Raw genomic sequence first — 144,179 nt, forward strand, 5'->3', positions numbered from 1 at the left:
GCGGACTACACGAAGGTATTTGAGAAGGTTGCAAGGCCAGACGATGTCGCAAAAATGCAAAACTACCCTTTTTTTTTTTGCATTGAAAGTGGTCTCTAGATTGGCAACAACTGTTTAACATTACACCTCAACACATAAACATCACAGTTTACCTCCAGATATTCTAGTTTCCTCTTGTACCTACAATGGGCAATATAGTTGATAGCAAAGTAAAAGAAAAACACTGCCATATAGCTAGTAAGCTGATAAGATTAATTAACAGTTGATAAATTAAGTGACTTAGGCTCGTGGCTCCTCACAGCTGTTGTTTGTTTACACCACAGTTACTGGCTGTTGTTGATGTGTTGCAGTGTATTAGTGTTAGCAAGTTACACTCGTGGTCGATGTAAGTGTAAGTTGATACATCAGTGTAAGTTGATACATCACTGCTCTAGTGCACCTGATCTAAATATATGTGTCCAGTAATGTAGTTTACAGGAGTTATTCCTTATTAATCTTTGGTCCAGTAAAACCCACCCGAGGGATGTGACCTATTGTTGTACTTGTATTGATTTAGTAAAACTGTTCACTGTGTACATAGACAGTGTAGGTATACAGTACAGTACCAGTAATGGTAAACCAAGTTGAAACAGATCTCACCAAGTACAGCCTAGGTAATACAGGATTAACCTACGGCTGAAATTGATCGAAAACGAATATAAAAACGCCGGATTTTCACTGTTTTTTTTAATAGCGGACACTGTTGTAGTTTGTGCAAATGTCTTAAAAAATGATACAGGTATTTCTAAAATAAGCGTAACTTAACATTTGTGGGTATGAAAAACTTACCTAACCAACCTAACCAAACAAACCTACCTACCTTTACCTAATTTCCTTACTGTGCCCCCCTGGACCTCACCGACATATTTCACAGGAAGAACATACTATGATATGGTGAAATTTGAGACATTTTCTGGACATGAGATGATACGGCTGCTTCGGTGCGGTGCAGCCCGAGCGGCCGAGTGATTTATTGTGATGGCGGGAAACGACGAGCCACGGCATCGAGGAAGTTCTGAACAAATTTCTTTCCCGTCTGAAAGCACGGGGCTTCCTGCGGTGTCGTAAATAATTACCTGATAATTTTACCTAAAATTTCACTTTGTTGCCGTCCAAAGAATTTTGAGAAATTTATGGTTACAATGCTACTGGGGGTTTATATTAGATTGGAATAGGCGAGGATAAGTTAGTACTGTATTAGGGTGAAATATACAACGGCATCTAATCTTAAGGTGATCCATATTTTTTCAACGTCTCATAGAAAATAATTACAGGTAAAGTACTTCAAAATTATTTAACTGTGATACTAATTTTTTTCTAGTGTGAAGTCATGGCTTCTAGGGAAACAAGGACATCAATCAGATCCAAGAAAGATATTTGTGATTATCCAAACTTGAAGGTGAGACTGACCCCTCAATTTGCATTTTCATATTGGGCAAGGCTATTTGTGTGGTCCTATCTTGTGATGCTGTCTCTCGTGATGGCCGAGAATTGAACGATTCTTGAGAAAGCTAAACCCAAGTGAGGGACAACTTAACGAGCGCAATTTCTCATCCGTCGCAAGAGACAGTGTGACAAGATTTTTCTGTATGATTGCCCTCAGTGTTTGTTATATGAGGTGCTCCTGGCAAAAGGAATCGATCAACAAAAGTAAAAAAAAAACAAGCCAGAAAACACAGCTAAAGTAAGGATAGAAGTTTGAAGATTATTATGACATAAAAACACGCCTGAGGCCGCTTCATCACTTGACTTGTTCTTGCCTGGTGCACCTCTTATGGATTTATGACATTCTATTGTCAGTTTGCAATTGGAGAAAGATAAACACTGTATTTACTGTAGTTATGAAGACATTAGTTAGATAGCTTATCTTATATACTCTAGATGATCTTTTTAATATAGATATTTCTCTGATCTGAAAATAAGAAATGTGTATCACATGAAGAATAGACACCTCAGCTTATTTCACCTCAAGATTAACTATCCTAATGTTAATCAATCCTAACTTCCCCATATAATATTTAGAGTGTTTGATCATGAGGTGGTCAAAAAGTGTATATACCCTGTACAGAGAGACATTCATTGCAGGCTGTTCTTCCCCCGAGCTACGACTACTATGTTGAAAGTTACGAAGAGTGTGCGGACCATGAGAGCGAGAAACGTTTTAATGCTAGATTTCGCATTGCACAATCTGAGGCCACGAGAGACACCATGAGGCAATGGCTGGAGGAGTTTTGCAGCCACTCACTAACAACTTACAGGATCGAGAGAACTTACCCGAGTGAAACTAAATGGTTTATATATCGGGTAAGATGTTTTAGTAATAAGAAAATGGTGGGGTGGGTGGAAGCTCAAGAAGGCCATGGGGACCCTTTCTACAGACCATTAATCACTTCAGTAGCGGATATGACATTAACAACTCCAAAAGGAATTACACTCATATAAATGTGGAGAACACAGTTTAGTAAAACTTAGAAACTAGTGATTACCTGATGGCTCAGCAATGTTAACTTCCAAAAATTTCTGTTGACATAATATTCAAATATTTTAAAGTCAATTTATGTCATATGCTTATTTACGAAAGAACTCGCGCTGTGTCTGAACTCTTCAATCCTTCACCTCAATCGCACATTTGTGTTTCATCGTCAGTCTTTAGAGTATTTAAAATGTAAATGAAAATACAGCGACTATTTAAGCTACCAATCAGCACACCCGTTACAAGCATCCCTACTTAGTCATAAAAAATAAACTATGTAGTTAAAACTCCTGCAGGTTTGTTTACTGTTGGTGAGTTGTTGGATCTCACCATGGGTCACCATGATGTGTATCATTATTTCTGTTCTCAACTGTAGATTTTGCTGATTAATGTGGTACAATACAGTAGTATAGTATTTGGCTCTCCAGAACATTAGCCCCCAGCTTATTTCACTTGATGATTAGACTCCCCAATGCTTAGTGGGTGTTTAAGTTAGGCTACTGTTCAGTTGGTTAATCTGAAGATAAAATAAACTTGTGGGCTAATCTTCAGGTGATCCATTTATTTGAATTACTCTGGCAGCCTTTTTTTTTATTTACTATTCATTTCATGGTGTTGCTGCCATATCTGCAGGTTGACCTAAGATGTCACCATAACACCAAGCCCTCGAGCCACAAGCGTGTCCGTACACCACACAAGAAGCACACGGCTTGCCCTGCCAAGATGACCATCAAGATACGCCAGAAAAGACTGAGCAAGAGGTACTGTTATCTTGGCATAATTTTGGTGTTTTTTTTATTTCTTATGTACACTGCAGTATCCATTAATTATTTTTTACTTTTAGTGTTATTAGTAATACTGTATTGTGTTTGATGGTTAAATATGATACAGTATTTTTTCATCATTAGCTTTTGCTAAGTTTTACTATTCATCATTTTTACATAAAAAAAGTGTAACTGAACAGTGAAGAATATATACTAGTGCCCCACCACCTTGTTATGTCACCTTCAACTGGTTGTAAATACTAGCTAGTGTGAAGTCTTGTCACAACAGAAACACCACAACTTAGCTCACTATAACAAGTCTTGCCCAGTCAACACTACAGTACATAGGTGAGGGCACGGAGTCAAGGAAGACAAACACTACCGTGGTGCTGCTTCACTTATGATGTAGTTTGGCTCAGTTGAAAAGTTGAGTGATTATTATGGAGGTTATTGATTCATGCTATGTTTTAACTGCTTCTTGTCACAACACTTTTCTGTTAACTCTCGCCTGATGCATTCCTAATTGATGTTTCTGTTTCTCATGATGCACCTGACATGAAGATTGTAACAAGGTGAGGATTTTAGCTCAGTGATCCCTTAAACTGTACATATTTTTCCAGGAAGAGTCATGAAGTTCACCTGAAGACCCATCCTGTAGAAGTAGCTCTTCACCACCTTCACAACCATCTCATACAAAAGAAAGATGCTCTCAGGTTCCGGGATCCTGACTCGGCACTTGTAGAAAAATTTCGGAAAATGTATCGAGCCGGGTACAAACCTGCCGCTGCTTTGGAAATCCACAAACGTGATTTACGCATGGAATATGAGGATGATTATCACATGGCATTAGAAGACAGAGGTTTATGTCCAGACATGAACTGGTGTTATAGACAGTACTATTTGATGGATAAGAAGCCTCTGACAGATGATGCTGCCAACAAGATTTTGTCACTAGAAGAGTTTTTGGCTGAGTATAATAAGAAATGCAAAGAGAAGTGTGCAGCCATGAAGCTTGTCAGTGATGACAGTAATAACCTGGTGGTCGCTCTGGTCACCCCACTCATGAAGCGTTGCCACACAGAATTAACACAGAGTGGAAAACTTGTATTTGTTGACACTGTTAAGGTAGATTACCTGAGATGTAAGGTGTACTTGTTGTTAACACACAGTGTTGCTGGTGGGTTACCTCTGGGGGTACTTGTGACATCAACAGATTGTTCAAGCATAGTACTTCAGGGTCTTCACCTCTTTATGAACCTGCTGTCAGATGAGGGCTTTGGTGGACGTGGAGTGGCAGGACCGGCAGTCATCATGATGCAGGATGATGATGTGCAGTTTGATGCCATGGCATTAGCATTTCCTGGAGCTAGATTATTACTGTGCCCATACCATGTTGTCCAGACGGCCTGGGAATGTTTATGTAGTGGCCAGGATGGTGTGGACTGTGGCAGTAGGCAGGAGTTGTTTGAAATGGTCAAGCAAATGGTATTTGCTAAGAGTTTGAGTGATTTAGAGGAAAAGTATAGAAACCTTATGACTTCACCTCCAGCACAATACTCACTTAAGTTTTTCAATCACATGGAAGAGTTGTACTCGAGAAGATATGAATGGGCTGTATGTCTAAGAGAAGATTTACCAAATAAAACAGGAACTATTGACATTGTTAACGTCACAATGGAATCTCTAAAAGACAAGGTTCTTTGTCAAACAAAAGCTTGTACCATGGTCCAACTTCTGGAATTTTTGACTGAAGATATGGAAGAATATTATGAGAAGAAGATTACATATACTGCACATGATAAGTGTGAAGCAGCATTCATACAGCAACACCTGCAGGATAAAAAGATGACGGATACCTTAGAAATTGTCCCTTTCTTTCGTGTCAAAAATAGTACAACTGGCGAGTGTTATGATGTTGACATGAGTCTAGGTTTATGTTCATGTCCTGTAGGGGTGATAGGGGAGCTTTGTAGACATCAATATGCCTTAACCCAAAAACTTAACATCAACTCACTCATTAGGAAGCCTTTGTCAGACACAGCAAGTAAAATAGAATTAAATAAAATATTTAGTGGTTTACAGTGCCCTAATTTTAGCAGTAAATATGAAGAGAAACTGGAAGTGTGTAATAAACCAAGTAGTGTTGGTGATGCAGAGATGGAGATGAAAGATGAGAGTCTCAGTGAGAGGAAGCAGGAGGCTGAAGATGACCAACCATGTGAAGTAAACAATGAAGTTACAGAAGAACACATAACTCTTGAAACATTTTTGTGTCTTATCTGCAGTAAAGTTTTCAGCTCACAAGCTCGTCTGGCCAGACACAGATTAACACATAACCACAATAAACCCGTTGTGTGTGATCTGTGTGGTTTAGGTTTCAACACAAAACTAGCCCACCAACACCACCTACAACACAAACACAAGAAGGAAAAACCGTACGAGTGTGAAGTTTGTGGGAAAAGTTTTGTTGGGAGCCAGACATTACTTGACCATGCCTTAATACATGAACAGACTCGATCTTTTGCTTGTGATATTTGCGGTAAGTTATTTAGAAGCCCAAAATGTGTTGCCAGGCATAAAAAATGTCACAAGATGGCCAAGAACCTAACCTGTTCTCAATGCAACGAATCATTCCTAGTCAAATCAGATTTTGAGGCTCACAGTCATAAAGTTGAAGATAACATAAAGAAAACAACCATCGTAGAAGTCAGGGATCCTCTCCATTATCCACATCACCAACAAGAACAAGAAGTTATCATAATAAATGCTGAAGGTCCCCTGGTGGCCACAACTCTCCCATCCATCAGTGCATCAACAGACAACAGTAGTAACTACCCATATCAGATAACACTGGCCACCCCTGCTGCAGGAGAAGATCCACTAGTACCTGTAGTGAACTCGGTGTTTGTGCCACAACCTTCACAAGAACAACAGGTTTGTACTGAAAGACCTCTAGACTAGAGTGCAGCAGTCATTAAAACTACTAATGTTCTCTGTGGACAAAATCTCTTTCGAATATTAAGGTATTATGTTACCTGTTCAAGTTAATGGGCTGACATCCTATTTTCATCCCTGGGTAATGGATATCATCAACACCTAGTACTGGACTATACTGTACTTGTATACTGTAGTACTAGGTTGGAATAATTGACTTGTTTTTCATGAAAAAACTGAGAATCTTGCCTGTTTGCTAAGTTTAGTACCTCTTATTGATCTCTTATAATGAGTTGTACAGTATTAATATCTTTATTCTTCAGTATTATTGGTTATAATGATGTTTCTCTATGTGATATATTTTAGCATAATTTTTATTTTTCTGTTGTAAATGGAGGTTAATGTTAATGGATTTCGGTAGATTAAGCCAATAATGTTATACTTGTGTTATTGGTCAGATGGAGACAGTGCAATTGTACTCACAGGAAGAGACCGGGGTGACGGCAGCAGATCAACAAGCAGTCTCGACCCAACAACACTTCCAAACGAGTTGGCACGCCTGGACCTGACCCTAGAGGTGGTGATTGTTTCTGTGTACAGTAATTATTCTTTGATTGGAATAATTAATGTGCATCTTTTGTTAATAATGATGATACAAGGTTATTTAACCCATTTTAAAACTTAATAATCTAAAAATATTATAGATAGAACACTTGGGAGAAGGCCCTATAACATTGATGATCATGGTGAACAACTCTCTTGCCTTAGTAGAGATCCCTGTGTGCACTATGGTCTGTCTATTGTGTTTTGAGGTTCTTTAGTCTTAAAATGGAATAGGTGATTTATGGACGCCCTGTATTCAGTATTTAATTGTTATATAATTAATGTAATGTACAGTTCATACATTTAGGGATACAAGCACAGTTTTCATAACCTTAAGTTTTTAATTAAGATTTAGACATTTTAATTATTTGCTTACTAAAAATATTAAACTAATTTGCTTCTATGATTTTGGAACAGTTAGGAAAGGAATGGCAGGTGCTGTAGCCAGAGCTTGGACAGGTTTATGGTTGCTGGAGAACCTTGTGGCTTATGGTAAGTAGTGACTGTCTGCAATTTAACTGTGTTCTCTGTCCCCTCACTCTTCTCTCCTAGTGACCAATATGGCTAAACCCCCTATCAGAGGTACTATATTTACCTGTTCTTGGCTTATAATGTTTAATTTTTACATTATATAACCTTATTATGCTTTTTTTGGCAATTGTCCCTCTTTTATATCTTATTTCCCCTATGAATATGTACAACATGTGTCAGTCAAGTTTAGGTTACAGGGAAACTTCTTTTTGCTAAATACTACAGATTATTTTTGTATTTTGAATTATCAGAAAGGGTTTGGTAAAGGTGCAGCTGGTACAGTAGAGCATAAAATTACTGTAGAGTATGGGATTAATGCTTAATGTAGCATTAGCTGTATGCCTGAGATCTATATTCTGTTACCCCTCTACTGACCATTTTCTCTCTGAGGTAATGAGAGTGTATCAGGTGATGTCTGTCTGTATGTGTGTAAATCTGAGTGTACAGTATAGTCAGTATTGTGTCTTGTATATGATGGAACTTGGTATGAATTTTTCTGCAGGTGAGGTCTGTCACAGACTTACCTTGGAGGTATTCGTCACTTTTGTAGAAGAACCAATACATTGAAAGCATCAGTCATGGTGAAATAAAAAAACAAATCTCTCTACATTGTGCTCAGCCATGAATGTTAAAGCGTCAAGTTGTGTTTCCTTTAACCATCTGTCTGTCCATTTTATTCATACGAGCTGACTTTTCTTAAACAATATTGGCCAAACACTCATGATACTTCACGGGCACTTGCACCTTAATGAGAAATTTAGCATCAGATCAAAATAAGGTCAATATGCCCTATTTTTTGGTAGGTTTCTCCTCTCCAGCTTTATTATCACAGTAGCATTAGTATACCGTACTTAAACATTCACCTAAAACTGTTTTTTGTGACTGTAAAGTGCTCTGCCTCTGTGTGGGAGTCTTAGTGACATCTCCACTCCACCTACAAGAGTCCCCTTAGCCTTGAAGGGGATATGTGATTATGACCAGACTTGTTCTTCATGATGTAGTGAGTGTTGTTTATTGGGTAATTGCTTTCTATTGATTTTATGAATGCAGGAATTTTTTTGTCAGTGATACGAGTGTGTTTGAGGACTGTCTGGGAACGTATCTCCATTGAACCCCATGTTATAATGATCTCGATCTACGATATTTCACACAGCGATGGGTTTTTCAGGAACCTAATCCCATCGTTTATTGAACTTGCCTAGCTTATACTACAGACAGGCAAGGGGTGACCTAGTTGAGGTGTATAAGCATCTCGGGGGCACTACTCAGTCGAGTAGTGCGGATGCTCGCCCCACAAGGGGTCACAGCTCAAGATTGAAGAAGTCGCAAGTCCAGAAAACTGTGAGGGCAAACTTTTTCGGAGTGAGGGTTGTAAACTCTTGGAACAATCTACCAGAAATTGTTGTGACGGCACCGAGTGTGAGCTCTTTCAAGACAAGACTTGACCAACACTGGAGCGGGTTCAGGTACATTCAGGAGCCGGTGCATGCCCAGTACTTGCCAACAGTGCGTGACAGAAACGTGATCAATCGCCCGGGCGGCTAGCGAGCCGATGTTTTGGTGAAGAGGATAAAAGAAAAGGAAAAGTAATCAGAGAAGTGACCGATCGCCCAAGCGGCTAACGAGCAGATCAGTGGTGAAGAGGATAAAAGCAAAAGTAACATAAGAACATAAGAGAATAAGGAGTCTGCAATAGGCTGGTTGGCCTGTGCATGGCAGCTCCTGTCGAGAGTTACTACCACTATCTATCATCCATGAATCTATCCAGCCTCCTTTTGAAATTTTCCAGCGTTCCAGCACTTACTACAAAGTTGCTAAGCTTGTTTCACTCGTCCACCACCCTATTTGTGAACTAGTTCCTTCCTATCTCCCTCCTAAACCTAAACTTATCCAACTTGAGTCTGTTGCTCCGAGTCCTATCCTGCTCGGATATTATAAGAACTTTATCTATATCCCCTTTATTGATTCCTTTCACCCACTTAAATACTTCTATCATATCTCCCCGCACTCTTCGTATTTCTAGGGAATGCAGGTTTAGTTTCTTTAACCTATCCTGATATGGAGGGTTTCTAAGTCCCAGAATCATTTTCATCATTCTTCGCTGCACTGACTCTAGTGAATTGATATCCATTCTATAATAAGGGCACCAGAACTGAACCGCATAATCGAGGTGCGGCCTGACTAGCGCAAGATATAGTTGCAATAAGACCTCTGCACTCTTATTACTTACACTTCTAGATATAAAACCCAATACTCTGTTTGCCTTATTTCGAACATTAACGTACTGTTTTCTAGGCCCTGGGGATTTTGTCTTCTTTAGTTTATTTATCCTCTTAAGAACATCCTCTTTTCTGATAGTGCTATTCTTTAATTTCTCTTCTTCCTTTCCCCTAAATATCAGTTCCACATCTGGAATTTCCGTGCGAATTTCTTCTGTGAAAACTGATAAGAAGTAGCTGTTCAATGCTTTGCTTATTTCTCCACTGCCATTTATCACTTCCCCCCTCCCTGACTTTAAAGGCCCAACATTGTCCTTGACCTTTGTTCTATATACCTGGAAAAATCCCTTGGGATTCGCCTTGGATTCTCTTGCTATTTTTATTTCATAATCTCTCTAAGCTATCCTTACATTTTTCTTAACATTCCTAGATACGTAGTTCATTATACCTATTTCTGAGCTGCTCCTCCCCTCCCTTTAATTTTTTATAAATTCCTTTCTTAATTCCTATGCCATGTTTAAGTTTTCTGGTCATCCACCTTGGCTCATTCTTATTTGACCTAATTTTTCTGTATGGTATATTTTGTTCTTGTGCTTTATGTAGTATGCTAGTGAATATATTATAGTCATGATCAATTGTTGTGTCATCTATGACCTCACCCCTTCCTACTGGGGACTGACGTGACTGTTCCCAGGTGACCTCACCTAGGTACCTTCTTAACCCCTGCCGCCAACCGAAAGTTTGGGACTCTGACCATATTGTCATTGTTTTTCGTTTCCCAATTTAGGGTGAGCCTGATTTCTCTGTGATCATCAAATTTCAGTAATATTAGTCATCACACTCCTTCGTGCACTACAGTAAAAGGTCCTTCGCATTTAAAAATGCAGTTTTCGACACGAGGACCCTCATCAAGGTAAGATGTTGTTTAATAATATGGGCGTAAAAGTAAGAGTGACGTCATGTTCCAATACGCAACCTTGTGTCTACTTGTTAAGTTTATTTACTTGGATATAATCACCTCGCCTGTTTTAATTATTGTAGTATCCCCCTCATCCTACACCTCTTCAATTTTGCACCAATTTGGTCATTGCCTGTAGGATTAGGTAAATTAAGATGGTTTGCTTGCAGGTTCATTTTCTTTGTACAAGCCTATATTATACAACAAGAGAGTTAGAGCAAGTATTGTTCTTTTTACTTTATATATATTCCTTAAGCGATTTTTATTGAATTCTCTAATTCCATCTCCAACTTGTCTCCCTGACCTCATTCTATTTTCAACCAGCCTGGAAATTACTTTACTTTACTTTTATCCTCTTCACCACTGATCGGCTCGTTAGCCACTTGGGCGATCGGTCACGTCTCTGTCACTCACTGTTGGCAAGTACTGGGCATGCACCGGCTCCTGAATGTACCTGAACCCGCTCTAGTGTTGGTCAAGTCTCTTCTTGAAAGAGCTCACACTTGGTGCCGTCATAACACTTTCTGGTAGATTGTTCCAAGAGTTCACAACTCTTGCAGAAGGAATTTAGTCTACTACATGCTAGCTTCTCCAGTACAGTATCTTACTCACGGCTGGGAGGACTGATATGGGGTGGTAATTCTTGAAGAGACCTTTGTCCCCAGATTTTTTATATGCTGTAATGCTGGGTGAACTTAAGCAATTTTCAGTTTATCCGGAAAGACACCTGCTGCTGCATCTTTGGACATTTTTATGATGGCCAGTAATTCATCTGCTGTGACAAGGGATAAGAACAGCTCATTTTGCTGTCTGTATTGCAGGTAGGCTCTAAATTCCTATTGGTGATCTGGGATGTTCTCTGCAAGATTTTTGCCAACATTAATAAAATATGGCAATGAGGGAGGGTTCTGTTATAACTGAATCATTTATCATAAAAGCTGAGTGGGGGCCAAAGGCTGAGTGTTCCTGTTCTGAATAGAATTTTTGCCATTCCAGGTTTTCTTACTGTCGCCTGATGCTGACTGGAGCTTATTCGTATAATAGCTGGAAATTCTAACTGCTTGAGTTACTATATTTCTGATACTTCGGTAAGCATCACCGAAAGTTATGGGTCTTTTTGCAAGTTTCCTTTGGAGTTTGTGTTTTCCTTTTATCATTATCTTAATTTCGCTTGTGATATAGAGTTTGGAAATGGATACAGTTTTCACTGACTTAGTCTTGAGCAGGAAGCATTTATCAAAGCAAGCATTGAAGATGCAAGAGAATTTGCAGCTATTCACGTTAGGGCTGTCGGAGGCATAGACAAGATCCCAGTTAGCATTCATTAGGTTGTTTTAAAAAAGGAGCATGTTGTTGGTGCAGTAGTCTCTGTATTGTATTGAGACTCTACTAGACCTTTCAGGTCTTGTGGCTGTTTTATACATGGCAAAAACTGGGAGTGATCTGAGATATTGTTATAAATAATTCCACTTGCAAGATTGTTAGGAGTGTTGTTAGTCCAGATATGATCTATCACAGTGGCAGAGGTGGCTGTGACTCTAGTGGGTTTGGTTATAGTGTTGAAGAAGAGTTTAGAATGACAGGTAGCAAGAAGGTCTAATACTGAGGTATCGGTTTCTGATTTTAATAGATCAAGATTGAAATCTCTTGTCATGTAACAACATTTCCTCTCTGAACTTAAGATAGTGATAAGCTCCGAAAATTTATCAAGAAAATTCCTTACATCAGTGTGGGATCTTCTGTAGATTACTCCTACTAGGATATTTCGTGTGTCGTTACGTAATTCAGTGAAAACACTCTCCATGTACTCCTCCTGAACCTTTACAGAAGTGTTATACTTGATATCAACATTTAGGGCGACACCATCACTGTATCTTGATGTGTTGACGCAGTGTCTATTATAATTAGGAATGTTATACAAATGGTCAATATCGTTAGTGAGTTTGGTCTCACAGAACCCAAGAACATAAAATTTGTGGGCAATAGAAGATAAACACTGATTTAAAAAGGTATCTAGATGAATTGGAATACTGCTGATGTTATGGCTAATGAAGGAGAAGGAATGAGGTAGTAGAAGACTAGAACTAAACTCAGGAGTCAGGAAAGTAATAGTTACAGTTAGGGTTGGTGTAACCCAGTGAGTTTTATAGAAAGGCATCAGGATCGATATGAGGGAGTATTGTGTCAACACCATGGGTAAAGGGGGTGTAACACATACGATCTAGCACATCTAAGGGAATGACACTAGCGTCATCATTGTGGGAACATTGATACTGATTAAGGAACAGTAAAAACTCAGGGTCACTGAGGTGTGAAAAAGGAAGATCTATGAAAATTGTAATAGTGGGGGGGTAACATACTCATCAGTACTGTTGAGGGTGATTCCCAGATAGAGTGGGAGGTGCGCCTGTCACTCGGTTTTTTTGGGGGGTTGCCGGTTTTCACCACAGAGGGTAGACGTGGAGTACTCGAGTTTGCCGGCAGGGAGGGAAACTCCTCAGGTGATAGCGACAGTGGCTAGTTCCCCCTCAGTGGGGAGGGGGGTTGTCTAGGGGCATTGGGGGGGTTGGTACAGCGGGTAGGTGAGTGGGCGGGTGTCCACTTGCCTGATCCCCCACAACAAGGGTTTTGTGACTGAACGTCACGTGTTTCCCGGCTTCTTTAAACTGGTCCATTTGCTGTAGATGGGCTTTAGTCGTACCTGGGCAGAGATCCTCGTTGACGAAGATAGTGGTGCCTTTCAGTTTACTGGGCCACAGTTTGGGTATCTGTAGATACACCCAACAAAAAATGAGTCCCCTCCCTTTAATTTAATTTTACACCACTTGGACTCTTCAAAAATATCCTCTCCCTGTACCCTCGCCTAGCTGGCTCGGTTTCATCACCAGTTTCTGATTACACTCCAATCTACACATAGTATGATGATCTATTTAAAGCTGTCACCACTGCTTCAAGTACGAGCATCTGACTCAAAACATTGTTTACTCTTGAAACTTGAATTCCTATTTAATCTTTCCAGTATTATAGGTGTACTTATTGTTAACATTAGAAGTGAACGGGAAGAGAAAAATGCACGAAACAAATATAACACTTTATTGGTCATTATTGAAAACCATTGTTAGTTATCACAGCACAAGTCCAGTGCACCCTACTGTACTTTCACCCGAAAGATTTCTGCTCATGGATATTGCAATTAGTTTAAGGAATACTGAGCAACTTCTATAGTTCCCTATCTACTGTTTTTATCTATATTGCCACGTGCGTGGTGAAAATCAGAGGAAACAAAACCCACAGAAAAATGAAGAATGTCATAATGGAAACGATGCAAACAAAGGGTAGAAAACAACAGGAAGAGGTTCCCACAAACACTTTAAAACATATTCTCATCACCTTCAATGAAATTTCATAACAAAAAACACTTTGGAACACTTAAAAAGGGGAAAACAAAGAAACTAGTATTCTAATACTGTATATGAAACACTAACTGAAGTACTGTACAATCAGACGTCAATATATATAGTTCAGTAACCATTTACATTATCATCTGTGCTGGGCTACAAAAATATATTTTACAATACAGTATACCGAATAACAATAATATACAAGTCTGCGTGCATATTATACAATCCACTTGCATTCTGGTAGTGCAGTCATTCATCTACATCTCCTTCATCTGGAAATAAAAGCAAAATTGCATTCACAAACTTAGGTACACATGTATGCGAGGAATGTGCTCAACTGGTAACAGTTCATCAGGTAGCTAACTTCATATGAAATTCCATACTGCAAAGTTATCTTGTATACGTAATGTGATAAACTGTTTATATAAGGATATATTAACTAAAATGAAATGAAAAGAAAACATTACACACACATTTTATATATATATATATATATATATATATATATATATATATATATATATATATATATATATATATATATATATATATATATATATATATATATATATATATATATATATATATATATATATATATATATATATATATATATATATATATATATATATATATATATATATATATATATATATATATATATATATATATATATATATATATATATATATATATTGCAGAGGTTAAAATTTATTAAAAAATTTATAGTTATACATACATACATACTGTAATATGCATATTGTTAATCCCCCAATCATACCATTACTATGCCAAGTATTATGTAATTTACTCTGTTATAACATCTTTCATATACAGTATTTCTCCTTTTGGCAATCTTCGCACGTAAAAGTCGTCTGAAAAGTGTCGCTTTTCACCATTTTTTTTAAACACATAATTTTCAATAGATATCTTAACAGGTCCCTTTTCTCCCATAATATCAATTGTCGTAGTGGCCAGTTGGCTGGATCACATAGATCTTCATCAGCATGCCTGTTAGCAAAGGTAGAACACTGACACTTTTCACGACAAGAGAGCAGAGTTTAAAATTATTATACTGCTTAAGAGCCACTGTTCAAAGGATGGTTAAAGGCAGAAAGCAGTATTACATTCCACACATATGTACTGTACCTTGTGTCTTTATGTCATAAAACCAAAGAACTTGTTGGTTTCCCTGACTATTACTTCAAATATTTCCCCTGTAAAATATAGCAGGATACAGTCGATCTCCTTGGAGATACTGTACTGCCATCAGTCACTCCACAGCTTGCATTTTTAAATACAAAGTCTGTGGATAAATATGCATCACCATTTACCCAGTTCCACTGTAGTTGGGCAACAAGTGAAGGTACTGTGAAGTGCAATGGCGGGAGGAGGGCTAGGCACATAGTCAATGGTGCGGGAGGTGAGGGAGGGTGACTAGGCAAGGAGGGCGAGGTAGTAGCCTCAGGCCATCTTCCAAGAGTTATGGTCATTGCCATGTTTTTGGTGGTATGCATGTAACAGAGGCATATATTCTATGCCTCTGTTACATACAGTGACTGCCGTGTTTTGTGAGATTGTTTACATCATTGTAAAACTAGCAGAATGGGCTGAACTACAGTATAATAACCAGACCAAGGATGCTAAATAAGCATGAACACCTCCACCTGCCCCTCACACCATTAACACCTCCACCTGCCCCTCACACCATTAACACCTCCACCTGCCCCTCACACCATTAACACCTCCACCTGCCCCTCACACCATTAACACCTCCACCTGCCCCTCACACCATTAACACCTCCACCTGCCCCTCACACCATTAACACCTCCACCTGCCCATCACACAACCACACAGCATCATCCCCTCTATATAGGACAGTAGCAGCTAGAAACACTTGTTCACCGCCACCAACACAACTTATTGACATTTCGTGTGTGTGTGTTATGGTGTGTAGTATATATGGAATGTGTGGGGTAGTAGGTAAACTGTGAGGGAGGTATTGTATCATGTGGGTGAGGGAGTGAAGTGTGGGAGGTATTGTAGTGTGTGGCTGCATAGTGGCCTGCATTATTTTTAAATTACTGTATTCTAAAATTATGTACTCTATACAGTTATGCTGTTATGTACAATACATACCTTATAATAGATTAAGTTGTAACCAGGAGATGGAAGGTGAAGACTTATACTCAGCATAACTATACTGTACGGACTGGCTGGTACATAACACACCACCTAGTTATGGTGCAGCTAGAATCATGGACATTGGCTATTCAACCCATGCAACTAGAAATCATCTCATGCAATTGCAAATTTTGAAGTTTAAAAGTAAAGCATGCAATTGGGAAACCATGCAAGTCAAGGAACATATGAGTGAACTGGGCTATGGTGATTATCCAGCTTCGTAAAGGAATCCTTAATTTTACATATTTTCTGAAGAACAAATCCAAGATAAAGGAACTGAACCTAACCTCTATATGGCTTTGCTTTATTCCGAGACAAATATTCACCTTGACACTAAACTTCCCAAGAACATGTGTGGCATTTATTTATAAGGGAGAGTTTCAACAATACATGATAATTTTCTTTATTTCCCACAAGTGAAGGAATCTAATACCTGCAGCAGCTGACCTATTGTTAACAAACCAAATTCACCATATGAGGCTTTTCCCCTTTATAATGGTGCAATCACAAACATCTTTCCAAACTCTCCTTATTTTCCAAAGCTTACCAAGGTATAGATGAAGACACTTTTCCTCTTGCTGACTCTTAAAAATCCCTAAAAACTGTATTACCCTGTCTATGAATCTCGTTTTTTTTTTTTACCTTTTCACTGTAGATGGTAAGAGTATAGAGGTACAGTAGTATCTATTTTCCCCCTCTCACTGTAACTGGTAAATATATGGTTTCCTGTTGTCAAAATTGTTATGCAAGGTGTTGAACTGTAAATATTAATTTTGTCAACAATATGCTGGAATACAGTAAAGTTAACTCCTTCCACCTTCTGTGTTGTCCAGCTTCCTGAGGATGTTGGAGAGCACAAGTGAGGGAAAATCCAGATTATATTACAAATTTACTGGATAGTACTGACTCATGAATTAGGTGATATGTGCAGACAAAACACTAATATACTAATACAATAAAGTAAGATCAGCAAGGAAAGTGCAATATTTACCTACTCATGACCACTAAAACTCGAGGTGGCCATGTTGGATACCCTAAACGTTGTTGACAGTTTTATCCAGAGATAGTGTCCAGTAGTTTGAAGCCCAATACATACTGTACTGTTTTTGCTTCCACATTTTCAACTGGTAGACTGTTCCATAGGTCTACCAGCCTCTGTGAGAAGAAGTACTTCCTCACACTACAGTAATTCCTCACCAACAATGTGGATTAGATTCAAGAATTCTGGAAAGGTTGACAAGGGCTAGGCCTAATGGGAAATAAAGGATTTGGGGAAGAGACTCCTGAGAGACCAATCTAAAGTCCTGTTCTGTACAGTCTAAGGTAAAAAATTAGCACTGGGTGTATGCTCTACTGTACTTAAAAAAAAAAATTCATTAGTATACAAAACATTATGCAATGTGTAGGTGTAAAAGAAAAAGTGCAAGGGCACAGTCCCTCCTTATTAATAGGCTACCAGCATTTGAAACCCGTTATTTACATAAATTATAGTCATATTATTTATTGTTACAATTATTAATCAGTAAATAAAGTTAGGTTAGGCCATTACCTCTTGGAGTAGCAACCTTACCTTATCTGCTAAGAGGGTGCTTGGAAGTCCTACATGCAATGCCCAGTTCCCACTCTGTAAAAGTGAGAAGGCAAAGGCAACAGGCAGGAGTCTAAAACTCTAACCTTTTCACTTGACCTATGACCTTACAAAATTAATCAGGCTTAGAACCCTGTGTGTTGTATCAATAGGCATCCAACTTTCAATCTCTAGATATCTTGTTCACAGGAAGAATGGATGGACAAATGGCTACTACAGTAAAACGATCTCATAGGAACACTTGTACTACATGAAAATGGTGAGCTAACCAAAAACTCTTTCTTGTGTAACATTAAAACACATAATAACTCATGATTTCTTTATTCCTTTTCTTTATCTATGTTAGCACAAAAAATTGTATTCGTATATAAGACTGTATTTGCACATGAACTTGTGCAGGTATTTGTGTTAGAACATTTTTGAGTGTACAGTATATTAATACAATAATATCTCCATTAGCTGGAACTCTCCGATAGCCAGAATTGATATTTTCTCAGATTTTTTCCAGAAAATTATGGGTTTGGGATCGATTTTCCAAGAGGTTGAAAATCAGGCAAATTTTCTGGACAATTCCCAAAACTCTCCAAATTTATTAGGGGGTCTAGAAACAAATTCTGAGGATGAAAATCAGGCATATTTTCTGAAAATTCAGAGAAAATTTCCAAAAACTCTCCAATTTTTTTTTCTGGGTCTGGGAAAAAATTTCGAGGATGAAATAATATGTCATTCAAGAAAATTCCGGAAACACTCCATTTTTTTTTACGGATTTGGGAACAAATTCTAAGAATATAATATGTAATGTGCAATTTCTGGAATTTTTGATAAATTTTTCCCGGTACCCAGAAAAATTCTGGGGATGGGTGATTTTTTGAGAGTTTTCCCATTTCCCGGAAATCTCACATCCCTGGAAGTGCTCTGCACCAATTGTTCCGGTTAACAGAGATATCATTATCTATGAGAAGATATATTTTAGTACTGTATGTATGCTTGTGTGTTAAGTGTACAGTATTGTACAGTACAGTGTATATGTGAGCATGTATATGAGATACTGTACTCTATTGGTGTGTGTGTGTGTGCACTTGAGTTTTTGTTCAGTACAGTACAGTATATGAATTTATTCCTGTGTTGGGGTTTTTATTGTTTATTTGTTATATGCAGTATCTTTTATGAATAAGTGTGTTTTTTGTTTGCCTTGATTGTGTACTTGCGTGCAAGTTTTGTTGTGTGTGTGTGTGTGTGTGTGAGAGAGAGAGAGAGAATATGTTCACCTGTGTGAATGTAAAGAATAGTAAATACTGTATTCATACTTTACTGTACTACTGTATTTGTAAAAGGTTTACCAAGGCAATTCTGGCTGGCAGGTTGAAACTGCTTCGATTGACTAAAACCCTTATGAAAGCTGCCTTCACAGGTGTTAATCTAAGAGAAACAATAAATTACTTATACAGTGGTCCCTCGGTTAATGAACACAATTCGTTCCAGAAGGTCGTTCGTTAACCGAAACCATTGTTTCAATGGGATTTTGGGTAAATGGTTCCAGCTCACCGAAAATTACATACAAAGTAAAAATAAATGCAGTAAAGTACACTTACTTTGAGGTGTGTATGTAGAAGGCTCCTGGTTGATGATGATGATGATGGGAATTAGAAGTGGGGGTGGAAGAGAAATCACCCCATGCTTCATGCCGTCATTTCACCCATAAAATTTTAAGTTCACCAGGTGTAATTCAAGATTATTTTCTTTAAATAAACACTGCACTGCACTATATATTGTCAATATGTTAAATAAATTTCAGAATGACCAATAATTGTACTGTAAAAACGTAAAAATAGTTTATGTTCAAGAGAGCCACAAGCAAGATGTTACCTCCACTGACCAGAGATACAAACTAACGCCTTGGTGTGTAAGTCAAGTGGCTGATTGGAGCACCAAAAACTAGCTTCCTGTACTCCAGTTATGTTAAATAAGTGTTAAAATGACTAAAAATTTTAATATAAAACTTGGAAAATTATTGAACAGTACAACCTTCTTGATATTTACTCAAATGGGAACGGATTTAAGCCCTAGAACCGATTACTGTATTGGCGGACTAATATTCCAGCTGGTGAGCAAGCGAAAAAAAAAAAATACTGTTTACAGCTAGACCCCGACTTACTACTGCTTGGACTTACGACCGTCGGAACTTATGACCGCCGCAGTTGTGACCATTGGTTGGTTTTTTTTTTTAAATGACGCACGCATTTTCTATACTGAAACGTTTCCAGTTAATGTAGTCTTCATGTATAATTAGAAAATTATGGGGGCCCCATGTGCATTCAGCTGACTACATTTAAGGTAAGTGCTCAGTCACACTATCCATTCCTCATTATTTATTACTTTTACTGTACTGTATTTCATTGTAGACTTTTTATTTAAAAAAAAAATTGATTTTTTTTCTATGTCGGACTTACGACCATTCGAACTTATGACCTGGATTTGGGTCCCTAACCCCGTCATAAGTCGGGGTCTAACTGTGTATATATATATATATATATATATATATATATATATATATATATATATATATATATATATATATATATATATATATATATATATATATATATATATATATATATACACATATATATACACAGTGATCCCTCGGTTAACGAATTACCTTCCATAAGATTCTTCATTTCGGTTAACGAACAAAAATTCGGTTCATGAAATTCTTACAAAAACGTTTCGACATGTTTTCACTTGCTCACCAGCTGGAAGATTAGTCCGCCAATACAGCAATCGGTTCTAGGGCTTACATTCATTAAAATTGGAGTAAATATCAAGAAGGTTGTGCTATTCAATAATTTTCCAAGTGTTATATTTAAATTATTAGTCATTTTAACACTTATTTAACATAACTGGAGTACAGGGAACTAGTTTTTGGTATGCCCATCAGCCACTTCACTCACCCACCAAGGCCTCAGTTTGTATCTCTGGTCAGTGGAGGTAACATCTTGCTTGTGGCTCTCTTGAACATAAACTATTTTTACATTTTTACAGTACAATTATTGGTCATTCTGAAATTTATTTAACATATTGACAATATATAGTGCAGTGCAGTGTTGATTTAAAGAAAATAATCTTGAATTACACCTGGTGAACTTAAAATTTTATGGGTGAAATGACGGCATGAAGCATGGGGTGATTTCTCTTCCATCCCTACCTCCTTCTCTTCTCCCTTCTCCTCCACCCCCACTTTTAATTCCCAACATCATCATCAACCAGGAGCCTTCTACATACACACCTTAAAGTAAGTACGTTACTGCATTTTTTTACTTTGTATGTACTTTTTGGTGAGCTGGAACCAATTACCCAATATCCCATTGAAACAATGGATTCGGTTAACGAACGACCTTCTGGAACAAATTGTGTTCATTAACCGAGGGACCACTGTGTATATATATATCATTGAAAAATAGAAGAATCTTTCTGCATTTACAATAGGTTAACAAATTAACTGTTCAACAAAGTGCAATCAATGGCCGAAAGAGATGGAATAACTTAAAATTTTCAAACGACAACAAAATCATTATATATTTTTAAAAACGTTAAAATGAACACAATAATCATGTGAGGGCAGCCAACAACATGTAGTGGAGAAAATGACTGTCAAACTTGCTAAATTTCTGAACTAATGATAAAACAACCAATAGAGATTTCCCAATTACCGAACACAAACCTTAAAAACTTCCTTAATATTACAAAAATTAAATTATACATAAATTAAAATATTAATTGTTGAGAGGCAGTACGAAGGACTTTACATTCAGATTATAGTAATGATTGATTTTGTGCATCAGTATTCTGAAGGATGTTTTCAACAATAACAAGGATTATTGCAATAAATTTGTAATACTGTACTGTTCTATGAATTCTTTCACACTGGAGGATTGTCAAGAATCAATTATTAGTGTATGCATCAGGATTACCATGCTTATGAGAACATTTCCAATTCTACAATGAAGATCTTAAACCAGAGAAAAAATATATGTATTTAAAGATCAATCGCAACAGTGCATAGTCTGTACTTGTGGGCTGTGGGTGGATTCTTTCCCAAGAGTAGTTGCAGAGCTAAACTGTCATGGAAGGACACTGAATCAACCTCAGTAGGAAAGAATCATTGCACACCCCGATAAAGAGTTGTGGATATAAATATTTTTTGCAGGTTAATATAAAACTGTACATCTCTGTAACTGAGAGTAAGTCAAAAGTATCTTGCAAACAAATATTTTACAGGCTGTTTCTCAAACATTTTGTTGTGCAGGCTAAAAAATTAACACGTCTGTTAGGAAATTACAGTACTAATAATGTACTATGGTGCAGGAAGAGAGCAACGGTGGTGAAAATGGTGGATTTAACCCTGAAGTCCCATATCATGACCAAGACCAGAATGGGTGACCCAAGTTGCACAGCCAACTCAATCTGTGGTGTTTAGAACCAATTTAACATTTTGATAATGTGGCAAATTGTGTAAAACAGTTTCTTCCTCCTTTCCTAAAAAGAAAGACTTATGACTGCCATGTTATCAATGTGTGTGTGCATCTTCATACTCACCTCTACACAACACAGAACTACTGTACTATAATGGATTTCCTCCGTAATTCCTATGTTCTGTCTCAGATTATTAGTTCTTTGATGAGACAGATACTGTCTTTCAAGACATGATGATTTACTAACTGTGAATCAAAATACATTCTGACACAGCCACACTAACAGACCATCACATGAGATTCATCAAGCATGTCAAACATACTACTACTGTAAGCACTCACATCACAAAAGTAATGGAGTCTTCATCGACTGACTTTCTTGAGACAATGTGCATAGTATGTGGTCTGCTGCAATTTGAAATGATACTGTATTGGTGTGTGTGTGTGTGGTCCCTTTAGCCATCCCCAAACAGTGAGCCTGCAGACAACAGCCATGTCCTCCTGGTATGAAGAAGCAGTTAAAACTGATACAGATGTCTCAGTCACGATTCATTTACCCTTATCTTTGTTATGAAAATGGCTATTTCTTTGGATGACCCTTTCAGGTACATGTTACAGCAGGAAGGAGTAGCTGTTACACACCTGTTAGCCACTCTATCAAAGTGTTGCATGGCTTCCAAACACCATAAATTAAAATGGTTGTGTAGTCTGAGTCATCCACTAAGGTGATGGCCATGAAGGTGCATTCCAATTCTTTGTAGGAATCTATAATGCCCATAACAGGATGAAATAGTGCCAAAGTGAAGCATGAGTAAAGGTTCTTAATGTTTCTCCAGGTTTTACACTTGAAAAATTTTTACATCTTTAAAATGGTTTTGGTGCTCAGCATTAAAAAGCTAATCCCTAAATACTATTCTTAATACTGTACAGTATAATAACTCTGTTTCCTACTAGCATTAGTACATCTGTACTGTATACAGGTACAGTATTATAGCAACACCTAAGTGTCACCAAATGTTAACAATGTTAAGATACTATTCAGTGGTTCATCACAAATGCCAACAGGAGTGTTCCTCAACAAAAACAGCATTTGCAAAATCGTCATTTGCAAACTAATGTTTCACTGTCAAATATGGGAATGTACAGAACATACAGTATCCCAACCCCCTCCCCCAGTACTATGCATATACCTGTACTGTACTGTACAAATAGTATAAGACTTTGCACTCCCGACAAATATACAGTATGTTAAGTCTGGTCAATAGCGGATTAAGTCTCATAATGTACACTACAGTACTGTATTCTTTATTAACAACTCAAAAACAAATTTGCTGAACATAATACCTCTATCTTCACTATTCTTGTTGCAGAACTAGTGGCGATACACACAAGGAGTCAAATGATATGGAATGACAACACTACAGAGAGGTGTTGGGTGAGGTGAAGACTATTTTTGGTGCAGTTTAGGTTATATGACAAGTTTAAACATGATAAGTCGTTGATATTACAATTTTAATTTTAATTACAAATGATTTTTCTATAAGTTACTATGGTCAAATGAGAAAAATAACCCAAAGGAAAAATTAAAAAATCATAATAAATAAATTAGAGCTGCAGTCTTTATATTTTGTTCTCAGTCAATCAACAAGCAAGTTTACCAACTTGGGTCATGTTTGGTGGTGCATTTGATGGTGGGTGATCCCTCATAGGTGGTGTATACACAGTGATATTCAATTACTGTACAGGAAATGAAAATGAAAACTGACATAATTAAGGCATGCACCGTACTGCATTACCAGATCCATTTTTTAAATAACAATGATTCTCTGTACAGTGGTCCCTCGGTTAACGAATTACCTTCCATAAGAATATTCAATTCGGTTAACGAAAAAAAATTTGATTAACGAAATCCTTACGAACATCACGTTTTGTTGTGAGCATCAGCTAATGGGCTAGTCGGCCAATTCAGTTATTTGTTCAATGTTTACATTCATTTCCAATGGGGTAAATATCAATATAGTTGTGCTGTTTAATATTTTAGCATGTTTTATATGAAAATTATTAGTCATTTTAACATTTATTTAACATATTGACAATATATGCAGTACAAGGAACTAGTTTTTTGTGCGCCCATCAGATGCTCAAGTCAGCCACAAGGCGTCAGTTGGGGTTTTGAAGACAGTGAAGTGAACATCTATTTTGTTGGTGTCTTGAATATTATTGCATTTTTCATTGAAATTATTGGTCATTCTGAACTTTAGTTAACATATTGATAATATATAGTGCAGTGTCGATTTAAAGAAAATAATCTTGAATTACACCCAGTGAACTTAAAATTTTATTGGTGAAATGACGGCATCAAGCATGGGTCCCCTGAGAGGTGATTTCTCCTCCACCCCCACTTCTAATTCCCATCATCATCAACCAGGAACCTTCTACATACACACCTCAAAGTAAGTGTACTTTTCTCCATTTTTTTTTTTTTTTTTACTTTGTATGTACTTTTCTGTGAGCTGGAACCAATTACCCAATATCCCATTGAAACAATGGATTCGGTTAACGAATGACCATCTGGAATGAATTGTGTTTGTAACTGAGGGACCACTGTATTTACCCTGTACACTGTAATGTCATTTTCTCTGATGTCAAATGAAAACAAAAGGCAAATAATTTTTGTTTACCCAGATATACCATGAATTTGGGATGTGAATGAAAATAACGTTTGACAGATACTTGTTGAGGAATGTAGTTCAATAAGAATAATACAGTTTTCTAGACAGTAAGTTTTACGAGAGAAATATTGTTCGTCTAATTTTATGCAAGTTCATGAAAATAAATTACTTTACTGTACTATACTATGCTTTGACTGATAACTTTATAAAATATATTAATATTTCAGTTGTAAAATTAAAAATATAAAAAATAACTACTGTATTCTGGTAATGCCCCACAATTTCCACTTAGCTTTCAGACTTTTTCATGTTCAGGCAATAATGAATTTTGTGGCCAAATGGAATAAAGATAAATTTATTGTGATATTTGATATTTTTGTCAAATCAACCTACGGTAACTTATTGGGTTGTTCAAGTTTATTTTACTCCGAGTGATTTAAAAAGTTTCAGACCATGAAAATATATTTCACATGATATTCAATATTCAGAGGCTATCGGTTAAGAGAGACTAGTGGAGTGACAATTTCTGTTTTTGCATGGCCAGAGGGGTTTTATTTCTAAAGATAATATATTCTTATACAGTAAAATAAGTCGCCAATTTACGACGGGGAAATTTTCAAAGAAAGCTCGACATAGATAGAACATTTCTCCCTATACACTGACTATATTCTTATCTTTGGAAGAGGTGTTCCTGACCCAAATTTTCGGACATCTTAACCTAACTTAAACCTCACTTAACTAAATATTTGATAGAAAATTAAACAAATCATTACAAAACACAAATGAAATGTATAAATAGAAACTAAATAAACATTGATGCAGAGGTACTCACCAAAATAAAACTGAGATGGCAAACACCTACTTCATGGATGTACAGTACAGTACTCACAGGAAGCTTTCCATCAGGGTCAAGGGTCTTTTGAAAGACTAGCACCAAAGTAATCACAAGGAATATCACTCAATGCTCTCCAACAGGACAAATATGTATCACTGATGTAGATGCAGCAGCTAGGCTTCAAGCACTCGACTGGTGGCGACATTGCTATACGACGTTTCTGGCACAAGGTTTGAATTTCTTTAGTGATCATTATGGTAAAAATGACATGTTGTTGGACAGACACTACTGGTACTTATACTGAAAACTAATTTGTTGATGACATTTATCAAAATAAAGCAAATACAACCGATGTAAACTGTTCCTATAATTTTCAATCGCTCTCGTTAAAAGTTAGAATTTCTCTTCTTATTCCTAGGAATGTTTCAAAGTGATACAGGTATTTAAGTCAAAACTGTTATAAAAGACATCACCAGGATTACCAAAGTTTGCCAACCTAACTCCTCTGAAGTGCCATGGTGGGCATACTTGCCATTTTTGACACCAGCATCTCCACCTCATTTCACCCACAATACTATATCTCACTCTTTGCACCTGAAGCAAGACCATGCACACAGCTGCACCATTATGATACTGTAGGCCATAATTCTTTCCTTCCCAACTGCTCATGTGTACCGAAAAACTACCCATTGTATTTCCCAAATTTTAGTGTTAAAAAGTAAATTGTTCACCCATTGAGTTTGACATTACAAAGGCCATCAATTGTGAGAGATGACTGTATGGTGGTCCCTCGATTAACGAACGGTTCAATTAATGAAATTTCGGTTAACGAATTTGCTCCCATAAGGATTTTCAGTTCCATTAACGAACAAAACTTTAATTAACAACAGCCTTACGAGAAACATGCTTTGTTGTGCGCATCAGCTGATCGGCTAGTCTGCCAATACAGTAATTGGTTCTATGTTTACATTCGTTTCCAGTGGAGCAAATATCAAGAAAGTTGTGCTCTTGAATATTTTTGCATTTTTTATATTGAAACTATTGGTCATTCTGAAATTTAGTTAATACAGTATATTGAAAATATACAGTGCAGATATTATTATGAAATATGAAGAAGGCATTAGAACCAATGCACTCCGTAAAGAATATGGCTTGTCATCATCGACTGCCTCTACAATCAGCAGTTTGATATGTAAACAAAGCTGCCGGGAATATGACATTCACACCTCAAAGTAAGTTAAAATATAGTATTCTATTGTTTTTTATTTATTATTGTACAGTATACTGTACTTTACATTACTGTATTTAGTTTATATTTAATGTTTTGTTAATTCTATTACTGGTATACAGTACTTTGTATGTGTACTTTTTCTGTGAGTTGGAACCAATTACCCAATATCCCATTGAAATACAGTGAACCCTCACTTTACGCGGTCAATTGAACCCACGGCGGTCCGCGTAAAGTGAACAACATAACATATGGGATTAATTGAAATAGAGACCGGGCCGACCCCCAAACTCCACTTTTTCAGACACAATACCTACGTTGTAGTAAAAATAACTTCTTAATTTTATGATGGTATGCACACACAATTAATAATTAAGAGAAATATCAATAATATTAGGTTTTTTAACACTTACATTAGTAGAAAAGATGGCTGGCCACACGGGGATGGGGGGTTGGTTCCGAGGCAGAGAGCAGATTATTGGCCCTCACCTGTATCACTATCCACCACAGAGGCTTGCAGGGCCTCTTTGTCAAACCCCTCAAAGTCCATATAAGTCCATATCCTCACTATCACTATCACTGACTTGGGCCGGCTGTGGCGGGTGAAGAACTCGGTAATGTTTTGATGACTGGGCGACCTTGTGTGCACCCCGCTCGCGCCGCTCTCCGCGTAAAAGGGTATACACACCCGCGGAAAGTGAGCATTCCGGTTTCGGCAGGGTACCGCGTAAACGTGGAAACGCGTAAAGTGAAACCGTGTAAAGCGGGGGTTTACTGTAATAGATTCAGTTAACGAAATTTTCAGTTAACAACCGACTCTGTGGAACCAATTATGTTCATTAATCGAGGGACCACTGTATAAGGGCTGTAATCAATGTTTTATATTTCTAATGTCACTACTGTATTTTGTTCCCTTCTTCATGCTCCTTTTGATAAAGTTTTTAGTAACTTACTAACGTAGAACACCAAAATATAGCATGAAAGGTGGGATTACTAATCTCTTACGGCCATTTTCAATACTGTACTATCATTTTGACAAGTTTTGCAATACATCTCACTAATAGCTGCACAAGAAGGTTTTCATATGGCAAAAATTTTGATATAATGCAGTTTGAGCCATAGATGTACATTTCCCTATACCCTAAATGGGGCAGACACTTAATAGGGATTGTTTAAGATATACCTTCTAACACTTTCACATAGTTTTTGGTCAAATTTATCCTAAGGTAGTATTACACTGGTCTTGGCCTTTACCTTTACCTAACATTTAATGTTAATATATGGACTGTACAATAAAGTACTGTACCATGAGACTGGTAGATCATATGTTTATCTCACTAGAATGTAAACAAAGAGATCTATTGCCTACTCCTTCAAGAGTGAAATCTTCCACACTTGATATAAGGTAAATTATCCAACAGAAAAAGCATCCATTACTCATCTACTGAACATCTGTTTAAGTTAATGAAAATTGTTCATAGTAAATTATAATTTTCATATAGTATTGATAAAAATAGTGTTTAAAGCTTAAGAATGTTTCAAGTTACTGAACACTTAAAAACTGCTTAGTTTTTGTGTTTAGGTTACTTACAAAGATATGTTTGTTATAGTAGTGTGTGTCAACCCTTCAACCCACCAAAGGCCACGCCAATTATTTCTTTCTAACTTTTGCTATCTTCATATATTCTAAACAAAGGCACCAGTCCTGTGTATCCAGAGCTACATCCACTGTCTGAACAATAATTGGCAGGCTAGTGGTGGTGGTTCTGTAACTGTATTCATCCTGATGTGTTGGTCTAGTTTTCCTCTCAAATATTTATGTGTAGTTGTAAGAGGAATGAAAGTTTTAAATTAATCTTATAAATAAATAAACTTAAACTTAAATATACCTAATAAAAACCAAGCATTGTGCTAATGTGTATGGGTTAGCCATATCATCTACAAGTTTGTTAGTCATCATAAATAGGAAAATTAATTAAAAGAATAGTTTAAAGTTTTTTTTTTTTTGTTGAACTGAATATACAGCAGGGCTTTGCTGATCATGAGGGTTATGTTCTCAAATGATTGATTAATTGGATAAAATATCTGGCGTTGCAGCCTGTGGCTATTTGACGCCAAAAATTCAATGGCGTTGCAGCCTGTGGCTATTTGACGCCAAAAATTCAAATCACAAGTTAAAACTATGATATAGATAAAATAAAATCCTCTTAGGTTTAATCATCAAAATTAAAATAATATAAAATACCAGTATTCATTTAAAAATCACAAGCAATTAAGTACCTCAATTGCATATAAAAGTTTAAAAAGGTGCTGAACTTCTCCTGCTGAGCACCTTTGAGATGGAGAAAGAGCTGGCAATTGGCCAGAAAACAACTCAAGTCCACATGAATTGGGATACTCTACCAGCAAGTGCAGCACAGTCAGTGGCACCAGGCAGTTATCACAACAGGGTTGTGGTCCTCCGGCCATAAGGAAACCGTGAGCGAGGTGAGTGTGACCAACACATAGACAGGTAAGGGCAGTCTCATAGCAGTGGGTCATCAAAGAATATTCCCACAGATAGATCATCGTTGTAACCTCGCACAACTTATTGGGAACAGATATATTGTTCCACTGTAGCTGCCAGGAGGCCCAGATGGCTTACCTGAGTGAGGGGAAGAGATCTCTGTGATGGAGGAAGCACAAAGGAGCATGACGAGATGCAGCAGATTTGTACCTCGTCAGCCCTTCCATTACCTGGCACAAACACATGGGCGGAACCCAACAGAAATCCACATAACAGTATGGCCCTGCCGACAGAGGACCACTAACCAGTTAAAAATATTTAAAACTTGGCGGATGGGATTCAAAGACAAAATGCTGCTCTGGAGTCATAAAAATAGTAAACTCCTTAACAACACAAGCGTCGGATTTGGAGCCATCTGTATATACATGCACTGAGCCATCGTGTTGAGTTGCATATTCCTGGAAATACATCCTGACCATCACTTCATTAACATTAGCCTTGCTCTCTGGAAAGTAACGACAAGTGCATCTCTTCAGGGTCCCAGGAGGCCACAGTCGGTACCTTCACTGGGGGTGGCCGGAAGTCAACCAGCTCCCGGACAGGAAAGCCAAGGGATCAGGAAAGGCGTGGGTGATGTGTAAATCTAGGGCCTATGGACCTATCCATGTTGGAAGTCATTTGTTTGGAACTCAAAACTAAATTTTTCAAAGACTCAATGTCATAAATGGTGGTTACAATCCCAAGTCAGCCAACAAAAGCCCATTAAACCCATAATTAAGCTGAAATATTGTGCATATGCAACAGGTTTAATGTGCAAAATCATATTGTGAGGAAACCAGGAATGAGAAAAGTGTACATTTTCACCATGATGCTTTGAGCCCCAAGGTGAATGTGCATGAACTCGACACAGCCAGACCTACTTGACCAACTTCCATGCTCTGATGTTTATCAGAATTCATGTTGTTTGTCACAGCAATAATGTCAAAAAGGCCAACAGATACGACAATGGCTAATAGTCAATAGTTACCACATTATTAATTGCAATGTGATGGGATTTCTACTCCTGGATATTCTTTAAAGCACATTACAATGAGATTCAACAATTTTCATCAGACAATCTTAGATATGTTTGAACATTACTTGGTGTTAATTTTAAGCACTTTTTATTCTTATAAATTTTCAAATAATTTTGAAAAAGTTGCCATTTTGAAGAAAAAATATATAAACTATTTTCTCTAGAAATTCTTTATATACTAATTACAGAAGACAGCAAATAGTCTATAATACTGTATATTAATATAATGGCAGTATTATATCCAATACCCATGAGAGGAAGTAATCAAACTGGATGTGAAGAAGTTCTGTCATGATCCTGTTACTGTTACTAATGTACAGTATATTGTTGCGCGAATTTTTTTTTATGTAAAGTTTACTTTCCATTATTTTTGTTTTAGTTTAACCTTTTGCCATTAAATATCCCCCGGAGAGCCATATGACCTCAGCCGTTGCGGTGTTAAGATAGTGTTCATAATCATTCATTCTTATGTACAGTATTTCCAAAGAATAATGATACTACCCTGTAAAAGAGAGAGAGAAGACAAAATAGAAAAGAGAGAAAGAGAGAGAAATGATAATTATGCTTAACAGGTATGAACTACTGTACTGTACTAAAATGAACATGTAAAAACCCTGAAACACTACATTATAACTTGTTACTGTACACCTCTTCAGGAGAGTAAGCTAAAATTACTTGTTATTTCGGTGTTAAGTTCATCAGAATATAATTAAAAGAGAATCCTAAGTCCAGTCTCATGACTTTTCAGGTATATACAGGTACCGGTAATTGGTATTTGATATGCAGTGCACTGTAGTATTATCACTAGCACCTTAAGTGACAACAAAAATAAATAATGCAAAAATACGAGATTTCAAACCATCTAATATATTGGTAAATTATGTCTACTACTGAACCATTATTCTAGTCTTGCTCAAGTTATTCTTGAAAAGCCTTTGGCAACCTTATTAATGTAGAGTACCAAAACCAAACAAGAAATTAAGGACTGAGGTAAAAAATCCCTTAGAAAATAGTGACTTGTGAAAGCCAAGATGCTAGTTCACCCTAAGTCTCCCTTTGCTAATGGGCCTTGACATTTTAAGCATTATTCAGACAATGTTAAATAATGTGTGCTTAATCATACACAGTACTGTACAGGGTATTTGAATCCTAACTTATCTGGTGGTTGTTTCACTGACTAATAAAGCTTAATGAAATTTGGTCACAACCCAAGCTCTACTTTCATGCATTCCAAACCTTCACTCCTTTAAAAAGAGGAAATTCCCACTTCTTCCTTCTCAGTTCCTGGCAAAAGTGAACCTTATCCCCAATGCACCTAATTGGTGGCTGCCAGCAGTGGGACAGAAGGCCATCATTTTGGTCATCAGTGGACTCCAGTCACCTCCTCTATACTGTACGCTCCATAACCCAGCGAGTCTAATGCTGTAAATGAATATTTATTGGTATTTTGATGTCATGCAATTGTCTTTATTTGCTTCATTAATGGTAGGGTGCTGTAAAATCAAGGAGCTGTTCTTTCAACACCCCTCCCTTACCGCACGGGCATTATCCGACAGTATGTGGACTTCAGCTGTAAATATTCATTTCAAATGTTCACTTGGCTAATATTTTTACTTCATCTTTTTTTCCTGTGCCCTAAACTTTTGAAGGTGATCATTTTCTTTGTTTATGTATACAATTTTATATGAAATAAAATACTGTACTGTATATCTTGAGGAATGTGCAGTTTAGGATCCACTCACATCTTCGAGCAGGTCTTGAGTCACAAAGAATGAACTTGGGTTTTTACTGTACCTAACATCCTAAAGCTTAACAGGTTTTTGAGACAACCACCGCAATAAATGGGTTACAGGTCTAAGAGTTTACTCCCGTGTGACTGGGTGAAGTGCTGCTGTATGCCAAAAATATTATCCATCTGATGGTCACACTAAACAAGCTAAGACTCTGACAAGGGTAAGCTCTGCCAGGGGGTGATTTAGTGGTATGGTTCTTGCAAGTTACTTATTAATGACTCACAGGTCCATGGGTGTTAGTTTAATCAGCAGAGAGACAATTTTTAAATTATTATCTTTAAAATACTGTAAAAAAAATATATTAATTGGCACAAATGTAAAATCAAAAGCATATGTTCCACTGATATTACTAAAGCCCACAAGGGTTACAGTTTCATGCTAGATTGTGCATTCCGGGGAAAATTATGGGACTTTACACACAATTCCACTGCAAACGATTCAGAACTCTTGGCAGATGCATTAATAAAGCTTGACACTCATCACAAATAATTAATTTACACCCTCCCTACCATGGGGTTGGATGCTGGTTTCTTGGGTTCGTGGCTGTACAGGAAGATTGTGCCAATCACCAAGGTCGTGCCAATTGCAAACTGGAATGTTATTACAAAATCAAAAAGAAACACTGAAGCAACAGTGGAAATGACAATGGCTAATGATGTTGCAAAACCTTTGAGGATATTATCTGCATATTTAACTACCATGGCTACCAGCAATCCTCCAACTGCATTTAGGACCACAAGATAGCATACATAGGCATCATAGCCATAAAAGAATCCCTTATCTGTGATGGCTGCATAATCATTTGCATATGAAGTCATTACACCTAATGGTACTGAGAGAAATGACAGCTGTACATTTCTGACCCAAACTGAAACATCTGACCCTTTTAAAATTTTTTCAAAGTAAATGCCAGCAAAACCGGAACAACAGCAAGCAGAGACAGCAGCAACAAAGCCAAGGAGACGGTTCTGTCCAATATTTGCTGCTGTGACTCCTTTGTCAACTGAAGACAGCTGAACCAGTGCAACACCAAATGTAAGAAGTAAGAGTGACAACCACTGAGTGCCACGAAGCTGTTTATGTAGAATCAACACAGCAAACATGGCAGTTGTCAAAATCTTCATCTGATAGGTAACCTGAAATGGAAAGGAGAAAAAATAAATATGAAATGTATTATAAATACTGTACAGTACAGTGTTTAGATTAAGATTTAAATTAGAAATCTTTTAAAAATGTTCCATTATTATGCCCTAAAGAATTAGGAATGTTTGATATTAATAAGACAGTACTGTAATAATAATTATAATAATACTAATAACAATAATTAAGAGTAAAAGAAGGGTTGAGCTTGTAAAAGTCACTTTCATGACCTGACAAGGACAAACATTATTTCCCTACACTATACTGGACAGTAGTCATGCAATACAGCAATGTGGACTAAGGACCAAGCAAACAGAAATGGCACAAATAACTGACTGGCAAAACTGTGGTATTTCAGGATTTGGAAGAAGCTGATGTGGTTGAACTGTTGTGTCTCATGCTGAGGAACTGACTCCAGAGGACTTGATGGAGCTGACACAGCCAAAGGAAGAGAAGGTGGCAGAACAGAAGACAGTTACTGTACTGTACAACAGAACCAGCTGGTAAGAGGCTGGTTAGTTACCACATGTTTGTTGACTAGGTGATCCAGGAGGGGACTGATATAATATGGTTCCCTACCTGGAGTCAAATTTACATATAGTATTTGTAAGCAGAGTAAACAACACAGCACACAATAACATGACTGCACCATAATAAAATCACAACCCCCACACCCCTGCTTATCTAAAGGGTAAGCTCAATATCTTTCATACAATTTCCAGTTTCTTGAGAATTTCCACATTGTTCGGTGTCAGGTATTAAAGAGTTCACTGTGTTATATAACTTTTACATAATTTATCCATTGCCGGAATAACTTTCTCACACCGGTAATAACTATACGTACTACAGTATATTCTAATACGGTATTACATCAAGATAGGCATGCCATGATACACTTCTACTGTGTGTTGAAGAATTTAAAAAACAACATGAAATACATAAGCACTTATAAATACATTAAATCAACAAAAAGCCTTCGTTTACTTGGTATGTAGCAGCATCCAGGTTAGATGCAGACACGTAGAGCAAATTATTCTGGATGAGGTAGATGAATGAAGGGACACAGACCTTCAGTGTATCAATCTTCTGTTGCCAAATCTGGGTGTTTAATGTCATAAACCAGTGCTGCAAGAGTAACAGATGATACATAAATACAGTAATATCTCCCTTAGCTGGAATCCCTCAAACCCGGAACTCTCCAATAGCCGGAATTTTCGGAAAATTATGACTTTGGGAATGATTTTCCGAGGGGCACATTTCCCAGAAAATTCTTGAAAAATTTTCCCGATACCCGGAAAATTCCGGGGATGGGGGAGTTTTTTTCAGGGTTGAGAGATGAAAATCAGGAGCATTTTCTTGAAATTCCAATAAAATTTTTCCGTTACCCGGAAAATGTAATGTGATACAGGTGATTTATTTTTATCTCGTGCAAAATATATGATGTTTATATTCAAATTATTCGCTGTCTTGCAAGGATTCCAGCAATGCAAATTAATATTCTCCTAACTTTAGTCTGCGATATTATATAAGATAAAAACTGTCAGCCTAAAACCCTGGGTGGGCCTGATGGGGGAGAGGGAGGGAGGAAGGGGGAGGTGACTGACATGTTTGACAGTTGGCACCGAAGGTCTAGTGAAGCATTTATTTGTTTATTTATGTCATTTAGATTGAGTTTTTGTTTTTTACGTATAAAATGTCACAGAAATGACCAGAGAGAATATAATTTACATGGCTGGAATTCTTATAAGATAGTGATTATTTGAATATAAACATGCTTCAGTTTGCACTCGATAAAAATCTTCGTAATCATTTCGTACATTATTTTGTGAAAATGTAAAGTACAGCTTTGACCTTAGGACAGTGTGTGCATGTAAATGAGTAAAAATAAATGAATAATTACATATATCGAGCCAAAAATATTAGTTGAAAAACTTTATGTAGACAGGGCTTGGATGGCTAAATTTTAGAATGACCAATGTTTTCAATATGAAATATGCAAAAATATTCAAGAACACTAATTTCTTGATGTTTACTCCACTGGAAACGAATGTAAACATAGAACCGATTACTGTATTGGCGGACTAGACGATCAGCTGGTGTGCACAACAAAGTGTGTTTCTCCTCAGGCTTTCGTTAATCGAAGTTTTGTTCGTTAATGGAACTGAAAATCCTTATCGGAGCTAATTCATCAACCGAAATTGAACCTTTCGTTAATCGAGGGACCACTGTATAGTGTTTATTTCATTTGTTATATATTACTGTACAAATAATTGTATAAAGGAATAATTTATATTATTACAGCAACAACTGTATTTATTTACTTTAAATGTTGATTGTTTATATGGAGACTCACTGTATGGAGGTGGATTTATATAGAAACTCACTGTAAAGGGAGCAGGAAATAAACATGGGATTTAGAAGACTGTGCCTCAATCTCTCGTACATACATAGCCTTAAGAAATGAAGACACCACAGTAGTTAACCAAATATACTGCAGGATTTAAAAGGAATTCGAACACCACTTTACAGTTGGGTTGACAGAAGAGTTCATATAAATGGTTGCATAATACTTTTCACTCAGTAATATTATCATTATTATGCCCATGATAAAAGAGGTACAATATAATGCTAAGAAGAAGAGAATAACTGAGGTTACAGTACCTAACTGAGGTGTGGTTATGTATGGGAAGGTAAAAGAGAAATAAAAGTGGGTTACATCAAATGTAAAAAATGTCAAGGAAAATATTAAATACAGTAAAGGTACACACACATGTGTTGATACACATAACTGATGAGAAAAAAATATTGGAAAGGTATTTTGACTCACCTGTATGGAACCCTCTTGTTTGTATACCAAGAGAAGTGATGCCAACAGCTTCACAAACTCTGCCACCACAACAGCTGAGACAGAAATAAAACATTACAAAATTAGCGTACAATATTTATTCAAAATGTTGTAATATCTCCCTGAACTACAATATTTGGTGTCTGGATAACTGAGTGAGCAAATTTTTTGATTACCAATTACTTGTACTTATGCAGTTTCCTTAACAATGCAAATACTCCCTCACGCCAAATATTTTTCAATGCAGCGTGCAAATGTTCAGATCAACCTACTCTTTGACTTCATCTCTCATATTCAATGGATCATTGGATTTAATAAGAGCAAACCAGTACTGTACATGATACAATGCCCAAACATCTAAAACAAAGCCAATTGGTTCTGCATGCCACCAATCTCATTTCCTCAATGAATTATGTTAAATGGAAAAAAATTATTCTTGAGGGGAAAAAACCATAAAAATTTTGTGGTGTTCCTACATTAAACACCAAAATCTATATCTATCAGAGACCATTTTCTTCTAGACTTGATGGATCCAGATATAGGATCCATCACTGTTTTCAGCAAGATTCGTTCAAACAGTGGTACAGTGTCTGACAACTTGGCAGGAGCAGAGCGAATAACTGATCCCTGGCTGAACGTAATTTACGCAGCAAATTTCTCACTGCTTAACCCTTTTCTGACATTCTCTGATATTTTTGCAGGTAAAAGGCATCCAGATGGGTTGTATAAGTGAAAGAGCTATATCCCAATCCCATGCTTGAAAGACAAAGATGCGAGCATAAAAAAAAGACAGCCATTCCGAGATGATACAGCAATACAAGCTGATATCACTTGCCTCTAGGTGTAGAATATTTTGCATATGGCTCATTTCCTTCTTTACAAGTTGCTTTACTTTTAGAACAATATGAAAGGCATTTGTTGCACCAAAACAATTATTAATTGAATAAGCATTCATAGAAGTTAGCAGTTAAGCCAAATTTTTCTTTTTTTCCAAAGTAACGAATAGGCAATAAATGGAAATCATTGACAGTGACATCATTTATTTGGACAATTGTAAATGATAATAAAATAATCAAATAGCATAGTACCTACTGTAATGGAAATAAAAGAGCATAACTACAGTACACATAGGCCATTAGTGTAACCTCAGTCACAAATTCACCATCATTCGGAGCATTTAACTTTTTATACATTGATGAAATTATATATAAAATAATTAAAAAAAGATTAAAACCTTACCAGAAGAAGCAATAAACATATCTCCGGGGCGAGTGCGAGCATAACGCATGCTGAGAGCCACAGCAGAGTTCTGCACTGTTAATGTCACAAGACTCACATATTTCAGGGCAGTATTACCTTGCACTGGGGAAGAAGAAACATGATGGATTAATTATTGAACACAGACTGACTGCTTCACACTTATGTAATAACCTTGTAATTAGGTACAATGGATATCACTTTATGACAGATATTTCCAAAAATGCACTTTGGAATTTAGCAATACTGTACAGTGGTCCCTCGGTTAACGAACACAATTCGTTCCAGAAGGTCTTTCGTTAACCGAATCCATTGTCTCAATGGGATATTGGGTAATTGGTTCCAGCTCACCGAAAAGTACATACAAAGTAAAAAAAAAAAAAAAATGCAGTAAAGTACACTTACTTTGAGGAGTGTATGTAGAAGGTTCCTGGTTGATGATGATGATAGGAATTAGAAGTGGGGGTGGAGGAGAAGAGAAGGAAATGGTATGGAGGAAAAATCACCTTTCAGGGGACCCATGCTTTATGGAAGGTAATTCGTTAACCGAGGCGTTCGTTAACCGAGGGACCACTGTACTGTATGTCCAATCTTGTTTTAGCCTCACTTAATAGCACCTTGCTTATGATTACTTTTTATTTAAAGGTCTTAATCAGTGACTTGCTTAATGGCACACACAACATCAGACTCCTGTTACTTACAGTAATTGTGGAATAAGGTACAGAATTTACACTCCAGTATATATTCATTTAATAAGCAAGAATATAATGGAAGGAGGAAAAGAAAGGAGAGGATAATAGTACAGGTATACAAAAGGTCAGATCTTAAAGGTGAATTTGGGATGAAATTGGCTGTCGCCTTTAGCTATAGGTGGATATATAGTGATCAGCTTATGGGAGATAAACATAAGATGGATATGGGTGACTGTAGTATGAGTGACATTTGTAAATGTGTAACAGTTGATAAGTATTATGCTTTATTGTGCAAACTCTGACAAATGTGGTATCAAATTGCCTATGGAAATATAGATAAAGATACAATCTCTACAAATTGCAGATGAAACATGAAGATTCACTATACTGGTACTATGGGAAGTGTAATGGTATTGCTGGCAAGGTTTTATCCCATGCCACTAACCTATCAAGGAGGCTTTAGGAAATACGCTTTTTCATGGCTAAAACACCATATACAGTAGAATAAGTACACAGAAATAAATTGTAGATGTATTTAATTACCTTACCTACATTGTACTAGCGATATTTTAGCAGATCTATATTCTGCTGAGTCACACAACTCAAGCCATGTTACAATGTGTAAAATACGGTCATGTATATATTTCTTGTGTTTAGTTATGCTTCTAAATGTTTAAATAATTGTATTTTTTATGTAATGTCAAACTAAAATTCTTGAAATGTTTTGGTTATTTTTGTGTTCAGTATTATCGAAAAGTAATACAAATTACAATTGATAAAATACAAATCTAATGTGATGTCATATAACACTCTGAATGGTGTATAATGCAGTGTTTATTATTCAGAAATTTATAAAACTAATGACAGGAACAATGAAATTCACTGAGTATGAGGACTACTCTAATATAATTACTGTATCTGGGATCTTCGTTACCCCTCACCACACATTTTCCCTTCTATTATAGAAAATCGTAATATTACGTCATGTTCTCGCAACCAATCACAACGCGAGCAGTTGAACCAATCAGCGTGTTCGGTAAACAAGGGTTGGAAATCCCGTCAGCCCTGGTCAGGAATAAAAAGATTTACTCTACCTACCATTTTTTTCAGTTCCCATGATGATCAACTCTCTAGCAGTTCTGTAACAAAAATATGTTATGTTAGTAACAGATATGTGACAGTAAACTTAGGCTATTTTTAACTGTAAAAGTGGAGCAACATGCAACACTGTGCTAACCTAAAACAACCAACCAAACCAACTGAAAAGAAAGAAAACAGTTGATAAAGAAAATGAATAAACAGCAGAGCACAGAAGGCGAACAACAGGTTCAAAGCAGAGCAATAAACACTGAGTACAGTACAGTTCAGTATTCCATAATAATAATAATAATAATAAAAAAGTTAGTTATTAACAGTTTTGAAGTTAAATGATTGATTTATTAACACCAAACAATTACGTGATAAAGGGTGTCAATTTTTTAGTGCTAACCGAATTAATGCTAAACATAGGATACCTGTACATGTCTATCCTAACCTAACCAAAGAAACCAGAAGGACCTGACTAAATCTCCTATCCAGAAGGGTGGACTCCCCTGTATTTAAACTTGTTTGTGAGTAAGAATTGTGAACTCTTGAAACAATCTGCCAGAGTGTTGAGACAGCACCAAGTGTAAGCTCATTTAAAACCAGACTTGACCAACACAGGAGGGGTTAGGGTCAACTCGTACCCAAGACAACTTGTACTCAAGATAACTCATACCCAACTCATGAGATAAGTCGTGCCCAAGATTACTTACACCCAGGGGAAAAAGGAAAACACTAAGTTCCCAAGCGCTTTCATATAATTCACATCTTCAGGGGTGAGTACAGACAAAGGAGAATTACATAACAAGGCATATATATACAGTAGAGGAAGGTGCAAGTAAAGTCTACTATTACCTACGTCTATAGCGAAGTTTTTCAACCCTTGTCAAGATATAATTAAACTGCCAAACATCATAGAAAAACATAAAGCTTACCCTTCGACGGTTTACTCCCATCTCCACCACAGCACTAACATGTTGTACAACAAATCTTTAGAGTTGAGAATCATTGTACCTCTAGACGAATACTTCTACGAGTAATAAAAAAATTATATAGCAATACCTACCTCTGAAATGACAGCTAAAAACACAAGAGAAGGATATGACACGTAGGTAGTTCTGGTTGTGTTGTGTCGGCCACAGGTTGTTGACGTCAGTAGAGCGGTTACTGCCCCGTGCTGTATACACTACTGTACCTCTAAACCTCAGTCTGAGTTTTATTATAATTTGCATAATTTAGAATTTTTCTAAGCCATTCATAATTTTGCTAAGGAAAATTTACTTGGGTGTGGGAGATATTGGCAATTATAATTTCTAAAACCCTCACCGTGATCCCCGAACCACAGCTGTACAAATAACAATTATATTTTTGTACAACAAAGCGATATTTCTAAAAAAAAAAAATAAACATATTCATATTGATAAAATTTACAATTCTCCACCGTTGTAAATTTGTAAAAACAAATACAACTTCACCTGACGCAGGATATTGCATTCTTCCTTCACCACAGACTGGCCAACAGCGCCTAACAGAGACGAGCCCTAACGAGCCGACCAGTGGGGAAGATGATTAAAATAAAAAATTATAATTTCTAATACGTAATACTGTGCCCATACTGCTGCTCGCCGCGTCTAATAATAAAAGACCAAAACTTAAATAAATAAAAACAAATAGCCGACACAACTGTGCTATTGTAGTGGATTTCTCCCCTACAACGCTGTTTGTCGCTGGGTAGCCGACCCCGCGAATTCCCCAGTGTGTGCCTCGTGGTCTAGGTCAACCAGCGCCGCCTTACATGACGGAGGTCAACTACTAAGCCACGCCTACCCCCGCTATTTAAGACCTGACCTCGTGGTGACCGCTCTCTTTTCTACCTACACCAACCAGCCAGCAACACCACCTCCTCCTCCTGCCTGGCGGTCCTCGCTCCCGCCGGCGAGCATGGCGACCCACAAGCTGTCCTTCTCTGAGCATCCTCACCAACCAGCTCTCTTTACATCACGCTTGTAACCATGCTGCCTTCCCAGCACCAAGCTGCATTGTACATCCAATACAACATGTATACGGAGAGCACATTGTGAGTTTCCTTTCTCCATCCCATCCTGAGTGTGAACCAAACATCCTGAACCTCACTCTATATACAGTACGGTACGGAATTCGGGAAATGTCCTAGCGTGGATAGAAGACTTTCTACATGACCGCAAGCACCAAGCAGTGTGTGGTGATTAATGACACGGAAATCATCATCCGTAAATGTCACAAGCGGGGTACCACAAGGAGTGTATTGGACCCGCTGTTGCTTGTTTGTTTCATAAATGACATGCCTGACATTGTACACTCCTCAATAGTACAAATGTTTGCCGATGACGCCAAGTTATTTCGGGAAATCAAGAACCAAGCGGACTGCGAAGAGCTGCAGAAGGACCTCTGTGGGCTCCAAGAATGGTCGAAGAAATGGCTGCTGAGATTCAATGTCAAGAGGTGTAAGAGGATGTACCTGGGGCGTACCAACGGTAAGGAGGTGTATCATATGTCCCAACGGGATGAAGAAACTGCACTATTTGAGACTGAATGTGAGAAGGACCTGGGTGTGTATGTTGACAATGAGCTGAAATTCTCGGACCATTGCAAGAAGAAGGTAAATCAGGCAAATAAATTATTAGGTCTTATAACAAGGTCGTTCAGATATTTAGCGGTCCATCCCTCGTAACGATCTTCAAGAGTGAAGTGCTTCCCCATCTGGAGTACTGTCACCCGGTCTGGTCCCCGAGATATGCTAGGGACTGTCAGTTGGTTGAAAATGTTCAAAGGAAGACCACCAAACTGGTGCCTGCACTTCGGTACCTCAGTTATCCTGAGAGATTGGAGCGCTAAACTTGCCTAGCTTATACTACAGATGGGCAAGGGGCAACTTAATTAAGGTGTATAAGCATCTCAAGGGACACTACTCAGTCGAGTGTCCTTACTTGGAGCTGGCGGACGCTCACCCAACAAGGGGTTACAGCTCAAGATTGAAGAAGCCGCAAATCCTGAAAACTGTGAGAGCAAACTTTTTCGGAGTGAGAGTTGTGAACTTGGAACAATCTACCAGAATGTGTTGTGACGGCACCGAGTGTGAGCTCTTTCAAGACCAGACTTGACCAACACTGGGGCAGGTTCAGGTACATTCAGGAGCCGGTACATGCCCAGTACTTGCCAACAGTGATTAACAGAGACGTGACCGATCGCCCAAGCAGCTAATGAGCCGATCAGTGGAGAAGAGGATAAAAGTAAGTAAAGTAAGGGAATTTTGGGGGTATGCAGCTCTTTCTTTCTAGATTTGGGTGAAAATGAAATTGTAGGGGAAGGAGGGTGCCAGCAGCCATACAGTATGATAACATTTCATAATTACGGTATATACACAGATATAGATAACTCACTTCTTAGCAAATATAACAAACTGTGCTTGAAAATGCACATAAGAAATTTTTATGTGGTGGCAGACATTAATTTTGTTTGAACTAAAGTTATTATAATGTATTAATTATTACAGTAAGTAGTAATAGTAGTACAAAATCCTATTCAGGTGTAGATCTTAAAATGGGGGGGGGGGACTCCCTAAGTTCAAATAGCAACCATACTTTGAGGTTGTGCCAGGTTGGGTTAGGATAGGTTGGGTTAGGATAGGTTGGGTTAGGATAGGGTGTACCAGGTTGGGTTAGGATAGGTTGTGCCAGGTTGGGTTAGGATAGGGTGTACCAGGTTGGGTTAGGATAAGTTGTGCCAGGTTGGGTTAGGATAGGGTGTACCAGGTTGGGTTAGGATAGGGTGTACCAGGTTGGGTTAGGATAGGGTGTACAGGTTGGGTTAGGATAGGTTGTACCAGGTTGGGTTAGGATAGGGTGTACCAGGTTGGGTTGGGATAGGGTGTACCAGGTTGGGTTAGGATAGGTTGTGCCAGGTTGGGTTAGGATAGGTTGTGCCAGGTTGGGTTAGGATAGGTTGTGCCAGGTTGGGTTAGGATGGGGTGTACCAGGTTGGGTTAAGGATAGGTTGTGCCAGGTTGGGTTAGGATAGGTTGTGCCAGGTTGGGTTAGGATAGGTTGTGCCAGGTTGGGTTAGGATAGGTTGTGCCAGGTTGGGTTAGGATAGGTTGTGCCAGGTTGGGTTAGGATAGGTTGTGCCAGGTTGGGTTAGGATAAGTTGTGCCAGGTTGGGTTAGGATAGGGTGTACCAGGTTGGGTTAGGATAGGGTGTACCAGGTTGGGTTAGGATAGGTTGTACCAGGTTGGGTTAGGATAGGTTGTACCAGGTTGGGTTAGGATAGGGTGTACCAGGTTGGGTTAGGATAGGTTGTGTGCCAGGTTGGGTTAGGATAGGTTGTGCCAGGTTGGGTTAGGATAGGTTGTGCTTGGGTTGGGTTAGGATAGGGTGTACCAGGTTGGGTTAGGACAGTTGCTGGGTTGGGTTAGGATGGGTTGTGCCAGGTTGGGTTGGGATAGAGATTGTACCAGGTTGGGTTAGGATCAAGTTGTGCCAGGTTGGGTTAGGATGGGGTGTGTATGGTTGGGTTGGGATGAAAGTTAATTGCCAGGTTGGGTTAGGATGGGAATTATTGCCAGGTTGGGTTAGGATGGGATTGTGCCAGGTTGGGTTAGGATAGAGATTGTACCAGGTTGGGTTGGGATAGGGGATTGTGCCAGGTTGGGTTAGGATGGGTTGTACCAGGTTGGGTTGGGATAGGGTTGCAGGTTGGGTTCACGTTATGTGCCAGGGTATTGTTACAAATTTGGCCAATTTTATTATCAGATTTGGAGACTTGTTCCACCAGGTGACATTTACTCGCATAGTATTATCTTTAGCAACCAAGATTTCAAATTCATCTTTATCTTGTGATTTTATTGAAAACTGCTAGAGTGGCCTATATCTAATAAGTCCCACACCTGGTTTGGTAACATTGTGGGAGAGCTTGGCAGTGTTGCCCAGCTACATTGGTTTCTTTGATATGTTTTTTTATATTTAATGATACATACAGCATTTTATTTGTAATATATATTATTAGGCTCATTTCCACCAGCACAGTTAACCCACAATTTACATGGTTAAAGAGCTCAGGGCTGTCAAGTTGAGCAAGTATTATTCCTCTGTTACATCTATGGTGTTGTGCTGTTATTCAATGTGACAACCAGGAATAAGAAAGATACAGTACCAGTATTTCAAATAATTTTATTGCACGAATTACTAAATTACATTCCACTGATGCAAAAGGATATCAATCAGGTACCGTAACTCTAAAATATAGTCTGATCAGTGGTAGATTTAGGTGTGTGCAGACTATGCAGCCAGACAGCCCCCCCCCCCCCACATTTAAATACAAATGAAATTATAAAAAGCTAGCTCCTTTAAGTATATTTTTATTATGTTACTGTAATTAGTTTCTTAGTAGTACAGTACAGTATACATATACTCTAGCTGGCAACCTGGGGGAGGGAGGAGGGTATATAAGCTAGGATATGCCATTACTTACTCACAAGTTTAAGGTAAAAATAAATTTCTCATATTCTAGACCAAGGATAATCAATGTTATTTTGGGGAGTTTTACTTTTATAACACAACAGCTTGTGGGTGTGTTACTAAATTAAGTAGCTATTGTGAAGCTCAGGGCACCCACATGTCTGAACTGCACAGGGCCCCCACAGGCATAAATCCAGTGCCGAGTCTGTTTATCGTTACGATGCAACTGCCTGAAATCTGAACACATCTGAGACGACCTTCCACTTGTCTTCTTTTGCTGTAATCAGAAATGACTGATGGAACGGGTACTTGCGATCCTTGAATGTGACAAAGCCTGCTGTTGTCACCTGTATAGTTGACTGTTGACCAACTGCTTCTTCTGAAAAATGAAGAATTAGAAATTTATATCCCAGTATAAGACCAAAGGGAACAAATAAATGACCAGAAAAATAGAGCACCCCTGGCAAAACGTACCACCCTGTACTACAGGGTACTATACCAGAGGGTACATAAAGCTCCTGGTTTTATGCAGTCAAATAAGGCTAGGACATGTACAGTGTCTCTGCCACACATTATAGCCTGGTAGGCATCATTAAAGACATCAAACTTGGGACCTTGTGTTTACTGCCCACTCTCCAGTCTAGTACAGTACATACTTCATGAACAGGGTGCACTCCTAGCATCAGCACCACTGTCTGCTTAAATACATTATATAAAGTAATACAGTAATATCTCCGTTAGCCGGAATCCCTCAAACCCGGAAATCTCCGATAGCCGGAATTTAAATCTGCTCAGAAGATCATTCCCAAAGCTGGAATTTTCCAAAAAATTCTGGCTTTGGGAAAAATTTTCCGAGGTTGAAAATTAAGAGAATTTTCTGAAAATGTCTTGAATAAAGATGAAAGTTAGAGTAATTTTTTTTTTTGGGGGGGGGGGGACCTGACCTGACTTATGTCAGGTGGAGGTAGGGTGGGGGATTAGTGGTCTCATATTACTGACCTTCTGATGGAATGTCAGGTCACCCTTACTTAACTGGGGGATTAGTGGGTCTCATGACCTGAAGATGTCTTGAATAAACACGAAAGCTAAAGTATTTTTAGGGAGACTGTAATAAGTATAAGTATAAATGAGCAATTGTATCCCTTCAACATTACATTACATAACATTTTAAAATATGGCGTGAGAAAGCAGAAAGGTGTGGGTGATTAGAGAGATGAAGTGGAAGAATGGTAACATGCACCAGTGTTGCCAAGGGATAAGCAACTGCTCACAGGATGAGTGTGGGGTGCACAATAAATTAGCCGCTGTAAGCGGCAAAATCAAAATCAAATCAATCCTGACATTGTATCAGAAGGTCAGTAATATGAGATCACTAATACCCCACCCTACCTCCACCTGACATTGTGTCAGGTCAGGTTAGTTACACAAGACCCACAAATCCCCTACAGCTCCAAAGGAGTGGAAAATACCAGTCCTTCCTGTAACACAGTTTCATTCAAGACCATATAATATAGATTTTTAATTTAGACTCTTGGAAAACTCCCCAGCACACAGAAACATTCTGAGGATGTGGGTTAGTGCTTGTCTGTGCAAGATGCATAGTTTAGAAACTCGGAAAGTTTTTTCCAGTAATTGGAAACATGTCCGGGGATGGGGGATTTTTCCGGGTTTGAGAAAGTCGTCCAGTCAGCCGGAAATATCTCATCCCCGGAAGTGCTCTGCACCAATTGTTCCGGCTAATGGGAATATCACTGTACTGTACTTCCTTTTCTTCATTCACATTTACTGTGTATCACAATGATATAACTCAAAATTACTTTGTGTAATACAATTAGGAAATGGCAAATTAAAGGCACCTTTAATAGGACAAGAATATAAAGCAATTAAAAGTTAAAGTCACTCCGTAATGTCAGGAATATCAAACACTTGATTGGTAAAGTCATTGTAATATAACAAATACAAAATAACTGGCATGTGATATAAAATAAGCAATAAAAAATTAAAATATTTTACTTTATAGCAAACAAATGAATTTTACACTTCCCTGCCTCTTCTGGATAGGTCTACAGTACTTCCTACCATTACCTTATTCTCAAGTCCATTATTCTCTAAATCCTGAGGCTGATTTGTATCCTATCCATCAAGACTGTGACTCACTTTCATGAAAATTATACAGTAATAAATATCTTATAACAATTACAGCCAGTTAAAAGAAAATCAATGTTTGAAGACTAACCTCGAACAGGCTGTGAGTCTAGGCATGTGATGATGTGAATACTTGTTGGCAGGTCCTCGTAAAACTTTTGGATATTCATACTGCCATCTACTGGATTACCATTCCACACTAATTTGCCATCTTCTAAGTATAATTTGGCCAACTTATGCCTCATCTGAAAAAGGGTAACAAATTACTGCCTTTATATTAAGAATGACCCACTAGAGGTGACCATGCTGAGGGTAGGGGGACAGTTACTTGTGTAGGATCCCTCCACTTTTTTTTTATTGCCAATTTTGTCAAGGGTTATTTTGAAGCCCAGTAATGTTCTTGATTCCACAGCTTGGTCTGGTAGACTGTTCCATAATATTTCCTTATGTTCGGTCTATATGATAACTTGGTGAGTTTGTAGTTAAGCCCCAGGTCATACATACAATTATTGAGTACTGTACAATATATGCAACACATCTAATTCTAAAATGTGGGTCTGATCCTGATGTCCTGTTTTGTAACCAGGGCTGAGCAAATTATTCTGTAATATTTAATCCCACCAGGTTTCTGATGTCCACCCCATTGTGTCTGACCATAGTGGTTAAAAGGGATTGATTTGGATAACCCAGATTGTTGATGATCACAGATTAGGCGAGATATGTTGCAGTGCACCATCTATGGGGCTGAAAAAACAGTTCATTAATTCTGAAAATATTCCCAAATTGGTTAATCCTTCTCGACTGCAACCATCTGACCACAGGACCATGGCTGAAGACTGGAAAGTCTAACCACTGCACTAACATGAGTATTCCATGAACATTATCACTGGCAAACCAAGATCACTCACTTCAGTGTCTGGATGACTATCCCCAAGGAAGATGAAAGTTATGATAGTTGACTGAACTATGCAAGGCTATAAACAGGGCTATAAACTATTAACTGTACATCTCAGGTGACTCAGTTTACTCAGAAGTAAATATAAATTCTATGTTCTACCTCTTGTAATACATCATGGCAGGGTTGGACATTATTTTGACTGATGGGCCACCTCATGAATGGTGGTACATTCGTGGGCCACAGACTTAATATAGATGCAAATGCATAATATTTGCACAAAGTAAGCCTTGTATTTGTATATATAGGATGTAAGGAAAATATTAAGTAACATACATAGATATTCTGGGTAAATAAATACATCACATCTTAGCACAAGCATTCTCTAGGCATGAGCCTTTAGTTTTGGAAATGTACAGCCATTAACCCTTTCACCACGTGGCTCGACTTTATTCACATTTTTATTTTTGTCCTCCACATTCATAAAAAAAAAAACTTCCTGTTAACGTGTAACTCAACTTCAGTCCTTCAGGGTTTGAATTATGCGCCGGCCCAGTAGATGCTGCCACCTAGCGGTGACTGGGGCAAGAAATAATCTAGCAAGCAAAATTTGGCCCGCAGTATCTTGCCCACCCCTGCATCATGGCAAACCTTATGAGTGTAATACCTATTCAGTGTTACCCTTTGTAGGCATATCTGTTCTTACCTTATCTACATATTCATAGTAAAACTTGGTGAAGTTCTCGGCAGCTGTGCAAGCTGATAGTAACTTCAAGCGATCCTGCAAAAGGAAATTACTGTAAATTGAAGTGTAAACATCTTTTAAAATATAATATAATACTTATAACATAAAGTAGGATATAAATAATCACTATGAAGTACTGATAATGATAAACAAATAAGAGGAAACGGGAAACTGCAATTCCATCACCCTTCACAGTGAAGTACAGTACTGTACATAAAGGAGTGTAGAAATATTACATGAGAGGAATGAGATGATGACATATGATAACTTGGGGAAAATGTTAAGGAGATACTGGATATTTTAAGCCCAAATATATTTACTAATGTGTCATGAATTAACCAAAAATGTTTGTACCACAACACTTAGGTCTTAAGAAAAAAAATCAAATTGAGCAACCCAAAAATTAAATTCCTGCAATTCGAAATCATTAATCTACTGCAAGATCACTGTCATGAGTCTTCATTAATCATAAAGACTAGTAGCAGAAGTACCGTAAGTAAAGGTCTGTGACCAGACAAATAACTATACTGTATAGTACAGTATAATTGTTTTCTTAAACATCCAGATTACGTGTACAGGTACTGTACAAAACCCTGGCGATAATGGTGGAGGAAATGGTTAGCACCAAAAATAACTTATAGAATTGCACCAAAATTTCTGGAGATGGTTATCAGCACACACACACACATATATATATATATATATATATATATATATATATATATATATATATATATATATATATATATATATATATATATATATATATATATATATATATATATATATATATATATACAGCTCCTCCCCGACCGCCTCAGTCATACCAAAATTTTGTCAAATTACGTATTTTCGAGTCCCAACGTCAGTGATTGCACTGTCTACTAACAAGAATTAAGCTTGCCAGCCACTTTAAAAGGCTGGCAAGCTTAAAAGTGAGAGTTTTGTGGTGCTGAGAAGAAAAAAAGACACCCATTTTAAAATTTCTATGTATTATTTTCGCCTTTTCGACTTATGACCAATTCGACTTACGATCTGGTCATCGGGACGGAAGCCCGTCGATAGTCGAGGAGAGGCTGTACATGTATATGGTAATTATAAAAACGCCGGATTTTCATTGTTATACCTGTATTATAGTGGAGACTGTTGTAGTTTGTGGAAATATACAGTAGTATATGCAAGTAAATCACTGTAGGTGCGCATGATCCAGGTATATGCTGATAACCACAAGGAAGCAAGAAGTTCCCAAGCGCTTTCATATAATTTACATCTTCAGGGGTGAGTACAGACTAAGGAGAAATACTTGACAAGGCATACATATACAGCATATTCTTGGATCACGCGCACCTACAGTAATTTACTTGATATATATATGGAGGTACAGTATAAGTATAGTTTCTAATTCAGAGGCTACATCACTTAAAAGCCTGGCTGGTGCATCATCCATACTTTGCTTTTATAAACGTTTAATAATTTATGTTTCATTTGCTTTTGCAGGGTTCCAATTTACTAGTTAAGTTCTTTTATTATAAAACCCTCAAACACTGTACAGTTCAAGGAAGCCATTAACAGCTACGTTATATATCTTCTAGTTGAGATAGCTTTGGTTTTGATGATCTGGTTTGTTTATTAAATGAAATTCAATGACAAAAAGGCCTGTCTATATCAACAAGCAACATATAGGACCGTATTTTACAAAATATCCAATTGGTTAAAACAAACGTTTTAGTGAAATGCTCATAATATATTCACAAACAAGCGCCTTATTTAAGTACTATAATAACCAAATTCATTCCCGTCATGTATATATACATTTATGGCAGCTCGAATTTCTTAAACCTTTGTAGTTTTAAAGTATTCCATAAGTTAATAACTACAGAGACATTCTTCAGGACAAAATAATAAGCCAGCCTCAAATAATATGGTTTTTCATTTTCCTGAAGCCCAAGTTGAGACTCATAAACTTACACACACACACAAAAAAGTATCTACTATCTTCCTCCATTCATCTAGTAACCACATTTCATCGTTTTAACCAGGTAAATGGGCCATACATAAGGAAGGTCGGGCAGCACTCACCGTCTCCGCCGCCATTTCGTGGGTTTGTTACTGGTGATGGAGCTGTAGTGGAAAATTCATTCAACTCCCACAAGTTTCAGATTGTTTCATGTCATTATGCTTCGGTAACACAGTAAGCCAACTAGTTTTAAAATGTTTAACGTTTATATTTAATCTAAAATATGTTTCGGGGAGAATATTTATATATCTTATAATAAATCGTTAGTTTAAAAGGAATTAATGTTAGTTAGTGTAGCGCGTCTGGTTGATGGCAATCAGCTGGCGAGATGTGACAGTTCAGAGGAACACATTCCGTAGTAATGGTAGCGCCTCCGTCATACAGTACTATTATGTATTATCTTACAAACACAATAGTTGTCTCATCTACTGATTAATGTCATATACAAACACCACTAACATAATTAACAAACTAATCAATTAACGGTGCTGGCGTAACTTTCGGCCCTTTAAATCTTCATTGTATATTTTATTGAAGTGCAGTTTTGACATTACTACAATACCAAATTGATTCCTAAATAGCTTTTATAATATATAACATTAGTAATAAATGCTAAGAAAATGTTAATGACTCCAATGTCGATACCATTCCAATTTCTGAATTGTACAGACTTGTTCCAGCAACAACTATTATTCTATGGTATTACCTTTCAATTTTTAGAAGAATATAACCGAATAAATTACCAATACTTATTACGAATATAATATGTTTGATTTATTAAGAAAAGAGGTGAAAATTAATGAGGTATATACACTTTTAAACATTTAAATATACTTAATAAAGTGTAGGTTGTGTGTAATCTCGCCGATCCTCGCGGGGTCTCGCTGGGTCTCGTCCGGATCACGTGACCCAGAGAGACGTTTATTTTTTCCCACCACAATGGCGCCAAGCCGTATATGTACATTTATATGTAATTTTAGTCTCTTCCGCGGTGGTTTTATCGTTGTTCAGCACTGTTTTAGGATGTAAAGAGATGCAGTGTTTGCTGTCCCGCATGAAAGGTGTTGATAAGGTAAGTGACTGGGCTGTAATTTTAGTGTTAATATGAGTCCCTTGGTAAATAATTGGTTGTCAGACAGAAACAACACACCTCTCGCTCAATATTTTACCATTTACCTCCCCCTGAAAGATGGAAATGGTGTCTTATCGATGATTTTACTTATGTATGGTGGATACGAGTTATGACATGAAAGAAATAAGTGAAAATGATAGTGAAGAACGAGAGAAATAAGCTCCGAGTTAAAAAGTGGAAATTGCGCAGTGCTGCCATCTATCAAGCCACAGCCTACAATATCTTAGTGGATATTTGGTTATATACGTTTTAACCTTCAGTGACAGTGTATTTAGGGTGAAAAACCTCTAGAAACTTGTAAGTGAAGTTGGAAATGAAGGTTTAGTAAAGATATAGGAGTGTGAGGTGAGGGTGAGGGGTCCGGGCTGCCCTCCTCTGCTCTGTTTATGTTTGGCAGTGGGCCATTGATTTTCATATCTGAAAGTAATTTCGAAAGATGTCTGGAAATTTGAGGCTAAAAGTGACTTCAAGCATCAGAAAGTATATTGGAAAGTTGTCTTATAGATGATTCCAAGTGAGAAAATGGTGAAATGTTGAAAATAGTGAGTGGAGGGGGGCAGGGCTGTGAGAAAGACACCTGCCAATTTGACATCCCGGGTTACAAGTCTGTTGTGTTACCTGACAGGTAAAGTGTCCTTGTCAAATGTAACATCTGGACCTTCCACACATTACGTTATGTTTCCTTACACAAGTTTACATTATTTGAGGGTGATGTGAGAGGTTGTTAATGGTAGTGGGTGGTGGTGGCAACTGTGTTGTTTACATTCTGCCACACACACATGGTAGGCCTACCTGCTCTGTCTACCAGGGTTCACTTCAACTTTAATTCATTATATCGTGGCCAGTTGTTAGGTAATATCACTCTATATGGTTTTTAACATTCTTTTGCACTCACTAGCTTTAAATGTTTGGAAAAATGTTCAATAGATCTACATTGTTTTAGTGAATACATTAATTAGTATTTTGTTGTTTAATAGTGAGATTTTAGTTGAAGTTAATATAATATGTAGGTATTTATGAAATCATGAGGGCCCTTGGAAGGTTTATTGAATGATCTGTGAATCATTTAATGTAAAAACTTGGTGAATGAGACTAATAATTTTCATGGATGTAGAAGGTAAATTGAATCATTATGATTACTGTATTATAAATAGTTTTCTTTGGAGTTTCCTGTTGCTATATCACATGACCTACTGTATTTGTGTTATGAGTTGATTTTCATGTGTAAAAAATCATTTGTACATAATGACTTTCTTAATGTGACTTCTTTGTAGTTATATTAGACTACAATATATATATATATATATATATATGTGTGTGTGTGTGTGTGTGTGTGTGTGGAGATAATAGGACGAAATTAAAGACTGGCATATAAATACTGTGTGTCACAATCTCCATGAATTAGATATATAATATGTTCAGACTGGTTTGTACTGTATTAATGTACTAATAATAGTTCAAAGTTTAAGGTAAGACAACTGGGGATGTGCAGAGACACCTCATGGAGTTGAAGACATTACATTTAGAGATTTTCAACATAATGAAATATCAGATTATAGCACATGAACTATAATTTTTCTAATGTTTTTGTCTTACATATCAGTAGGGTGAGCAGACTGGAACTTGCTCACCAACCAGCGATCTTATCTACCAGTTTACAGTACAGTTGAAACATATTCGTACTAAAATCTTTAAAACTCTAAGATTAGATTTATACCAAATAAGCAACAACTTATAGCTATATTATAAAAGTGATAGAACTTAAAAACTTGAAAGGCTGTATTTACTGATTTAGAATTTTTCAGGTTGTGATCAGGGATGGAGTGAATACAAGAGTTCAGTATTCGAATGCGAATACGAATACCCGGTACTTCTAATTTCTAAGAATACGAATACAAAGAAACAGTGTCACTCCGAATGCGAATACAAATACTTTATGAGAGTACAGTATTCATGAATGCATTCATGAATACTATTGGTTAGACAGCTAATGTTTATTGCTTTAAGTAAGGTATGTTATGCAATGGTTGGTATTCAATATATCAAACCTGTCCTGTGTAGATATATTTATACTTTCCCAGTAGTTATAATAGAAACAACGTAGTATCATCATTAGTTATTATACTAAACCTACTCCATTTCTAACTTCCAGACAGGCTGCAGGCAAGCATTTTTGCTGCCATAGTGCATGTTTGGCACAAAATATAATTGTTTTTTTCCAATTACCTATAATAATGACTGATATATGCAGTATATATGTAAAATTTAAATTTAATTTCAAGTTGGAGTAAAGAATTGTTAAAAAAATATTTCTGCTACATTTTGGCATCATATGGGCATACATCTCGCACGTTATGAATGCGTCATGTTATTTACTAATGTATGGGTATTTCTATCAATAAAGCAATTATTCATAATCAGATTGTCTTACGAATATGAATACGTACTGTACTTTGCCCAAGGATTCGAATAGGTATGCAAATACTGTTCTTGGATTTCTAATAGTAATGTACTGTACGGTACTGTATTTGAATATGGATACCCTGAATTGCTGTACCTGTACAGTATACATTTGAATATAAATACAAATACTCAATCCCTGGTTGTGATAAGTTGTAAAATACCAAAATATATATTATCTTGTTTGGAAAAATATTTTTAAGGATATATCTGGGCCTATTTATTTATGCTTCAATGACTAAGATAGGCTTTAAAATGACTGTTAACTGCTGCCCAAGCTCATTATCTGGTACTCGAACAACCCTCAGAAACCATTCCTAATGCAGTTCTGATGGAAATAGCATACTCCTTAGAAACGTATTCCTAATTATAGGTTTTTATTTTGGGTTAAGGAGCTCAGTGGTCGAGTGGATACAATGCTCACCTCCAATTCCAAGGGTCGGTGGTTCGATTCCTGGGCACTCCGAGTTCACCCAGCTGTAATTAGATGCTATACCTAAGTCTACAACTTAGGGTAGTGAATGTTGTATGAGCCGTGCTGCTTCCTTGTATACTGAAGGTTTAGTATACAGTGTGCTGTATCCACACTCTTTAACGGGCAGTTGTGTCTATGGGACCCACTTTTATTTTCACTTTATTTTGGGGTTTGGGTTGGTTACAAATTTTAGACTATTACACAACCACCCTGAAGACCAATTGGAGGAAATATGACACCTGTCAAGTACTGGCCTCAGAGGTGGTTCATTACTACTGTACCGTAATAATTAACAGAGTGAACACTACTCCCTTTCATTACTGTACCAGTAATATTGACTATGGTAGTAAGATCATTATCGTTTTTCATGGTTGCAGTATTAATACAAATTATCCTTTTAGGATGCATTCAATACTTCAGGGAATGAAGCAGCTGCTTATAGATAATATATATATATATATATATATATGTATATTTATATATATATATATATATATATATATATATATATATATATATATATATATATATATATATATATATATATATATATATATATATATATATATATATATATTTATTATTTTTTTATTATTTTTTTTTAGTGGTTTGCTTTAATTTGTTGCTTTATGGCGCATCACCTTTTTTTCACCACCATCTATAATGTAAGCTCATATTTTGTCTGTGGGCCTGATGATTTAATTTTCTTATTAATTTTTGTATAAACAAGTAAAAGTAGATTCCATGTCACTTTTGTATGTACATTATTACCATTAGTGCTGTACTGTATCAGTAGCTAACTCATTAGCATATTAGTGATAAACTCTAACTATACTGTACTGTAGTACTGTACTGTCTTTACAGAATATCTTTTAGATGCTTTTGCTACATATTAATTAAACATTTTGTTAATAGGTTTCAGAAGAACAAGTATCCAAATACAGTAGCTAGTAATGGTACTAGGTTACCCAACAATTTTTTTGGGAGAAGTCTGACATCTTGATGGCTTGATTATTTGTTATTAGCAGAGAAAGATTTAAAAGTAGTAGCATTACAAATATTGCCTTTATTGCAATAGAATACCTACTAGCTGATAGTTACTGAAATAGTTTCTCAATGCTTATGCATTCTTCTTAGATTTTTCCCATAAAGTATTACCTATTTACTGTACAGTATATAATTGTTGCAGGTGTAACCATGTTGTAGGTTTGTCATTAAAAAGTTAAAAGGTTAATGAATTACACTGTGTGTAAAGTTATCAATTCAATTTATTTTAATTCTTTTAATTTGTTAAAGCATTTACTTTGTATTTAACATTACAGTGCTGAACTTTATTTAATCAGAGTGGTAATGTTTGTATCTCTCAAAACAGTTAGTTCAATTCCTGGCTTAGTACAGATGTAAGAAGGGTGTTATCCAGTGTCACCCTATCAAACATGGCAGGTTTATTTGGGATACAACAGTTTCCTCCTGTACTAAAACTGACAATGTAGGACAAACTCATGAGATACAATGGGAGTTAGGTTACAAGATATAATGGGTGTTAGGTTAGGTTACAAGATACAATGAGGGGATCAAGCAAATCAGTTGCTTCCTTTCTCCATCAAAGTGGAAAGTAAAAAAATAAATAAGTTTGAAAACATTCAGTTTTAGTGGCACATGCTTTTTATCTTACTAATGAAAATGAAATATGTACCAAAATACATTTCTCACATAATTTAAACCATTTTAAGAGGCAAGTGGTTACTTTCATTAAGTTTATTTCTATGAAGCAACAAGTAGGCCTCTTCCAAATTAACCACCTCTGAAGTGTATTTGGCTTCAGCAGGCATTGACAATACTGTTTCATTCATTATTTTCTTGTTGTTAAAATCAAGTTTAATTTTAATACAGTTTGGTGAATCGGTCAAATGGGCCTCATCATTATAATAATAATAATCACCATTTTACAGCCATTTTCCATGCTTGCATGTGTTAACCATGATTATATACCTATGGAAGCTCTCTTGCAGCCTCTCATCAAATTCTTGTTTCTGAGGTTGTTACTACCTCTTTCATGTCATTTGTTGCCTATCCCTAGCTCTCCTTCATTCCACACTCAGAGCCGGGCCTCTCTTGTCCCAATTTTTATTTATTTTATTTTTTATTTATTTATATTTTTTACGGGGATTAGCCAACCCTGTCACAGGTCACTGACCCACATCGGGGCCTAGGGGGCGAAAATATAATAATAATAATAAATAGTAATAAAAAATCATCGTAAATAAAATTTATAATAAAAAATAAAATAATAATAACAACTCTAATAATAATAATAATAATATTAAAAATAATAAAGAACCATAAATACAAAAATGAAAAAAAAATCAAAAGTGAGAAACAATATATGTATGTTGTGTTGTCAATAGTAAGAGAAACAATTTTCGTGAGGCCATATGGCTGCAGGGTCCACCATTAGACAATACATTATACAGCTCCTCCCCGACTTACGACCACTCGCACTTACGACCTGCCTCAGTCGTACCCAAATTTTGTCAAATTGCGTATTTTCGAGTCCCAACGTCAGTACACAGAAAATTTTCGTTTGTAATTCACGTTAAAATGGCTGGCAAGCTTAAAAGTGAGAGTTTTGTGGTGCTGAGAAGAAAAAGAGACACCCATTTTATATTTTACATGTATTATTTAAGCATTTTCGACTGACGGCCACTTCGACTTACTACCTGGATTTGGGTCCCTAACCTTGTCATAAGTTGGGGAGGAGCTGTACTTTCAATATCTTCCCAGGCAGTAGTACCTCCCTGTTTGATAGCTGCAGGAGCTGTCTGCTCCACATGCCCAAATGATCTCAGCTTGAAAAGACAAAGTGGATACTATAGACATTGTGCATACAGCACACCATGTAGTAAGCCTTTGTTGTGCAAAGAGGTAGTGTGACAGGCACTCATACTTGACTGCCTTCATTTTCCCAGTTTTGAGAAGTTAGGTATATATATATATATATATATATATATATATATATATATATATATATATATATATATATATATAATATATATATATATATATATATATATATATATATATATATATATATATATATATATATATATATATATATATATATATATATTTATTTATTTATTTATTTATTTATTTATTTATTTATTTATTTTAATACCAGATAACATCACACTTCTTACCCCAGTTGCATAATCTTTCCTTTCACATTTAGCGATCATCCTTTTTAAGGCAATGGTTCCCTAAACTTCTTCCAGCCACTTCTGGTGCTTGTAACTGAGCTAGTTTTTGCACCCTCTCCAGAAGTTTAAGCTCTCGTTCATTGCCGTAACCACTCGTACGAAACACATTTTGACCCCTAACTTTCTAATTTCCTACTGCACTAGCTACCCTACATGGTACCATCAAATGCTTTGTCCAAAGCTGCAAATGCTAAATGTAACTTAAGTCTTTCCCAAAATATTTTTCTTGTACATAGTTACCCTGGCTATAAATATTACCTCTGTAGTCTTTGCTGTGAACCCAAACTGCATTTCAGAGGTCCCTTCTCAATTTTCTCAATTATGCTTTCCATAACCTTTATAATCTGATCTAACTGCTCCAGACATCAATAATTTCCATGATCGAGTACATCGCCTTTTCCTTTTAAAGTATTCATCATCCTGCTGCTCAGTCAGTCAGCTGGAATTATACAGTCCATCATAATTGCATTAGTTCTGTCACTATTGCCATACCATCATTGTGTAATGCTTTCATCATTTCCGCAACTATTCCAGAGCTACCAGCAGCCTCCATTCTTCATTTTGTCAATTCACTTTCTTGCCCATTCTTAGGCATAGTCCATTTATTGTACTGGTTCTGTTGCATTATATTCTCTGTATTGGTTCTGTTGCATTATATTCTCTATACTGGTTCTGTTGCATTATATTCTCTGTATTGGTTCTGTTGCATCATATTCTCTGTACTGGTTCTGTTTGCATCATATTCTCTGTATTGGTTCTGTTGCATCATATTCTCTGTACTGGTTCTGTTGCATCATATTCTCTGTACTGGTTCTGTTGCATCATATTCTCTGTACTGGTTCTGTTGCATCATATTCTCTGTACTGGTTCTGTTGCATTATATTCTCTGTACTGGTTCTGTTGCATCATATTCTCTGTACTGGTTCTGTTGCATTATATTCTCTGTACTGGTTCTGTTGCATCATATTCTCTGTATTGGTTCTGTTGCATCATATTCTCTGTACTGGTTCTGTTGCACATATTCTGTATTGGTTCTGTTGCATCATATTCTTGTATTGGTTCTGTTGCATTATATTCTCTGTATTGGTTCTGTTGCATCATATTCTCTGTACTGGTTCTGTTGCATCATATTCTCTGTATTGGTTCTGTTGCATCATATTCTCTGTACTGGTTCTGTTGCATCATATTCTCTGTACTGGTTCTGTTGCATCATATTCTCTGTATTGGTTCTGTTGCATCATATTCTCTGTACTGGTTCTGTTGCATCATATTCTCTGTATTGGTTCTGTTGCATCATATTCTCTGTATTGGTTCTGTTGCATTATATTCTCTGTATTGGTTCTGTTGCATCACATTCTCTGTACTGGTTCTGTTGCATCATATTCTCTGTATTGGTTCTGTTGCATTATATTCTCTGTATTGGTTCTGTTGCATCATATTCTCTTGTACTGGTTCTGTTGCATCATATTCTCTGTACTGGTTCTGCTGCATTATTTTACACACCATTGTTCACCAACTATATCTTTCTTTCTATTCACTTTATTATTCTGTACTATACCTCACTTTAGACATCTGCCACACCATTCATCTTATCTGCAAAGGCATTCTGTTTATATTTCTTAAACCCTGTAAATCTCTTCTAGCCCTGTGCTTGGATTCCAGGTACTCGTTCTTACCTCCACTTCTTCTAGGCCTTGTGTATTTTTCTTTTCTCCTTTATATCTTTATCCACTTCATCATTCCACCACGATGTTACTGTATGTCTGGCTGGACCACAAACCTTGTCAGCAGCACTTAACAGAGCATCCTTTATTGTGGCCCAGCAACTCTCTATGCTACTTCTCATACTGTTGCTTTGAGAAGTGTAAAACTATTCCTGTAGCTGCATTTGGTTCCTTCAATCTTTGCACTCTCTTCAGAACAAACACCTTATTTTTTTTCCTTCTGTTTACCATTGTAACATGATATTTGTGTTGTATGGTACACCTTCCCTTCTATCTTCATTACATCTCAAAGAAGCTTCTTGTGTGATATCATACTGGTATTTTGTACCACTTGACTCATATGTTATCAGCCTTCTCTTCCTCTTCTCAAACAGTCCATAACTAGTAGCCATATTCAGTTCATCACAAAACTCAAGTATTCTTTCATTTTTAGGCCTCCTCTTTATAAAGTCTCATCCACTCTGCACACTTGCATAACTTTTAGGCCAAACACTACAGTTTCCCTTTCACCGAGCCTTAATACTACATGCAGCAACTCGTCTCATTGCAGGAAATGGGAATACTGTAGTACCTTTAATTTTGAAATTATAATGAGTATGCCTTACTAAAGTTTTATTAAGATGAAAAGAATGCAAAGGAGGGTGTGAAGATCAATGAATACAGAATTTGATTGTAATAAGTAATTTTTGGGGCAATAGTAGGGAAGGGGGAAACACCAAATGAACCACTTAGGCCAGTGGAGTAGAACTGAAAGAAGAGAAAAAATAATTGACTGTAGTAAAGAGAACAAGATGATTATTCCTGGTGGCAGACTGTGTTAGATCATTTTCTGGTCAGAAGATTAATGATGCCAAGACTTAAGAAATTAATAAGAAGATACAGTGGTTGGATAAAATAATGTGGGGTTTTTGGTAAGCTGGTGCGATAGAATATGATATTAAATACCATGACGGACATATGGCACTGAACGAGACATAATTCACATCAGCAGAATGAATTACTCTACCGTAAGAAAAAAATAATATTAGTGGAAAACTGAAAGGACAAGAGAATAGCCAGAATGAAACTGATATGATCACAAAGAGAATATAATGGACAAGATAAGAAGTTGAAGATATGACTTATAAAAACATCAGAAAAGAAATTAAGAAGAAAGATAGATGGGATGAGAAAATTAAAAATAAAGTACAGTATTGCAGGGAGGTAGAAGATCATGACAAGAGATGTAACTGCAAGAAAATGTAGAAAATGATTAAAGAAAAGAAACACAAAATAGGACACAAATGGTTGGGCCTGTAAAAAGAAGATCCTGTTTGAGGTATAAGAGTAAAAGAAATGTTGGTGGAGTATGTAGAATAACTGAATAAAGACAAGGGGACAAGCACAGCTCTGGTCACCTGTTTGCCAGAAGGTATTGAGGCAGTAGTTACTGTATTTTAACCTCTACCTTTGTCAAAACAACAGACTATTGGTGAACTGACTATATGCAGTTATCATTTAATGTTGAGGATCTGTTCATATAGTACTGTAGCTGCAAGAAGAAAGTGTTTTTTATGGGGTACTATACAATATATTTGACACATTTTTGTTTTAGATTAATTTTATGAATTTCCCTGGTGAATTTCGTTTCAGTGAAATTTATATATTTGCCCATGAGGATTGCATTCTTAAAATTTTTTTTGTATTCTTTTACAGAATCCCCAATAGTGGACTGTAAGAAATTATGACAAGGTAAAGATGTCAGCGCGCATCAAGAGACAGCTGAGCAAGGCTGTGGGCTCAGCTGAGGGGGGAGGGGGCGCCCCATCTGCTGCTGCACGCAAAAAGCGCCGCATTGACAACTCTGGTTCAGACGATGAAGAGCGATCTGTATGGACACCTAAACATCTGGGCGATCTGCGGGCATACAACCGGTCCGCTTCAGAGGCCCCGGCTGAGGTGTGTTAATTCTTATTATTTCTGTTATAACTTTGGTCAGGATCTCACAACTGTACCAAATACAATACCGAACTATAGTTAGCACGCCTTGGGGCTGTAACAAATTTGATAGATTATCCATCACCTTTAGTTTGGGGTTACCAAAGGTAAGAAGCACAGCATGAGAAGCATCTACAGTGGTCCCTCGGTTAACGAACTCAATTCGTTCCAGAGGGTCGTTCGTTAACCGAATCCATCTTTTCAAAGGGATTTTGGGTAATTGGTTCCAACTCACTGAAAATTACATACAAAGTAAAAAAAAAATGCAGTTAAGTACACTTACTTTGAGGTGTGTATGTAGAAGGCTCCTGGTTCATGATGCTGATGTGAATTTGAAGTGGGAGGTGGAGGAGGAGAATGGAGAAGAAAAGGAAGTGGAGGTGGAGGAGAACCATTTTACTGCTTCTTGGAAGGTGAGTCACCTTCCATAATAATGTTAGGAACCTCTGGACTGACAGATTCTCCCGCAGGAAAATCCTCTCTCCTTTTTGAAGTGGAAGGCTGAGGGGTAGCATCTTTCTCCCGCTGCCTTTTAGTGAAGAAACTGTAAATTTTTGGTTGTGGGGCATTTCTCCTCCTGATCATTAACTGATTTTTGAAAAAGGAGACCACTTTGTCCTCAACATTACACAAAATAGGTTCTGTTGTTTCCACATCAGGGTGCCTTGAAGCCAGTTTCCTGAACATCTAGTAGTGAACAACATCTTTTAAATCGGAAGAAGACATATGGTCATCAATTTCCCTTTCCTCCTCACCACTGTCAGTTTCTAACATCTCATCCAGTTGCTTCAAGTCTTCAAGAGAAAGTTCCTCCTCATGAGACATCACAAGCTCTTCCACATCCTCCTCCTCATGAGACATCACAAGCTCTTCCACACCCTCCTCCTCTACTTCGAGTCCTATTGAATGACCAATGGACACAATCTCCTTGTCCAACTCTGTTTCTTCCTCAAATCCCTCAAAATCATGGACTGCTGATGGCCACAGTGCTTTCCATGCAGAATTCAGGGATGGAATGGAGACTTCTTGCCATGATGACACAATCAATTTTACAGCCTCCAGGATGTTGTATTGCATCTTCCAGAACTGTGCCAGTGATAGATCAGGATCAGTGGAAGTTGCCTGATGACACCTCCTGAACATTTTCTTCATGTACAGCTTGAAGTTGCTGATTACATTTTGGTCCATTGGCTGCATGATTGATGTAGTGTTTGGGGGCAAAAACAACACTTTGACAAAGTCAAATCTAGCCTCCAAAGTGCTGGCAAATTCAGGGTCATGACCAGGGTCATTATCCAGAAGGAGAAGAGCCTTTAAAGGGAGTTTATTGGTGTTTAGGTAGCTCTTCACTGAAGGGCAAAACACCTCAACAGCCCATTCATTAAAGAGCCGTCTTGTTACTCATGCCTTACGGTTGGACTTCCAATAAACTCCAAGTTGTCCTCTTACCACCTTTTGTTGCTTGAACACCCTGGGGTTCTCAGAGTGGTAGACAAGCATAGTCTTCAGTCGGAAATCCCCTGAAACATTGGCATCAAGCAATAGAGTGAGATTGCTGTGGAAGATAATTTTCTTCATCAATTAGTTCCTTGAACTCCACTACAATTGCTGCTCCTTCTTTATCTGCACTGACAGCTTCACCATGCCTGACAACACTAAAAATGTCACTTCTTTTCTTAAATTTATCGAACCAGCCCTTGCTGGCCCTAAACTCTTCAAAGTCAGTTTCAGAAGAACTAGGTTGATCTTCCTTCAAATGTTCGTATATTTCCCTGGCTCTTTCACAAATAAATTTAGTAAAAATTGAATCTCCTTTCATTTGTTTTTCTTTACTCCAAATAAGAAGGAACACCTATGTTTCTGCAATTAATGATCTACCTTTAAACACTCTGGTAGATTTGTCTCTCACTTTCACTTCTTTAAATTTGTCTTTCTGCGAAAGAATTGTCGACACAGTTGATGCCGACATGCCATATTCTATACTAAGCACATTTGTTCTAATGCCTTCTTCATGTTTCTTAACGATTTCCTGTTTCACTTGAATTGAAATCGCCTTTCTAGATTTCTTTGGACCCATGCTGGATTCAATACAGTAATTTCACCACAAAAATTTTAAGTTCATTAGCTGTAATTAAAGAGTATTTTCTTTAAATCAACACTGCACTATATATTATCAGTATGTTCAATAAATTTCAGAATGACCAATAAATGTATTGTAAAATCATAAAAATACTCTGTGTTCAAGAGACCCTCAAGCAAGATGTTTCCTCCACTGAACAGAGACTTAAACAGACGCCTTGGTGGGTGAGTGAAGTGGCTGATGGGCGTACCATAAACTAGTTCCCTGTACTGCAATTATGTTAAATAAGTGTTAAAATGACTAATAATTTTAATATAAAACTTGGAAAAATGTTGAATAGCACAACCTTCTTGATATTTACTCCAATGGAAGCGAATGTAAGCCTAGAACCGATTACTGTGTTGGCGGACTAACCTACCAGCCGATGAGCAAGCCAAAACATGTTGACATGTTTCCGTAAGAATTTCGTTAACCAAATTTTTTTTTGTTAACCGAATTGAAGATTCTTATGGAAAGTAATTCGTTGACCGAAATTTCGTTAACCGAAGCGTTTGTTAACCGAGGGACCACTGTATTCATTTGTTAACATCAGTTACATACCACTCAGACCTAAACAGCTGCTTCAGATTTCAGTTCCTCTGTCTGTAGGTGGGGTGATCTGCTCTGGCTTTGAGTTTCCTGACTGCTAAGTGTTCTCTTTGTGGTACTTAATATTTCCATAGGGTGTTCTGTGGCCATGCAGGTGGAAGTACTTATGTAGGTTTTTAGATTGTGTTGCAAGAGTATTTACTGTCACAACTCTCAGGGTCCCAACCATTCACCCACCACCCTCACACTGCCTAGTCTAGCAGAGTGCATCACGCTCTTTGTCGCCTTTTCACTCGTGAAAAGGGTGTGAAGTCCCTGAATGGGTATATAAATTTCATAAGCGAAATGCATATGAAAGCACTTAAGAGAGTTAAAGGAAATTTATAATTTTTTGCGTCATAGTGAATCTACATAGCATGGGGCTGCACTCATCTGGACTCCCGGTATTTATCATTAATTTTTTTAGGGTTTTAGATCAGAGTCACAGGCTTTTAGTTATTTGCTGGTGCTGTATAATATAATTTGTAGATACTGTATTAGAGATGAGTCTTAAAAATGGACATTGATGACCAAAGTGTACATGTTAAAGGGTTAATGGCTGGGATCATTTAAGGATTTTTAGTGAGTTAAATTTTTCTGTTACACACTGTACTGTGTAAAAATCTAAACCCACCTATTTTTCACCTTTTCACTCACTCAGCATGTGGTAATTGTAGATTATAAAGGTTTGATAACTAATTCATTGGATTTTGTTGCAGTTGTTTCGCAAGGACCTGATCTCAGCAATGAAACTTGCGGACAATGAACCACTTAGTTCAGATGATTATTGGGGCATTGGTGATCCGTGGAAGCAGGAATGGGAACGGGGTGTCCAGGTCCCCGTCAACCCTGATTCCCTACCTGAGTCTACTGTCACTGTCACTGTACAAAGACCACAGCGGGATCGCGATGCTAATTTTCGGCTGTAAGTATTCCATTGGTGAGAGTTGTAAGTATCCTAGGCACCAGCTCTTTGTTATTGCAGAAATTATTATGATAAAACACCAACTTCATATGGGAGGACTCAAACTTTTATATTTTTTGCTCTTAGATATAATGTTTGTCTTAGCCTAACCAAAAAGTTGTGGAAAGCTAAATTCTCAAGAAAAAATGTTAAAATCGTAGTTGATGATATTCCTTGTCCACAGTACAGTATGTTTTGGGGGTATCATGTCCATCTTTTTCCATAATATCAGACTTGCCATTTTACATAATAAAAGCTTGTACTTCTACATGTTCAGATTGAGACACATGGGACTTTATTACCCTTTAAAGGATTTGCCAAACATAATGAGAGTCCCAAATGTAGTTCATTGAGTCAATATTTCTTCATTCTTTTCTGTTTTTTATGTTGGTTATTCCACTTTGAGCTGGGGAGTTTTTCTCTTGCCATCTGTAGTAAACTGTTTTTTGCCACTTGTGTAAATCAGACCCCTTTAAAAGTTAGAGTTTCCTTTCTTGAAATTGGTTTAATAATACTGCAATATCACATTAAATTTTTATTAATGCTCATCACAAGGTAAATTCTCAACCTAATTTTCCACCACTCAAATAGTCCTCCTCCATACTAACGTGTCATTATTAGTTCCTCAGTTTTATCTGAAACTACTAGCTTCTAATACAGTACAGTACTGTATTTTAATGAAATGTTTATTCTCCAGAACTAAGGACAAGTTTATCCGCGTGAACCATGATGACTTCTTCAGTAACGAGCAGCACATCCTCAGCAACCTCCCAACCAAGGCGGAGAAGATGTGCCGCTACGACATGGATGATCTAGATGACAAGTGGTTAACTGCTTATAATGGAGAAAGAGCAAGAATGGGTAATTCTTACACTTATTCTGTTTTACTACTTTTTGATGCACAATTGGTGAATAGAGAATTGTTGATATAGTAGTGTCAATACAAGCAATAAATGTGCAGTAAAGCCTCGAATAACGACGGTAATGTGTCCTCCAATATTGCAGTGTAAGGTGAATCATCGTATCATGAATCATTAATTACCATTAAAATAAAGCAAAAATAATGAGATGCGTTCCCAAGTCAGACCTTTCCATATCTTTTTTGGCTTTTTACCCTCTTTTCCCCATAAACAATAAAATTAATGAAAAATGCAAACTATATTCTTTAAATAATGTTTGTAAATGCACATTATACAATATAAATGAATAATAAGATGGTCACACAAGAGGAGATGGGATGCCATTGTTTTCGTTAAGTGTTTGCAACCGGGAGTCCGGGACGATGATTCGACATAAGATAATGAAGAAAATAAGACCCTGGTTGTAACTGTACTAAGATTAATGTAAAAAAAAATAATATATATGTTTTAAGTAGTATTATTTAATGCTAATAAATGAAACAATAGAAGTAGCTAACCACTAATGGCAAAGAAAAAAATGGATTGGGAACGCCCAAGTATACGTGCTCATTTAAGGAAACAGCGTCATTTATCTTAAGAATATGTACAAAAGATTCATTACTGTTTATTACTGAATATGTATTTGATTGAATTAATCTTTATATATGTGAAATGAACAATGCAATTAATTTATGATACGTAGAATATTAAAACACACGTGAGGATAAGAGACTGCATTGTTGTCAGTGTTTACACCCATAATTCAGTTATCCACCTGAAACTGAAAAATAGACTCTGGTTATTGTTATAGTAAAATTAATGTAAAAAATATGCATGTTTTAATGTTATTTAATGTACAGTAGAAGTAACCACTGATATTAAAGAAAAAAAGTGAAACTGATAGTGGAATGCCAATGTATACGTGCACACTCAAAGAAACATGGTCATTTATTATTGTTTATAACTGAAAATGTATTTGATTGAATTAATGTTTATATATGTGAAATTAACAATACAATTCATTCATAATATGTAGAATATTAAAACACACAAGAGGAGACGAGACGGCATTGTTTTCGTGAGTGACGATGGTTCTACATAAAAAATGAATACCTCTATGTATGTTTTAAGTAATGTTATTTAATGTTAATAAATGGAATAATAGAAGTAGTTAACCACTAATGGTAAAGAAATTAAAGCGAGACGATTGGGAACGCCAACGTATGTAAGTGCGTACATGTCAAAACATATCGTCATTTCTCTTCATAAGAATATGAAAGCAACACTTATTTACTGTTCATATATGTTTTAGATAATATTTACGAATATAAAACAAAAATTCTACTCACCATTGGTGGTAAAGTCTAAAACATAAGGACAGCCAATGATGATGTGTGAGTTTTTACTCAGATGACGAAGTCATCAGGTTCACCTCTGGCTGAAGCTGTAGCTTTCCATAAAGCTGTTGCTGAAACTGTTACTGAACCTGAAGTTGATGTTGAAGATGCTTATGATGCTGAATTTGATGGTGTAGCTGAAGTTGATGGTTTAGGCCTTCGAATAGTAAAGCTGTCGAAAGAACCTTGCACAGCTGTTTTCTTTTCTCATTACTGTATACATCTTTATGTAGAGGTCGTTTGTGTTTTTCATGTCCCTGTTAATTTTAATGCTTTGTTCTGTTAATGAATCCACTTCAGAAAATATGTTCATTGTTTGCTCCGTATAATATCCACAGACCTCTCACCTTTTTCATGTTGTTTTAACACCTCTAGTTTCTCACTAAGCTTATACACTTTCTATTAGCTTTTGAACCAGCACTACCATCACTTGCTATCCTGTTCATGTTGAATAGGGACGCAAAAATGCCGTAAGAAACTTGAGAAAGTTTTTCTCCTTTTCCTGTTCAGATGTGTGAAAACAAAGGGCCCATCAGCTGCGATTGTTTATACTAGTGATGCTGGCATCACCACTAACAAGCCCGGCAGCCTCCGTGCTCAAGGCTTTTTTTTTTTTTAAATACATAACAGGATTTAGTTATTATTTATATGAAAATAATTTTTTTCTTCTAATTTTGTTGTAAATATGCAGAAAATAATGCCATAAATTGATTTGGGTCCTAAATTAACCAGGTCTTAAATATGAATTGTAGTTAGTAGAACCATCGTTATCGGAGGCTTCACTGTATTGGTGTAATAAGCTAATCTTGCTGTTACATATTTTTACATAATTTGATCTGGTCATAGGTGATGGGATAATTAGAATTTACCTTCTAATTACACTCATTCCTATTTTAAATCAGAATAAACCAGGTGCTGTACATATTTTGGGTGCACAGTAGATATCAGATCCAGTCACACACAGACTGGTTCAGAATGTGCTCTAAAATGTTTAACTGCTCGGCACCTACTGTGTTGACTGCTACAACACACTCATAGATGACTCTTTTATATACAGTGTATGTTTGTGGTGTCACATTGTTTGCTTAATGGTCTAGGTTGACAAATAGTAGTCAGGTTTTTGGTCTGCTTAGCTTTCATACGATACTTGTATGCCAGGTGCAGGATGTGGCCTAAGGCAAATACAGTATACAGTAAATACCGCAAGTTCCAGAATAATTGACATAGTTACTCAGACAGAATCCATTATTCAGATGTCCATGTCAGCAGGGAGGGACAACTTCAAAACAACAGCCATTACTAATGCAGATTGGTTTATTTAAGCTCATAATAAATCAGTACAGGTATATGTAAAATAATCTTTTTTTTTATATATATTTATTTTCAGTAACTTTGGTTGTTTTTTATTTAAAGTTTTAACAGATGTAGGTAAGGTTCTAGATTTTAGTGGGTTTTTGGGCCGCCGCAAAGATAATTTTTAAGGTTCCCGAGTCCCGACGTACGTTTGTATGTGGCATGAAGGACCTTGTGCAGTGTGAGATAAAGTGGATGATGTGAATGTGAACAGTTTACCTCTGGCAATGAAGTGGCTATGTTCACAAAAGCCACTTCATTCTCATGAAGTTCATTGTTAAGGGTAGATTTAACAATGAATAAAAGGGATTAGGTTCCAAGTCCTCATTATTCAGTACAGTATTTACATATGCCAAAAATTTCTCTTATAGACAATGAAAATAATACATAGCACATCATAAAGTACAATAGCACTTATTTTATGTATAAAAATTAACTCCTGCCCGTGAACCATCTTATGGCTGACGCCAAGAGTGGATCAGTTCAGCCTGAGCTGGCTTGAGAGACGCATGGCTGCCATGACGTCACATTAAGGAGAGCGTGATGCATCTATACATATGTTCACTTTCCATACCGAGTACCGTTCAGTCATGCTCTTCATTTATGTTTCTTTTTTATAGTTTTGTATTGTATTTTCTTTATTTCAAAGTCACATTAGAGTAGAGTACAGAAATTATTTTCCCACAACTTTTACAGATTCATTACATGAATCACTGGCAACATGCATAGCCATCTTAAGGCTACAACTGCTTGGTGACGTGTTAGGTAGTGAAGATTATGCGGGTGTGCATGGGATCCACTTTCACTTTCAGTGGAGATGAAGTGGGTCACATTTATGATATGCCTTCAGTAAATTCAGAGTTCCAAATATCTGCATTATCTCGGGAACAGTGTGTGTTGTCGACCATGTCTCGCACTTCAAGATTATCCTTCGTGGTGAGGTGCTTTCTGCTTTTTTGGGCCTTACCCAAATGTATGTTATTTATATGTCACGAGAGAGCAGGCATGTCTGTATGGAGTAATAGGCACACACAAAATGAGTGCAGCACGGCTGTTTTGTTGTGTTGCGAGCGGGATCACGTGGTACACGCCGTGTCACTCCACAATAATAGCCCACAAGGTGGTCCGGTACTCAAGGTTTTTACTGTAAGCATAATTAGTCCCCATTGAGGGAGTTGCCAAGGGTGGAAATTCAGGAAAGCTCTTCGTCAGAATGTCACATAACCTAGACAGGCACTCTGTAGAAATCTCTACCACAAATTGTTGTTTCCATGTCAAATAACCACCATCGGTTCAGATCATCCTACTTTAAAGATCTTTAGTCATAGCAAGGGGACACATGAGCTGATGATTTTACAGAAACACTTTGATCTCTCCCTGTGATTTTTATTTGTTTAAAGAAATGGGAATAAGCCTCATGGTAGGACTGCATTGTGCATGTGTGTGTGTGCATACTTTTTTAAAGGTTATGATGACACAACATGTATATATAATCATATTTAGATTTATTTTTCATTTTTTCAGGTGCTGCACCAGTTCCACCACTGATCTTTGAGATGATTGTCGAACATCTTGAGGAGACGTGTTGGGAAAACATCCACAAGATGCTCAAAACAGAGGAATCCCTCTCTATTGAGTTTGATGAGGATGTGATCTGCGATGTTTGTCGATCAGTGAGTTATTTGAGACCTTTTTTTTATTTATTTACTCATTTCGAGCTATGTATAACAATAATGGTATAGAATTGTAAGCTAGATGAGACAGTCTGGTCTTCATATCTTAAAAAGTGATGTCGTAAGTATTTAAACTGTATGGGGTAAATGGGAAATAATTGACTGCTGTTCAATGTTTTATAAGGCTACAGGTTATAATGCATGTATCCTCGATAATCGTGGGGGTTAGGTTCCAGAAAACTACCGTGATAAGCAAAGCCGTACATATTGAAACGCAAAACATATGGGAAAAATTTGTCTCATCCCACAACCCCAAAGATGCATCCCCTAAGTGACCAAAATATACCCCTAAAAATGTGTAGGTACTGTACACTAAAAGATATAATAATAGTAACATATCTACTAATTAGTGAATAACAAATAAACAATATACAGTGGTCCCTCGGTTAATGAACTCAATTCATTCCAGAAGGTCATTCGTTAACCGAAAATTTCGTTAATCGAAACCATTGTTTCAATGGGATATTGGGTAATTGGTTCCAGCTCTCCGAAAATTGCTTAAATTCAACAAAAAAGGTAGTTAAGTACACTTACTTTGAGGTGTGTATGTAGAAGGCTCCTGGATGATGATGATGATGATGGGAATTATAATGGGGGTGGAGGAGAAGGGAGAAGAGAAGGCATTGGGGTGGAAGAGAAGTCACCCCATGGTGCCATTTCACCCATAAATTTTTAGTTCACTTGGTGTATTTCAAGATTATTTTCTTGAAGAGAGTCTGAAGCAAGATGTTACCTCCACTGACAAGACACAGAGACTGACGCCTGTATGATGTGTTGACAGGTTGTTTGGTGCGCTAAAAACTAGTTTCCCTGTACTTAAATTATGTTAAATACCAGTAATTGTTAAAATGACTAAAAATTTTAATATAAGACTTTTAAAATTATTGAATAGTACAAACTTCTTGATATTTACTAAAATAGTAAGGAATTTAAGCCCTAGAACCGATTACTGTATTGGCGGACTAATACGACAGCTAGTGTGCAAGCGAAAACATGTTGAGGGTCGCTCGTAAGGGATTCGTTAATCGAGGGAATGCTCGTTAACCGAATTTAAGAATCTTATGGAAGGTAATTCGTTAACCGAGGGATCACTGTATTCTGATTACATGTACAGTTCAGCTTTGCCCTTCGGACAGTGTGTGCATGTAAATGAGTTTCAATAAATGAATAAAGTTAAATATATCAAGCCAAAAATAATAGTTCAAAAGCTTTATGTAGACAGAGCTTGGATGGCTAAATTTTAGAATGACCAATAATTTTAATGCTGTATAAAAAATGCACAAATATTAAAAAGCACAAATTTCTTGATATTTACTCCATTGGAAACGAATGTAAGCATAGAAGAGATTACTGAATTGGCTGAGTACCTCCTCAGCTTATCAGCTGATGTTCAAAACAAAACGTGATTTTCGTAAGGATTTCATTAATAAATTTTTTTTTCGTTAACCGAACTGAAGATTCTTATGGAAGGTAATTAGTTAACCGAAATTTCGTTAACCGAGGCGTTCGTTAACCGAGGGACCACTGTACAGTACTGTACAATATTGTATCATGAATGACTAATAGTAGAACAAGTGAGAGGGGCAGAGTGTTGTTGAGACGCAGTGGGTGGGAGGGAGGAAAGTGGGTGGGAGGCAGTGGGTATCGTGTTGATCTACTCTGGCTAAAGCAAATCCATAACTGAAATTATGATTTAGGTGGTGATAATAGATGTAATGGTGGTGGAGGGAGAGATTGTGGTAAGTGGCGAGGAGATGATGCGTCAGTCGGTTTGTTTGGTAACACTGCCAGACACAACTGAACAGCTGATGTCTACCCACAAAATTGAGTGTAAGTATAAATGAACAACGTCATATTTCTTTCACATTATGTTACATAAATTTTAAATTGTGGAGTGAGAAAGCAGAAAGGTGGGGGTGAATAGAGAGGTGGAGTGGAAGAAAGTGGTAACATGCAATGGGTGGGTTAGCAAGCGCATACTTATCCTCGTCGGGAACATTGGAACATTCAACCAAAGGATACACACGTCTTCGTTGCTTGGTTGGATCAGGAACCTTAACACTCTTCACAGGTGCCATGGTGGAGGGTAAGTAAAAGTTACAAAAATTGCACCAAAAACAAGCCCGGAGCAGGAAATCATCTTCAAACACAGACCAAAACAGCGTGGGGAAACAAATGCTATTGCTGGAAGCTGGTGCCATGAGCCATGCTGCCATCTCTTGGCAGTCGCTGTTATCGCTGGCTCTTGCAGACCCACCGTTGTCCCATGACAATTTCGCGATAACGTAGATCAATCAGTGATGAGCATACACACGGTTGGCGGTCGCAATTGAGGATACTGTGATAAGCCAGTTCAGCGATTATCGGGTTCCGTGATTATCGAGGATACATGTATATCAAAAGAGGGAAACTGGTTCTTAGTGAAAGTTGGATTATGTCAAGAATATGTGATTTTCCCAAGGTTATTCAATATTTTCACAGATGAGTTTCTTGGATAAATGAGAATACTAATAGTAATGCACAAGTATCTTGTTTAATGATGGAGTTACATACCTGAAAACCTAACATTAAGCATGATTACCAATAAACAAAGGATATGTGGGGATGCAGCTTAGTATTAGAAGCATATTTTAATAAAGCCTCAAAAGCACCCATAAGAAATGCCACAATTCCTTGTTAGCTCTAGTGCCACCTCTAACCAGTCCCCACCACCATTACTACCTCACCCAAAGTCAAAATTACAATCAATACCACCATTACTATCATCACTCTGCATGTCGTCTACCTGTGAGTTTGTTTACATGAATGAAAGTTCAGTAAAGCATACCTGCTGTGTCCGAAGCTGTTAAAGTGGTAATAAAACCTTAATTCATTTACTGATATTAACTTGACCATAATTGTTTATTCTTTTTTCATAATAAAACGATATTATTAGTGTGGTAGACTTATGAAGGTAAATGTGAACATGCATTCCCGTTATTGAGATCTAGGAAGTGAACAGGCAGTTACTATCATTCTAATATTCCAATTAGTGTGGTAGACTTATGGAGGTAAATGTGAACATGCATTCCCGTTATTGAGATCTAGGAAGTGAACAGGCAGTTACTATCATTCTAATATTCCAATGTTCTGTAATTGGAACATGGTGGGATTAAAAAGGGCTAGTGACTTTCCACATACATTAAATAATACCTAATCAAGAATGGGTGTCAGATTTTTTTATTGCTCAAGTGAATAAACGCTAAACGAGGGATACCTGTAAATATTTTGGGTGTCTTGGGGTTAATATTTGCTGTCAATCTATGCAGCAACTTGATCTTACTCTAAGGAAACATAAATGGCTTGGCTGGTCATTTGTCAAACAAGCTGATGATAATCTATACTCAATTAAATGATATTATTGTGGAAAATGCTTTTTCTGTCACCTATCTGGTGAGATGTATAGGGGTTACATTATCTACCATCATCAGGATCACCTTTAATGTTCTCCATAAATAGATTTTGCTGAAGTTTGACGAGATATTTTGATCTTACAGTGAGCGTATGTTTATGTTAAAGAAAAACCATGATTGTAGCTGTTACCCTTTCACTGCGGCTGGCTTGTGACTAGCACCCACCTCCTGTGCTGCGGATTTTTTAATGTTAAAAAAAATATGTAACTCATTTTTTACTTAATGGATAGATTATTAGTGAATAGATTACTTATCTCTGATTACAGAAATGTTTAACTCATCTCAAAACAGTCTACCCTACTGTTACTACGCAGCGTAAGACCCAGCGTCTTAGTGGCAGGGCAGCACTGCCAGACACACGAGTATACTACAGAGTTTTTCAGTTTTAATAGTTTTTCTCGCTTCTCTCACACCAATACAGTACGGTAGTATACATCCTTGTTTGTGTTAGCACATAGTAAATGGTATCACATGATATTTTGGATAAACCATTGTTATTCATGGTATGCATTTGATCACAGCCATGCATTTAGGATACAGTATAAATAATTACCAAAAAGCTGAATTGTTTGTTATTTTTCTCACAAAACATAAACACTTTATTTCTTTACATTTTCAGTAGTTTTTCTGTACAGTATATGGTATGCCTCAGAATATGAACACATACACAGACATCATGTTGGTGACATTAGTATGGCATTCTTTGTTGTTTCTGAAGGGCGCATGATATATGAGCATACGTGTGACATCTTCTCTGTGTGCCAAGGGGCTCCACAAAATGTCTCAACTAAGGGTTGGTAATGGATGTGCACTTACTGGTCTGATATTATGATGTTGGCCCAAATAATATCTGTCAGTGAGTTGGTGGACCACTGTCTTAGTAAAGGATAGCAGTGGCAACTTATGACCTGTCTTCACCTGGTACAAGTGATAAGCATCCAAAAGTGACATGTCCATCACATTGAAGAAATTTGTTTAATACCATTTTACACTTTATCTTATACATTCAATTCCCATTAAAGTATGTCACTTTTGTTCATACAAGTTTCATTTTCTTACACTGTACTTGGCACAACATTGGGTTTTCTCACTGCTTCACCTCTATGCTCTGTTGATATTTTTTTGTCACTCACTCACTCACTCCATCTTGGTGAGTGGTAGAATTATGAACCACTCACTTGTCACACAACTTGATGCACAAGATGCTGTTACTGTTCTGTGACCGTTGCTCACCATGTGTGATGTTTGGTAATTTTATCAATGCATTTCTGTATGCTTTGACAGTTCCACATGCATCAGTATTGTTATCAAACAGATAACAAAAAAGCTTTGGGCTCGTATACTAGTTATCCACATGAGATATATGAGCTTTCCTGCAGATGAGAGGATAGTAATGTTGTCACATTAGAATAAATATTGCCAAGTTCAGCATCTAGCACAATGTCAATTTCCTTTCCTGTGTATACAATATAAATCTATACTATATCCACAGTCACAATCACACAGCACAATAAGTTTCACTCCAAAGTGATGGCATTTTGATGGAATATATTGCCTAAAACCTAGTGTTCCTCTCCACAACACTAGGCTTCCTTCAATACTGTATACAACTCTTGTATGGGCTTATGCTTTACTGGATTTTGCTTTGTAAGTAATCCACAACAGGTGGGATTTATGCAACTTATCACCTTGAAGCTGCTGTGTGTTGTGTAAAATCCATCAAGCGCAGTGGTGGGCACAGCTAAACGAAAAGTTAGCTTCGCTAATCCGCTAACTAAAAAGTTAACTTCGCTAAACAGCTAAAAAATTAGCGGAAGCTAATGCTAACCGCTAACTTTTATTATATGAATTTAGCTTTGGTTTGTTTGTTTTTGGCCCTAAAACCCTTAAAAACAGACCTAGAGAGCTGAAATTTTCATATGTTGTCTTGTAGCTTAGACATACAGCTTTCCGAAAAGGTATAGCATGCCAAGACCAGATGATCAAGGTGTACACAAATAATTTAATGAACAAATGAAATTAAACATTAGTTTACATTCAGGTTTCAACATACACTCTATAATCTTTATTTACTGTACGAAAAGACTGAAAGTATTAAACGAATCCAAAAACTATAGTACTGTATAGCATAGGTAGCAAATAGCATCATGCCAAGATCAGATGATGATCAACTTATTAAGGTGTACACTGTACACAATTTCACAAATAATTAATTTGCATTCTCATACAACCTATTGGCATTATTCATATAAATATGTAATACAAACCACATACACATTATACCAGTGCATTTTTATATAACTTATGGTTGGTCTTAGTCATGTAAATAAACAGAAAACTCTAAACTTTAATGAAAAGTAAGTTTTTAGAAAATTTTGTTTGGCGCACACCTTGGATGACATCCTGGTTATGAACTTATGCAGTACTTAGCATAACCAAATATATTGACACAAAAAATCCTAATTAAATTAACAAATAAATGAGAAATGAAATTATACATTAGTTTACAATTACATTCTATGATTCTTTCAGCATACACTGACTGTCTTTATTTACTGTAAAAAAAAAAGTATTAAACTTTAATAATCGAAAAATTCCATTCACTCCGGCTGCAGTGGCTGGGCCTTTTCCATCGCCTCGACATGATGCTGTTGCCCTTCATAAACATCAGCCTCTTAAAGTTGCTATCTGACAGGGTGGCTCTCTTGGCCCTCAAGATATCTTTGCACGTACTAACACGCAGTCAGCCAAGCGTGCCTGACTGGCTGCTGAAGACACGCGTCGCGGCTTCACACGCTTACAACAGACAGGAACAAACATGTATAAATTTTGTTAGCGGAACTAAATTTAGCGGAAGCTAATTGGTCCGCTAATGGTTTCCAGAGTTAGCGAAAACACTAATCTGCTGACGAGAAAGTTAGCTTCGCTATTTAGCAGATTACCGGAACTGTGCCCACCACTGATCAAGCGTAATAATTGGAGAAAATGTTCCCGAGGCTTTAGTCTTCCCCAAATTTTTTATTCCTGCTCTACATCAGTCATCCAGTATTCATTTATTTATTATGTTTTTCTTATGTTGAACCAATAGTATAATTACACACAAAAAAAAAGAGATTCAGATCATCTCTTGCTTTTCTCTCCACCAAACTAGTCTGCTCTACTGCACTACATAAAAAAAATGATAGCAATGTTTCCTGTAGAAGATCATAGTACCAATTTGTTATGGATACTGTCACATCCATAGGACTGTGATAAAAAATTACGTAAAATAATTGTCAAGTTCTTCTGATTTATCTGTAAAAGACGAGCTGGTCATGTTCATATCCATTACTCCTTCCTTCATCATCTTCAAATTCACTCTCTTCTTTAACTTCTCTCTCGTCCCTTTCATCAGGTCAGTCATCATCAATACTGTCCTAATGGATAGTATAATCAGCATGATCTGGACTCTTCCACAGATGCACTGCCAGTGCCAGGTTGTTAAAATTGGTCACTGTCATCTTCAGGGGTATTGTACCTTAGTAAAAGAATGTAACTGATCATTGTATAGTAAATACTGTAGTAGAATGCCAAGGTCGAACACTTACCACAAATACAGTACATATTGTATATTGATGAAATATCTCGCTCAGAAATTTTGAATGCAAGAAATTCTATATGTTCTAGCTGCAGTGAAAGGTCAAGCCAGACCTGGGTAAAATTCTTAATATTTGAGTTGACAAATTAGTTAAGTTTATCATTTTCCATTGTAGTTCTTATGCCTCTACTGCCAATGGGAGGGGTATGTCCTTTCTATCCACCCATTTTTCCAGTTAAAGTTATTAAAAATAAGTATAATAGCTTAGTCATTTCTTGAGAGGCTCCTGTTACAGGCTTCAATCATTGGGTTTCAAAACTCCAGATCTGGTTCCCTGCCTCAGATGATTTGCTAAAATAGTTGTCTGATATAATTAACTAATCCAGAAGAAAATTCTTGTATTAGTTATTCATTCTCAGTTACAACCACAGACTCTTAAGAAGGTGTACAGTATTGAGAAGTATCAGTCACCAGTGCCCAATAATGGTTGTAATCAGAAATGCCCCACAACTAATATGCTTTGACCAGCTCATCAAACCAGGTTCATCTCACTATGGTTACTCATCCTTATGTCTGTTCTGGGTGGGAGAAAGGAGTTGTCCCATTACATATTTACACATGCTTGTGTCTGGCCCACAGTCTAAATTTATTGACATACATATTATTATGTTAATAGTGGCATTGCAAGAGCATTAAAACTAACTAAACAACCCAGTAGGATGATTATTGATAACATGGGCCAACACTTATTTCCAGTGTGCCTTCATTTGCAGGTCTCTCGGTTGTTTTTTCTAGATTCAAGTGTAGTCTGGGGCCAGTAAGTTTATTCTGGGACTTGGGGATAACATCCATGTATTCCACCTTTGGTGTAATGGATCTCCACAGAATATTCTCTTCTCAAATGTTGTTCTATGCTTCCTTATGAACATATAAAGTACATTGGGAAATCCTTAAGGAGTCTGTTCAAGGTATTCTGAGCTGAGACATCGAGTGAGAATATTTCCCACCAAATCTGAGCTAAGCCCTGAAACAACATACCTAGAGCAGATTAATATGGATTTCCCGACTAATTATTGTCTTATTATATTTTGTTTTGTTGTTTCTCTTGAAAAATGATTCCCTGATCTGATACATTTCAAGTAGAAATGTAATTGTTTGGGGAGGGACTGTGCATTGTAATCTTTTGAGAGGAACTTGCAGTTTAAGGATGAGTTTCTTTCTTTGATGTCAAATGGCGACAGGCTGCAACACCACATATTTTACCCAATCAGTCAATCAATCAATCACAGTTTAAAGTCTAGGCTGTGTTTGGTGGTGGACTAATGGTTCTTGCTCTTAACAATTATGAAAAATACTGTCATAGTGGCTGCTGCCCCTTGACCCAAGTGTTTGTGAAGCTTTTTTGTAATTGGTTGAATTGTATTTTGATTAATGAGAGCTCTTCACATGTGTGGAGTTCAACTTTGGTCATTGGGGACATTACTGTATATCTATCAGTGTTTACTGAAGGACGAGTGGCATGTTGTGAGCTTATACAGGTTGTTTAACTGATAGTACATTTAGGTTTGCTGCTTTGGGCACTTTAGTTTTAGATGTTCTTTAGAGTGTGCAAAAATGTGTACTGTATATGTGGTACTTGGTATATAAATGTAAAGAATGTTTGAATATACACACACACACACACATATATATATATATATATATATATATATATATATATATATATATATATATATATATATATATATATATATATATATATATATATATATATATATATACATACATACATACATACATACATACATACATATACAGTGGTCCCTCGGTTAACGAGCACAATCCGTTCCAGCAGGTTGCTCGTTAACCGAAAAACTCGTTAACCGAAACCATTGTTTCAATGGGTTTTTGGGTAATTGGTTCCAGCTCACCGAAAATTGCCCAAATTCAACAAAAAAGGTAGAAAAGTACACTTACTTTGAGGTGTGTATCTAGAAAGCTCCTGGATGATGATGATGGGAATTATAATGGGGTTGGAGGAGAAGGGAGAAGAGAAGGCATTGGGGTGGAAGAGAAGTCACCCCATGGCACCATTTCACCCATAAAATTTTAGTTCTCATGGTGTATTTCAAGATTATTTTCTTTAAATCAACACTGCACTGCATTATATATTGTCAATATGTAAAATATATTTCAAAATGACCAATAATTTGCTTGGAAACACAGAAAAAAAGCGTTTAGTAGAAGAGAGTCTCAAGCAAGATGTTACCTCCACTGAAAACAGAGAGAGACTAATGCCTGTCTGGTGTGTTAACAGGCTGGATGGCACGCCAGAAACTAGTTTCTTTACCTTCAATTATGTTGAATAATTGTTAAAATGACTAAAAAAGTTAATATTAAACTTTTAAAATTATTGAATAGTATAAACTTCTTGATATTTACTAAAATAGTAAGGAATTTAAGCCCTAAAACCGATTACTGTATTGGCGGACTAATACTACAGCTGGTGGACAGCCAAAAGCGAAAACATGTTGAAGTCGGCTCGTACAAAACTTGTTAATCGAGGGATTGCTCGTTAACCGAAGTTAAGAATCTTATGGAAGGTAAATCGTTAACTGAAATCTCGTTAACCGAGGGACCACTATATATATATTATATATATATATATATGTGTGTGTGTGTGTGTGTGTATGTGCATGTATGTATGTATGTATGAATGTATACATACATACAGGTTTATGGGAGATGTCGACTGTCAAGCAGCTGATTAACACATGGGACATGCCACTCACCACCACACCACACATCTTGTTCAGTGCAGCCTTAGCCTAAATCACATATTTAGAAGTCATGTGTAATTTTGTTTGCTATTTAGGTTTTATTGTTTCTTGCGATCTTTACAGTTAATTTTACATTTTAGTACAGTACAGTATGTTTGAAAACTTTGTTACAATACAGTACTGTATTTGTAAAGGAATGCATGTTGATCGATCACAGGAAGATTAGCCTCCAGCTTATTTCAGTTGAGGATTAATCACCCTAATGCTGCTAGGGACAGGAGTTAGGTTAGGTTAGATAAGACTATACAGTACTGTATTAGCATAGCCTGGCTCAACTATAGTATGGTTATCTCAAGGTGAAATAAGCTCGGGTGGTAATCTTTTAGTGATCTGACTTGACTGATTTTCTGCTGATTTAAATATTTATGTCACAATAGCTTGTTACAGATTATATTATTGAAATTATATTACAGGAAAGTTTTCATCATTAATACAACAATTTCCCTGAAAGTTGATGAAATGCAGTGTAGATTACCTTGAGGGGTAGGATCTGTGAATGCATGTTACACAGGAAAAGGGGAATCATTGTGTCTGAAGTAATTTTTTAAAGCCTTTGATCAAAATTTACTCTTGATCAGCAAATATTCAGCAAGTCCCATAGTTATCTATTATTTTAACTGGATGAAAGTAAGGGAGTTCAAATTTAATGTAATAACAGTAGTGTGCTGTCCCCTCAGGTAAGGTTGATTGTGTGGTGTTTGTAATGCATGAATAGTTGTCAGTTTTAAGTGTAATAAATACTGTGATCAGAAAATATGTCGATGAATTTTGTTAAGAAGTGATTAACTTTTTCCTTTGATATTGATACATATGTTTATTGTTGTCATCATTTGAGTTGCCCAAGCTGAATGAAGGTGCTCTTGTCAGCCTGTAAAGTCAGATTACATGTTCCACTATATATCTCAAGCTGTAACATTAGTGATAAGCCATTATTAATTTGTTCAGATATTTACATTTTCATTTCTCCCTTCTAGCCTGACAGCGAAGAGGGGAACGAGATGGTATTTTGTGACTCGTGCAACATATGTGTACACCAGGCATGCTATGGAATTACAGCCATCCCTTCAGGTTCATGGCTGTGCCGTACATGCTCACTTGGCATCAAACCTGATTGTGTTCTCTGTCCCAACAAAGGTGAGTTTGAGTCCAAACTTGTCTTATTAGTGAACGTGACCAAGTGAACTTTGACATTTTTATTACTAAGGATTCTTAAGATGGGAGAAAATGCCTTAAGACTATTAGGAGTCTAAATACTTATAATTGACATTGATATTGAAGTTGAACTCAGAGGGAAGTGTGTTTATTTGTATCTTTTAGAACGGTTCAAGGTAAAGTTCGGAAAAAACAGAATATTTGTATTTGAAAAAGGTTAACCATGATGAATGATATAAGAGTTGGTGATTGAAATATTTACATTTGGGAGCAGTGTTCAGCAGGGAGTCATGTGTCTTTGTTCTTTTCTGTTACTTTCTGCGTTTGTCATGTACCCTGCTCCCTGTTATTTTCTTCCTGTAAAGTTTCTGTACCCCTTGAATCGGGTCCAACCTTTGCAAAAGTGGGACAGGAGCGGGGATCATAGATGGCAAGGAATATTTTTTCCTTCTTGATATAACTGGCTTTGGAATATGAGAGCCACCTGACTATGGGAAGAAGAGCCAAGATCCCTTTTTCTTTTGGAATCCCAAAACTGAGTGGTAGGCAAACCATCTTTTTACCCCTCGAGTTTATATCTAGTCAACTGGAACCAAAGCAAAAATAATTGATTGAACCCAAATTTGTGTACTGTTGAATGGTTAGTCATTGGCTTTAATAACATCACTCCCTGGATGGAGGTTGGGAGGGTATGGTCAATTGCAACATCAGTCCCTCTCCTTTTTGGCTGATGGTACAGGAAGAAGGGAAAGGTGATACCCAATTGGATTAACAAGTTAACACAACCTGATGTTAGAGAGACCCTTCAAAGGATTCAAGACTCCCTCCCCCATCGATCATCCTAGCCATGGACTCTGTCAGAAAAAGGATTTCAGAATCGGTTTTTGTTTGCCTGGTGTAACTCGATGGTTCAAGGGAAGCTTGAGGCTTGCTCCTTCTGTTCTGGATTTAGAACCAGATTTACCAATAGATCAATTTAGTAGGATTGCTTACCTTGGGAGTGTAAGCTGAACATAATGTAGTATTTGCAGCTTGTTGGTATCTCCTTCCTCCTCATTTTAGCTGGCTGTGGTATACAAATTTGCTTAATGCTAGCAAAAAGCTATTAACCCTTAGGCCCCTTAGGCCCCGGGTGATGTTCCAGAACGTCCGCCTATTCCCGTTTTTTTGGGGGGGGGGGGATATTTTCCCCCCGATTTATCCGAGGGGGGTGGGGGGGGGAGTCTGGCAGCAGCACCCTAACCTGGAGCTTAAGGGTTAATGATGGATTGATTCTGTAATTTTGTACTCTAGCCAGGATTGAGCAACTTGATACCTCTTCCTCTTCTCTTTATGTTAAGTTAGAATAGATTATATTACGTTTGATCAGGTTAGGTTTGGTTATGGAGGAGAGTTGTATCTTATTGAGTTGACCTCTGTGATTTCATTTTGTAACTGATGTCTCACAAATGAAAGGAGATTGGAATACAGTATTTGTTTATGCCTGTCAACAAAAGCTGCCATACTTTTATTCCTCTAGGTACTGTACCTTCATGCCAATTGTCTCCTTTTTGGAAACTACTGTATAATGAAGGTGAAGATAATATAATTTTTAAATTTATTCGTAAATAGATTCTCATTTTAAGCTGGATCCTGAGTTTTCCGAGTCAATCCATCATTTTTCAGAAAATGGTGTAAATATTAATATTTGAGTTAGATTCTTTGTGTATCAACCTATTATCACTTCAGAAAAGGGATGGTTAAAATATCATAATTCTTGGTGTCTAAAATACATTATAGTCATACATATTTTGTGTGTCAACAGGAGGTGCAATGAAGTCCACAAAATCTGGACAGAAATGGGCTCATGTAGCATGTGCATTATGGATTCCTGAAGTGTCAATTGGTTCAGTTGAGCGGATGGAACCTATTACGAAGATCCCAAACATACCAGTGAGTTGCGACTTCTTTTCATGCTTGTGCGGTTGATAAATTCTCTATATTGTTAATTAATAATGACAATATATATCATTTTAAGTATTGTTTTGATCATTTTCTTTGGAACTAAGTTTTTCTCATTTCCCACTTGTTTTCTTTGTTTTTAATATGTACTCTACTTTAAAACAGCAAATAAGTCCAAAAATATATTTTTCATTGCCTGGGTCTCTCCATAGTAACACTTTCCTACGCCATAGATTTACAGTTGCATTCCTCACCATTTGGCTAATGTCTTGGCATCACCAAGTTGTTCCCCAAAAGAGATATACACATCTGATCTATGCCAAATTTTTCACTCATCCCACTGTTCATTAAGCTTTTGTTACTGATTCCCACTTCAATTTCCTGTTCTTATAAGGAGATGAATCACTTATGGCAATTTTATTTGGGTGTGATTGTTCTGCTAGTGTCTTATGTTGGTTTCAGGTTGAAATGTCTTGATTTTTTAAGAATTCCCCTTATATTATTCAGTGTATGAGTTATTGATGTACTGTATTATTGCAATAAATAAATGTGTGATGAACCATTGCACACCAGTTAAGGAGCAGTAAGCAATTGTGAAAAAATTTTGAAAGTGAAATTGAGTTACACGAGTATGCTGGGTATCTACAGCAGACAAAATGTAATGTCACCTTGAAGCAGAACTTTTAAGTTCTGTTGAAAGAGATTATTTTTTATCTTGTGTGGAAGGAGATTATATTGTATATTCTGTTTGTTTCTTTTGTTAAGGTCACTTAAATTGATGCTTTTTTCCATTGACAATTTTAGTTATGTCTGGTATTGGTACACATTCAGTAATACTTTTATTTAATTGTATAATGTATACTGTACTTATATTCATGTGTGTTTTATTTCATTAATGATCTTATTGTTAATTGTTTTAAAGTTGTTTTATCTTGTAATATGGTTATTAGTTACCACTGTTTGCCTCACTTATAGTGTTCACCTTTGAAGTTCTAATATTATCCCAATTAATTACAGCAAAGTCGATGGGCGCTTGTTTGTGTGTTGTGTCGAGAACGTCGTGGGGCTTGTATACAGTGCTCAGTCAAAACCTGCAAAACAGCCTATCATGTGACCTGTGCCTTCAAGCATGGCCTGGAGATGAAGGCCATCATTGAAGATGAAAGTGCTGATGATGGGGTCAAGTTAAGAGTAAGTTCACTCTCACTCACTCACATAAACACTGTAGTTTTTAATGACAAATTTTTGAATTGTGGGAAACTTTCCCTTTAAGCAACATCTTTATTTAGTGTAAGTCCACCACTTTAGATTTAGTGTCAGATGCTTACCTCAGAGAGCAGACACCTCTCTCCTATAATTTTCACTAATTGAGGAATCCCTCCAATTATTTATCCTTTGATTTGTTTGGCAGTACTGTACTAAGCCATTCTCGCCCAGTAGAGTATCATGGATTAAGCATTTGTTTTAAATCATTTCTCATGGAGTACAGTTTCATGTGGTGGCAGGGATTGACCATGGATGTTTTCAGTATGTTTTTAGTACAGAAGCTATGCATAACCTTTGTTAAATATTGTTGACAGGCATTTCTCTTAATTTCAGTCATATTGTGAGAAGCACAGTGTATCAAGCAAGAAGATTGGAAATGAAGATGCTGAGAGTGAGGAAGGTGAAGAGGGAGTCCCTAAAAAGAAGAAAGATTGGACCTCGGAGCAAAAGAACCAAGCTCGTGCTGCTAAACTTCGACAAATTGAATCAGAGTTCTTCAAGCATGTTGATGTTCTTGAAACTTCAAACTTCCTAGATATAGATTTTGAGACTACGGAAACTATATTTAATTACTGGAAGCTTAAGAGACGGGTAATTGAGAGGTCGTTTGTATTTTTATATACTGTATACTTTGTCATTTGGGCACAATGGTTTAGGCTGATGAGGTATGTTATCAGTAATATTAAATGGTGTAGAAATAATCCTTAAACTAATAACCACATATGTTGTAGAATAATCCTTGCAGAATTTCTTTAAATCACTGTACATGTACTGTATATTTCTTCACATTAGGTTATCAGAGAATGACTGGCAGCACATGAAACATTTAAGTAATGAATTGAGGAATGATAAATAACAAGAATGATGTTTGAGTAAAAAATAATATTGTATAACATGATAAGTGTGGTTTATAGTTTTATAAAAAACATGATAAAACAAAGTAGATCACTAAACTCAATTTTAAATGTTTATTGATGTAATTTTGTGGCAAACTGGAGATAGTGAGGTACTCAATGTTTTAAGTACATTAAACTGAATTTAGCATAATACATAATTCTTTAATCAGCATTAATTACTGGAATACATAGTTTACCTGTTTTTAGTGGCTGCTTCTTAAAAAGAGTATGAAGTCCAAGACTGTAATTAAAGTTGGTCGTATAATGGGAACTATTTAATTTTTATAATATTTTTTTTTTCAGGCAAGTTTCAATAAGCCTTTGTTGACACCACGTAGTGAGGAAATTGATCTTCTGTCCCATCAACAAGAGCATGATATTGAACGTATGAAGATGTTTGTACAGTTACGCCAGTACCTGGAGAGGGTACGTGTTTCATGTTTTCTTGAGTATGAACCTACAAGATGAATGATTCATTAATTTCAGTAATAAGTTACTTAGATGGACATGTTCAGACTTTTGGCTTATGACAACCTTCACCTTAATTGTGCATTTAGTTAACTTGGTATTATGATTAATTTTAGCTATGCCCTAAAGCTAGGCAGCTTTTTTAAAATAGGCTGCTTACTGGGGGAGTATATTTATGTATTGTTCCCTATAAATGCAAGCAAAATTGATTGATTAGCCCATTGTGGGAAATAAAGAAAATATATGAGAGATTTGTACAAGGTACAGCAGTTGGCCTCTGATGCGTCGAGGTCTCTTGTTAGCCAAGGGATGGTTGACACAATACGGTAGCTGTAAGTTGTATCATGCAAGGAAGACTTTAATAGGACTTGGGGATATCTGCCAGAGAAGGTTTAATAATTTTTATACTAACCATTGTAAGTCCACATTAACCTTATGCTGAGAGTGGCTCGCCTTTTCCCTTGGCCTGTAACTACTCTCTCACATGTACAGGAGGTTCTCATCATACATCAGGGATATGTTCCAGAGAAAAAGAACTTATGATTAAACATTTTATTAATGAGGAATCTTTCCCCATAAAAATTAATGTAAATACATACATACATACTGTACATACATATATACATACATACTGTATATACATACATACATACATGCTGTACATACATACATACTGTACATACATACATACATACATACATACATACATACATACATACATACATACATACACATACATACATACATACATACATACATACATATATATATATATATATATATATATATATATATATATATATATATATATATATATATATATATATATATATATATATATATATATATATATATATATATATATATATATATATATAATAATTTTGAAAATAACTTTCTTATTCTAATAATTTGGGTTTCCTTTTATTTCAGGTTCGCAATCTATGCTATATGGTGAATCGGCGAGAGAGACTTTCAAGATCGTTTATTAAGATACGCGAGCAGACGTTCTCAAAACAAGTGTCCCTCCTAAGTAGTAATAGTGTGAACCTGACCCCTCAGGAAATAGATGCAGTTATGCAAGCCAATCATGGCCCCTCTGTGTATGATCAGCTGTACTCTCACCACACTGCCCCACTGCATACCCAAAAGCAGTTTGAGAAGATTGTTGCTTGTATTGCTGGAACTCTAACTGAAAAAGCCAAGAGCAAAAAGCCACCCCAAAAGAAAGATGTTAATGGTCTCATCAAACCTAAGAAGGAAAAATCTGACAATCCATACAAGAAGTTGTATGTCAATGGTGCTGAACAGCGTCGCTCTCGTTCTAGTTCTATGTGTAGCACCAGTGACTCGGACTCCTCTCTGGTGTCAACTAAATGGACTCTCCCTCCAAAAGGCAATGCACGTTATTCTGTTTACACCAGTAGTGAGGAGGAAATGAATAAGGAGAATCACTCCATCAAAATAGAGCCAGCATCAAGCAAGAGCAAACTTACATTCTTAGAGAGCAGTGACAAAGAGAAACCTGTAATGGAAAGTGGGAGTGTGTCAGTGAGAGGGAGAGTTGGCAGAAGGAGAAGAGGGACTGGTCGAGCCAATGCTATTAAGAGTGCATCCTTTAGGGATCGTATTCCTGCATCTAGTGATGATAAAGATACAAAAGATTTTGATGCCCTTATACCAGAAAAAGATATCAAAAGTGAAATAACTGCCTCATCCTCTAAAACTATTAGGGAACATCCCAGTGTTGAAAGTTCTGAGGATGAGACAGAGACATTGAGTAAACCGAAACCACAACCTGGGAAAAGAAGAAATAAGAAAAAAGTGACACCTCCCAAGGTTGAATCTAGTGTAAGCAGTGAGGATGAAACTTCAGTCACAGTTACTCCAAGTAAAGAGAAAAGATGTAATCGTAAAGGAAAATGGGTGAAAAATGTAGTGGGTATTGAACCAACAACCGTGAGTTCTCCAGTATGTGAACCTCCTAAGTTGGAGTTGAGTGATGACGATGAGTTGGGTCGTCCCACATACAAACTGTCCAGTGACGAGGACAATAGTGAGAAGAGTAATGATCCAACGGCTGTCAGTGGTGATGTGTTTGGTGTAAGTGACCGGACAGACAGCAGTTCTGATAATGGTCGCAATACGGCTTTAAGTAAAGGACCAAAGAAACGTGATAAGAAGAGTGAAATTACATTAAGTGATAGTGATGTGAATAGTGATGATGAAAATAAAGAAAGTACCATAGATTCTCAAAACCATGCAACTTTAAAGACAAAGGCAGCTAAGAAAGAATTTACTCCAAAGATTGAGGCAAAGGTTGAGAGAATGAATAAAAAGAAAATTGATAAGGGAGGAAGAACAGTGAAAAAGACTGTGAGTGTAGAAAAAGGGAAAACTGAAATGAGACCAGCTGATGAGGTTGATCCTGAGCTCATCAGCACAAAGAGCAGTGAGGTGGAGGCGACGCCAGGCCATTTGTTTGTACCCCAGAGAAAGGCAGCAAAGAAGGCATCAGAACTCATCACTAGTCAAAATACAACGAGTACATCCTCTACCACTGTTGTGGCTGTTGCCACGCCTATACCTGCAGATACAACAACTGCTGAGGCAAAGAAGACTGCAGCAAAATTAGTTAAAGATGTAAAAGAGGAGTCCGAAGAGCCAGAGATCATTGAGGAAAGAAAAGTAGCAGATGAGAAAAGAGTAACACCAACTAAAGGAAGAAAAGGGAAGATTACCAAGGATAAAATTGATAAAGGGGTTGATGATATTAAAATTGAGGGTGCTGATGCTCCCAAAAAGAACTTATTTGATCCCCCTGAAATTCTCCCTTATGTACCTATGCGTCAAGCTGCCAAGAAAGCCGCGGAGAACCTCAAAGGTGGCAACAGTAAAGTTGGTGTTTCTGTCACTGCTGGTCTTGAAGACCCTGAGGTGCCACCTGTCCCTGTCTTACCACCAGCAAAAACAAAAAGAATCTCCCGTCAAGAGAGTAAAACCAGTGGGCGATCAAAATCCAAGTCACCCCGTGCAGCCAAGCATCTTTCACCTGCCAACATCACAAACTCTGAATCAGAGAGTGAATCAGAAAGTCAAGCAGCGGCAAGAAGAGTGCCAAAAGATCAGAAAGATGTGCAGAAGATATCAAAGTCCATATTTTCAGACAGTGAAGAAGAATCTGTGGGCACAGTCAAAAAGGAGAAAGTCATAAAAGATAAACCAGATCCAGTTCCTGAGACGATAAAGGTGGCCCCAACAGGTGACCAGTTTTTTCGTGGAGATATTTTCGTCCGAGAATACCAGAGCTCGTCAGATGAAAATGAGAATGGAAGACCTACCACCCCAGGAAAGAAGGCACACATATCTCCAGCTCATAAATCAGTCAATGATTGTCAAGAGTCCTCCTCAAAGAGCCAGCCCTTTCGTGGACCCACAAACATCTCGGGTGACCTTCGCCTCACCTCCGATAGTGATGAGAGAGAGGATGAGAACCAGGAACCGGCAGTTGGAACCCTTAGGAAGGCCCCTGATAAGAAGCTTAAAACTTCCGAAGGGCGGCCTGAACATGGGTTTCAGCCGCCGATTACTGAGAGAAGTGAACCCCGAGTGCCCACTGAGACGGAAGATAGCAGTCCCAAACCAACTATCAGAAGAGAGGCTGGATTGGAGCCAAGATTGCGTCAAAGTGGGGCTCAGTGCCGACCGAGAACTCCTTCTGGTGATGTCCCCTTGCAAGACATCAGAAGTAACTCTCATGCGCCACCAAGAGGACCGAGAAGAGGAAGAGAGAGAGAACCGCATTCACTCCCCCACAACCTTGGTGCCAGTCACAACAAACTCCTTGGTAAGCGAGAGATACAGCTTGAGGAATCACTCAAGTCCAGCAAGAAGGTCCCAGAGGGAAGCAGTGAAGAGAAGCCAACCCCAACACAAGGAATCACCAGCTCCGAAAAGAAAGAGGCATTGAAAGAGACAGAGCCAGCATGGGAAAAGATAGATCTGTCCAGAGAAAAGAAACAAGCTCAAAAAGAAGAAGAGGTTCTTAAGGATGAAGCTGTATCCTTAAGAGAAAAGGAAAGTGTACAGAAAGATAAGGCAGTGACAGAGAAAGAAACTGAAGCAACCCCAAGTTCAAAGACTGTTACATCAAGAGAAGTTGATCAGTCTTCGAAAGAAACTGACTCTTCAGAAAATATTGATATTATAATAGAAAAAGAAGTACAAAGAGAAAAGGTTATACATTCGAAAGAAAAAGTTTTGTCTCCAAGAGAGAAGGTACTTCCTTCCAGAGAAAGAGTGTTGCCTTCTAGGGAAAAAGTCTTGCCCTCTAGAGAAAAAGTTTTACCCTCTAGAGAAAAAGTTTTACCCTCTAGAGAAAAAGTTTTACCCTCTAGAGAAAAAGTTTTACCCTCTAGAGAAAAAGTTTTACCCTCTAGAGAAAAGGCTTTACCACCCAGAGAAACTTTGCCTCCCAAAGAAAAAATTCTGCCACCAAGAGAAAAAATTCTGCCACCAAGAGAAAAGGTTTTGCCATTAAGAGAAAAGAAAGATATTTTAAGAGAGAAGGTCTTATACAAAGATAAGGAAACGTTACCAACCGAAAGAAAAGACTTCGTAAAAGAGAAGGAGTTAGTAAAAGAAAAAGGTGAGATTGTGAGGGTTCAGGACCCCTTGGAAGACCAATTGGAATCCCAGAGAGAACAATCACAGTCATTAAGACAAACTTTGGAATTGGTTAAAGAAAGTGAACAAACAAAAGAACCTGAAGTCTTGGATAAGTTGGAAGAGGTAGCACAGGAACAAGTGGAAGTAGTCAGAGATCTGGAACCACTAAGAATAGAAACCAGAGCTGAAGAGGAGATACCAGTGAGAAAAGAGGAAGAACCTGTGAGAACTGTGATGCAAACACCAGCTGAAGCAGAGGCTTCTTCTGTAAGAGAAAAAGACTCTGTAGTAGAACGGTTAGATATATCTGTAAATATAGAACAACAAAAGAAGCCTGGTGTGTTTGGGTATGTTGATGAGGAAGTAAAAGTTGGAAGATTAGCGGACATTGTCGAGACTTCTGACACAGAGCCAGACAACAAAAGGGTTCGCATTGGTGACAGTGATGAAGATTCTGTGCTTGTGTCTGAAGAAAAGAGAGTAGAACAGCCCAAGGACAGTGGATATAAGAGTGCAATAACTACACCTGAACCTGTAGATAGAATTCAACCTGTTTGTAATGACCTGGTCAATGTAAATAGTATTGTAAATAATTTTATGCCTGAAGAGTCCTGTTTGGAAACAATAGATACAAACAGTAAAACCCCGGTGGTTGTACCAAGTACAGTGGAATTCAAACAGACTGTCAATAAATTTGTTTCTCCAACGAGAAGAAAGAATCTGGAAGATGTCATAGGGGAGATGAAAAGGCAGGCTGAAGCACAACCTGAGCCCAGTAATTCTTTACCTACTTCTGAAGTGCAGATTGAACTTGCAGCTTCTCCACCTCACAGTCAGCCTAACTCAGCCAATTTTTCTGTTCCTCCCCCAGAATCTTCTGTTCCTTCTTCTCAGGCATCATCTGTGGAAACATTAACTCCCAAGAGTGCAACTTCTCCAGTTGCTGCTAATTTTGTGGAACAGTGGCGAGGTCAGTGGGTGAAAAGTCCGCCTCCACAGGATCATAAAGTGGATCCTAGCAGTGGCACACACCTTCCACCTCATTTGCCCATGCCTGGTCTTGATCTTGGCCTTCCTCCATCTATGTCAATGTTAGATTTACAACGAGCTATGTACCCAGATACACAACATCGGCTGTTTACTCACTTTGATATTTTAAATGCCCGTACTATATTGCCGTCAGAAGCTCTACTTACTAGCCGATTACGCCAGATTATGGAGGCTGGTATTCCTCCTCAGATGTTTAATCCAACATTAGCGTATTTACAACAACAAAGTGCCTCCGAAATGGCAGCTCTCAGTCAACAACAGTATGCACAGTCTTCTCGAGAAAATCAAATTCCAGATAAAACTAATGTATGTTCTGCTCAGGAACTTGCGAGATTACCCAGCCTTGAAAACCGGCCTCCCACTCCAGAAATTCTTCCAACCAATAATAAGGCAAATAACCGACCAGCAGCCTCAGGTACTAAAGTTGGGAAACCATTACCCTCTCCTGGATTGCCGAGCATGATGGTTGCACCACCACTACCTTCTCCACCAACTACTGGCAATAAGATTGTCCCAGGTCTCACCTCACCTACCACTAGTAGAGGGCAGCAGCTCACAACAGCTAGAGAAGAGCCCCCCTCACCAGTATTATCACACAACAAAACTGCACAACCACAACCTTCTCCATCAAGTATATATAACAAATGTGACACTTCTGTTTCATCAGCCTCACAGCCACCACAGACCAGTGTACCGCTGCCAGAGATGTCACCTGCCGATCATTCAGTATTAATGTTGAGGACAAACAGGGTACCAGTGGAGCCTCAAGTTTCTCCCCAGTCTAGTAAAACTTCCCAGGTTGCCATATCAGCAAGTGTTACAACTAGTGACACTGTCAGTGGAGCCAATAAGTGTCCCAGACCACTAGTGTCTCCTCCTGTCAACTCAGTGTTCACAACAAAGAAGAATGTGAGTCCACCTGTCTCTAACTCTGTTATGTCTGTAGCCAAGTCAGCCACAACTACAACTAGTCTAAGTTCACTTAACAAGTCTCCTCTCCCAGCGGTGATGAGTCCCACCAGTCAAAGGGAGTCATCGCCTCAGCACACTACAGTGGAAGTACCTGATTCTAAAATTGAAACCATTACTGTTGATGATAGTGTCATTCACCAGAAAGAAGAACCTACTCAGAAACGTGTGCCAATTTATATGCAGGAGCCAAAACCCCAGAAAGTTCCTGAGAAGAAATCTCCAAGATCTCGAAAATTGTCTCCACGATGGAATAAGGAAAGCCCAAAAACCAGAGAAAAGAAATCAACAAAGCTGAACAGGGCATCATACAATAAAGGGCGTGGTAGGAATTCTGGTAAAGGGAAAGGCAGAGGCCAAAGTCCAAGATTCAATTCAGTCTCTGTGCCTAAGGAGCTGGTGGGAACAGTATATGACTTTGATTTTGACAACGAATTTGATGATGATGGTCCAGCCAACAACACGTTAGATGATCTTCGAAAATCTCGTGAAAAACGTCAGTCTGTAGACACAACTCCCCAACAGCAGTCATCGACACCAACATACATGGCTGACCACAAGGAACAATCTCCCAAGAAGTCTAGTAAAAAGTCTAAATCATCATATAAGGATAAGGGGGTTGTTAAGTTAAATAATGATGATGATAAAGTTGCCAAAATACTTGAAGATTATAGAAATATGCAAAATTCTCAGTTAAGGAGGAGTGTTCATTCACCCACACCACCTCAGGGTGATGCCATCCCAGATGATCCACCAAAAACACCAGACAGATTACAAAATCTGCCACAATTTAGTGCTGAATATACTGCAAACATATCTGAAAACAAACTTACAATATCAAACATAAGTGAGGCGAGAGACTCGAACCAAACCTCAGAACTTACAGTTATTCAGAAAGCTGTAGGGGACCACAGTAAAGTCTCTCTCACTGTTCCAACTGCGCAAATTGGCATCGATGAAAGAACGAATCAGCTAAAACTTAAGATTAAAGGGCCATATGCCAACTCATACTCAAATTGCAATACAGCAGCTCCACCTCAAGAGGCGGTGGGTGCTCCGACACCAATATCCACAACTTCAACATTACGACGAATGAGGAAAAAGGAACTTATTCGGCAATATTGCTATCAAGATCAAATGCCAGCTGAACCACCAGACTCGGGGCCTATAAACAATACCCCAAACCCTCCCCCACATGTAAGAACTGGCATCACTATTCCCAAGGCTGTAGCATCCATGACATCCATACCAACTCGAGAAGACTACAAGATGTATACTCAAGATGAGCCTCCGAGTACTGCAGCCGGGGGAGGGAGACGGAAAAGACCACCCCGAGAACTTAGACATTTGAAAGTCTGGACCATTAGGGAAGAATCTGGTAAACGCAATTCAGAAACAACAGAGAGCGGAGATGCCAGCAGAAAGAGACCAAGAGGTGCCAAAGAGTCCAAGATCTTGGAGGAGAAGGATGTCTCGAGTGCCAAACCACCACCAAAACTAAGAATAAGTTTAGGGAAGAAGGGAAGTGAAGTCATGACGGTCACTGATAGTAAAGAACTAGCTGGAAAACAACGACCTCCCAAGAAAAGACTTGCTGAAGAAAACCCCATGGTTAAAATTAAGAGTGACAACATGAAATTTCGTGAACAAATTATGGCTGACTTCGACAAACCTGGGAAGAAGGGTGGACTAAAGGGCTCAGACAGAGACAAAAAAGCCAAGAAGCGTAAGGTATATTCGGGTGAGGCTGGTCATAGCTCCAGTACTGAGAGTAAGGACCTTAACTCTGCTGACAAACATGACATTAAAGTAATAACTGGGGATAGCACAAATGCTCCAAAATTAGTAATAAGATTTGGGAAAGGCAAGAGTGATAATTCGAGTAATATTAAAAATATTAAGGGGGAGATTAATGATTCTGGAATTTCTAAAGAGGAAAGGTTAGATTCAGACACGATTATGCCTCCTTCTTTGAAGATTCGGCTGTCATTAACAAAGCCAGATTCTGATTCCAATAAAGAAGAATCCAGTATTCCCAAAGTGCCCCTCAAACTAAAATTGTCCAGACGCTTAGATGGCTATGTTGCCTCCAACACCCCTAGAAAGCCTCATTCTGATGTTCAAGATCAAGGTCCAGGTCCTCCTAACCCAAAACCACCTGATCTACCCCCTGAGTCCCACTTTGAAAAATCTATACCTGACATAACCCCTCCGTCGCCACCGCCTCAACCCAATCCTCTAATAGCAAGTGAGTATCAGGCAGAATCCAGATTGTCACAGCAAGAGAACCTTAATCCACTTGTTGCAACTCCGTACGCTGTTTATCCTCAAAAAAGTGACCCACCCACTGCATGTAATATACCAGAGCAGTTAAATATGGGCCCAGTAGATTATGGTCTGGGAGGACTGGGTCCACCGACAAGATCTGAAATGCCTGAAGAAATGTTACAAAGATTAGAGGCTCAAATAGCAGCTGCCGGCAGAAATGTGACCGAAAGTGGAGGCCCGGCCGGTAGCTTAGGGTCTCCTCGACAGCAATCAGGACCACCTCTGCCAGACGTCCCCTCAATACACCACACGTTATACCCGTACAAGGAAGGCTCTGACTGCAGATGATAATTGCTTCTCTTTCTTAGTAATAACTTAATATTTACAATAATGTAACAAACTACCATAATTATGTACAAATGTAGATACCGTTGGTGTTGCTCACTTGATGCACTATGTTAGTTACGCAAGGATTTAATCACTTGCATCTCATGGGCTGATTGCAGCCACCATTTTTGTTCTTTTTTTATTAATGTAATGTTCTGCACTGTCATTTGTTAGGGAAAAATACTCGCTCCCCTCAAGGGAATCTACAAGGGTACAGCTACACTGTTGGCAATGATTGTTAATGTGATGGGTGAGTCAGGAGGGAGCACCTCTGGCCTCCTCCCCTACAGCCATGTTAAAATAGTTGTTCACTCAGTGGGGTCTACCTGGCCCCAACCACCAGATGTGGTTCCCCTGGTTCACCTGCTCCGCCCTCAATAGGCTACTTTAGCCAAATATCTTGTTTCCTTGCCTGTTTTTACTGTCTTTTTTGTATGGAATGTGAGGGTGGTTGTTGTTGAGCATGACAGTGTGGTGGGCGTGGTGCCCCCAGGCCCCGGCTGGGCCCTTGGACCTCTGACCCTGGGGCCCCGGATGCCAGACCTGTTGTCCCGGGGAGGACTTGTGTTCCCATATTTTGATATCTTTTTTACCATTGTAAATAGGAAGGAATGTACAAATTACTGTATTTGCTTTTTGTAATTTTATTACTTTTGTACAGTTTTTAGTTCTGATTGCTCATCAGACATAACTTATGTTTTATCAAAAGTTGGAATTATTTATTTTTTAACTTCTCTAAGTGTCACAAATTTCCATGCCATTACTGTCATTTAATATATAGATTTCTTGGCTTTTAATTCTTGACTTTGTTGTTCGGACAAGTTGTTTCCGTGGAGACTGAGTTGTTTATCTACTAGAAGGCAGAAGATTGTAATATATTTCTTGATTCCTCAACAGAGAAATAGTCTTGTAAATCTTAGTGTCATGTGATACATTAATATTATTGAAATATAAATTTTTTATGTTATATAGTTGGCCTTTCTACTTATTCTACCTGGAAATTATTTTCTTTATATACAAGGTGTTGCTTAGAAGAAGGAACTGGCTGAGATTATAGGACCTGATAATATGAAAATAATAATATCATTGGAGTTATTTCAGATAAGAGATGTGCAACTGTGACTTATAATAATCGTATACACAGGCTGTAATGTAAAATTATATAACAATGATGAATATGTGGTAGAGTGATAGGAAGAGAAAGACTGTGTGGTTTAACCAAAGGTATTTGATGGACTTGGGCTTGTTTAAGGAAAAAGCATGTGATAGCCTCTGATAAATCAAGAGTTGTAGATGACTGAAGTTGTTTTAACCAAAAGGTGTTTTATAAAGTGAGGCAAGTTTAAAATATATATATATATATATATATATATATATATATATATATATATATATATATATATATATATATATATATATATATATATATATATATATATATATATATTATTGGTTGTTTTAGCTAAAATGTTTGTTATTCTCAGACTAGTGTATGGATAGAATGAAGATAGTTTAACTGAAAAGTACGTTGTTGAATCAAGATACATTAATCAAAAGGCGAATGATAAGATTTTAGGTAGTCCAACCAAAAGATTATGAATATACTCAGGCTGGTTTAACAACAAGAGATATGACAGGTTATTTATACAAGAAGTGAATGATACTCATGCTAGTACTGTACTGAACTATACAACTAATGGCATTTAATAGACTCATTTTGATTTTATAAAAAATGTGTATGATGGATGCAGGTTATTTTGAATAAAGGGGGTATGATAGACTCTGGTTAGTTAGCCTAGAAGTGTGTGAATGAAAAGGTGTATGGTGGACTAAGGCCAGATTAACAAAGATGTTTAATCAGTTTAAGGTAGGTAAACCAAAAAGATGTTTGATTTACTAAGGCTATGTTGATAAAAGTTGGTATGATCAAGCTAGTTTAGTGAAAATGTGTAACAGTACACTGAAGTGTTGTTTAGCCAAAAGGTGCACTGTACAGTATTGTAAATTTTGGCTGGTTATGTAAGGAGTTTGATATGTGGTAGGTTGACCAACATAGGTGTGCAAGAGAATTGAGTTTAAGCAATGAGTGGATGATGGACCCAGGCTGGTTTAACCAGGTGTGTGATAAGGTCAAACTGGCTTACTTGGTTAGTTTAAGCAAAAAGTGATTGGTGAACTTGGTTTAGTTTAGCCAAAATAAATATGATAGGCTCAAACTGTTTTAACAAAATAAGTGTGGTAGATTCTGGTTGGTTGTAATATGTATAAGGTATATGATAAACCCAAACATTTAACCAAAAGGTAGAGGGTAGGTTCATACTGGTTTAATGAAAAGGCATGGAATAGATTTGTGTTACTTCCAACAAAATATGTATGACAGTTTCCAGTTATTTTGACCCAAGGGTGTATGATAGACTGCAAATTTTATAAAAATAATATGGTTTGTGGACTGAGAATATGTAAACTACTGTACAATAATAGGTTTATGATAGACTTGGGTTGGATTAACCAAAGTGCATGACAGACAAATACTTGTTTAACCATAAGGTATAGTATATAATAGATTCATGCTGGCTCAACCATAAGTTACAGTATATGATATATTCATGCTGGTTTAACCATAAGGTATAGTATATAATAGATTCATGCTGGTTTAACCATAAGGTATATTATATAATAGATTCATGCTGGTTTAACTACAAGTTACAGTATATAATAGATTCATGCTGGTTTAACCATAAGGTATAGTTTATAATAGATTCATGCTGGTTTAACCATACTGTACAGTACAGTATATAATAGATTCATGCTAGTTTAACCATGAGGTATTTTATAGTCAATATGTATGATAAGCCCAAGCCAAGTTAACAAAAGGGTGTATGGTAAACTCAAGATGATTCAGGCTAGTTTAACCCACCAAGTGCAGCAGTTTTACTGCCTAAGTGTGACAGCTGCAATGTGCGCACACGGTACAGTATTCACACAGTATTCATAATAAATTTATCTCGCTTATTCCAATAGTATATGGTACCATTGAAATCATCAGAAATTTTATAATAATATATTAATGTTTTTGGAATAGCTATATAATAAGAAAACCAATATGAAATGAGTAAATGTTCTTGCACAAGCCACTTTCTACTTTCAAGCTACTGATCTCTAATGAACGTTTATAATAATCCATTATTTTTATGCTAAAAATAGCATACGGACCCCCTGGATCCGCCCTTGGATAAGATATTCATGTGTTGGGCTGTTTAATATACCTTGGGGTCCGGAAGGCAGAGGCCCTGGCTAGGAAGTTAGGTAAGGTTGGGTAGTTTTCTTTGGTTTGGCGAGTGCAGTCTTTTAGCAATGCTTTGGCAACTTGTGTTTGTTCTCCCCCTCCACAGTGAGTGTGAAGGTGGTTAATCTGGTGAAATAAGTTGGGGGCTACTCTTCTGGTGAATCCAGTTGTGTTAGTTATGGTTTTCTTATGCACAAGGAAGGTGTGGTGGTAGTCAGGTGGCTTAGTGTCAAAATAGCCCTTTATTGTTACAGGTCGGATAAAATCGCCATTTTTTTTTCAGGCTTCCTCTGGCCATACTTATCAAATCTAGAAGGGGAGCCACCTTCAAATATTCTCGGAATTCTTGTACGATGCAAAATTCAAATTGGCCGACACGAAAACTTAAAGTTCATACAGCTCTGCTTATACTGTACTGTATATGTCACAGGGAGGCAAATTTGGTGTCAAAATGTAGGTTTTCAGGGTCAAGGATTACATTAGAATGGCTTACAATGCTGAAAAAGCATCCATATATCATATAGAAAGGTCAGAGATTATCACTTAGGCCAAAATTTTCGTGATAAATGTTTATTTGTGATGCAATTCTGATACTCGCACAAAAAGTACACTCAAATAATAAAAACTTTGGTAACTCAGTCATTATACAGTACATGATTATGGAAGTATATTCTCACCTACTTTATGCCTTTACGTTTGCAAAGTGGTGTACAATCTGCTTTCACACATTTGCAGACCCTACAGCCACCCTTACAGAAACACTATTTTTTTTTTTTTAATGGTTGGCGGCAAGCTTTGGAGATTTCAGGGACTGTGATCCAGACTGGTACTCAATGATCCTCCTTGGCTCATCTAAATCCTTATGGGGACGTGCTGGTACGGCTTGCTGTGTTTGGTCACTGGTACACCATATTCCAGCCTGTAACACCATGTCGAGCATGCTGAAGGAGTGCTAAATAAGTGTTTTGCTTCTTGTGGCAGGTACACCTACTAAATAATTATTCGGCACCCTTACGGCGTGATACAATATGACACGGGTGCCGAATAATTTTTTAATGGGTGTACATACATTGATTCCAATATTGATTGGAAGAGGTGGTTCCCTTTCCAGGTTATGTCTGGTTTGCAAACTACAATCGGTTGCCCTCTTCTTTGTGTAGAATAAAATTATTAGAGCCACAGTGACGGAAGCCTGGGATTCATGTTGGTCTTCATTTTTAATGTTTGGGCCATATAGTACCTTTTACTTTTTACTTTTATCCTCTTCACCAAAAGATCGGCTCGCTGGCCGCCTGGGCGATAGGTCACGTCTCTGACACGCACTGTTGGCAAGTACTGGGCATGCACCGGCTCCTGAATGTACCTGAACCCGCTCCAGTGTTGGTCAAGTCTCGTCTTGAAAGAGCTCACACTCGGTGCCGTCACAACACTTTCTGGAAGATTGTTCCAAGAGTTTACAACCCTCACTCCGAAAAAGTTTGCCCTCACAGTTTTCTGGACTTGCGGCTTCTTCAATCTTGAGCTGTGACCATGTGTGGGGCAAGAGTCCGCACTACTCGACTGAGTAGTGCCCCCCGAGATGCTTATACACCTCAACTAGGTCACCCCTTGCCCGTCTGTAGTATAAGCTAGGCAAGTTCAGGCGCTCCAATCTCTCAGGGTAGCTGAGGTGCCGAAGTGCAGGCACCAGTCTGGTGGCCCTCCTTTGAACATTTTCAACCAACTGACAGTCCCTAGCATATCTCGGGGACCAGACGGGGTGACATTACTCCAGATGGGGAAGCACTTCACTCTTGAAGATCGTTACGAGGGACGGACCGTTTAGATATCTGAACGACCTTCTTTTTAGACCCAATAATTTATTTGCCTGATTTACCTCCTCGCAATGGCCCGAGAACTTCAGCTCATTGTCAACATACACACTTAGGTCCTTCTTACATTCAGTCTCAACTAGTGCAGTTTCTTCATCCCGTTGGGACATATGATACGCCTCCTTACTTACCGTTGGTACATCCTCTTACACTTCGTGACATTGAATCTCAGCAGCCATTTCTTCGACCATTCTTGGAGCCCACAGAGGTCCTTCTGCAGCTCTTCACAGAGCTGGGTCCGCTTGCTTCTTGATTTCCCGAAATAACTTGGCGTCATCGGCAAACATTTGTATGGAGGAGTGTACAACGTCAGGCATGTCATTTATGAAACAAACAAACAACAGCGGGCCCAATACACTGCCCTGTGGTACCCCACTTGTGACAGGTGCGGATGACGATTTCGTGCCATTAATCACCACACACTGCTTGCGGTCATGTAGAAAGTTTTCTATTCTTGCTAGGACATTTCCCAGAATTTCGTACCCTTCCAGTTTGATTTTCAGCCTTTCATGGGGTATGCTGTCAAAAGCCTTGGCAGAATCTAGGTAAATATTGTCAATATTACTACCCCGTTCCAGAATATGGGTCCAGATATCCAATACCTTGAGCAATTGTGTTAAGCAGGAGCGCCCCAGCATAAAACCGTGTTGGCAATCCTTTACAAGATTGTTTCGTATTAGATGTTCCTTTGTGGCATCTCTGATAATACTCTCAAGTACTTTACATATTATGCTGGTCAGGCTCACCGGTCTATAGTTGTTCGTGGAGTGACGATCGCCCTTCTTGAAGATAGGGCTCGCATAAGCCACTTTCCATTCATTGGGGACCTTTTGTTCATCCAGGCATTTACAAAACAGGATCTTCAGGGGCTCGGCAAGCTCGTTGCTCAACTCTCTTTGCACTCTAGGCTGCACCATGTCAGGGTCGGGACTCTTATGGACCTTTAGCCTGGACAGTTTATTTATAATGCCCTCTTCTGTGAACGCAATGTGGGTCAGTGCTGTGTCGAACCGTCTGTCCTCAAACGCAGGAAGGTTAATCGCATCCTCTCTTGTGAACACCGAGGAAAAGAAGCTGTTTAATGCCTCAGCTTTATCCTGGTCAGAATCTGCATAACTACCATCTTCAAGCCTCAGGTCTGATACTCCTACTCGTTTTCAATTTTGACTTTGCATAACGGTAAAACGCCTTTGGGTTGAACTTGACCTCGCTTGCAACCAGCCTCTGGAACTCCTTTTCAGCCCTTCTACACTCTATCTTTGCTTGGTTTCTGGCTCTTGCATACATCCTCCTGTCCTGCTCATCGTTTGACCCAACCCACGTCTTGAATTTCTGGGTTTTCTTCTTAATTCTGTCGACCGCTACATGGTTCATGTTTAGTGATCCCCTCGTATTCCTAGAGGCACTGGGTTTGGTCTTGGGTATATATTTATTGATCAAATGGGTCACTTTACTAGTTATGATATTCAGCGTAGTGTCTGCGTTCTTGTGCCTTCATGAGTCAGGCCAGTTGATACCCCTCATCTCTTCCCTCATCCCATTGTAATTTCCCTTGTAATATTTGTACCTTGTCCTGGCCTTATCCTGAATTAGGTAACAGTTAAATCTGAATGACAACACTATATGGTGACTGGTGCCAACTGGGGCAAGGTGTTCCAGTTTGGCCACCATACCCTCCTCGTTTGTTATGATGAGGTCAAGTGGCTTGGGTATTTGCTTCCCTCTGTAAATGTGTCGGGCCTCTAACATGTTGGAACAGAAAATTATCTCTCAAAGTTTTTACAAAAAGAGTAGCAAGGTTATTCAAGTCATTTGGGATGGACTCGTTTCTCCAGTCGATGTCGCCATAGTTAAAATCCCCCATGATAAGGAGGTGGCTAGGGTTGAGCATCGCCGCGTTGTCTATTAAGGCTCTTAAGTTCCTTTGATTTAGTGGGCCAAGTTTGGGGATCTGTAGATACACCCGACAATAAGTAAGTCCCCTCCCTTTAATTTAATTTTACACCACTTGGACTCTTCAAAAACATCCTCTCCCTGTACCCTCGCATGGCTGACTCTAAGGTGAAGAACTGAAGGCTATAAGGCAAGGACTCTTCTTGGCAATGTAGTGAGAAGGAGCCTGTAGAGTTGAATCCTTGTTTGTTGAATGTGTCTCCTAAAAATTGTTGCAGCTTTGACCAACACAGCAACAAAATAAAAATAAATATTTTTTTACAGGGCTTCCCCCAAACATGTTCCTCATTCCTTCCTTGAAAACAATAATGGTGTTTCTGCCATCATGTTGTTCCTGAGCCTCTGGGAAATGTTCAAGCAAATAGTCCTTCAACCTTGTCTTATTGATTGTTTTGTTGACATCCTGGCTCTTAAGACGATTTACATGCATGGCATGTAGGTCTGATAATGTAAAGAGAAGTGTTTCAGAATAAACTGCCTTCTCTATATAGCTTGTTTGCTCAACAATGGCAATGTACTCTTTCATTTTCTCATCGGTGTTTTGTGATGCTTGGTTTTCTTTCCTTGTGTGTGCGGTATCTATTTCTCAGATGGACTAAGCATTTCAGGTGGTACTTTGCTTCTAGGGCAATAAGATCTCCTGAAACAATTTAAGATAGCAGGTGTGTGTCCTGCAGCTCAGTGACCATGCTTCTAACATTTGTGTCTGCATCAAATGTTGTAAGGTCATGAAGATTGTCTTCCTCATCACCCTTGTCACAGAAGAGGCAAATTCGTTTGTCGAGAGTCTTGCGTAGCCTTTTTTTTTTTTTTTTTTTTTTTTTTTTTTTTTTTTTTTTTTTTTTTACATCTGATCCCATTTCTCGTCTCTTATTCTTAGGTCTTTCCAGCTTGGAATTATTGACCTTCAACTGACAGGATTTGTGCCAAGATGCACGATTCTGGAGAAATTGTTCAGCAGTCGCATCATCCCAAAACTTGAGTTGAACTGGAAGGGCATCAATGCTCCGGAACTCTTGAATATTTCTTAGCAGTGATATGTATGCCTCTTAGTTGTCATATATGGTGCCAGTATTGCTATTCAAGGGATATTTCAAAGGTTCTGATGTACAGTCACCCAAAAAAGTCCTGTCGCGAACCATGAACCCCGAGATTCAGACTCTTGAATCCGAAGCATTTATGGACAGAATAATGTATCAGTGACTACTGCTTCGGGTTCACGAGTCTGAATCGTGGTTCGCGACAGGACTTTTTTGGGTGACCGTACCTTCTTGACAAATGATCCAGCATTTCCAATACATTCTCACTATTCAGCTACTGTATGCTGTAAAGACAAAGTAAATCACGTGTGAATAACATTGATAATCCATAATTATGAAAGTTTAAAATATTGCCTTGAGATACCCTCTATTTAATATCCCAACCATAAAAACAAACAATTTATCACCACTTTTCTTTATTTGTGACGTTCATTTTCAGTTATGACATATACCCACACATATATATATGATAATTTCGTATTTGCAGCAACCATCTTGGCTTCAAGACAAATTGGTGTCTTAACAGCATTCTGGTCCCCTTTTATTGCATTCATTGACTCCGAAACGAATGTCAAAATCGTCCATAACACATCGCAAACCACCAGAAAAAAACATAGTCTCCATGTCTAAGTACAGGGATGACCAAAACTTAAAATTTACCCAATATAGCCTATCTCGAATCTAAATATCCAATTAATTAATATATATGATGATATATCCCAATGTATTCTTAAAACAAAGTCCAGACAATTTCATTACTTCTAAATTGACTCGTACCTCCATCTAGTACTGTTATACTCTGTAAATGCACTCGAAAAAAAAGAGAAAGTCTACCAGGTGTGAACATGGGAGTTTTTTATGTCCATAAGCTGCTCTTCACGGCACATTCCTTCACTTACGAAACGTCCATGACTTAGACCATAAAAAAACACCCTTAAAACTTACCTGAACGTGGCACCTGTACCTCCGTCCAGCGGTGAGTGTGTTGGAGAACGTCGTCTGCGGGGAAACTGGTGACGTCATTGCAAATAGCGGCCCTGTTTCTGGAGAAATAAGCTTATCTCGGCTATTATAGCAGGACTTTAAACTTTTATTACAAATTATATATACCGTATCACTCTACGAACGCGGCAGAGTGTATTTCTTGTGTTTGCTCAGAACCCACCACTCGTCCATTTTCGTGGTCAAGCCAAGATCTATCTATACTTGACAATGAGGATGTTTATATAAAATAAATATAGAGCCGCGTTAAATAACGAAATTGAATTAAACTTCATTCGCTATCGCAGTTGTAATAATTTCTTTTTAACTTAACCATTTTTTAATGATGTTGATATTCGTAAATACACCTGATATGCTAATCTGAGCCGCTTCTGTCTTTACAATTGACGAACGCGGAAGGATAGACCTCTAGTCACAAGTCTAGTGACGCCACATTTGAGGGCGGACCTTCTGGGTGACCCGTGGTAGTGGGCCGAGTAGCTTGGGTCGGAGAACATAACAAGCGCTGTTTACCTGTTACTCTCGGAAAAACTGAGATGGTGTCTCATTCATTTGCCATAACTTTAACTTAGGATGATGTACCCGGGGCAAAATTCCTACGCCCTGATGTTCCCCAACATACGGATAGCAAGACAGTAGAGGACTTCCAGTAAAAGGAAACAAAGCAGAACTTGTAAAGAGGTAAGTGTTGGTTATGGTTTCATGTACAGTAGTTATCTCCTCAACTCATAGTGGTGCAAGACATTCTTAACACCAGTTGTTCTTAACATCAAGATTACGATCCAAATTCATTAATATATTCAAGTAATCCCTATTTATTCTGATGTTCACTTTCTAGTAGTTGTAGGACATCATTATATATAATAATGTGTTCTGTTGTCAACCTCTTTCCCACTCATGTCACATTTTGTATGTTCCATTTATTTGGGGTGATAATAATTATCTTTAAGTTCAAGCACAAAGCTGGGATTTCATTCACGCAGTAACGGTAGCATTAGTTCCAAATATAGATCATATTGAAGTGTACATGGTTGTTTCAATTGGCAAGGTTGCGTTAGTCGTAGCGTTAGCGTTATGCGTTTGCAGTACATTTCAATATCTTACTTTGAAGCTAGGATTCTATATTTGCGTTTGCGGTATGCCTTTGGTCGAAAGCTTTCGACTTTGTTTGGAGGATTCCCAGCTTTTGGTATGAGGCGGACAACGGCGATTTTGAGCATCTTAGGGAAGTATCCAGAGGCGAGGCAGGCATTGCATATATGAGCAAGCCTCTCTATCATGTTGTCGGGGAGTTGAGCCAGGATCTTCTTGTTAATATGGCTTTGCCCGGGTGATTTGTTTTTAAACCCTTTTATGACGGCTGACACATCTGCAGGAACTATGCGCTCCGTCAGGTAGCTTCCGTCCACCAGTCTAGTGAAGTCAGTCCGTGGGACCGGCTGGAGCAGGTGCTGATGGTCCTGCAACTGACCTAAAATGTCCTCCTCAAACTCCCTGTCGAAGCCCTCGTTCTCCTGTCCACTAATGGTAAAGATCTTCCGTAAATATCGCCGATGTAGTTGTTCTTGGTTTTCCTCCTCGAATATTTTCACGTTGTTTTGGTCGAGCAGGTAAGGGACCGTGCGAGAGGTGGAATCCATCAGTCGCTTGATCCCTTTTCAGAAGGCAGCAGAGTCGCGGAAATTGTTGGCCCACTTTTGTTCATGTAGACGTTTGCTCTCGTGCTGGATGTCCGTCTGTAGCTCTCGGTATCGGTCTCTCAGCTCTTGCGTCCACCCGCGGATACTGACTAGCTGTCTCACGTGCTCGTACTGGATACTGAGCTGCCTCAGCTGGTGACTAGTGTGAGGGTGGGTGGTGGTCGAGATGTTGTTGTCCATCTCCCTCTTCACATCAGTGTACCATTGTTCGACCGTGTCTTCGATGTCATTGAGGCTGGCTTCTTCCAGGTTTCTCCCCTGCTTGAGACTGAGAGACTCCCTGAAGGAGTCCCAGTCTGCCCGTTTGAGGTTTGACCTGATGTTGGCGGGGATCATAATGGGATTGGATGAGAGCGTCACGACGACTGGCAGGTGGTCGCTGGTACTGATGGGTCCGGCGGTAACGTGCCTGTTCAGGACGGCCTCGGTGTTAGAGAGGATTATGTCGGGTGTTGTGGCACTGGCACGTCTGATCAATGTCGGGAAATCTAGCCAGAGGTGTTGCAGTTTTCCCCTTCTGATGTATTTGCTGGGTAAGGGGAGCAAACACAGGGATAGTGACGTCACCGTTACCTCTTGCAATCTTGATCTCGTTACTTGCTTCATATCTGTACTGTACACGTTGTACTTGATATGTCTCACCATGGTAGCAATGGAGGTGTGTGGTGATGGTGAAGATGTGATGACGATGTGGTTGTGGTGATGGTGTGGTGTGATATGATGGTGTGGTGTGTTCAGGGCATTGTCAATTCTTATGTACTCTTAGCGTTCAACTTCCCAATATACCCAAGAACTGACAAGTGTTAAATAAAAGATGGATCACCTGAAGATCAGCCCCTTGATTATTTCACCCAAAGATTAACCACACTAAAAATAACTTAACCTAATTTAACACTAACCTAACCTAGCACTAACCAAACCTAATGCTAACCTAACTTAATACTAAACTAGCCTAACCTAACACTAGATTACCTAACAGTAATAACCTAGCCTAACGCTAACCTAACCTTACACTAACCTAACCTAATCTAATCTAACATTAACCTAACCTAATCTAGCATTAACCTCACCTAACACTAACCTAACCTAACTTGAACTAACCTAACCTAACCTTACGTGTCCTAATCTAACACAACGTAACATAACCCCCCAGGTAGCGGTAGGGTGTTTGATCGTCAGGTGACATAAACTGGGGAGGTAATCTTCAGGTGATCTGATTTGTCTTTCATACATGACGACTTGAAATAGTTTCCCCCTCACGACATGTCCTCAGAGCCAGTCATCCATATAAACAAATTTATTGAATTCTTCGAGACACAACGGACTTAAAATTCATCCTAACGTAGCGAGCATATAAAATTACGTTACTTATTTCTCATTGACTGTTACAAATAAGAATAAACGAATTTATGCTTTAAGTCTAAGGACTTTCTTTACCAAGTTTCATTATCCTCGGAGGCCATTTTTAATTAAAAATAAATAAAACCCTAGCAAGACCATTACTTTACGCCATTCTCAAGCTCTAGTGAGGACGTATTCCGCGATTATTTCGTTTAATTAATTGGAATTAAAAGGCTTCCAGCATGTAATAATTATCATCCTCAAAGACATAGGTTATAACTTACCACATATTGTTTATTTTACCATAATAACAAAAAATGTAATTACTTTACATCTCCCTCAAATTCAGAGAAATTATGAACTAATTCCAAATACCCTGCAGCTAAATTATGGAAAGCTTTTAAGAACACTTTGAGAAGCGTACTGTATGTCGACCAGTTGTTGAAGAACTAAACCAGTATAACCATTATACACTATACAAAATAATTCGTTTTTCTCGTTTTTAGAATATAAACGCCCTTAAATGGTTCAGTGACATGTAAGTTGGTGACTTTTTTGAGCCCAGCACCAGCACAATGGCTCATCCGTAGTTCAGTGTTAGGGGTGATCATATTAAACTTCTCTGGGTATATAAGCCTTTCTAATTGGTACAGTTAACTGGTTACTACTCTAATATAATATCCTGAATGTTTAAATTATTTCATTAAACTAATACGCCATTGTTTCTAAAGTGAAGTGAACTCAAAAGCTGTTTTCCAAGCTGTTTTAAAACATTCTTTTACAACAGTTTTCCACTTTATTTCTTATAAATTTCCAGTATATTACTTGTTTCAGGTGTTATATGTGATTGAATAGTTCACATTTTATACTAAACTTTTTATAGTTTGATTTACATTATTTGCGAGAAATCATGCATTCTTGTTTTATTTTTCCCATAGCCCTGAAATATATGGATTCTAGAACACCTTGCCAAACACACTTCAGGATGGAATTGATAACGTGAATCTCACTTCAAATATTATCATGCTATAGACAACAATGAATGTTAACTACTGTAGACAGTATTTTACCAAATTAATTTGCAGGTACATTACCCTATGTGTCGCATGGTATACGTATATAACAGGTCATATTATAATCTTAAAAATACACTTTGAGAGCGGTGGTGTTGCTTAGGTGAGTTATTTGAATTATTCTCCAAATCGTTTTCTGTTACTTGGCTACCACAAAAAATCATTTAGGGATAAGCTTGTTTGTGTTTGTTCTTTTTTTAACTAATGTATAAAAGGTGAAATTATTGTTAGGAAAATTTACTATCATAAGGAAATTACATAGTAGGCAGCTACCAAACAGGGAGGTACTACCGCCTGGGAAGATATTGGAAGCATAATGTGTTGTCTAATGGTAGACCCTGCTGCCATATGGCATCATGAAAATTGTGACCAAGTCCCAGGTTGCCGATCTGTCTTTCTGCCTCATTGACACACAATTGCAGGGTCTCAGTAGTTTTCTTACTTTGACAACACAACATATATTAGGTTTTTCACTCTTGACATGTTTTATTTTTTCTATTATTTCTGTATTTATTTACGGTGCATTTTTTTCTCGTCACCTCAGGACCTGATGTGAGTCAGTGACCTGTGTCCGAGTGGGCTAATCCCCATTAACAGGTGTTCATCCGACCCCTGTTCAACAACTGTCGTATCTCCACAATCACTGACCCTAATTGTCCAATGTTAGTACAGGAGGAAACCCGAGTGCCCGCAGTAAAAACCTTTGATGCTTAGTAGTGTCTCTCATCCGACCTGGGGATTGAACCCAGGACGCGATGGTGAGTGACAAACACACAACCACTGTACCAGTTCATTGGATGGAAACCCGACTGAGTCATTACACCAGCACGATCCTGAGGACAAAATTAATGACGAGTGTTTTATCCATTCAGCCACTGCGTCATCCCGCCTAGCAAAACCCCATACCCCACAATTCCACCTGCCATCTTATATAATACCCAGATGTACTTTGGGCCGTTTATGCTCTGTTTCATGGTCCAGTCACTCATACTCAGAAGATTTACAACTGGTTCCTAAACTAGAACAACCCTCCAGGAGATGGTAAGGAGTAGCGCTCGTGTTATTATGGATGAATCTGGTTCTATAACAAGCCAAAGAGAGGGAACAGGTTAGTTGTGGCCGCCAGAGAGTTTGGGTGGGTGAGAAGGGTAGCTGAACATGAGGACCTTACTAACTAACTACCTGGCGCGCACTTTTGGTTATCCAGACGGTGTAGGGAACGATGGTCAATCAAGCATTAGTAATTATAACTGGTGTATGAACAGGAGGGGTTTCAGAACTGATGGCTTTGAGTAGATTTAATTTTCTCTCCAGATTTCATAGAGATTTATACACATTAAGGCCACCTGCGGGTAGCCTTGACGCATGGCTTGTTTGTTAGTATGTTAATCGTTATTTGGAATTGATCTTAAACAATTTTAACAGTTGATTGATTTAGATGACAAAAAGGCATCTGTGGATGTTGGTCAAAATCAGTTAAAGGTTTAGGTAAGTCAGATACAAGTGAAATCCGTAGAGTATCAACCCAGGAGCAACTTGACTTAGAGTTAACGACATACCACTTGTCTCTTCAAAGAGACATCTAGCAGACGACATGGCCTTACCTTAATAGCGTATGATTGGTATGTTGCTACAGTACATTTTCAATGTTTTTCTTTTATTTGAATGGCATAATAACGGTATTTTTTTCCGCGTCTTGATATCACACCTTTAGGAAGAGAAAAGAACAAAACTCTTTCACCAGTGTTTCAAGTACACATCTTTGTCTCCAAGTGGAAAAAGAAGAACCTTGAATAGTTTTATAACGCAAGACGATATGAAAGTTTAAATACAATATACCTTTCCTCGTCTTTCTGTTTATTTTACTGCCTTTCTCCTTTCAATCTTCATCTCTTTTATTTTCCTTTGATTTTCAGCTTTGAATTTCCGCCAATGTGATATTGAGATTTTTTTTTTACGGTGATTAGCCCACCGGGGCACAGGTCACTGGCCCACGTCGGGGCCCAGGGAGCGAAAATGTAATAATAATAATAATAATTCATAGTAAATAAAATTTATACTAAAAAGTAAAATAAAATATTAGTGGTAATAATAATAACAACAACACTGTGATAATAATAATAAATAGAAAGAAATACAAGAATGAAAAAAAAATCAATAGTGAGAAACGCCATATGTATGTTGTGTTGTTATGTAAGAGAAACAATTGAGACCCTACAATTGTGTGTAAATGAGGCAGAAAGACAGATCAGCAACCTGGGGCTTGGTCACAATTTTTTTTGATGCCATATGGCAGCAGGGTCTACCATTAGACAACACATTATGCTTCCAATATCTTCCCAGGCGGTAGTTCCTCCACGCTGCACCGCACAGTAAAATATGTAATGTGTCCCCCGACCAAGAGAGTTGTATCTCATAATGTTTAATTGTTTATATCTAGTGTACTGTATTTACTAATCTAGAATAAGAGCTTAAGAACCTTAGTTGTTAGACCGCAGTAATTCATCATAACGCCGACCTCTATATAACCCATCTGTGACGTCACGTACACCCCCTCCCCCCAAAAATAAAGTCCTGTCATTCCTCTCTCGCATCCATGAACCCTGAGACTCAAGTACCTGTGACTCCGAGACATTGCGCCAGCTAATGGTCTAACACTGTGTTGGCGTCTCTGGTTAGTGTAGTTGTTGCAGGAGGGAGGAGTGGTTAGTGTCACGAGTAATGGTGGCCTTCTGTTCCCTGTGTCCGTGTTATCAATCATGTTATTGGATTACGGGTTTCTTATTTCTCAAGGCTGTATAGAGACGGGGCCCCCGGCAGGTGTTAAGGTGAGTTAAAATTAAAGCTAGGAATTACACGTTATTAAAGGGATTCTTGACAGCTTATAGGCATTCTACAGGATTTAAACACTTCACAACTTAAGAGTCATCATAGTCCTAAACGGGACACTTTATAGCTTCGCATATTGTGATCCATTTTTAGAAATATTGTTGACGGTTAACACTAGTGGACACTTAAAAGAATAAATGTTGTGAAAATATTAAAGTAACACAAAAATAATTCCCTTGTTAGTAATAACTAGTAAGACACAACACACGAGCGATAATGTATATAAAAATCAGATAACACCTGTGGTATAAAGTTAGATTGTTTCCAGGAATAAATAGATATTATTATGGCCACTTCCGGGTTGAGGGACAGTCAGTGTGGCCTCCTGGTAGACTACCGCCAGCTTCACTGTATGAATGGATGACCTTTGTGGCCCCTAAGACAAGGCGTGGCGGCTGCAAGGGTGACCACAGTGACCCTAAAGGTGGAGTATGACTAGGTGTAACCGGGTCACAGCTGGCCCGGTGTATATCATCTCCGTGAGACTACAGGTAAGCCAAGGCCAGGTGTGACCTCAGTTGAACTATGTCCAGTCGTTCTTGGACCTTTTGTAGACCTTAGCTAATTGTGACCCAATGTAGACCATGGCCCCAGGTGATGCCAAGTGCAGGTGCAGAGTTCGGGAGCACCAGTTACATGTGAGAAAGTTAGCGTTTTGTTGGGCACATTCCTGGCGAGGCTGAGAGGAGGTACATCCCTAGTGACAGCCCCCGTGTGTGGATCAATAAGCTGTCAGCCGCTTCTCCTACACCTGGCAACCCGTGCCCATTCACCCGGCCACACACCCACCCGGCCACGCACCAGCCAGGCCACGCACCCACACACACACACGCACCTAGCCAAACAACACCTTGTCATATAACCCAACCGGCCATACACACATTAAGCTATACACCAATACGGTAATGTAACCACGCACTTACCAGGTCACGCACTTACCAGGTCACGCACTTACCAGGTCACGCACTCACCAGGCCATGCACTCAAAAGGCTCACCCTCCAGGCCACTCACCCCAGGCCACGCAGGCCACGCACCCCCAGGCCACTCACCCCCAGGCCACGCACCCCAGGCCACGCACCCTCCAGGCCCTCACCCTCAGGCCACACCCTCAGGCCACTCACCCTCCAGGCCACCCAGTCTTGCACCTGTTCGTATTTGCATTAAACCGAACACACTCAGCCACTAATCCACTCACTCTATAGACCACGCAACACATCCACCCGGCCACACACTCACCCGGCCACACACTCACCTGGCCACACACTCACCCGGCCACACACTCACCTGGCCACACACTCACCTGGTCATAAATTCACCTGGCCTAACATTCACCTGGTCCCACACTCACCTGGTCACACACTCACCTGGTCACACACCCACATGCCCACGCACCCACATGCCCACATATCCACACGCCCACGCACTCATCCAGCCACGCATACATACATCACTCAATAATCTGTCACGCACGCACGCACTCACTCGCTCAGCCCCGTTCATACGCATCTGCTTGGTCACTCACCACCCTAGTCACGCACTCACCACTTAAGAATTCGAGACCACTAAATCTAAGGAGCCGAGACCAATAGCAATTTAAGAATTTTTTTTTAAAGTGATGAATTAGGGCTTTTCTTAATACAATTTGGACATTCTTGGGGAGTTGAAATCCCTGAATGACGGCTGGTTATTGTTGCCTTAAAACATATAAACGTGTGTGTGTGTGTGTGTGCTAACTACCATATGATTTGTATATTTTTGTTAGTAAATATATATTATATTACTTACTTAGCGTATTTTTAGCGGTAACACAAGCGATGAAGAAGGTTAGCCGCTCGCTGATTGGCGGATATCTCCTGCGTCATCCACAAAGCCTATTGGTTCCTTTAGATAATATCAGTATCACATCGTCTTCTCAACCAAAAACTGTAGTTATTATTGTAGTTCTTATTTGTTGTATGAGCTTTTATATAATGTTTTCATATTTACTTAAATTAAATATCTCACCGCTGACAACACACTTTGGTACTTCCTTACATGGTCACGCACCCACCCAATCACGCACCCACCAGGCCACGCATCCATCCGGCCACGCATCCATCTGGCCACACATCCACCCACTTCGTCTCACATCTGCCTGCTGCTGCTGCTGCCAGTGGTATGTCGTTGTTGTAAATGATAATCAAAGGTTAGGTTAAGGGTAATTATAAACAAAATAGGGTTGTTATTACTTATAGTTGGACACGGATGTTGTTGTTTGTTACTTGGTGTTATGAACTCGTTATGACCTGTTGTAACCCGGGACTTGTTGTGACCCGGAGATATGAGAACGGGTTAATTTTTTTTGTGCACAAGACACCTTCATCTCACCGAAGCTGTTCGTCTTGTGACTCGTTCGTGTTTTCAGATCCACAACGTGTTTTGTACCTGTAGGGACACCGGAAACAATTAATTAACAAATGTCTAGTTTGGGTTAGGTTAAGTTGGATTAGGTTAAGTCAGGTTAGGTTAGGTTAGGTTAGGTTGGGTTAGGTTAAGTTAGGTTGGTCTCACCCCAAGTTCCTACTGACGAAGGACACTCCCCCCCCCCCCTAGACTTCCACCACTAGAAGCTTTGTAGTGAGGAAATCGCTAAAGCTGATGTGGCAGTGTGACGGTGTACCAAGTGTGTGGAGACAAGATACGCCAATAATTCATAACACCGGCTCTTGGCTTTGTTTCTAGTGCTGGGGAGGGGAACCATCTGATAGGCGAGTGTCGTCTAAGAGTTTATGGTTGACAAGGTACACGTTATGGAATCCTAACTTAGTCAACTCATACCAAGGCCACGTTCAGGTGTAGTTAAAGGTCTCTTACAATAACTCCATCTTGTAGTGATTGTGAATAATAAAAACAGATTCACGTAGATACAATCCTTGATATCCAGTTTCAGGTCTATGTTGCCAATCTGTGTAGCAACAACTAGTGAGGTAGAGTGGTTATTTTAAGGGGAAGCTTCGTTTTCCTAGAGGTGTAACCGATGCCGTAGTAACTGAGTGTTCTTTACCAGAGTGGAGTGTAAGCGACCTCTATCCCCTCAGCATATAGCTCTCGCTCCTAACTACTTCTCTTTACTTATATTATTTTGGTGAGTAAAAGCATTGGGCTCCTTACCTCACTACCAGGGACAGGCGTTATCATCGAATTTTAGGGCAGTCCTGTAGGGTCAGCATCACCTAAAACTGAAATTGTATTGCCTTTTGTGTTTCCGTGGGGCTATGTGTGAAAATCGAGACATGACGTGTATACTTTATGAACGATATTACTCCGCCTTTCATGTTGGTGAGACCATCCGCAGTTGTCTCTGCCATTTGGTTATTAAATCCGACTCGTGTTGGGTGTTTTCTTTATCCCCAATACCACGTTTGTTCTGTCACCTCCTCCCTCCCGGGTTCTTCTCAAGGTGCTCCTCTGTCTCTACTTCACCGAAACAAAAGCTGGTTATCTGATGTTTTATGGTAAATATCCCTGTGTGCGGTCTCGATGCCTCTCTTTACCAACGTGTCAACATTCGACGATCAGCCCATCGTTATTTTTATTTCTTTTGCTGATATTCATTTATTCTCATGACCCTGATGGTGATTCTTACCCTTGAGGTCATGAGTTTTATCATTCTTCAACATACTGACACTAGGAACGCCCTGGACACCTTACAGATGTGAGACGACCTTGGCCAGTCTCCGCATTGGCCACTTTAGGCTGACTCATGGCTGCTTTATGGTCCAGCAGAACTAACCAGTTTGTGATGGCTGTCTGCATGGCTCCCTTGACTACAAAACACCACAAGGTTGAGTGTTCCAGCCTGAGTGTCCTTAACTAGCGGGCGTCTCTCACACGGTGGGATGGGGGAGTACCTACAGCCTATCATTTGTTCCCCATTCAAATCAACAATTATCCACCTCACCTTACCTTACCTTACCTAAATTTACCTTGACTTTACCTTACCTAAATTTACCTTACGTTACCTTACCTAGAGTGACATAAGACGAGCATTATGTAAGGTTTGTTGCGTTGGAGGAAATGATACGTTTAAATGCGTGTTTACTATGAGTTGTGAACAGACAAAACACTGTACGTCGCCTGTAACATCACAGCAAAATGACCTGTGAACGTGTTTACAACTTGTACCATACTAGCTGAACATTTTAACACGATCAAGTTTATCAATGTAGGTTTTTTTTTTATCCGTAATTGAAGATATTTTTCGTGGATTTCGATTTGTTCTGTTTTCTGTATCGTCTCAAAAAGAAAATAGTTACATCTAATATTTCGGTTAAGCTGACAACACTGACTGACAGCCTGATCTTGAACGCGGTAACAGGTAGCACCTACTCCCTGCACTGCCAGACGTGTCTCTTAAATGCAATCATAACTTTTTACTATTAAATATATGTTCTGATAATTCCAGGTATATAATTTATTTACTTGATATAGTTGTACGTGACCTGGGAAAATGATGTCCTAGCCTATAATTACACTATTTACTATAATATACAAGTACCTTTATTAAGACACTGGGGACGTGCCTAAGTTTGGGGTGACTTACAATAATTTTGCCACTTAGTATCTTGGGGTAAATTGATGCTACTACACCATATCATTGACACTAGTTACACTAAATATCAAGGCACCGGATATTCAGCTAGATATGCGTTACTGGCATTTATGATAGGTCAGATATCCGGTGTACAATTTTCCTGCTAATTTGCCATCCGTTTCATCCCGACAACAGATACTGTGCTGTTCATCCTTGTTGTTACCCACTAACCTAACCTAACCTAACCTAACTAATACACTAAATATACGTATACTTTAACTTATATATCGACACTTGGCTTTACACTCACACCCACTTCAACACACACACACACACACACACACACACGTATATGCACACACGTACACCGACTTACTCACACATATACCCCTTCTTTAAGACTTTACACAGTCACAACATACATACATACCTGCTTTCAGACTTACACACACACACTAATACTACTACTACTTTGCTGTCACTCGGAATCTAGTATGACGATCATCCAGCTATGGTAAAATGATATAGGTTATTAGGGATGTCATCTAGGTTGGTGAATTTTGAGGTGACTAAAGAGCCCGATACGGGACCGGCAGAGTCGTCCACATTCGTTGCACATGTGGAGGGCGGCGGTTGCAGTGTCTTTCCGACGTTGGAGTTTATCTGCCTCGGTTTATAGTCGGGCTAACTCGAAAGTATTGACACCTTCCCGTGTGGTGCTCCTCTAAGCGTTACGATGTGGAGTAATCGACTCCCAGGTGAGGGGGTCGATTTGGCACCTTTTCAGGTTTGTCTTAAGACTATCCTTATACCTTTTCAATTGCCCGCCAGCGTTACGTTTACTATTCGTTAGGTGACTGTAAAGTAGCTGCTTTGGCAGTCTACTGTCGTCCATGCGGGTAACATGGCCAGTCCATCGTAGTTGTTCATGGATAATGGTAGCCTCGATGCTCCTACAGTTGGTGTCGGCAAGAATACTGGCATTTGTTCTCTTGTCTTCCCAGCGAACACGGAGGATGGAACGTAGACTACGTTGGTGAAAGTTTTCAAGTGCCTTGAGGTGCCCCCTGTATGTGACCCATGTCTCACTGCCATATAGCAGGGTGGGCAGGACCACTGCTCGATATACGTGCAACTTTGTGGATAATTTCAGCTCCCTACAGCTGAAGACACGATTTTGGAGTCCGCCCAAGGCTTGAGATGCACATCTGATCCGATGTTGAATCTCTTCATCGATGTCTTCGATGGTGGACAGGTGGGAGCCGAGATACCGAAAGTGGGCAACATTAGAGAGGGTAGTACCGTTAAGCTGGATGGATGGTGGGGGTGTGTCTGAACCAGGGGCAGGTTGAAAGAGAATCTGAGTCTTACGTACATTCACCTCAAAGCCGAAGTGTGCATACACGTCTGCATAGGTGTTCAGGATCTCCTGTAGGTCGTGTTCAGTGTGAACAACAAGGTAGAGGTCGTCTGCATACTGAAGTTCAGTAATGGAAGCTGCCGACACCTTAGTTCTTGCCTGGAGTCGTCTTATGTTGAAAAGACCCCCCTTCACCCGGTACTCGATGTTCACCTCGCTGGCTAAATTGGCACTGGCACGAGTAAGGAAGGCAGCCAAGAAGATGGAAAAGAGGGTTGGTGCCAGTACACACCCTTGTTTAACCCCTGGTTAGATGGGGAAGAACTAGGTGCTGTTGTGCAGGACACTGCCGTTCCTGCCGTCGTGGAGTTGCCTCACGATGGCGATGAATTTTGGTAGGCAGCCAAAACGGCTGAGGGTCCTCCAGGGGGCTTCCCTGTTGTCCGAGTCGAAGGCTTTGGTTAAGTCGATGAAAGCCATATACAGGCCACGACGCTGTTCTCTGCACTTTTCCTGTATTTGGTGGGCAGCAAAGATCATGTCAGTGGTGCCACGTGATGGTCTAAAGCCACATTGAGATTCTGGGAGGAAGTTTTCCGCCTCAGGAAGAAGTCTGTTTAGGAGGACTCGGGAGATAATCTTGCCAGCTACGGAGAGTAGAGAGATCCCACGGTAGTTGCCACAATCTGACCGGTCCCCCTTGTTCTTATAAATATTGACAATGAAAGCATCTTTAAGAGCTTGGGGGATTTCCTCCTTTTCCCATATATTCTCCAGGAGAGAGTGGAGACGGCTGGTAAGCAGAGGTCCTCCTACTTTATACACCTCGGCTGGGATTCCATCAGGCCCTGAGGCTTTGTTATTTTTCATCTGTTTGATGGCAGTAGCTACCTCATCCAGGGATGGAGGATAGCTGAGGTGGGTCAGCTCTGGATGCTGAGGGACCTTCTGGGTAGTCAGGACATCCACATCGGTGTTTCGGTTGAGCAATGAATGGTAGTGTTTCAATTATGTGGTTACCGTCAGGTGAGCGAAGGGGGGCTGCGCCATGAGTGACTGGCCCATAAAATGTTTTAGCAGAAATGAAAAATTCGCGTATTTTGTGCTAATCTGCAAGTTTTGTGCTTCACATGCTTTATATTTAAGCCAGTCGTTCTTTAGATTGCGAAGTTCCCGCTGGGCCACCGCTTTCTTCTTGCGGGAGGTATCAGCTTTGTTGGTCCGAGACTGAGGGGTGTTCTGCCAGTCAGTAAAAGCAGTTCACTTATCATCGATGAGTGCTTGCACCTTAACACTAACATAATGCTGCCACACACACACACACACACACACACACACACACACACACACACACACACACACACCAGCTGTAATCGATCAGGACGCCAGGAAACACGCGATATGCTGAGTCATGTATCACAGAGACGGAAACGTGTCAGGTGCCCCTCCACCACTCAGCCCTCCTCCGGTCACTCCCTTCACCACCCTGTCTGATTTATTTGGTCATGCAGTATATAAGGCGTGATGGGTCGGTCTGAGGTGGTGGTGTTGTAGGTGTTGCTTATGTGTTGGTGGTATTGTTGTAGGTGGTGTTGTACAGATTGTGGGCTTTGTTAATGTAGTAGATGTTGTAGGTAATTTTGCAATGTGTCAAAATGGCGTCTTATGTGTTCCTGCAATACAGCACACTGAAATATTCCATGTTAAAAGGCAATTTTTTTCTTCCCTGTACAGCATGACCTTTCTAACATTGGTCACCGCGCACTCGTATCATAATAAAACAACAAAAGCCATTAAAAGATACTGGAGGGTTGGGAAGCTCTCGTGACGGTAAGAATTTTTAATACGTCGAGGGGGAATGGTAATCAGTTTCTTCCTTCTCGTAAAAGTGACAATATTTCCTTCTCGGCGCGTCTTAACCAGTACACACGTAGGTCTCCCGTCATTATGAGAGTAGCTGACTTCACCAGTAATCAGCCGAGACTTCTTGCTGTTTTAGAAAAGTTTAGAAAATAGATGAAAAATTATAACTGAATAAGTTAGTTTAGTTACCATAGAGTTTTAGTGATTTGGTAGTGTGTATGTGTTGATTAGTAAAATATTGTCACACACTGGTAATAACAACAGCAACAACAACGATTTTAGATGTTTATAATCAGACCCCAGTTGCTTTAAGTTATCAGAACTGTTAACAGTGATCTTCTGAATTAATTACAGTATATTATATACACCTGACCTCTTACAGTTTATACACTTGACCTCTGACAGTTTATACACTTGACCTCTGACAGTTTATACACTTTACCCTTGACAGTTTATACACTTGATCTCTGACAGTTTATACACTTGGCCTCTGACAGTTTATACACTTGACCTCTTACAGTTTATACATTTGACCTCGGACAGTTTATACACTTGACCTCTGACAGTTTATACACTTGACCTCTGATAGTTTATACACTTGACCTCTGACAGTTTATACATTTGACCTCTGACAGTTTATACACTTGGCCTCTGACAGTTTATACACTTGACCTCTGACAGTTTATACACTTTACCCTTGACAGTTTATACACTTTACCCTTGACAGTTTATACATTTGACCTCTGACAGTTTATACATTTGACCTGTGACAGTTTATACACTTGACCTCTGACAGTTTATACACTTTACCCTTGACAGTTTATACACTTGATCTCTGACAGTTTATACATTTGACCTCTGACAGTTTATACATTTGACCTGTGACAGTTTATACATTTGACCTCTGACAGTTTATACACTTGAGCTCTGACAGTTTATACACTTTACCCTTGACAGTTTATACACTTGATCTCTGACAGTTTATACATTTGACCTGTGACAGTTTATACACTTGACCTCTGACAGTTTATACATTTGACCTCTGACAGTTTATACATTTGACCTGTGACAGTTTATACATTTGACCTCTGACAGTTTATACACTTGACCTCTGACAGTTTATACACTTTACCCTTGACAGTTTATACACTTGATCTCTGACAGTTTATACATTTGACCTCTGACAGTTTATACATTTACCTCTGACAGTTTATACATTTGACCTCTGACAGTTTATACACTTGACCTCTGACAGTTTATACATTTGACCTGTGACAGTTTATACACTTGACCTGTGACAGTTTATACACGTGACCTGTGACAGTTAATACACTTAGCCTCTGACAGTTTATACATTTGACCTCTGACAGTTTATACACGTGACCTGTGACAGTTAATACACTAGATTTCTGACAGTTTATGCATTTGACCTCTGACAGCTTATACACTTGATCTCTGACAGTTTATTCACTTGACCTCTGACAGTTTATACATTTGACCTCTGACAGTTTATGCATTTGACCTGTGACAGTTTATGCATATGACCTGTGACAGTTAATACACTAGATTTCTGACAGTTTATGCATTTGACCTCTGACAGCTTATACACTTGATCTCTGACAGTTTATTCACTTGACCTCTGACAGTTTATACATTTGACCTCTGACAGTTTATGCATTTGACCTCTGACAGTTTATACACTTGACCTCTGACAGTTAATACACTTGATCTCTGACAGTTTATACATTTGACCTCTGACAGTTTATACACGTGACCTATGACAGTTAATACACTTGATCTCTGACAGTTTATACATTTGACCTCTGACAGTTTATACACTTGACCTCTGACAGTTAATACACTTGATCTCTGACAGTTTATACATTTGACCTCTGACAGTTTATACACTTGATCTCTGACAGTTTATACATTTGACAGACCGTACCATTACACTGAAGTTCCATGGATATGGTATGATCTCCCGTCTCTACTGCTATCCAACGTCACTTCCCTAGCTAACAAGTTTGACGAGCTGGCAACTACAGTCAGGTCAGCCGCCGCGAGCGTCGTTGCCATATGTGAGGCTTGGCAAATTGTGCCTGAAACGTGTCATATTGAGGGATATCAACTCTTTCATCGCCTTCGTTCACATAGACGCGGAGGGGGCGTTGCCCTCTTCTGTCAAGATGACCTACGCCCGTCACGCCTGGATGTTCAAGTCCCAGCAGATGTGGAAGCATTATGGGTACGTGTTGTGCCACGGGCCCACCCTCGCCACACTGCTTCCATCATAATCTGTGTGGCATACCATCCGCCTTTCTCACCCACCAGAGACACTCTTATCAATCATCTCATTACCACCTCAGAGTTAGGTACCCATGTGCCAAGTTCGTATTATGCGGGGATTATAATGAAATTGACACCACTGATATCCAGGACCAGCTGTCACTATCACAAGTTGTGAACTTCCCCACGCACGGTCAAAATACCCTCTGTGAGGGAATTACTACACCACATGTCCCTCATAACACCATATGTGAGGGAATTACTACACCACGTCAAGTCCCTCATCACACCATCTGTGAGGGAATTACTACACCACGTGAGGTCCCTCATAACACCATCTGTGAGGGAATTACTACACCACGTCAGGCCCCTCATAACACCATCTGAGGGAATTACTACACCACGTGATGCCCCTCATAACACCATCTGTGAGGGAGTTACTACACCACGTGAGGTCCCTCATAACACCATCTGTGAGGGAATTACTACACCATGTGAGGTCCCTCATAACACCATCTGTGAGGGAATTACTACACCACGTGATGCCCCTCATAACACCATCTGTGAGGGAATTACTACACCACGTGATGCCTCATAACACCATCTGGGAGGAATTACTACACCATGTAGGGCCTCAACACCATCTGTGGGGAATTACTACACCATGTGGGGTCCCTCATATACCATCTGTGAGGGAATTACTACACCACGTGATGCCCCTCATAACACCATCTGTGAGGTAATTACTACACCACGTGAGGTCCCTCATAACACCATCTGTGAGGTAATTACTACACCATGTGAGGTCCCTCATAACACCATCTGTGAGGGAATTACTACACCACGTGATGCCCCTCATAACACCATCTGTGAGGGAATTACTACACCACGTGAGGTCCCTCATAACACCATCTGTGAGGGAATTACTACACCACGCCAGATCCCTCATAACACCACCTGAGGGAACTACTACACCACGTGAGTTCCTCCTAACACCATCTGGGAGGGAGTTACTACACTACGTGTTTGCTGTTCAACACCTACATTAATCTGTATGTACACTGTATGTTCTTTACCTTTCTCTAATGAAGGCTTTTGTTAAACCACCAATGTATGTAATAAGTCATTTATGTCCAATGTATATTTTCAGCCTTCGGGCTGCAGAATTTTTTCAATAAACCGTTAATTATTATTATTATTATTATTTTTTTATTCTCTCTGCCTCTGGTCACTCTATCTATCAGCTTCTCCAGCAAAAGGGATAAATAAATAATCTATCATAAAGGTAACGTGGTAGTGCTCTCACCTGCAGCTCTTAAAGGTGTAGTTGAGAAGCTTGTAAGAGGGACAGTGGTGTTATTTGGTCTTTTCCAGGAGCTCAACTCTTGGATACAGTATTTGTATTGAGCAGCTTGTCTAGTGATGGACGCATTCCTCGACACGGTGTTAGTTCGCCAAGGGGCTTATTTATCGTAAACAAGCGGTATCAGACAACCCAACCCAACCCAATCCAACCCAGCTTGAGGGAAGTTAGTTTTGCCTGTGCATATTGATGGAAGATAGTGTTCTTTATTAGTGAAGGTGTGTTTGAGCATCAGGTGGTGAAAGAAGCTGTGGTGTCTAATTTTCAGGTGTAGTCATGAAGTAATATCATTCTGAGTCTTAATATAAGAGAGATGACGCGATCATGTTATTGAAATCAGGTAGGAAAAGACCATAGTGTTTTACACGCTTATATAACCTGGTAATTGTTGTTGTGATTTAATAACTGTAACTTTAGGTCGTTGTGTTTATTAATTCGTGGGAATATATCACTGTTGGGATGAAAGCATTGATTACATTACATCATTAGCGAGTTGACACCACTGTTGAGTCACATCTTGTATACTGTTAGTCACACTACATACTAAATATCGTTCGTTATTCGTCTCGGGACATTAGCTTTACTATGTCTAGGTCATGGGTTCGTGTCCCGTGATGTCGCGCCCGCCATGACGTCATACCTCTTACACTGTCACAACAAGTCAGTGGGAAGGTATTTCCGGGCTAGGTTATATACACGACGCTATTAATACACATGGCTGGGTGGCGGGTGCTGTATTACATGGCTGGGTGGCGGGTGCTGTATTACATGGCTGGGTGGCGGGTACTGTATTACATGGCTGGGTGGCGGGTGCTGTATTACATGGCTGGGTGGCGGGTACTGTATTACATGGCTGGGTGTGGTGCTGTGATACATGGCTGGGTGGCGGGTGCTGTATTACATGGCTGGGTGTGGGTACTGTGTACCATTATATGGCTGGGTGGCAGGTACTGTATTACATGGCTGGGTGGCATGCTGTATTACACATGGCTGGGTGGTGGGTACTGTATTACATGGCTGGGTGTGGGTGCTGTATTACGGCTGGGTGGCGGGTACTGTATTACATGGCTGGGTGGCAGGTACTGTACACATGGCTGGGTGGCGGGTGCTGTGTTACATGGCTGGGTGTGGTGCTCTATTACATGGCTGGGTGTGGGTGCTGTATTGGCTGGGTGGTGGGTGCTGTATTACACACATGGCTGGGTGGCGGGTACTGTATTATTACACATGGCTGGGTGGCGGGTACTGTATTACATGGCTGGGTGTGGTACTGTATTACATGTGGCTGGAGTGGCAGGTGCTGTATTACATGGCTGGGTGGCGGGTACTGTGTTACATGGCTGGGTGGCGGGTACTGTATTACACATGGCTGGGTGGCAGGTGCTGTGTTACATGGCTGGGTGGTGGGTACTGTATTACATGGCTGGGTGGCAGGTGCTGTATTACATGTGGCTGGGTGGCATACTGTGTGGCTGGGTGGCAGGTACTGTATTACATGGCTGGGTGGCGGGTGCTGTGTGTGCATGGCTGTATTATTACATGGCTACAGGTGGCAGGTACTGTATTACATAGGGGTGGCGGGTGCTGTATTACATGGCTGGGTGCGGTACGGACTTATGCCAATGCTGGTACTGATTACATGGCTGGGTGGCGGGTGCTGTATTACATGGCTGGGTGCGGGTACTGTATTACATGGCTGGGTGGTGGTACTGTATTACATGGCTGGGTGGCGGTGCTGTATTACATGGCTGGGTGAGGTGCTGTATTACATGGCTGGGGGGGTGCTGTATTACATGGCTGGGTGAGGTGCTGTATACATGGCTGGGTGTGGTGCTGTATTACATGGCTGGGTGGGGTACTGTATTACATGGCTGGGTGAGGTGCTGTATTACATGGCTGGGTGGGTGCATCATCGGGTGGGTGTATACATCTGGGTGGCAGGTACTGTATTACATGGCTGGGTGGCGGGTACTGTATTACATGGCTGGGTGGGTACTGTATTACATGGCTGGGTGGCGGTACTGTGTTACATGGCTGGGTGGGGGTACTGTATTACATGGCTGGGTGGCGGGTACTGTATTACATGGCTGGGTGACGGGTTGAGGCAGAATTAGTAACTGTGTATAATAAGATAAACAGTCCTCAAATGCTTCTAGAGATTGCGGATTTATCATAATGAGGAAAATTTGTGGCTGATATGGTGTCATTTTGCGGCGACGAAGGTGTGCTGTGCTGGAGTTAATGTATCGACACACACCTCAACTTCTGATTGGTTTTATAATGTTATGAGACGATACGAACACTCCTCAAAGACAACCGAGTTCTAAAATAATATAATTTTGTCAGTATTGCATTCTGGTTAATGATGTACAGTCACTCAAAACAACTAACTGTATTTGGGGTGATCGATGAATTTCAGAATGAACACTGCTACTCCTGTTGTCTCAGTAGGGTTGTCAAAATCCTTCGTCCATTGTGTCATATTTTTTCACCACAATTTAGTGTAGATAGTTTTTTTGAGTGACTGTACAGGGTTGATGAAACCACTCTGCCGACTAAGGGATTGAATGATGAATGGAGGAGGATTGTTTATGTGAGGTTAAAGGTCCGTATTCTCCCTTGATCCACATGTGATCCTGTTGAGAGCAGATCAGGAATCGTAGCAGACAGAGACAGGATCCACGACCAGCTTCCCCATCAACGAGTAGAGCTGGCGGGGGGAGAGTTATGGACGAGGTTGTGAAAGTTTCAGAGGAATTTGAACGGAAGATTTAGTCGTCAGCCCCAACCCTTCCTGTACAGTGGTCAACAAAGTCATTACTGTAGAAGACGACCATCCAAGGGGCCTGGTGACGTATCCGGGGGAGATGGTGAGAGTGATCTACCAAGGGCTGTTGACTTGAAGAACTAAGATCAGTGGTTAAGAGGTGATGGAGTTGGAACAGTTGATAAAGGACAATACAGGATCGACTAATAATGGGTGTAATAAGTGAGAACTGTAAGATCGTGTCGGTAAAGCGGCAAATCTGCGTAAGAGAGACTTTTAAAGGAAATAGGAAGAACTGAAGAATAATTAGAGTTTTCTTATAGTTAAAATAAGGTAATACATTGTATAAATCATTTTAAGCTCGTAATAAGTGTTGCAAGTGTAAGTGAATAATATAAAGTTAACTGTGTACAGTCAGTGTAGCGAGGAGCATCATTGTCTCCGTCAGTAGCAGGGAGCGATGGTGCCTGTAGAGGGTGTCACGCAGGTGTCGGTGCAGTATAATTCATTAGTCAAGAGAACAAGGGTGTGGCTATCTGGACTCTGACATGATGTACAGGAGAGGTGTGGGTAAGAACCTAACCTAACTTAACCAAAGTCGTCGTCATTTCAGCAATCTTCTTCCATAGACACAGAAGAGGTCAGGGGGTCTACAGGGCGTCGTATCTGGTGGGGGGCTAAAAGGTGGTGCTGCCTCCAGCCTCACACCAATGTTGAGGTGGGAATTGAGTCTAGTGATCTAGGGAATCAAACGATATAATCAGTTGTGGACTTTGTAGATGGACTTGGTATTTTCTGCTGCCTGAGGCAGCATGACTGCATCTATAGAAGGTCACAGGACGGCCCGCATCCTAAATTAATGACGACAACCCTCGCATTCAGAGGATAAAGTCCTTATTCTCCTGATCCACAGATCCGCAGAGAGCAGATCAGAATCGTAAAAGATAGAGACAGGACCACGACCAGCCACCACAACGAGCAGAGCACAAGCAGACGATGGAAAGCCAGAGGAATCTAACCCAAAGATAATCATCAGCCCCAACCCCCCCTGCAAAGGGTCAACAAAGCCATTACTGTAGAAAGACTACCATCCAAACAGGAAGAAATCTCGGGAGATAAGTATATGACCCAACACAAGCGGCGCTCTGTTTGAGAACGAAAACTGTCGCCAGGTAAAAGAAACTAACTGATAGTAGGAGGACAACCCATCAAAAAAGAAGGAGCTCGAGTTCTCACTGGTCTGATGAGCCATTATTCTACAAATGGGGTCTTTATGAGTGAATGCCACAAGCCAGACAAAACTATCTTGGGATCCGTAGAAATAAATAAAATGAAGAAAATGCAGAGCCCCAAAAATAATGATCCTACTCTCACCTCACACGCAAACCTGGATCACCATACAGTCCCTGCGAGGGGCAAGACAAGGAAGACATGTGAGGTAAAAGGAGTTTTATGTGTACCTACTAGGGCTATCTGCGTCCAGATAAAAAAACCCGACGACGGAACTGACAACAGACTGATGCCGGAGTTGCAAAAAAGACCCAGTGTCTGAAGATCTTGCTGGGGTTTAGAGACCAAGAGACCTCTTACCCAAAGTTAATTTGAAGATGTCTTCACTCATCAAAGGAGACTGCAAGAAATCGAGGAATTAAAGACGGGGGACGTGAGCAGCGCCGCTAATAACAGTCATGGCTTATAAACAAACCCAACTCAGGGAAACTTATGACTGACTGAAAGACAATCCAATATTGCAGGGTAGAAAAGGAATTGGATTTTAGAAGAAAACAAAAACATATTGTTCCTAGGGAGATGGAGGTGATTGGATAAGGTGTTGGATGTAGGAGCACCATCACAGAACTGAGACATCACGGTGTAGCCTGACTAGAAATGACTTTTATGAAAACGACAGGTGATAATTCTTGGAGACGGTAAAAGAATCATAGTATGTTTTACCTTTCAAAGATTTACATCACGAAATACATCTATTTGCCTTTGAAGTTTTGACATAAAGCTAGAAGATACTTCTAGCTGCTTTATTTGAAACAGAGATCGCTCTAATTCATGTTAATTTGTATGTATGCAGCCAAAAAGCTTGCACACTACAGCCAATACCTGTTTAAGTGTATTGAAGAAAGTAATGGACATAATCATGGAGGGTCAAGCTGTCTCAGTTAGTATGCATCTCCATACTGGGGAGTTGAGCCAGCATACATTCTCACCAGCTAATGGCCCTGACCAGCAAGTCAACAGGTGAGTGGCATTGGCGAGATGCTGGACACTGCTACAGAACTGGAGACAGATCCTGAGCTGCCAAGATCTGTGTGGTGCCTCTAGGGACCCAGCTGAGTGAACAGGGTGGTATTCTTCACAGACTGCCAGTCCTATGGGCAGGACGCCCCAGGCCACTGAGGATTCAGGAGAGCCAAGCCCCACAACTTGACCCCTTGCTGGAAATTAGACCCAGTCTGTCAGTAGCAGGTGGGTGTTCAATTGTGATTTGTAGACTGTGCGTTCCTCAGCATGGATCAGCGGGGAAGTACAAGAAGAACCCCCTGGGTTAACAAGGAGCTTTATAGTGGGAGTGTACTTGCCAACTGGTGCAAAACATCAAAATGCTAACTACAGGGGTGGGGAGGGACCGGCAAGTATTTTTGCACTGAAGCTGGAGCTGGAAGAAGGTGCTGGACACAGGATGCCCATCAGAGGAGGTCAGCCTGGCACCTTAAGAGGCAGTATGGGCACATGTTGCAGTGAGGTTAAAGAAGAGAGAGTGCAGTGGACAATGATGGAGCTGAGGGAGATGAGGAGACAGATTGGCATAACCTTGTCATAGGGCCTGAGAACACACCTGACATAAAACCCAGATGTTACTCAAGCTGTCAGAGCTGATAGACTGACCACTGTGGGTCACTGAACTCTCCCTCACCACAGCAGCCAAGGAAGTTTCAGCAGAAGCAGGCCTGGGAGGCATCAAACCCACACAACCAGAGGCAGGAGAGGTAAAATAATCATCAAGAGTAGCTGCCCACGTTCACAGAAAGATTGGACACTGCTATCCAATAGTGAGTGACTTTTGATGTCTAGGAACAGGAGTAAGCAGGACCTGGCTCCTTCACACCAAGTCTGGGTGGTTTGCATAGTGTTTGCATTGTGGCTGCCTTTTGTATATCGCACCCCTACAACAGTAAGAAGCTCAGTCATGTTGTAATCGTTGTTCCGTGTGTGGTCAGTTCTTTTTACCGCATGATCATTGGCTTAAAAGAGAAAAGTTAAAAAACTTGATGCCTGTTGTCAATAATAATTTAAATAAACTGCACCACATTTCCAGGGTCTCATTTCAAAGTAACAAATGGTGACAGACAGTGTTAGAATGGAGCATTTTGGGCTCAAAAACCCAAAATTTGAAATAAAAATGATGAAGGTAGGACACCTCCAATCTCAAATCAAGGTTATTCTCAGAAATCTTCACATTAAATGTATCATTTGATGACCTGCCGTCAGAAAAATTTCTAAAAGGACTCTTCGACCTCTGAAGGCACACTGCTCCCAAGGGCACTGATCAGGAGGAGGGAGAGGAGTCAAGTAGGACCTTCCTCTCAGGGTTGTGTGGATGAAACCATGCCTGTTAGGGATTGGGAAAGAGGCTAGTGATCTTTGCAATGCTCAACTGTGTGTGGAGGAGCCAAGGAAGTGTGTGTGTGTGTGTGTGTGGGTGGGAAGGAGGTGCATGGGACAACTGTATATGACAAATTGCATTAGTGTGTTGTGGTAGTTGTGGCAGTACAGGTGTGGTTATAGGGCAGGTAAGAGTTAGAGATATTAACAGTGGCAGTGAGCCATGTGGGTGTAATAGGTACAGTAATTGGGTAGGTTTGACAGGTGTAATTACACCATGCCATTGGCTCCTCATCTGGTGGTGATAACAAAGCAAATTAGCCACACCAATACGTAGCAAACTCATCACCAAGGAATGTCCACATGTCTATATTTCTATGATCTTATTTTCATTAAAGAAACAACATATTTACTGGATTTAAATTGCACAGTACTATTTTTATTAGTTTCATTCTGTTAATCAAGAATTCACGAAAGTTTAATCTGTAATAATTTTTTTCACAGTGTGGTATGTGTGCTGTGGTCTGGGAGGTGCAAGTGTGGTAGATGTGGTGTGTGGTAGGTGGAGAAGCTGAAGCATGCGAAAAGTAGGTGAATTGCTAAGCAACTAATTAGGACATTTGGTGAGTGCTGTGTGCTGCTGAGCAGCGCGAACTAACAGTCAGGGGAATTGAAGTGGAGCTGAGAGACATATGTGAGATAGTGGTGTGCAGATGTGTAAGGAAAGCATGGTGTAGAATTGGATAAGCGGTAAGGTTTAACAGTTTGAACAATACCCAAACCATTCAGAGGTAAAGTAGATAGGCAGCCACAGTTAAATAAGGAGGCACAAAAAATGAGTGGGCACTTCGTAATGAAATTATGTGGTGATGCACGCTGTGGATGGTTTATGGTGGTTAATACACCGAGTGCTAATCTTCATGTGATTCTATATATATTTTTAGGATTTGGTTGATAGAGAATTCGTCAAACACTTCAGACTATATTATCTTTGATGTGTTATATGGTAGATGGTGACATATACCTTTCATACCAGCAGTATATCCCCACAGAGAGAATTCCTTCGAGCTGTGAGTCGGTTGCTAAGATTGGTGGTGGCTGGTGTTGTTTCAGTATGGAGCTTATCTTCATTAATGTGCCGGCAAACTCATCATTGGCTTGAATAGACTCGATGTTAACAGATGACTTCAGTAGTTACTTAATATTACAAATGGATGTTTTGGTATTATTTATTTTGGATGTTTTCAGCTCATCTTTGGTCCAAGAGATTATAATTGTTATTTGTTGCTTGGAGCGAACCACAACATATATTTCTTCTTATTATTATTATGATTTTCTACGCCTTTGATTGGTCATTAGTAACTTGTTTGCTCTAGAAACAATGGGTTGCCACATTCATTAACGAAGCTGTTGTTCTGTGTGTTTCTGTGATGTTTTTTTCAGGGCCGTAATCTTTTGTGTTCACGTCTTGATGCCCTCAGGTAAAGTTCAGCTGACCACCGGTAAATAAAGTGAGCCCCTCACACACACACATATATATATATATATATATATATATATATATATATATATATATAAATATATGTATACATACAAAAACACACACATACAAGAAAGGTTAATTAAAATAACTTGAAAATAAACTCTGTATTATAAAATCCATTAAAGAAAAACCACACCAGTCTAATATCAATAAATGAAAATAAATAAAATTAATGAAAAGACCAATGGTACATTTACTAGCTGAAGTAAAGTTTCTGTTCACGTCCAGTGTGTGTGTGTGTGTCATCGTGTGGAGTCCGGTACTGCTTCTTGCTTATCATAGTCTTGGAGAACTGGGGGGAAGGAAATGCAGATGATGGGAGCAGATGTAGAGTGGCAGGATGCAGAGTGAACAAGGTAGGAGAGAGAGTAAGAGGAGGAGGAGGAGAGAATCACCACAGGACGATGATAATTTTGATAAAACACTGAGTGAACCCTCGGTTAGGTCGGTTCTCATGGTTCTCTGTATCCCTTCTGGCACCCCAAGTATTCACTGTACCAGAAGTGACCTGATGTTCTCGTCAAAAGTTCTTTTAGAATGGTCATCGTTCGACACCATCAAAGATCTCGGAAATTTTGGTCTTCAGCGATCTTTTGTCGGCCTGGCTCTTTTCGGTTCTGGTCTGGCTCAAAATCTGCAGGTGGGGTCATTAGAATCTCACTAAGAACCCTGCTGCATATGAAATATTTCGTAGGTAATGATGCATTATTAAGCCAATACATAAAGTTGTTGTATATAGTAAGCAGGTACTGAGACTGGGAAGCATCTCTGGCATGATTAGCATTTCCGCTGTACAGTTAGCATTTTCATATCACACAGGAAAAATTTTTCAGCAACAGGAGCAAATGATGTGGTAAACAGAGAAATCACTGTGCCAAGAAAGTGCAAGTATTTTTATATCACAGGAAAATATCTGAGACACAGGGAGACAGCGAGGGGTGGAAGAGAGAGCAATTAAAGGCAGGAAAATTTCTGAGTGCGAAATAGAGAGACAGAACAGGAGCTTTTCTAGCAGCAAGGGAGCAGCCATGAGAGAAGGTAATTGGTCTATTGAAGGAAAACATGATAATAAAACAGGCTGCTGCTTTTGCCCAAGTAAACTGGATGTGGGTGGTTACATGAGGGAGAAACCCCCACTGCTGTTTCTGAATTACTACTCCCTGACAGGTATGAACCACCCTGCTGGCTGGTAACATTGCTTTTCCGATGGGTGCCACTCCTGAATAAAAGACCTGTGAAGGAGCACCACTTGGGGCTATGAGGAAAAGAATTATTTCAAGAAATATTTTGTGAGGTCACCAAATTACAGACCCTTCAGGAGGAATTGTGAGACACCACTGGTGGAGTGGCACTTCTGCGGGCAAGGGCATTTTGTGAGGGACCATTGGGCTGTGGGAGGCACATCTGATTAGAGGCACAGGTGATTGAGATGAGGACTATGGCACGTGAAATGATTCTGCTGAAAACAGGAGAGGCTAATACAAGCAACCACAGTGGCAGAAGTAAATAAACTTGACACTTGCGGAACACTTCCTGATATATATATATATATATATATATATATATATATATATATATATATATATATATATATATATACAGAATGTATGTATGTATGTATGTGCTGAGATGTTTGCGTATTTGTGACGCTAATTTTATTGATGAAGAATTGAAACATTTCCATTGCACAAAAACTTAGTACCCTTCTGTGTTTAGAGAAAGGATCATTGTTTTAAAGGGCTAAAAATCCTTTCATTTTCATCAAAACCAGGCAATTTTACACTTATGAATATTTTGACCGCCTTTTATCGCAAATGATAATCATCCCTGTTAGTTTGTATCCTTTAAATCATTGCTAAATATTAATGTTAGGTGTTTTCAAGCATGAATGTAAAACGATACCATATATGTTAATCAAAAGAGCCCAAGTTTCAATGTAAATGTTATTGTATCTATGCAGCAAAATGGCATCATAGAGACAGACAGAAAAAACATTGCAGCTCAGAATCAAACAAACAGGTATGTAATATCAGAACAGCATTCAAAAGCAGTGCTCTGTTCGTATTAAAAAAGAATTCAAATAATCTGCTTTAAAACCTTGGTTGATGTAGAGAAGTGGTTTAGTGTCTCCTTGATGTTTGACCACTTGACTAGTCAACTTCGGTATTAAAGATGACATTGAGTTATGACCTGACCTCAGCATAATAAAATACCCTGTATATTTAAGTTTCTCTCATTCATAAATCCAGTTATTTTAAAGAGTGTTTTAAATTAAATATCAGTGTTAAGGTGTCGTTGTTTTTATATATATATATATATATATATATATATATATATATATACAGTATACATATGGGGATGATTAGCAATAACTTATACCGGCATGTATTCATGTTTTTTTTAACTTTTGACTGGCCATAAACGCTGATGTAGATCATAAATATACATGTAAATGAAGTATCATAGAAAACCTGACATAACCTCACTTAATTTACTTTAGGTATAATTTTGCTCTCTTATGATAGTAAACGACACCATCAGTGAAACGAGTTATGGCAATAAAAAAAAAGTTATCCTTATTTGGCAAAAACCTCAGTTGCTTTTTAAGGCTTAATTGGCAATTATCTCAATTTAGCGGGACACACACGCACACACGCACGCACGCACGCGCACACACACACACACACACACACACGCACACACACACACACACACACGCACACACACAACTATTTCTAAATTCCTGGGGGAGAACCGTGTGGGGAAAAGTTTAGATATTTTTCACATTAGTGTTGACACAGTCAGCACGGGGGGACTGGTGCTCAAGGTCAAGGCTGCTCGCACACTTATGATTCTAAAAATAATTTAACAAACCGACAGAAACTTCATAAATATTTGTACAAAATATTTCCACGATCCTAGAAACTTTAATTATGGAGGTACCTGTTAACTAGACCTACACCTGTATAGAGATCAATTACCGCGAGTAAATAATAATATAGATAATTTCTGGAACACTTAATAACGGCCATATCATTTAAAGTCACGAAATATTAAGTAAAAAAAAAATCACAAAATAAAATAGTCTCGGAGGTAAACACTCAATATTTACTCCGGAAGTCAAATGGTGACACAATTAGATGGACACAGGGTATTAGCGACTACACCTGGGGCCTCTACCTGTACAACACACACACACACTGAAGGTTTTCTTAGGTGATAATGTTGGGTGATAGTGTTGGGTGACTGTTAGGTGATAGTGTTGGGTGACAGTGTTGGGTGATGGTGCTGGGTGACTGTTAGGTGATAGTGTTGGGTGACAGTGTTGGGTGATGGTGCTGGGTGACTGTTAGGTGATAGTGTTGGGTGACAGTGTTGGGTGATGGTGCTGGGTGACTGTTAGGTAATGGTGTTGGGTGATGGTGCTGGGTGATAGTGGGAGGACTGTTATAAGTGATAGTGTTAAGTGACAGTGTTGGGTGATGGTGCTGGGTGACTGTTAGGTAATGGTGTGTTGGGTATAAAAGGTGATAGTGTTGGGTGATGGTGTTAGGTGATAGTGTTGTGTGATGGTAGTGAGTTTTTGGTGATAGTGTTGGGTGTGATGGTGCTGCGATAGTGTTGGGTGATGGTGCTGGGTAATGTTGTGCATAGTGTTAGTATAGTGTTGGGTGATGGTGCTGGTGACTGTTAGTAATGGTGTTGGGTGATGGTGTTGGGTGATAGTAGTATGATGGTGTTAGGTGATAGTGTTAGGTGATGGTGTTAGGTGAGTTTTGGGTGATAGGTGTTGGGTGATGGTGCTGGGTGATAGTAAGGTGACGGTGCTGGTGACTGTTAGGTGATAGTGTTGTGGTGATATGTTGGGTGATGGTGCTAAGATGGTGCTGGGTGATAGTGTTGGGTGATGGTGTTAGGTGAGTTTTGGGTGATAGTGTTGGGTGACACTGTTGGGTGATAGTGTTGGGTGATGGTGCTGGGTGATAGTGTTGGGTGATGGTGCTGGGTGACTGTTAGGTGATAGTGTTGGGTGATGGTGTTGGGTGATAGTGTTGGTGTCATTATAAGGAAAACATAATACAACCATAATACAACAAATGATGACATAACACAATATCCTTCACTATAACTCACAACAACAACACTATCACAGATAACTATTTCTTACATAACACACCAGTCACCATTACTATCATTCACCATAACACACCAGTCACCATTACTATCATTCACCATAACACACCAGTCACCATTACTATCATTCACCATAACACACCAGTCACCATTACTATCATTCACCATAACACACCAGTCACCATTACTATCATTCACCATAACACACCAGTCACCATTACTATCATTCACCATAACCAACTCCCACTATTACCTAACTACACAACACTAACCACAATTCACAACTACCCGTCACCATAATACAAACACCACTCCCCAATGACTCACCGAAACTCCACTCACTATACTTCACATCACCATACCTCACTACTCATACAACCACCATAACCTAAAATTTACAACAATCACCATAACACCACCACTTCAAGCATAGCTCATTATGCTAACCTAACCTAACCAAACCATACCTGACCATAAATACTTGTTCACCATTCATTAGTCATAACTTGGAACAACACCATAACTTTACATAACACCATAACTTGACAAAACACACCATACTTCACATAACACCATATCTTTACATAACACAATAACTTGACACAATATACCATAACTTCTCATAACACCATAACTTGACACAGCACCATAACTTCACATAACACCATAACTTGACACAATACACCATAACTTCTCATAACACTATAACTTGACACAATATACCATAACTTCACATAACACTATAACTTGACACAATATACCATAACTTGACACGATACACCATAACTTGACACAACACACCATAACTTGACAATACACCATAACTTAACAACACCATAACTTCACAACACCATAACCTTACATAGCACCATAACGTCACAACACAATAACTTGATACAGTACACCATAACTTCACAACACCATAACTTCACATAAAACCATAACTTCATATAACACCATAACTTCACCACACCATAACTTCCCAACACACCATAACTTCACATAACACCATAACTTCATTAACCCCATAAGTTTACACAACACACCATAATTTGACACAATACACAATAATTTGACACAACACACCATAATTTGACACAACACACCATAACTTGACACAACACACCATATTGTACCATTACGCAACCAAAAGAACTTACAACATTACCACATCACCGTAATTCACAAAACCATAACATCATAAACTATCCGCCTTGACTTACCATAACTTGCACAATACCACTCACTACAATCACACAGGTGTTACTCACTAAACACCATACAGGTCCCACCCACCATAACTACACAACTACCACATACCATAACCACACAACTCTCATTAATCAACCAGGGGGATAACCAGAACAACTACTAATGCATAACAACCACCCAGCTCACTATAACGCACAATACACTATGACCATCACTTGCACCATAACACGCGGTAACCACTCTTGTTTCAACCTAAATATCAATAGAACACCATAACACGACCATTTCAACACCATAACTATCACTTAATAAATAGCCATTATTTAATAGCACTATAACACCATGATTACTAATTACCACAATAGTATCACCATAATTGCGTCTTGGTAACATTATATCTTACCATAAACACAACATTAAGAATGCGTCACCATTAACACCACGCCTCACCAATGACCAACATTAACATCACACGTCACCATTAGCCAACATTAACACTAAACATCATCATTAACCAACTTTAACACTACACGTCACCATCACCAACACTACACCTTACCATTAACACCACACGTCACCACTAACCAACATTAACACTACACGTCACCATTAACCATATCACTATCACTTAACCACAACTTGTACCTCACCATAACCACGATTTATTGTGTAAGTCACCCCGTGAATAACAACCCTTACCTCACTACAGCCCCTCACTTACGTAAGTCACACTACTATTACTACTCAACACACTATTATGACCATTCTACTTTACCATACTCTTCAACCACTCCCATATTTCACCATAATCACCATTAACTTCTTTTATTACCAATGACTAAACTAACCTAACCCTAACCATCACTACTGCACAATAAGAGATAACTCACCAGAACAAGAGAGATGAGATGGGCTGGCTCACTCCAGCTGTATATCATTCATCATGTCGTAGTGGTCTAGGTGCATCTGGGGTTGACCTCTGTGTCTCTTGTGAGCCTGGGAGTCGAAGACCAGCTGCTGCGGCTGGAGGCGCGGCACCACCTGCCCACCACCACTGCCCCCCGCCAGGGAGGAGCGCGGCCTCACAGCCCCGGGGTAGTTGGCCTCCAGCGGTGAGTGAGAGAACATGATGGAGGTGTCGGCGGGTGAGTGCGCTGGCAAGGTGGCTTCTCCGTCCAGTAGCTCGCGGGGAGACCTGCAGTACTGCGCCGAAGTGTCCCCTGGTGAGCGGGAGAACATGTTGTCAGAGGGAACATCGACAGGCTCATAAGGCGAACGGGCCAGAAGCTGGCGCCGCAGTTCCTGCAGGCTGCTACCCTCAGCTGCCGGGGAGTGAGAGGCTAGATGGTCGGGATAGGTGCGGGTTGGGGAAGCACCACATAAGTCATGGGGTGGCCGTTGGTACGACGCCTCTAGTAGCCCTTCGCCCGGAGATCCGTGGAAGGGTGACCGGCGATTAAGGAGCGGTGATTGAGCAAGATTAACGTGCTGGTTGAGCAGCACTGACTGGAGCATCATGGAGGAACTGTAGGAACCATTAGGCGGGGCGGCCAAGTGGGCTCCCATCTCACCCTTGTTGAGAGATATTGGAATGGGACTAGTAGTGTGTGAAGGTATACTGTGGCCGAGGTCATGACCCATGGGACTAAGCTGTCTGGGTTCACTGAGGGTAGTCTGGGGCACTTGGATGTCGTCTTGGAGGTCGTGGTGGTGGTGGTGGTGGTGGGAGCTGCTGAACACTGCCCCCATCTCCCCACGAGGAACTAGACCGAAGTAGTACCAAGTAGGTTCGCTACGGCCGCCACATTTCCTCACCTCCACGTTAGGGAAACAATGCTTCACTAACTTGCCGAAATAGTTCAGAGTGACTGGGTTTTCGTTAATGGACTTACAATAAGCACAATAATTGCTGAAGACTGCACTCTTCATGATTATCCTCTCCGTGCCTGGCTCATAGTGACTCCGTAACCAGTCTATGACAATCTCGGCACTCTTATTGTCCGTAGCGATCTCCTTCTTCCTGGAGCGTTGTGCAGGGTCCCTCCCACTCATGTATTGGAAGAGAGGACTTGAAGTTTTGACGGCGATGCCACAGTAATGATACTGAGGTTTGACACGTCCGCCAAGACGCCGGATTGTTACTTTGGGGAATACTTGACGCACAATCTTACCGAACACGTTCATTTCAAATGGGGTCTGTTTGATGGTCTTTGCGTAAATTTCGTAGTGCCGGTAAGCATCGGCCTTCAGCACGCACGAGTCAGGCAAGGACTCGAAGTTATCAGTGAGCCACATACGCAGGTAGTACTTGCCATCTCGTAGCACCTCCGGGGTGGAATGTAGTTCCTCGTCAGGGGGGTCACGGTAGTTGTCAGCATAACGTTCATCGGCCGCTTCGTCCTCGTCGAGCATTTGTGGAGAGATCCGGGGGGCGGCGCCCGGCGGGGGCGACAGTTCCATGGAATGTTGCTGCATGCTGGCCTCACCATCTATTAAGTGATGAATGCAAGGCTCGCCATCGATTAACTCCTCGATACGGCTATAAAAATCGGAATGTATTTGAACACGAATTCCTTCGTAGAATGTCTTTTCTGATGGATGAATCATGGTGACTACGCCACGAAACACCTTGAGCACTGTCTCATCGAAATATGTAAGTGGTAGCACGATAGTACCTGTCATTTCGCAGACCTTCTCATAATAAGCGTACACTTGATCCCTATTTACACACATTCTCTCACATTCCTCAAATGTTCGCGATAACCAGTCCCTCAAGAACGTCTCCCACTGTGAATGAACAGAATTATTACAGTACTGCACTCCGTCCTTTTCCATCTTTGGATCTGGGTCACTGTTCCAACTAACGTCATCATTATAACCCGATATAATGTGAAAACGAGGTTTATAGAGTTTCCTAGTTTTCTGGTCTTTAACTGAGGGACTCGGAGAATCACTTATGGAAGTAGCAACTGACGGAGATCTCTCAGGACTGGGCATGTAAGAGGTGTCCATATCATGGACGTCGCGAGGGATGTGTAGGTCTAACGGTTCCACTTTAATAGTGCATTCAATGTCTAATGGTTCATCTTTCAGTTTTAAATGTTGAAGGCTGTAGTTTACGGGCTCTTCCTTAATGTAGGTGTGGAAATAAGGGTTGGCATGGGCACCGGGAGGCTCGCCTGAGTATGGTGTGTGGGCGTCACGGAGAGACCCTTCTGACGTGTCTGACACCGGGCTGCGACAGCTGCGGTCGTCGTCGTCTTCATCGTCGTCGTCGGGATCCACCTCCTCCCGGTAACATAATCTGCCATTATTGAACATGAAATCGACCTCACGCATGAGCTCCGGCGGGACAGTGTCGAGGGGCAGCGGGGCGGGTCGCTCCTGAATGCCAAAATAGAATTTCTGCTGGTTGGCTCTTGGCCCCAGCTTCCTCTTGGTGATGTGTGGGAAGGCGTGGCTCACCACCATGCCGAAGTATTGCATGGGTAACGGGTCAGCCGCGGATGCTATGCAGTCCAACACGTAGCGGTCGTAGACCTCTGACTTGATGACGGAGGAGTCGGGGCCGACACAGTAGTTATTGTGTAGCCACAACAAACACCGGTGAACGTCAGTCTTGTCCGTAACAACTTCTCTCTTACGCAAGCGACGTTTGGGTCTAGTAGTGGTAGCGTTGTCGATAACGTGTGGGGAGGACTCCTTAGCTTGGATGCCACAATAGTAGTACTTGAGGTTATCTCGTCCTCCTAGACGCCGGATGGTTACGTCAGGGAAAACGGACTTGACCACGCGGCCGAAGATGCTGGTCTCCATAATGTTGCGGCCCTGATCGCGGCAATAGTCCTCATAATGCTTGTACATGACCGACTTGGCTACCACACCATCCTCGTGACGTTCATAGTGGGTCTTCACCCACAGTTTGGCTTGTGAACAGTGAAGCGCCATCGTCCCCGTTGAACCCTTTGCTCGCGACACCATTTAGAGGACTATTTTCAGACCCAAGCGCGTTAACGCACTTGCACTATAACGTGTATCCTTTTCGTTTCAACATTTGTGTCCAAAATATATTTCACTTGAATAATGTTCAAGTAAATGACAATTTCTCGACAAGTGTGGGAAGGGGGCGGAGGCAGGCGGAAACACAACCACACGCTGCCACGGCACAACTTGGACTGAACCCTCTGATGTTTACGCGCAGCGCCAGTGTGTCACTAAGCAACATTCATTGACTGGCACCATCGCTAGGCTACCAATGCCCTGGCTTAAGCTACTACGTAGTTGTTCACCTCGCACTAGATAAATGATGAGAAATCCAAGAGTGCTTATTGTGTCACTGAATATCCTGGTGCAGGGGCAAGATGAGATCCAGTCAACTGCACTAAAGGGTAAGGGCGAGCGGTACCGTGGATGGCTCTCCGGGTTACGAGGTCCACCACGGTTAGTTGTTTACTGCTGACTCCGGGAAAGTGACGCACAGCACATGTGAGCAGCAGAGTATGGAGGCGGCGCTAGTAGCTGGGCCCGCGTGCCAGGCGTACGACCAGTATTGGCGCCCACGCTGCCTGCTGTAACACGCACAGACGTACACACATACACACACTGGCGCTACCGACGTGGCCACACACACAAACACACACACACACACGCTCTATTCTCTCTTTCTCTTTACCTTTGACTATCGTCACCTTCCCGTTTCGACCTGCTCTTTTAATCTGTGTGGCTCATGGCAGCAGGCTGGACAGTCAGTAATCGTGGAAATTCCAGAGCTTTCTCGAACCGGCACTTTCAATGTGATGTCATGGGGCGGTGACCAGCGAGACTCCGCCCACCATGACCTCGGCAGCAGCAGCAGCAGCAGCCAGTTGACTGAATGAGTCACACCATTTCTCAATTCCCAGGAACAGCGACAGATCTCACGCAGGTGGCCGCCACACCTCGCGTCACCACACTCTGGGTTTCCCAACCATTTTACAAAGATTCACTGAACACATTAATTTCCCAGAGTGATAGTGAGAGGAGAGTGAGTGATGTAAGGTCATCACTGACGTGATCTAGTACAGCCACTACAAATTTGACCTAATGCAACAGCAGCCCTGGCCTAACCTTGCACACTGATGCAACACGAATGTTCCAGCCTACGCAGTTGTGACTGAATGTTGCATCACGATAATATACAGAGCAATCAGGAGTGTACTGTATGCAAGTGCTTAAGGAAATTTTATTTTTACTACCAGGGAGAATAGTGTGATCATAAAACCTATTGACCACTACACACTAGCCCTCTACACCCACCACCCACCGCCCTCTACAGTCTAAACCCACCAGCTACTATACCCACCACCCATTACACCCACCGCCCATTAAACACGCTACACCCACCACCCACTGCATACGCAACCCAGTGCACCCACCATATATAACACCCACCACCCATTACACCTACCACACAATACACCCACTACACACTACACCCACTATACCCACCACCAACTACAGCCACCACCCACTACACCCACCACCAACTACACCCACTATAAACTATACCCATTACACCCACAATACAACTACTACACAGCACAACCACTACTCAATACACCCACTATAAACTATACCCATTACACCCACAATGCAACTACTACACAATACACCCACTACACAATACAACCACTACACAATACACCCACTACACAATACACCCACTACACAATACATCCACTATACAATGCAACCACTACACAATGCAACCACTACACAATGCAACTACTACACAATACAATCACTATACAATGCAACCACTACACAATGCAACTACTACACAATACAATCACTATACAATGCAACCACTACACAATGCAACTACTACACAATACAACTACTATACAATACAACTACTACACAATACAACCACTATACAATGCAACCACTACACAATGCAACTACTACACAATACAATCACTATACAATGCAACCACTACACAATGCAACTACTACACAATACACTCACTACACATTCCTTGGATTTGTACAATGGATTCTGAATTTCCTTTATTTATTGAAACCTTAACATGAAATTATTGTGTGAAATGAAATATTAATATCAAATTTATAAATACGATGAAACATTTTGAAACATGAAACAAATAGAAACATGAAAATCGAAATAATATAATGAAACAGAAGATGAAAGTTAGGTTAGATTGGATTAGGTTAGGTTAGGTTGGATTAGGTAAAGTTAGGTTGGATTAGGTAAAGCTAGGTTGGATTAGGTTAAGTTAAGTTGGATTAGGTTAGGTTAGGTTAGCTTAAGTTGAAACCTTATAAGACATGGAGCATTATCTAACATAGTATATTTGGTAAAATGGGGTGGGTGACGTATATAGAGGCAGTGGGTGACGTATATAGAGGCAGTGGGTGACGTATATAGAGGGAGTGGGTGACGTATATAGAGGGAGTGGGTGACGTATATAGAGGGAGTGGGTGACGTATATAGAGGAGTGGGTGACGTAATATAGAGGCAGTGGGTGACGTATATAGAGGGAGTGGGTGACGTATATAGAGGCAGTGGGTGACGTATATAGAGGGAGTGGGTGACGTATATAGAGGGAGTGGGTGACGTATATAGAGGGAGTGGGTGACGTATATAGAGGCAGTGGGTGACGTAGCAGATGGGTGGGACAGGAGGGGGGGTGGTGGCCTTATAACCTTCCTCTCCCTCGAGTGCCAGGTGGCGGCCAAGTAGTGCCTAGTGCTTCGCGGTACCCAGAGTGCCATCAGTGATGCTCCACATTATGACTCCTTGCAGCGGCAATATCGCTGTCGTGGTATAAAAATAGGGCGAGGCTAGCACGATGCTCCTGGCACGGCAAGTATAACCCAGTGTGTCCTACGCTGCCACCCACCAACCTGCTGCGCCGTGTCTGGCGTACGATGTGCCTGCATTTTCTGCTCACATATCTTTTATTTCATACTGCTCTCAGTTATTGGATTCCTGTTGCAAAGCTTCCTTTTCAATTCATTGATAATTTATTGTTCGTTAACGCTGTTGGAAGGTAAAATGTTGCGAATCAGGTAGAATGTCTCAACAGTCATGTTTATGAATGAAACTGGTGTTGGCTGGTGCATGTGATGGGTGCGCGGCGCGCCAAAGGGTGTGGGAGTACTGCGCACGTCCGCCTTGCCATCTTCGCGGCCACCTCTGGCTACGTACTGTATGTACCCTGCTACGTCTGACAGTTGTTGTTACATTGTGCTGTTCCGTGATCATGGCATTTAAAATTCTTATACATCAAGAATAAGTGTAATGTAGCCACTTGCTTAATGGAATATATATATATATATATATATATATATATATATATATATATATATATATATATATATATATATATATATATATATATATATATATATATTTACTGCAAATATAAAAGACATCATTTACTGTAATTCTCTTGTAGAACGACCGTCATTATTAAGACAACTCTTAATAGCCTCTCTAGACACACACACACATACAGTAGTGGGCGGTGTACGAAGTGTTGGGCAGGTCAGTCCATCAGAATCCCCGTGACTTGTTCATGCGAGGCATTAATGAGCAAAAACCAATCAATGTTTTGTGGAACCAACTCCCCCAACACCTGTAACGCCATGACTACCTCCTTTTCCCCACCCCCTGCCACTCTCTCCTCGCCACCCTACACC

The 144,179-nt window shown here is 39.2% G+C and overlaps 5 protein-coding genes across 16 annotated transcripts; 2 read left to right on the forward strand and 3 right to left on the reverse strand.

The window, feature by feature from the left end:
- Positions 1–296: 296 nt before the first annotated feature.
- On the forward strand, positions 297–39,304 carry LOC121880493. 7 transcript variants are annotated; one of them, XM_042387722.1, is made up of 9 exons: positions 297–391; positions 1,361–1,438; positions 2,125–2,343; positions 3,146–3,273; positions 3,897–6,210; positions 6,669–6,787; positions 7,231–7,305; positions 33,775–33,919; positions 39,176–39,304. In XM_042387722.1, exons 2-6 carry the CDS (start codon positions 1,370–1,372, stop codon positions 6,777–6,779), a joined length of 2,841 nt encoding a protein of 946 aa, XP_042243656.1. In that variant the 5' UTR covers positions 297–391; positions 1,361–1,369; the 3' UTR covers positions 6,780–6,787; positions 7,231–7,305; positions 33,775–33,919; positions 39,176–39,304. The 7 variants fall into 7 exon arrangements, with proteins under 7 accessions (XP_042243656.1, XP_042243654.1, XP_042243658.1 ...); XM_042387720.1 differs by lacking the exons at positions 33,775–33,919; positions 39,176–39,304 and adding exons at positions 17,885–17,954; positions 23,538–24,337; XM_042387724.1 differs by lacking the exons at positions 33,775–33,919; positions 39,176–39,304 and adding exons at positions 17,885–17,954; positions 23,538–24,337 and having other exon boundaries at positions 7,235–7,305.
- Positions 13,600–40,484, reverse strand: LOC121880495 (UDP-galactose translocator-like). Of its 4 annotated transcripts, XR_006086264.1 has the most exons (9): positions 40,360–40,484; positions 39,309–39,349; positions 37,501–37,623; positions 36,244–36,317; positions 34,401–34,541; positions 32,786–33,412; positions 17,678–17,731; positions 16,750–16,944; positions 13,600–14,194 (listed from the first exon to the last, which is right to left on the reverse strand). XR_006086264.1 is itself a non-coding variant. In XM_042347009.1 (8 exons), exons 2-8 carry the CDS (start codon positions 39,325–39,327, stop codon positions 14,180–14,182), a joined length of 1,053 nt encoding a protein of 350 aa, XP_042202943.1. In that variant the 5' UTR covers positions 39,328–39,349; positions 40,360–40,484; the 3' UTR covers positions 13,600–14,179. The 4 variants fall into 4 exon arrangements, 3 of the variants coding, with proteins under 3 accessions (XP_042202943.1, XP_042202944.1, XP_042243660.1); XM_042347009.1 differs by lacking the exon at positions 16,750–16,944; XM_042387726.1 differs by lacking the exon at positions 13,600–14,194 and having other exon boundaries at positions 15,692–16,944.
- Positions 40,485–44,482: 3,998 nt separating this feature from the next.
- Positions 44,483–50,830, reverse strand: LOC121853083 (NTF2-related export protein-like). The gene is made up of 4 exons (XM_042347012.1): positions 50,651–50,830; positions 48,533–48,607; positions 47,023–47,176; positions 44,483–45,165 (listed from the first exon to the last, which is right to left on the reverse strand). Exons 1-4 carry the CDS (start codon positions 50,663–50,665, stop codon positions 45,002–45,004), a joined length of 408 nt encoding a protein of 135 aa, XP_042202946.1. The 5' UTR covers positions 50,666–50,830; the 3' UTR covers positions 44,483–45,001.
- A 648-nt stretch (positions 50,831–51,478) lies between these two features.
- Positions 51,479–96,570, forward strand: LOC121853100 (PHD finger protein rhinoceros-like). Of its 3 annotated transcripts, XM_042347039.1 has the most exons (13): positions 51,479–51,660; positions 53,526–53,731; positions 61,335–61,577; positions 65,043–65,248; positions 65,985–66,148; positions 70,461–70,609; positions 74,388–74,483; positions 81,513–81,672; positions 83,495–83,622; positions 84,649–84,822; positions 85,231–85,488; positions 86,097–86,219; positions 87,195–96,570. In XM_042347039.1, exons 3-13 carry the CDS (start codon positions 61,377–61,379, stop codon positions 95,562–95,564), a joined length of 10,029 nt encoding a protein of 3,342 aa, XP_042202973.1. In that variant the 5' UTR covers positions 51,479–51,660; positions 53,526–53,731; positions 61,335–61,376; the 3' UTR covers positions 95,565–96,570. The 3 variants fall into 3 exon arrangements, with proteins under 3 accessions (XP_042202973.1, XP_042202972.1, XP_042202974.1); XM_042347038.1 differs by lacking the exon at positions 53,526–53,731; XM_042347040.1 differs by lacking the exons at positions 53,526–53,731; positions 74,388–74,483.
- A 38,427-nt stretch (positions 96,571–134,997) lies between these two features.
- LOC121880483 lies at positions 134,998–140,998 on the reverse strand. The gene has a single exon (XM_042387693.1). The coding sequence runs from the start codon at positions 140,454–140,456 to the stop codon at positions 137,394–137,396; it is 3,063 nt and encodes a 1,020-aa protein (XP_042243627.1). The 5' UTR covers positions 140,457–140,998; the 3' UTR covers positions 134,998–137,393.
- Between the last annotated feature and the right edge of the window lie 3,181 nt (positions 140,999–144,179).

The sequence above is a fragment of the Homarus americanus genome, unplaced genomic scaffold, assembly GCF_018991925.1.
Source record: "Homarus americanus isolate GMGI-L3 unplaced genomic scaffold, GMGI_Hamer_2.0 scaffold15794, whole genome shotgun sequence".
Taxonomy (NCBI): Eukaryota; Metazoa; Arthropoda; class Malacostraca; order Decapoda; family Nephropidae; genus Homarus; species Homarus americanus.

Coding starts and splice junctions, on each gene's coding strand:
- LOC121880493 (XM_042387722.1), top strand. CDS start 1,370: ATGGCTTCTAGGGAAACAAGGACATCAATCAGATCCAAGAAAGATATT. Junction 2,344..3,145: donor CTAAATGGTTTATATATCGG/GTAAGATGTTTT, acceptor CCATATCTGCAG/GTTGACCTAAGATGTCACCA. Junction 6,211..6,668: donor AACCTTCACAAGAACAACAG/GTTTGTACTGAA, acceptor GTTATTGGTCAG/ATGGAGACAGTGCAATTGTA.
- LOC121880495 (XM_042387726.1), bottom strand. Junction 34,542..36,243: donor AACAAGAGGGTTCCATACAG/GTGAGTCAAAAT, acceptor TTACTCTTGCAG/CACTGGTTTATGACATTAAA. Junction 16,945..17,677: donor GCACCCTCTTAGCAGATAAG/GTAAGGTTGCTA, acceptor CAACATCCTCAG/GAAGCTGGACAACACAGAAG.
- LOC121853083 (XM_042347012.1), bottom strand. Junction 47,177..48,532: donor ACTATGAATATGTAGATAAG/GTAAGAACAGAT, acceptor ACCCTTTTTCAG/ATGAGGCATAAGTTGGCCAA. Junction 45,166..47,022: donor AGACTCACAGCCTGTTCGAG/GTTAGTCTTCAA, acceptor TTCATTTTTCAG/AAGAAGCAGTTGGTCAACAG.
- LOC121853100 (XM_042347039.1), top strand. CDS start 61,377: ATGTCAGCGCGCATCAAGAGACAGCTGAGCAAGGCTGTGGGCTCAGCT. Junction 70,610..74,387: donor TCTGCGATGTTTGTCGATCA/GTGAGTTATTTG, acceptor CTCTGATTACAG/AAATGTTTAACTCATCTCAA. Junction 83,623..84,648: donor CGAAGATCCCAAACATACCA/GTGAGTTGCGAC, acceptor AATTAATTACAG/CAAAGTCGATGGGCGCTTGT.
- LOC121880483 (XM_042387693.1), bottom strand. CDS start 140,456: ATGGTGTCGCGAGCAAAGGGTTCAACGGGGACGATGGCGCTTCACTGT.